Raw genomic sequence first — 144,179 nt, forward strand, 5'->3', positions numbered from 1 at the left:
TTCTCATAATCCATCTATTCCTTTAAACCCATTTATAAAAGTAAGCCAAGTTCCCAGTAAATCACACAGACAACTGTTTTCATGGGTTATCAAAGTAAAAAATGGCAATTTTAACAGTTTGTTGTAAATTAATGACAAAAGTCTTTAAAAACACAAATAACCTCAATATGTTAATGGCTCTTGGATGTCTATTTTTAGTTTGTTTTTAATGAATATTAATTGCAAAAAATGAAAGTTGTCCTATGAACAAGACTTGGCATTTCTGTTTTAAAATAAGAGTCTACAATGTAATGGCAGTTGAAAATAATCTTCAGACAATCTTTTTATAAGAAAACAATACATGCATGAACATCTGCACCTCTAATGAAGCCAAAAATACTACTACATGAGCTGTTTTTCAAATCAAATGTTATGCTTCAAGAAACAGTCTGTTAGCACTATATAGCTTTTTGAATTTAAATAATGTGACATCCTGATTTATATAGTTGAGCATATTGTAATAATTCTCAGATGTTCATTTTGGAGCCTGATTCAGCTACCATAAAAGTCAGTACAAGTTTTGATGGGAATCTCAAAGGAAGTTGGACCAGGTCTTTAGCACTAGACTAAGGTCCTGATTCAGAAAAGCATTTCGTTCAAGACAGCACCTCAGTATATGCCTAACTTGAAGCACATTGTTAAATCTGTATGTTTAAATAGTATGTTTACTTATTTTGGAGCGGGCATTGTGACTGTATATTCATATTGATTTCCATAAACAAAACGTGAAGAGGGGAGGTTGTAGCCCTTTAAAAACAGAGATTTTTATGGGAGGAAGAAGCCAGCAGGTGGTGTGAAGAGAAGCTCCAGAGTCATTGCAGTAGCCTGGCTACCTGAAGTACTTCACTTTCCTTGCCAGTCCTCACATTTCAAGACTTCACTCCCTCCATGTACACACCCAGCCACTCAAAACTGAGTCTACAGAGCCAGCACAAAGCAGCACACATTTCTCCGTTCTATAAGCAGTGCCATAGCCCATGCAGAAAGTCTTTGCCCATCTCTCCCTTTGTTGCTGTTCTAATGACTATAGCCCTATATTGTACCTCATTAAAGCAGCACCAGAAATCCATACTTTCAGTCTGGAAATCACATAGGGACAGTGAGGTTAGAAGACAGGATAGTGAATGCTTAAAATGTATAAGTTGCTTTTGGATAAAAAAATAATTGTACTCTAACTTTAAAGGAATTATAAGGAAGGAGAGAACAAAAGAAATATACCAGCTAACAAGTAAGTTGACCTGTATGGGTACAAGGATCTTCACCTTCAGAGTTTAGGTATAATATAACAGGTAGATAAAACACAGGCTATTTTAAACCAGGAGATATATGGTTTGCATGCTGTACATAAAACATTAGATATGATTTGCCATGACTAACTTGATTTTGTTACTTGCAACACTTCAGTTTGTTTTGTTTCTTCTGGTCACTTTGTGAATTAAAAAAAGAAAAGGAGTACTTGTGGCACCTTAGAGACTAACAAATTTATTAGAGCATAAGCTTTCGTGAGCTACAGCTCACTTCATCGGAAATGCATCCGATGAAGTGAGCTGTAGCTCACGAAAGCTTATGCTCTAATAAATTTGTTAGTCTCTAAGGTGCCACAAGTACTCCTTTTCTTTTTGCGAATACAGACTAACACGGCTGCTACTCTGAAATTTTTGAATTAACTGACTCCATCAAGACTGTCAGAGAGCTGTAAGATGTGCTCAGTAAGGGGGTAACTCAGTTGAGCCAAAGGAACTTATGACTTATGTCCTTAAATAATCTGTGTCCCTCTATTGAGAATTATCTGGTATGTTGCCAAAAGCTTTTAATCAGGTTATTTATGGAAACTTCTGCAATATGCAGTTGAACACTGTTAGAGGTGTAAGTCATATTTTCAAATGTCCCATTTTTCAATTATGAGTTACCCACGGGCTTGATTGTTTCATTTTCCAGTATTTCAAGTGCAAGATATACTCGGAATAAGTGGTCATTGTAAATGCATGTGATTTATATTCACAGGTCACCCCCTTCAATATTTTTAACCTTTAGTTTGTTACTATTTTATAAGGATCATGCCGCAAATCCCAGAAGATTTCTATAGGTCTTACTGTGTTGTGGGAGCAATATTGAAGACAATGCCCTCATACAAAAGCATGATTATGGCATATATCCCTGACACACACTTGTGAAGGACTGAGGGTTGGTTGTAGCCTCTCTCATTCACTACCTCCCATCCATTATAGCAAAAATTGTCAGGTTGGTATAATAGGGTTCACACTCACTGCTGTGGTGTTTCTTATGGCTATGTCTATGGATTAGCACTCTTCCAGTCTGGCACCAACCTCCTTCAGTTGGTCACCCCATGATCTTTCTCTCTTGACTCAGGATACTCCTTCATGACTCAGCCCTCTGGCTAGGTCACTGTAGTCCTTCCCCTCCATGGTCTCAAAGTACCCCTGGACAAACTGTCTATCTGCAACCTCAGGCAGTCATCAGAACTGCAACCAAATCTGTGCCATATTCCCAGCGGCCAGTAACGGAACCCTGCCCTGCCTCCCTATTCCCCATTCCAGACCAGGGACCCTCTGCCCAACAATCACAGTCTACTCAAGCATTGACCCTGTTGTTGTTTCACTGGGCTTTTGGCTACATTCTCTTCTCTATATTTTTCCGCACCCCAAGATTACCACCAGAACTTCCCCCACTGCCCATGGCCACTTCCCCACTCTTGGTTTCTTACCATTGTCTGTAGTCCTAGGCAGCACCTCAGGGCTTACTGTCCCCGCCCCGAACACCTCCATGTCCTTGCCAACTCTCTTCCTCTCTGGGGAGTGACTGCAAAACTCCTCCCTGCAGTCCCTTCCCTTATCCCCAATTTCTTCTCTTTATAAGCCTGCCCAACTTGGTTTCATCAGCCATTGGGTCTTATCAGTCCCTAGCTCTCTTCCAGGTGCAGCCTCTAAGGTTAATTGGCCTATTTTATCTGCTCCAGCTTTGTGTGGAATGGATACCCCATCACAATGGGTAATCAAGTCAAGGACTGAAATCTTATTTTTATATATATTTAAAAGTTACATAAGTATATAATATTAAAGAATTTAGATGCTTACAGATGGACTTAATATTCTGGGCCATATTCTCCACCATACCCCAGGGAGCTCTAGTGCAGGGATGGGGGACAGTATGTCAGGTTGCTGCTTCCTCATCCTGCAATGCTAATGTGCAGCTCTTAATTTACGCCACTGGCATAAGTTCCCTTAGAGACCTTAACCAGTGAAAATCTCAGCATAGTGAAGCTTTGCTTTGCTAAACTCCTTCCCCACTACGTCCCATTCCACCTCCTCCTATCTCTTATTCTAAGGGTGTGGGAGTGGTGGACAAGAGTCCTCTCAGCACTGGTGCCTGTCCTTCTATATCCCACTTATTAATCCAGGCCTCTCATGTATTTGTTATTGATCTGGATAAAAACTGATTAGTGTGTGTGATGTACTTTTGTATACTGCATACATTATTGGCTGTTAATAAGCCAGGTGTATCACTGGCATGCCGTAAGCATTATTGTTCGGTCATCTCCGGAGACTATCAAGCTGACAGAACTTTGTCGTCAATGAAGGTAATAAAACAAAACAGAGAACCCTCATCCAAAACAGACGCGGCTTGCTGCAAAGGTTCCAGAAAGCATCCCATGGATAGCCAAGAAAAGGAAGCTTGGTAGACACACCCTCTTTAATTCACTGTGGAAAGACATGTCTGAGGATTGTGTGTGTGTAGGGGGGTAACACATCCTCCTGCAAAAGGCTATGAGGTAGGATAAAGAAACAGGCTTTTGTACCTTATAAAGTTGGTAGAGGATGTTGGAGGAGACAGCAAGTTCTTCAAAGTGATTTCCTCTTCTTACCAACTTCACTTCTTACCAACTTCCCTGGATTTAGCTGTAGCCAATTGCTCTTCAGCCAGGTGCTGATTTCAGCTAGGCCCTGAGAAAACTAGATTACAGTGCTGTTTATGTTTGATACAAAGGTGATATAAAGCCAGATATAAAGATGATAGCCAGGTGATATAAAGATTGAGTCATGGGGTGTGTGTGTGTGTGTGTGTGTGTGTGTGTGTGTGATATACAGGTGAGGTCTGTAGACAGAGGAAAAGCCTATAATGATACTCTGGGTTCAATCTGAGGAAAGCCCTGGCCATTTCAAGGCATTTTTGCTCACTTTTGGAGACAGGACAAAATATTTGGTGATCAGTGGTATCAGAAGGAGTATTGGTATTCTTCCCTTGCCTATATACAACAGATGGTAACAGGTGCTGTCTCTGTGCCATGACCTGGTGTCATGGTGCCTGACATGTGGCTCACAATTGAGAGGCCTATCTCATGTCAGAATGTCAGAAAACAGGGAAGACATCCCAAACTAGTGGTATATTCTATAATTAGATTTAACCAAACCAGCAACCAATGTGTGCTTCCAAATCAGTATTCCAATTTAGCATGGAGCCACAGTCAGTCCACTTAAACACTCCAGACAAACTGGATGTAATGATGAAAAAATATTAAAACCAATATTCAGCACACATTATGTTCTTCCAGCCCCAAAGGACCAGTCACGTTCCCCAGGTCAAGGTATACTCCAGATCTCACAAAGACAATGCTGACAACCAATTCCTTTAGTAAACCAATTAAATATTTATTAGCTAAGAAAAGGAAATGAGGGTTATTGAGAAGTTAAAGCAGATAAAATACATTACAGCTTAATTAGAGTTTGTAGTCAAAATGATGCAGAGATGTAATGTCTGCTAGTTTTTCAAAGGGGCTTTTGGGGTCCTCTATCCAGTTGCCTAGTGTTCCCCCGTCAGAATCCAAGAAGTTAAGAGATGCAGGATTGTTCCCAGGGTACATCTTTATAGCTGAAAACAGTTTGGCAAACATTCCTAGCACAGCAAGTACCTTTAGCCTTCCCACTGTTGAACATACAAGGACCCACACTCTTTGAAGTCAACATTTTACTTCCTATGCATACACAAGTAATTCAGTTACAGTAATAATATATATAACTAGTTTTACATAACAAATAAACTCACATCTTCACACTAAATACAGACCTTTTGACCTAATGCTAATTAACTAGAGTTGCATAAATAATGTAAAGGCAATTACAGAGTTACATGACATGAAAAAGGGTAAAACAACAACCGATCAATTTAGTTACACTAGTATATATTAAACAGGATGTATATGGATACAAATGTATCTTAGCAATTTAACATTTCCTTTTAATCAATTCTAAAAATGAATTGTCTAGCTATCCAACAACATGAATATTTGAATATTTCTTTGAAGTTCACTCACAAGTGAATTGCTCCAGGGCTCTGATCTTAGCTGATCTGTCTGACCTGGTCTAAAGCCTAAGTCAGAGGGCACCAGGATACTGGTAGCTGTCACTAGAGACTGCTTTTTTCTAGCTTCTCAGAAGTTTCTCACATTGAATGATAGCTTCTGTAAGTACTGTTCAGACCAATTCATGTTTCAGAGTGGGTGGTAGATTCCCCCTGTCAGAGAAAATATTGTCAGCCTCCATTACTGGCAATTTTTAAATCAAAGGTTGGATTTTTTTTTTAAGATAGGCTCTAGTTCAAAAGAAATTATTTTTGGAGAGTTCTATGGCCTGCGTTATAGGGGAGGTTAGACAAGATGATCACAATGGTCCTTTCGGGCCTTGGAATCTATGAATCTTCATTAGTAGGTGTTTTCTATTCATTTATCATCCAGGAAAAGCTGGGACAGAGTTGAAAAGGGTCTGGCAGTTTTTATTGTTTCCATGGTTTCCTATCTGAATTCTTGGAAGGAAGATGTTGTGCTTATAGTCTAGGGCTCAGCTTGAATTTTTTTTTGGTGGTGGGGGGTAGTTCATAAAGCCATCCTGGATGTTGGTGATCTTCTCTTTGGGGAAAGAAGTGACAGGAGGTATGTCCAAGTCTTAAGTAGATGCAATCTGAGTTTATTAAGCAATTTATTGTTTTGAAATTTCTGTTGAGCATGACTGCTGTTCATATACTGCAAAGTGAGTATGGGAAACCCATGTCTTCACCAAATTCAACACAAGAAAATAAGGCTAGCACAGACTCACTACTGGTGCTGCTTCTCTGAAAGAGAAGTAAGATCTCTCTCTCTGCCTCTCTACAAAGCAGTGATATAAGTTCTAGAAATTCCTCTGCATTTGAGAGTGAAGATTGGAGTCTTTCTTTCTCATTTATCTTCATCATCAATAAAGACTCTGCAGACCAAATTAGGCTCACTGTTTTCAAGTTGTACCCTCATTGCCACCTGTGACAGCCAATGGATTTGTAGCGCTGTAGCTGATTGGAACTTAGTAACCAGCTCTGTTGATGATTCACAGAGGCATAGAATCCAGCTCACTCTCTCCATTGTGGTGGCTCAGCAGTGCTAGCAGGAAGAAAAAACAGTTAAAAAAATCTGTACCCTAGCGTTCAGAGTGGGGAAGGAACCTTGACATGAAAACCTCCTAAGCTTACTTTGACCAGTTAGGTTAAAACTTCCCCAAGGTACAAACTATTTTATCTTTTGCCCTTGGACTTTCGCTGCCACCACCAAACGTCTAACCGGTATTATTTTATTAGGAAAGAGTCCATTTGGAAACGTCTTTCCCCTCAAAATCCTCCCTTTTCCTGGGGAAGGTTTGATAAAAATCCTCACCAATTTGCATAGGTGAACACAGACTCAATCCCTTGGATCTTAAGAACAATGAAAAAGCATTCAGTTTCTTAAAAGAAGAATTTTAATAGAAGAAAAAGTAAAAGAATCACCTCTGTAAAATCAGGTTGGTAAATACCTTACAGGGTAATCAAATTCAAAATACAGAGAATCCCTCTAGGCAAAACCTTAAGTTACAAAAAGACACAAAAACAGGAATATCCATTCCATTCAGCACAGCTTATTTTTCTCAGCCATTTAAAGAAATCATAATCTAACGCATATCTAGCTAGATTACTTCCTAAATTCTAAGACTCCATTCCTGTTCTGTCCCCGGCAAAAGCATCACACTGACAGACCCGCACCCTTTGTTTCTCCCCCCCTCCAGCTTTGAAAGTATCTTGTCTCCTCATTGGTCATTGTGGTCAGGTGCCAGCGAGGTTATCTTAGCTTCTTAACCCTTTACAGGTGAAAGGGTTTTTCCTCTGGCCAGGAGGGATTTTAAAGGTGTTTACCCTTCCCTTTATATTTATGACAACTGGTCACACTGGAATGCTGCCAATCAACTGTCTCTTGTTTTCTAAACTATTTTCATAATAAAGTTAATATGTAAACCCACAATGTTAAAGCAATTTAAACAATTGCATTCATATTGCAAATTTAATATAGGCTGCACATAATATATTCCACTGGATTGTTTTTAATAAAATATCTGTCTTTATTAAAAGTGCATTAAAATCAGTGAGGGTAAAAATAATGTTCACTGAGCAATTAGGCTGATTTAAGTGTGCCTGACAAGGCTCTGGGGAAAAAAATCAGCAACTCAGTGTGGTATTGCATACACATATCATAACAGATTTAAATAGACACTAAAACGCATTTAGGAAAGAACTACACACACTTAAAGTAACAATTACATATTACTAGTTGCAGGGTGTGCTACTCATATATTATACTAATAATAGCACACATTCATAGAAAGTGGGTGTTAGTTAAATGGTAAAAGAGGTTACTTTATTTTAATTGGCAGTTCCACATTCAAAATCCTTGAGACTTAGGCTGTGATACTATTCAATATCCTGGTTCAACACCTGATTTTTTTAATGAACTGATTACATCCCTAAATGCAATTATTCTACTGCATAATGAAACAACATGAACTTGTAAAATATTACAAAACAGTTATAAATGGAGTTACTGCCACTGCTGTATTATTAATTATGTCCATGTATTCATGATTACTTCACCCATGAATTAGGGCACTGCTAAAATGCCAGTCAAGTTACACTATTAGTTTTGAACATATAGATGTAATGCAGAAATAAGCTATTTTTAGACAGTATTTTAGAACCACACTAGCTTCTGGAATGTTTTGGAATGTATGTGTTTTTACAAATGCACGTTCTGCCAGGATTGGTATAGTGAGAATTAAAATGAAAGCAAGGTACTAAGACTGTAAAGTAAACAATACTTTGTAGAGGAAACAATTAGGAAGACAGAAACTGGGTCTATGAAATATAGGGTCTATGTTTTCTCCTGATTCAGATGCTGCAGGAAATTAAATGTCAATTTTTTTCCTGAGATTCAGACTCTGGGATTGAATATGAACTGCTGGGTGAGTGCATGGTACCCGCACACAACCTACTCTATATCCAAGTAAGTAATTGTGATTTTGGAACCTAAAACTAGATATTTTAATTGCTTCAGATTTGGGTGCCCATTTTCAAACACCTGAAGATGCACAATGTTCAGAGGGCAGGTGCTTCACACATTCTGAAAATCAGACTCTGTCTCAGGTTGGGTTAAAAAAAAGAACACACCCAGAATCAACACTCATTTGTCCTAACTCTTTTACCAATCATTGGCACTGAGATTTAAGGTGAGGAATATCTTGTGGATATTTGCTTGCATAAACAAAAAGTAAGCATGTGCTCTCAGAAAATCCTAAACCTAGGAGAAACTGATTACAGATTGGTGACAGTTGGTTATGTTAATACAGTATCTCTGACAAATCCCTTCTCTGTCTCATTAAAACAGCTGAAAAAACAGTGTCAGGGGAGAAAGGAATCTTAGTTTGTTACCTGTAGTATCATGAATGAAACCATCTGTGAATATTGTATGAAAATAAACCACAGCTGCTTTTTTTAGGCAAAAGCAATAAAATATTACTGTAAAGAGATTACTTAGATTGTTATATAATGCAATCTCCAATGTCATTATTTTGCAGCCAACATAATACTTTTCTATTCCGCGGGAATTATTTAACTGTTTTTGCAGAAAAAAACAGTAACTTTCTGTGGCTTCATCTCAGGATGATTCAGATACAATGTCTCAAGATTGCAGTACTTCTAGGTAACAGGGAACATGACAATTAAGGGCAAAGGCATCCACTCTTAGGCTTTCTTGCTGTCACCTCTCTTGGGCACAGTCACAGCCTCTCTCTTTCCTTAATAAGGTATTTCCACACTCCTTGATAACAGACAGACAGACTGCCTGTGTAGGACTGCAACCCTGTTTTGCTTTCTCTTCGGAAGCTATAAACAGCATAATTGCCTACAGTGATCAGTTATCAAACTGCTCTTCAAGTAAGCCCATTTATTCTTAAGGTGAAAGCATTACAGAGAAAACATTTTAAAAAACAAAGAACCAAATGTATGCTAATAATTTTAGCAGAGATTAGCCTTTCCTCAGACTCCCTTTCCCATCTCCGCAAGGGATCTGGTCTTCATCAGTCATTCCAACCATTCTCTAAGGATTGGGAACCTCCCCTGTGACAGAAGGTCCTGTTCATTTGCTGGATGAGAAAGAAGTTCCTGAGTCAGTTTAAACTCAGGCTATTTATCCATGAGTCCTTTGTTTGTTAGCGTCTGGAGAATCCAGTTTGAACTAGTATGTGTAAGTTTCCCAGGAGGTGGTACCTCTCTGGATGTTTTATTACCAGAGTGAATTTGCCTAAATCACTCCCTACAGCTTGTAGTTTCTGATGAAGCTGTGGTTACCCTCCCGCAGAGAATTACATATAATCCTTGGCCCACAACAATATATAAACTTAATACAGTAAGATCTCCCAAAGATATTGCAGAAATCAGGCCTGCCAATGGAGGGTGGGAGTGGGGCAAATTAACAGGGGCCTGGGCAATTTAAAAGGATGATTGGCCAGCGTGGTCTATCCTGGAAGTGACAGATTTTTCACTTCCACCCTGGTCCCCACACCCTCCTAGGGACAGCCCTGGCCCTGCCACCCAGAATTTCTGTTGGTGGGCCTGCAGAAAATTGCCATATCTGTCACAGGCACATCTTCAACCAGAAGCCTATTTCCTTCTTAACTTCTGTAACCTTTGGAATCATCCTTGATCCGGGACTCTGTTCTTCCCATATGTCCATAAATCTGCCTATCACTACCACAATAACCGGGCTGCCGGTCTTCTACCAGGACCTCCTCTGGACCTGGAAACTGTTTTCAATGACTAGTCCATGGCGGCCACTGAGGGGGCAGATCTCCTCGCGGAGCCCCTGCTATACAACCCCCAGCTCCGCGTGCAGGTGGCGGAGTCCCCCTCGGTGCACCAGAGGTTGGTCCTGGCAGAAATCACAAGAGTCGGAGACCTCCTGGACTACGACCGGGGAGACTGGCTGGATTCCCTGATGCTCGCTCAACGCATGGGGCTCTCCAGACCTCATACTCCGTGGTGCGTACTTCAGGAGGTGAAGGCCACTTTGCCGCCCACTGCTCAGGTTTACCTCGACCGGGTCCTGCACGAGGGCACGCCCCACTCACCCTCTACCCCAGGCCCACCGGACCTTTTCATCAGGACCCTGCCCCGTGGACCCATCTGACCCCCTCACCCCTTCTCCATGAGCTGGCTGCACGAGATGCAGCCGGTCTGCTTCCAAACTGTGCCAAGGAAACATCTATACACGCTCGTGCTTCACACCCTTCACGCCCTCACCCTCGTGTCCTGCCCTGATAGAAAATGGCGAGATATCCTGCCACCTTTGGAGGATGAGGAGCCCCGGTGGGCCAGCCTATATTCCACCTTGATTCCGAGGCCTGCCAGGGATATCAGTTGGCGGCGCCTTCATGGAGCCATGAGCACGGGCGTGTTCTTGGCGCGGTTCACCTCTATCCCAGACACCTGCCCCTTTTGCGGCATGAGGGAAACCGTGGCACACATATATCTGGAGTATGCCAGGCTGCAGCCCCTATTCCGGCTCCTCACCAATATTTTATTACATTTTTGGTTGCACTTTTCCCTCACCTTCTTATTTATGCACTCCCTATCCGTGGCCCCCAAAGTCATGGGATCTCCTGGTCAACCTCCTCCTGGCCCTAGCTAAAGTGGCCATCTATAAAACCAGAGTGAGGAGGTTGGCCAATGGAGTCTCCTGTGACTGTGGGGCCTATTTCTGATCCTCGGTCCGTTCACATATCTGGGCAGAGTTCCTCTGGGCAGCGTCAACTGACTCCCTTGATGCCTTTGAGGAGCAGTGGGTGTTTTCCGGGGTTCTCTGCTCAGTGTCCCCGTCCGGTTCCCTTCATTTGACCCTTTGACCACACTTCTGTCCCTCTTATTTCATTAGTTGTCCCACGGATTTATTTGGTGTCCAGGTCCTCTTAAAATAAGTCCTCTTAGGCTGGTGGGGGGGATCCTTTAGCAGTGGACGGGCTTCGCCCGCCCAGTTCCCAGATTCCAATAGGACCACCACAATAACATTGCCCATATATACCACTGCCTTGATTCCACATCCTCTAAAACTTCATCTATGACTTTGTCTCCTATTGCTTGGATTAATATAATGCTTTCCCCTCAAATGCTACCTCTTCATGCTCCAGCATGTGCAAAAGTTGCTGCTTTCCTTCTCACATGCATCAAGAAAGATGACATCATCATCTTCCTCCTCAAGTATTTTCAGTGGCTCCCCATTTATTACAACACTCAATTTGAAATTGTCCTCCTTGTTTTTAAAAAAGACCTTGTGGACTTCCTCTGGCCTAACTCACAGGCCTGGACTCTCTCTATCCTCTTTCTTTTCATTTCCCCTGTTGATCCAATGTAACCCTTCTTTCTGTCCCTTCACACAATCTTGCCACTATTAGTGCAAGCACTTTCTCCTCTGGCACAGCCTTTTTGTGTCTCTCCATTGAATCAACTCTGATAAATTCTTCAGATCAACAACTGGGTTTCTTTTTTTTTGGTTCGGTATTTGTACAGTGGCAAGTACAAAATAGCCAGGATCTCCTATTGGGGCCCAAAGGGCTAATACACAATCCTAATAATAATTTCAAGACTTACATCTTTTTTACTTTTCCCTTCTTTTCCCCACCCATGACTTGGTAAACAAAAACATTTAACTCCATGCATCTGAAAAAGTGGGGTTTTTACCCACAAAAGCTTATGCCAAAATAAATCTGTTAGTCTTTAAGGTGCCACTGGACTCTTCATTGTTTTTGTGGATACAGACTTACACAGCTACCCCTTTGATACTTTATAACATTTAAATAACTCTTTCAAAAACTTTTAATCACAACTTTTTTTTTTCCAAACAATGAAAAATGGGTCTGTTTTGAATCCTGCAAGATGGAAACAACTTCAATTTTTTTTTTGAAATTTCACCTTTTTTTGGTCTTGTTTTAACCAACTCTCTGTGAATGGCTTTATGGCTAGTCCCTTAATTTATTCACCACAGTATGTCTGTACACCATTATTTGAAATAAGTTATATGATATAATCTGCACTACAGTCTTGCTCTATTTAACTCTAGGACATTTTGATAAATATAAAACTTAGTTGAGAAATTATGTGATACAAGATACACAGATCACAAAAGCAGCAGCCATAACTGCCTGCTATTTTAAAAAGAAAGCAATTTATTTTAAAGCAAAAATGTTAAAGCAGAAATTACAAGAACACTTCAGTAAGGTTAACCAGATTAATCATGATTGTAAGGTAGGTTTTTATATTCCAAAACTTTTTCAATGTAGCTGAGAAGGAACAAAAATCCCCATGAGCGACCATTCCATGAAAAGAGACAGACATGATAATACATATACCCAGAAATATTAAAGTATTCTAGTTTGAAGGTAATCAAGACCATACAATGCAATCTCATCCACCCACTGAATAAGGTAGGGTGCAGTTAACACTTGGAGGGAACACCTTGGAAAATCCTTGTGAGAATTAGATATGCTATTCCAGGGCCTGATCCAACTCCTACCCCTAGTCAATGGAAGCACTCTCACTGACTTCAGGGGAAGTTTGATCAGGCCCCCAGGGTGAGGGGGGTGGAGAAAGAGAGAGAGAGAGAGAGAGAGAGAGGAAAAAAAAGAGAAAAAGGGGTATTGATGATAAAAAAGGTGGAATATATTCCTCTGAGTTAGTACTGAATGAATACCTGAGCACTGTGCTAGTAGGTGATGTGTGTCTCGAGATATCACATTTCAAATAAGGCCTAAAACTAAGTTACCAATCACTTCTAGTAATTAAGGCTGCTATTTACAAAATATGCCTATTTTCCACTAAAATCTCAGCCTAAATATCCCATAATACTGTTCAGCATATGGGCACCAAAGCCAGCATGTTGGCCAAATTATAGCCAAGGTAATTATATTCTGCCCACCAAAATTCCTTTCACAGTCTCAATGGGATAGGGTACAGTATTTTTGTATGATAGTCTTGTTCATTTCCACTTCTAAACACAAACTGCATATATGTCATATATAATACCACATGCACAGTATAAAATACATATGCAAAAACATTCATTTTACATATATGTAAAACAGAGCATGTACATACAATAAGAAAATAAGCACATAAAATAGGAATGTGGCATAGGCTCACTCTTCTCAAAACCTAACCTAGAAAGTAAGGGTGGTGAGTGTTAGCATTATTCATCAAAGTAAGTGTTCAATAAAACTCCTGTTAAATTTGGGGCAATGTGGATCTCCCCCCGCACACTCCGCCCCCAGATAAATGAAACCTGGAATGACAGCATATTTTGGGACTTGCATGGTTTATAAATCCCCCATTTCCTCTCAAACCTGGAGTTATGTCTTCAGTTTGGGAAATGATCCTGGTCTACAATTGCCAGAGATAAATGTCCTTTGATCCATGAAGGATTTTTAACAACCAATATGCTGGATTTGGAAAACAGATTGGCATTAGATATAATACCAGTTATGAAGTTTATTTGAATATTGTGTTGAATAATGTGAACTGTTTGCTAAATCACATGTGATAAACGGAAAGTATTTCTAATATATCTTTGGGAAAATATTACACTTTATTGTGAGGGGCAGAGAGGCTATACAGTTTAAAAATAAGAAGCATGAAAGGATGCTTATTTCATTGAGGAAAACTGATTTTGGAATAAAACATTTAAATGTGAATATAACTGAAAGCTGGTATCCAAATAATTAAATTGAAGGTTTCTTAGATTCATTTCTCTTTCAGAAAAGTTGGACCTGTAGTCAGTGCTTAGCAGCTCAGACTATATTTATCCTGTAATTGTGATTGCAGCATGTGAGACATATCCAAAGCTAGCTTTAAGCTTGGGTACCAAGAGCAGTGAAGCTGCAGCAGCAATGGGCTTCAGCATGGACGTACAAGCCCACCTTGGATACTTAGTCAGGTGGTTAGCCCATGCTCAAGTCCATGCTGCTGCAACTTCATTGCTATTGGCACCCCTGATAGTGAGATTAAAGCTAGCTCAGGTCTGTCTACACATGCTGCAAGGACACCTCTAACTGCAATGTAGACATACTCTTAAGACTGGACTAATCCATCCTCCTTCCGGTCTCTATCACTGTTCTCTGATCCATGATGTCTCCCAGTCCTGCAATTCCTCACCCTTTATATTATTTCCATATCTTCCTATTCCTACACCCAAACTGAAGTGGTTGCTATATTCTGTTTTTCTCCTTTCCCCATCTCCAAAGTCTGACTGTTCTTTTTCCATTTCCATAATCAAGACATAGTCCAGACCGTGGGTATCTCTTCTCTCGATTATTGTAACCTCCTCCTCTGACCTTCTGCACACAATCTCACACTCTTCCAGTCTGTTAAAAATACTGCTGCCAAACTCATCTTCCTTAACTGCTGCACTGACTATCTCTGGCCCTTCCTCAAATTCTTGCATAACCTTCCCCTTTCTATTTGCAACAAATCCAAGTCCTCATCACTGCTGCTGTAACATAGCTCCTGCCTAATTTTTCACACTTCTCACTTTCTACTCCCTTCCTTACCAACTTCACTGTTTTTAAGCTATCAGGCTTTGTTCCTGTTGGTTCTTCTACACCATCCCTTATGCCTGGAATGAACCTGCCAAGGCTCCACCCTGTCCCCTTTTAAAAACCTCTGGAAGCTGCACTTCTTAAATCAAACCTAAAAACTCAAGTTCCCTCCCCAAGAAATGGTCCTTTAAGGGCACTTTCCCCACATGAACTTGATAGGACCAGTAAAATACTACTCAGTATGAGTGAGAGTGGCAAAATCTGGCCCTAACAATTGTAAAATGGAATAAACAAACATTTTGTGGAACTGCAAACCTGTGACATACATCACTGCTCATTCATGTTCTTTTTTGTTGTGTTCCACACCTTCATTTGTACAATTACTATCTGGATTAGAAGCAACTCTGGGCAGTGAGTCAATGGGACCTAAGCACTTAAATCACTTAGGTGCTTTTGAAAAATGTATCTTATGCCTTTTTACTTCTGCAAAGTACTCAGCACATTGTCATTCCTATACAAATAGATAGTAACAGCAATGTTTGCTGGCCAGATCAGGCAAACCATGGTGTTGGCTTTTGATTCTTTTCTAGGAGCTTCTGGCACAACAGTAGCTTCTAACATCCAAGCAACATCTCTGTCAGCCTCTTGTGCTAATTGCACTTCTAAAATTTTAGGACATTTGCCATTCTATTTCTTAGACAAAAATATCAAAGATGTGTAATGTAGGCAGACAAAACTGCTTCCAGAGATATGGATCCATAATATAATATAATAATAATATAATCCAGAGGCCTCTTTTCTGCTCTCAGTTACATCATTAACTTAAATATGGAGTAGCACCTGTGTAACTGAGGGCAGGTCTAAACCAAATCCTTCTGCTGCTAACATTTCTGGAACAGAGAGGAACATACAAAGGCCCAGATCCTGCTGCTTTGTCCAGCTGTGGAAGTACACTGTAGCAGGAAAGCCAAAGAGAATGGCCCATTGTCGATTCCCCATGTGTTGGAAAATCCTTGGGTGGTGCAGAACCACCAGTTTAGCTCTTATGCCACCTCCCTTGGAGCTGCCAGTGTAGGTCATGTTGCTGGTGGGGAAAGAGACGTATCTAGGGCACCCCTATGCCGTAACAATACCTAGCTACTCAGATGGGCCTTCTGAGCTTCTCTAATCTAGACCATTGAATGCACTAGCCCAGCTGGCCCATGGATTGGGGGATACAGCAAACAGAGCTTCAAGCCATAGTTCCCTTTCACACCTGAGAATCAGGACATAGAGATTGGGGGGTCGGAATGAGATTATATATTTCATGCCTTACTAGAATCCTAAAGTTCCTTTCCCTTACAATAAAGGTATTCAGCCACAGTATGAGAATGGGGCCCTACATTTTAAGGTGCACAGTGCACTTCAAAATACCTTTAACAACATCTTTGCCAGCCTCCTTTCCCCCAACTTTCAGATTTGTCCTAATCACTATTCAGTTGGTTTGTAAGATCCAGGTAATAAGCTTGAACCTAAAGCCAAAGTATAGGTTAGTGCTTTCTAATTAAAAAAAATGCATTTGCCTAAAGAACTTTTGTTTCCCAGTTCATATATTTCCAATTAGAAGGATTACTTAAAACTGAAAATCTTTAGAACATCTGATTTAGCTTCTTTTACATCCTCATGAAATAATAAAATATTGGGGTTTTATGTATGTCTTTTAAACTGCACCATACCATGATGTTACAACTTACAAATCCCGGGGAGCCTTTTAAAGATGCTAAAATATAAGTACCTCATTTGTATTTTTACATCTCTTGAACTGGAAAACACAGGATTCAACTAATTTTCTGCCTTTTTTTTAAACCAAAAAATGAGGTAAATGTTTTCCCCAGAGTAGATAAAGGCTAAAAACAAAATGTTCAGAATGTTTCAATATCAGCATACCTGTACAGAATCAGACAGTAGAGTTTACTCATTATTGTGACAAGACCTCTGTCTTATGGCACTACAAAAATTTTAAAAGGTTACTATAACTTCTAGGGCTGCAGCTCAAGCTCTTAATTCTCTGCTTTATAATTTATTATGAAGATCTCTAGCAAAGTAAAGCAAGTGCTACATATTGGCATTAGAAACTGAATTTCAAAATAATTATTTAACATATTTGAAATCAAATACACAATACAATACCCAAAATATTTCTCTTAAGGTTAATCACTTAGAGTCCCAATGCAAACATATACCATTAGATCTCATAGCAGAAAAAACAAATGGAAAAAAAAATGTAACTGTGACAGACGTCAAGTTCCTGCAATATTCTGCACAAACTGTATTGAATTAAGTTTAAAAACATTGGGGTTCAAAAATGTAATTGTGAATGTGTTATTGTGATATTGAATGTAATGTTTCTTTGCGGAGGGGGTATGCTAATGTACTTCCTCTTCTTATCTGTCTTTGAAACTTCTCACTGGATATGTCTATCCCACTCAATATGTCTACACTGCAATTAAAACTCCGTGGCTGGCCCATGCCAGCTGACTTGGGCTAAGTGGCTCGGGCTAAGGGTCTGTTTAATTGCGGCGTACCCATTCAGGCTTGGGCTGGAGCCCGAGCTCTGGGACCATCCAACCTCTCAGGGTTGTAGACCCCTGGCTGCAGTAGAAGCCTGAACATCAGCACCTCAAGTAAGCAGATGCATAGCCAGAAATCCATGTACCGGAGTCAGCTGACACAGGCCAGCTTTTACCCTACAAATAAATATGCTTGGATAGAATGAGCTGGGAGGTAGCTAAACAGTGGGTATTTACACTGTTATTCATCTCTAAAGAGGAAGCAAACAGAACTGGTTAGGCAGTCAGTCTGTTGCTGGAAAGAACACAGTGAAGGCAGGGAACTGCTCAGCCTATAGATATCCCAGTCAGAAAAGAGCAAGACATGTTTCCACCATAGAGAGGCAACAGATAGGGGGCCTGGAGCCTGAGAGTGGTAATACAGGTGCAGCTGTCCTGAATTGTGACAGTAACCTAATCATAAGTTTAGAAAGAATCTCAAGAGAAGGTTTTTTTTTCCCCCATGGATTAATTAGTTTTCTTTCATCACATACAGGAAATGTAGAGCCATGTGCAACTGCAGTACAGTGTTGCTGCAATAAAGCAGGGTCTACTTGCAGAATATAACATCAGCCAAAATTAAACATGGTAGCCTCTTTTTCAGAGGTGCTGAGCACCAGCTATTTCCTTTGACATCAATGGGTATTACGAGTGCTCAACAGCTGTGGAAATCAGACCAATTAGGTGCCTAATGCTAGTCTGAAAATTTTGTCTTTCATACTTTCCAGACAGAATGTAGGCTGAACTTTTAAAGTGTAACATTGCTTGGCAGCTTCAGAGAGGTTCATATCACTTTTCAAGCACATGAAATGCCATCCTAATACTTGAACATGAGCATAGGAGCCACAGTCATAATTTATGAACATCAAGTTTATTTGTTAGGGATACAATTCATGACAAAGAATGGCAAAATGGTGTTCTGTAAGGAGCATATGATTCATTTTCAGTTGATTTTATTGCTGCTCCAAGCTGTATTGCAGGCACAAGGTGAATTTGGGGCTCCAGAATAAATGCATGTGTGCATGAGAGAGGGAGATAAAAGGAGGATGGGAGGAAAAATAAAGAAATAATGAAGTTTCCCTTTTGAAATTTGCAGGATAGCTTTGAGGAGTTAGACAAGAAGTGAATTTTGCAGTGCGGGAATAAGGCAAAAGGATAGAATGTCTGGAAATCCTCCCTAACATTTCTGTTGACTATTCTCAAATATATTGATCCAATATTGTAAAAGAAAATTGACTAAGGCCATTTTCCATGTATTGTATTTTTTAACTGACACCCATTCATATTAGAATTTCAGCTTCTTGTAGAAGAAACTGTTTAAAAAAGATGAATATATTAAATTGATGAACTTTTTTCATTTTAAAAAGTAACATTTGGTCGGGGATGTAACAGTATAAGATATATCACTGGGTGTCATTAAAATGTCAGCACTTACTAACAGATATATGACAGGTTTCAGAGTAGCAGCCATGTTAGTCTGTATTTGCAAAAACAAAAGGAGTACTTGTGGCATCTTAGAGACTAACAAATTTATTTGAGCATAAGCTTTCGTGAGCTACAGCTCTCTTCATCGGATGCATCCGATGAAGTGAGCTATAGCTCACAAAAGCTTATGCTCAAATAAATTTGTTAGTCTCTAAGGTGCCACAAGTACTCCTTTTGTTTTAACAGATATATGTTTAACCACTTTTTTAATGATGAGTTAATAATTATCCATTGCATTTTATTTCATTGATTTTGCTTCTTCCTCCTTTCTGTGGTTGAAGACTATATTCAAACAGATGGTATTTTTCTCATTTGTTTGTCATTCAAAATTTTCTGATTTTTTAAAACAAATTATTCTTGGCTTGCAGCTTATTTGCCAGAAGTCTGTAACCAAAATTTTTATTCTAATTTGTTTTGATTGTACTCTTATGTCTGATGGTGCATTTCTGTGCCCAATTGGATAAAAGTTACACACCTAATTGTGGGAGTAGATACCTGTGAGTATGAATCTGAAGTTCATTTTCCACAATATTCTGCAGGTTTTGCCTAAAACTCAGTTTTGGTGAATTGCAAGTAAAACTTTGTTCACATAAGGATTTGTTACAGCTATTAAGCACAAACAAAAGCAGTAGAAACCTACACTAAGCTAATTTCCTAACAAATTCCAATGATAATTGGCAGAAATGTTTTGTTGAATATGTTCAGCTCTACCAATTAACCATTAATGGTCAATAAACTGGGCTTTTTATGCATTCTGAATCTTTCCAAAGGGTTACAATCAGAGTTTATTGGTTAACATTTTCAAAAGATGTATGCCTAAATTTAGGCATACAAATACAGCTTTTGGCACTGAAGTAGCCTGATTTTCCAAAGTGCTGATGGAATCAAAGCCCACTGAAACCAAAGATGTTAAGCACTTTAGAAAATCAGGCCACCCTATTTAAATGCCTCAATGAGAAGTTTACAAGCTTAACATTAGGCATTTTTTTAGCACAATCTCAAGTTTCTTATTTTTTTCCACAATCTCTTATTTGCAGTACAAATCTTTTGAACAATATCAGTTCAGAGTATATTGATCTCTTGATGAAAACCAGAGCTAGATCTCCCACACAACAGACTGTCGCTTAGGGCAGCATAGTATTAAGGAGAAAAACATGTTCAGTGACTGCTAATTGTATGTGGCATGGATATTGCTCAGTTTGCCTAGGGCAGAAAAAGGCTAACTTTGGCACTGATATGTACATAATGTATCTAAGGGGAAAATAACATCCCTTTGTATGTATCTTCCATAGTCAGATGGTTTTGATAACTTTTTAAAATCAAACTACTAAAGTATGGAAAATTCTGCTGAATACAAATCAACTTCCTGATTGCTCTCATCACAAAGAAAAGCATTAAGATAACACACATAGCTGTAGGCAGTCAGAAAATACACACATTTTGTTTACATAGAATGTCTAGTCTCTCAATGGCCAGGCATTTTAGAAAGTAAATACATGGTTTAATAAGTTATCATTTACAGTGAAAATATACCCCAAAGAAATGGTTACATGTACTAAAACAATGAAGCCAAAACACATTGACTTTTGTCACAGCACATCTCATTCTGGGAAATGATATATGTAATGTATTGCGTACTGTCACTGAATGAGGTGTCAGCACATCATATATGAAGAAGTGAGGATTTTCAGGAAGCTTGGAACAGGATGCTACTGATTTTTTTTTTTTTAATTTGAATGGCAAAGTGCATTGCCGTCTCTAAAGACTAAACTGTGATGTACTTCCTTATGCCAAAGAATCAATGGGAAAATTTGGGGATTATGGCAGAACACAGTATGAGGTTATAACAATCTGGCCATTAAATGCAGATATTGTGACATATGAAATCTGAAAGAGGTTTGAGCATGTGTTAAAGTTCTGCCATTCAAATATTTTAAAAACAAAGTTTCTCTCACTTGTGTTAGAGGGACAGATCCTGCCACCCATGCACTTGTTGAGCACTGCAATTGATCTCAATGGAATCACTATGGAACTACTAAAGTTCTAAACTACTAAACTACTAACTAAGAGTGGCAGAATCACTATCTAGCCCATAATTTAGATTATCCAGATCCAAGTTTCCCCTTAATGTCTGAAAATATAAATCTAAAATAATATTTTAACGGCTTCTTTTTTCTTTTAGAAATGTTTGCACTGTTGTTGTAGCCATGTTAGTCCAGGACACTGGGGACACAAGGTAAGCAAGACAAGCTTTCAATCTTATACAGAACTCTTCTTCAGGTCTGGGAAGTGGCCCCTCTAAGTACTTTTCCCAGACTGTAAAAAGAGCTCTCTGTAAGCTCAAACGCTTCTCTCTCCCCAACAGAAGTTGGCCCAAGAAATTATAATACCTCACCCACCTTGTCTTTCTTGTCAATAGCTATGTCTCTCAGACAGATTTCCTATCTCACTGCAGTCAGAGATTAAATGTGTGTAAGAAACCTCCCAGTGGAGGGGTCTTCAGCAGGGGAAAGAAGGCAGTTTTACATGATGTACTAGCTTAATCTGAGCTATTACTAGCTCTTCTAAACTCACCAGTGAAGAGTTGTTGGAAATGGTTTGACATTTATGCATTTCCTTTTGACATTATTGGGGTTAATTAAACGATAACCTCCCCAGTAGTGGAACATGTTTGAGGCAATAATGTCACTGGGCTCATAACCGCAGAAGCTACACAGCCAATGTTTACTGCTGTGTGAAATGTTCTGGTACCTATTATGCAGCATGGTTTGTTTGTTTGTTTGTTTTGTTTTTTAAAGAAAGGAAAACAGAGAGAACTGGTGTTTTTAATTGCTTCATGTTGGTGGACTGCAGAATGAGAGGGCCAAGCAATATAGCTTTATAGGTAATTTCAAGAAATGCAGAAACTTCAGTGAGCATATTTCAGTAGCTAAGAGCTACTTTTCCCAGTCCTTAAACTGGGGAGCCATAACTCATAGAAGTAACCCCACTGAGACTACTAATGTGAGTAAGAGCTCCCCAGTGTAAGTAAGGGTTGTGGAATCTAGCACTGAGATATTGTATATTGCACTCTCACATCATTTCTGAGAATTTCCAAATGCTTAACAAATATTAATTAAGATTTAAAACACCTTTAATGATGTCTTTAAGGCAGTTAAGAATTATTACTTATTTTACAAATGGGAAATTTAAGCACAGATTATTATTAGAAATGGCTAGGTTTAGATGGCTTGTTCTGATTTCCACACCTGCTCTCCCCAGTAGACCGTATAACCTACAAATCTTATTAATAGGTAAAAGATAGGTAATCTTATGAAATCCTGTTCATATCTTATTGAATGAACAAGTCTAACCGGTATACTAAAATTGTTACACTAGAAGGCAAGAGGGAGGGAGGGAGGAACTAATGAGAAGAGACAATGGGGGAGGGTCATAAAGATTTGCTAAATTAGCATTTTGGAAGGAATCAAAAAGTGGAAGGGCAGCTGTGAAAAGGTTCAGTTTGTATGGGCAAAGTAGCAGCTGGATTGGAGTTAGCTAGAGTGCCAGGGAGCTAGGGATAGCTGGAAGGAAGGTACAATCTGGAGCTCAGGAAGTGGTGTAGGGAAGGAAAGGAAGTATAAATATGGAGATTGAATACGGGCACTAAATGGGAGCTGTACTTTGAACATAGAAAGTGCTATAAAAATGCTAAGTAGTCTTTTTAAAGCATCAGCCCCTAGGTTTTTCAAGTTGGGACACCTAGTGGAAGTTAGTGGATGCTTGAAAATTTTGGCCTTATTCTCTTTGTGCCTCAGTTCTCCTTTTGTAAAATATGGAGAATAACACAGCCTTCCTCTCAGAGGGATTGTAAAGATAAATTAATTAATGTTTCTGAACTACTCAGATAGTGTGGTGATGTCAAAGAAGAGCTCATGAGGAAATTAATAATTCTGATCTCCATGCAAGGCTTAAATTATATGCAATAGAGCTGCTCTGAAATTTTCCAACTGAACATTTTCAGGGAGCCTCAGAAGTGTTTCAAAAAAGGTCAAAATGAAATTTCAGAGTGTCATTTTTGTTCCACATAGGATTTTTTTTTGAGGGGGAGGGGGGATGTCTTGTGGAATGGGAATTCAAGTTTGTCAGACAGCTCTAATATGGAAAAAGAAAAGGAATACTTGTGGCATTTTAGAGATGCAGTAATCTCAGCAAGGGGGCCACACAATGATTAAGTGAGGATAAAAACAAAATATATTGAATAGCTGCTTATTAACTGAGCACTGTCCATCCAGTTCTCTGAATAAGGCAAGGGTTCTGTGGGGGGGAAATAGTATGTGATCATGTAATTAAATGCACACATGCAAAGGGGTCTGAACTAAGTTTGCACAGGTCACATTAATTCTTACATTTTCTAACTTTTGAGTGCTTGACTTTACAACCTTAATACAAACAGCTATAACAGAACTTTATTTCCCCCACCCTGTTCCAATAGAATATTTTGGCTTTGGATCTTCTTACTAACCCTGCTATGCTAACAATATTTTACATATCTTAGAAGCCAATATGTGAATCTTCACCTCTCCTTGGAAGAAGCAAGTCTGAAGGTTGGGGGTTGACTCAATATATCCTGGGCATGTGAAAGCAAAGGGATGTCTTGTTTTCTAGCGTGCAGTGTTACTGCTAGGCAAACCTGAAAAGATTTAGAGATTTGGTTTGGAAATCTTTCTGTACTATTCTGGTTCTACAACACTGGGCTGCATATTTGGCAAGAACATGCTTTCTTGCAGCACTTCTCATCCATTGCAGCTTGTAATCAGGAACTGCAAATATGTATCATTAAATTGTTTCACTTTACTACGTTACCTGAGGAAATTTTAACCTGTAGAAAAGGTTCAGTCTCATGATTAGGTGTGCAATGGTCTTGTATATGTTTTACCTGAAGCTTGTCAAAACTTATCAGAACCTCTGTGGGAATCTGCAGAGTGAAATCTCACAAGAAGATGCCTGTTACTGCAGCTGTATAGCAAAAGGAAAACAATTATGGTGACTCATTCTGCTTAGAACAGCATCTCTAATTTAATATTGTGTTCAATAAGACTTTTGCTAAAAACATTACAGATGGTGTAATTTGTACCATTCTAGGGAAAGCAAGGCTCCCAAGCAATTGTCTCTTCCCACAGACATTCCAAACAATGTCTTGAATATACAGTCATCACAAACTGTCAGGTCCAAAAAGATAATGATACTGTGGCTCATATGTTCCTGTGCAACAAGACATTAATGGAGCAAATCAATCATTAGGGTCTAAAAAGTGATTAAATGATGGGTAAAATTCTGACTTTTATAGGGGATTAAGGAATGCAGAAGCCTCTTAATTCCCCCCATATTGGGGGACTCCACACAAGCTTGATTCACCAAGAAGATAGTGTGGCTAGCTCAGTAGTGGCTTCACAGCACTTAAAAATTATAGACTGGAAAGCTGCTGAAGAGAGCAGAGGGTTCTCTTTGCAAATGAGCTTCCAGAACCTGACCATTCTTAAACAGATCCTGCCCTTCTCTCTTCCCTGGAGAAGTCCCCTAGAGGCTACTCCATAATGAGGCAGAGCTGTTCCAGCATGAAAGAAGGGACCAAGGATTCATGAAAGTGTTTTCCTGGCATGAAGGCAGGATGCTGTATCCCCTTACTCCTCAGTGGCCAGAGTGGGAGGTATTCAACCCAAATGGACCCACCCAGTGTAGATAACAGCACTATTTTGGGGAAAGAATGGTGAAGATTGAGAGGAGATAATGGTTGGAGGTGGAAAAGTACAGGGGATTTTAAATGAAGAGTTGGAGTGTGATGTTGAAAGAGCAGAAGCTAGTTTCAAAAACAGATTTTGACTGTGACCTGGCTGGCAGGCAAGGAAGATTATATTAGCTGTAGCATAATGGACAATATGAGGTTCACTTGTAACTGGAATTATGTTCATGTAAACCACAGTTACTCAATGTGCTGTTCTATTCCAGGGGGTTAATACACTTGAAAGGCTTGTTTGCTATCACTTACAATTTAAGTGATGAGTTTGTTAAAAATAATAATCTGAAAACAGAAGAGTTTGCTTAAGTTCTAGGTTTCTGTGAAATCACTTTTCCCAGGTATATCTAGCCTTAGAGTTTAAATATCAGTACCATATCAGATTTTTTTCATTATATTCCCCAAAATTGTTAGGCAATCACTGTTAATTTCTTAAAGAGAGGGTTTTTTTTTAAAAAAAGTATACAGAATGAGTGAATGAAACACAAGAGTGTAAAAGTTCAAATATACAGCCATCTATCTTTGTGGTATAAACAGGTTTTCCATGGAATTTTCCAATGCCTTCCTGCCTAGCAAAGAGGAGCAAAGTGGGGTTTATACCACCCTGAATTGTATCCTACCCTTTTGAATCACTCCAACTCCAGCAAACTGATGCCACACCCTTCATTGTCATATCATGTCTCTTTCTCCAATTTTTGGTTCCCAGACTCATTCCATTAATGTTCCATTTCTCTCTCCCTGTCCTGCCAAACTTCCTTCTCCACATTGTGGAATTATTTAATCCCTATTTATATCTTGCTAATTTATTTATTTTTTAGTTCAGTCTTACTCCCACTGACTTCAGTAGTGCAGGACTGGGCCTTTACTATTCTGTCACATAGAAACATGCAATTTCAATTCTTTTCCCTAATTAATCTGCAGACAGAGAAGCAGTAGAAACTAAAGTTCTGAATTTTTTGTTTAGACATTTGATTTGTTATTGGTGAGAAAAATAAAGCCCCAATTCTGACAGTTATTCCATGTAGGTGGAACCCAGCACCTTCATATAGATGATGCTACTTAGGTGCAGGGGTCCATTTGTGCAGAATTAACTTGCTGGATTGGGGTCAAAGCCTTTAAATGTTGAAAAAGAGTGTGTGATGGTGGGGTGCTTCATTAAATAATAACTCAAAATGGGGCTAAGAGAGTCTCTTTCTCTCACACACACATACCCATCCACACACCCCTACCCCCTTTGGGCTGATATTAAGCACAGAAAAAGTGTGTCAGTGTTGGACATTTTTCCTGAGAGTGTTACCAGCAAGTGAAAGTGGATTAAAAGATTATCCCAATATCCCATATTTATAATGGTTGCTGCTAGGCAATGGCTGTATTTCCTATTTTCAAAATCTATTTAATCATCAAACTGCCTTTCTTCTTGGTGAACAAAGAGTTGCTAGAGAAATTCCAATGAGGAAAAGTCCAGATATAAATATTTAAGTCTTAGAGGGAGGCCTGAAAATAAAGTAGCACTGAAGTGTGTTTTAAGACACTGTTAGCAGTCACAGTATTTCTCCCTCACCTCTTCATTTCAAGATTTGGATGCATTTTACCATTCAATAGAATAATGAAAGGCCATTTGCCTGTTTACAATAAAACATGCAGTAGACAAGGATTTTGCTTCCGTGTTTAAGGATGTAATGAAAATTCTTTAATCCTAAGTAGGGTGTTGACATATTTCACAACAACAAAGCAGAAAAACTGATGAGCTATTATGTGCAACTTGTCAAATAATGTACAAAACCTGACTGCACAGCTTTTGTTTAAACATAATGAGCCAGATTCTCTTCTCATTTACACAAAGGTACATCTGAACCGACTTCATTGACTTTAGTGGAGTTACACCAGAGAAAAATCCACTTGTCTCACTGTTCAGATCTGCAGTATTAGATAATACTTTCTCTTCCATATCTTATCTAAAAATAGTGTTTAAGGAAATAAAATATGTATATTTTAAAATGGAAAAAATGTTTATTAAAACTATTTAAAACCCAGGGCAGATTCCAAACTGGTGTAAATTGTCAGTTTCACAGCTCCATTTCAATGGAACTACACTTATTTACACCAGCAAAGGATTTAGGTCCCTGAAATCTTTAACAGAATCCATTAAGACACTTACAGCCTTAGCTAAAACCAATTGAAGAGAGTCCCATTGACTTGAAAGGGGTTTGGATGATCAAACCAGAACACTTCCATCATAAATGTGTACTTTGTTCATATATTTTTTAACATTAGTAGTTTGCGTGCATTAGTGTAGAAGACACCAACATTTTTTTCTGTACATAAAGTTCTTCTGTGTTAGGTTTGGACAGCATAGATTTATTAGACAAGCATCTAGATCACAGTGACTAAAAAGTCAAAACTGAAAGATGCCAATTTTCAGCTTAAAATTTGCAAGTCATCAAGCCAAGGCCAAAAAAAAAAAAAGCCTTATTTTCCAGATTGTGTGTCTTCAGAAGTTAATAATCTGGAAAAAACAGCAAAAATATAGATACATTCAAGTGACTACAAAAGGAAGCTGGAATAGAAGCATGTTTTAATATACACAAAAATTCTAGTTATAGGTAGTAGAGATGATAACACCATTCTGATTGCTGTCTCTAACTCCTGGTCTCAACTCATCCATTTTAGAATTTACAAGTGGGAAGTAGTAACAGGTTGCACTCCCTTGTCAGGGGGAGCACCACATTATGCATTAGGCATTTCTAGCTGTTCTTGCTACTAGCCCCACCACCTACAAGTTTCAGAACCCTAGTAATAAGCACATAACAGCAGCCTTGGCATTATATGCCTGTGATCTGGGTCCCAGGGGAGCCAGCTGTGGTCACTCAATTAAGGTGAACTGCAAGTAATGGGGTAGACAATCCCCAAAGCTGGTGGATATTCCAGTATTTAGATTTACCAAGCCAGCACTAAACAGCTTCTCTTATACCTTACTGGTTTCTCAGCAGTCCAAAACACAGTTCCCTTAAAGTAACCCAGCCTCAGGCTTCTACCTAGTTACCCAAGTCAGATATGATGAGGATTAATGAAAATCTTATTCACAATATAAAAGAAAAGGTTTTACCAATCCCAAAGGATTGGACACACTACCTCCTAGGATAATGAATATTCCAGATTTTGTCCAAATACACTCTTACAGCCAATTCTTATTAATTAAACTAAAATTTATTAAAAAAGAAAAGAGAGAGTATGGTTAAAAGTTCAGTATACATATAGGCATGAGTTAATCTTTTGAAATTCAGATTCATAGCAGAGATGATGAGCTTTGTAGTTGCAAAGAGTTCTTTTATAATTTAGTCCATAGGTTATCGTCCAATGTTTATCTTCAGGGGGGTCTCATCAGAACTGGATCTCAGTCCTTGTGGCATAGGCTTCCCCTGCATAAAACCTCAAGCAGATCTGAGATAAAAAGGATTGGGACCCAAGGGTCTTTTATACAGTTTTTTAGCATCCACTTGACTATATCGTCCTGGGTAAACAATAGGCTTTTGATGTAACCTTCTGTTTCCTAAGCACCACCAATAATTAGCTACACGCGGCCACAGGTTATTCTGACAGTCTCCCCTAGAAGATGGGATCAAGCAAATACTTTTTCTGTCGCCCTTTACTTTTAAATTAATAATTTTAAACTATTATTGACTGACATTTGTAGAGAGACAAGGTGGATGAGGTAATATATTTTATTGGACCAACTTCTGTTGAGGAGAGAGACAAGCTTTTGAATTACAAAGAGTTCTTCTTCAGGTCTGGGCACACTTGTAGAGAGTATTATATGCCCAGTGAGATTTATTCGTATGTTTTGCTGCCTTTTAGGGCAGGATGAAATAAAAATACCTCCTCACTTCCTCTCTGCAGGACAATTTTCTATTAAAAATGTCAAAAAGAGGGGTATTGTTCTTGTTTGGACTGCAACACTAGATTTGGGGGCTTTTTAACTTCTGTACATAGCAAAAGTATACAATGAGCTTTTATAAGGGTTTGGTTATTTTGTCTAGTATGCCCTGTTTCAGGTACAAAACCAGCTAAAAATTATTTTGCTACAGTCATCTATGTACATCTCTTACTGTGATCACCAAATTATTTCATTCTGTTAACCCACTCCCTCAACCCTAAACTCAAATATTTAGCTCCCCAAAATATTCAGTTCTTCAGGCTGTGCAGTCAGCTAGCAATCCACAGAGCACCAGTGTTTGAGAACCAGTGCCCTTCTGCATTTACTGGGCAGGAAGGGGAGGGGGAATAGTATTAACTTTTTGAAAAAGTATAACTGGACTAGATTCTTGAAAGAATGATTAGTTTAATGCTTTTTTCTCTCCTCTTTACAAATACATATGTCTAGGGCAGTGACTCCCAAAATAGGGGCGCTGCTTGTTCAAGGAAAGCTCCTAGCAGATCAGGCCTGTTTGTTTACCTGTTGCATCCGCAGGTTCGGCCAATTGCAGCCCCATTGGCCGTGGTTCGCCATTCTCGGCCAATGGGGGCTGCGGGAAGTGGCGCGGGGTCCAGGGATGTGCAGGCCGCCCTTCCTGCAGCCCCCATTGGCCTGGAGCGGCGAACCATGGCCAGTGGGAGCCACGATCGGCCAAACTTGCAGATGTGGCAGGTAAACAAACCGGCCCGGCCCACCAGGGGCTTTCCCTGAACAAGGAGCACCCCTAGTTTGGGAACCACTGATGTAGGGGGATTGGAAAGGGTTGCATTTCATTGAAGTCCATTTCATTTCATTGAAACCACCATTCAGACTGCAAGGAATCAATATTGACAATCCGTTAGTTATCAGTGCCTTCAACAGATTTACAAAGCCCAAACTGACTGCTTTTTTTATTGTTTTGATTTTTAACTACTATGGACAGTGTGAAAAAGCAAAGTTCAAAAGTTTAGTCAGGGACCTGTGTCCTTGAAAGGTACTTAAATTTGAAGGAGTGAATGCAGGGTTTGGAATTAGTAGGCCATGGATTCCAATAAGGGCTCTGCCAGTTATTCACTGTGTGGCCTTGGTAATCACTTAACCTCCCTGCTCCATTTTCCCTTCTGTAAAATGGGTATAATATGTAACAATATACCTCATGAAGGTGTTGTTTGGGTAGATGTCTGTACATTATGAACATGTTATATAAATGCTAAATGTGTCAATACAGTAATACAGCACTTAAAACTACATTTTAAAATAGATTATTTTACAAAACTATTTCCTGATGATGGGCCCACCAGCTGAGCCACAGGTTTATGATGATAAGGTATAGTAGCCAATAGAGTAACTATGAAGGGCCCTCTCTTGCACCAATTAAGTCACTGGGAGTTTTGTTACAGATTTCAAATGGGGGCAGGATAAAGAGCCAAATGAACTCATTATTATTCATATTTGAAAGCTGTAGATCAGTGTGAAGCTGCAGATCAGGTGCCAGCTCATACCAAGGCTTCTAGGCCTCAACTGAACTCTGACAAAAGCATAGCTGGAAACCAGTCTGGCTTACTTGTGTGTTACTATTTGTAAAATAGATAATGATTTATAAAAATGTATTTAGATTTTATGAAATAGTTGTAAATTGCTGCAAGCATTAATCTTACTTATGTCCATATCCCATATTATAAGGTAAAATTTAAATGTCTGCTCTGAAACTGGAAACCCCACAGTCAGAAGAGAAGGTGTTATCTCTTGCCCAGCAAAAGAAGGCCCACAGACGCCAAACAAAGCATTGTGGGACATCATATGACAAAAGGCTTGGTTGGTTGCCCCCACACACACCCATGAAGAAGAGGCATGCACAAACACTCATCCTATCAGCTTGAGCTCTGGGAGAAAGGACTTTAAAAAAATAACTGAAAAGAAGAAACTACACTTTTATGCTGCTTGGACTTGCAGAGAATAAGATTTCTAAGTATAAGCAAGGGATTCCCAGTCTCTTAGCCTGGATTAGCCATAGAAAGCTTGCATATCATAGTTTGTGTATGTATTACGTTATGGAGCCTAAGACTGTAACTCATGTGTTTTTATGTTTATCTGCTTTAACCTTGGAAATAACTTTTTTCTTTCTCTTAACAAATACATCTTTAATTAATTTATTATACAATTGGCTACAAGCATTGTCTTTAGTGTAAGATATGAGGTGAAATTGACCTGGGGAAAGCGACTGGTCTTTTCGGACTGGGAGTAACCTGAATATGGATGTGATTTTTGGTGTAAGGGACTATCTATCACAGAGGCAAGCTTGCCTAGGTGGCAAGATATACAGGAGAACCCAAAGGGGACTGTCTGTGACTTCATTTTAAGGCTGTATTGTGCTTGAGGAGTTTACACTTAATACTTGGTTAGTGAAATCTAAGTATAGAATTCACAACCAGTTTTGCCCTGCTTCTTAACAGTCTGCCTGAGGTTGACTGACACTCACACTCCTGAGCCACTCCAGACAGCTTATCAGTTGATTGATTTCTTATCAAAACATAATACCTGCCTTGCAAATAGTTAAATGTATTAGTTTTCAAAAAGCACCCACTGCACTGGTAATGGTTTATGAAACCATATTTGAGTCAGTTCTACGTGCATTTCAATGCAGCTAGGCAATAATGACTGTTAGGAAGATCATATCTAGATAATTAAAGACTGCCTCAAAGGATGAAGACTCAATAAAAGCTATTTATTATTTAAAGATCCTGATCCTGCACTGAGATGTCTAATTGAAGTAACTGGTCTCTGCCAATCCAGAAGGGTCTACCTGTATATAGATTAATACAGGACCGGGGCTTAAATAAAAGGAAATGACTCACTCAGTCATCACTACTGCTATTATCATCAGTGAGAGGAAATGTTAGCTAGTGACCAGAAAACTGGACTGGGATTCTGGAGGCCTTGGTTCTACTCCTAGTTCTGCCATTGGCTCGCTATGTTACCTTGGGCAGGTTACCTCACCTTTCTGTGCCTCAATTTCCCAATCTCTAAAATGAGAAAAATGATACTGACATTCTCTGAATAAAAGCACTATATAAGACCTAGCTATTATTGAAAAGCATAGAAAATATAAAAATGGGAAGAGCAAATAAAGGAACTGCCTTTTAATGTGTTTTAAAATGAAAAGCTTCATAGTGCCTTGGATACAATATAGTTTATATTACTCATCTTTTCCCCCAGCAGTTAAGGAGACTAGTACAATAAGAATATCTTAATTCTCATAGTCCATTAGTATTATAACGTTTTAATTTGCATTATGCTTTTCATTACTAAACACTTGAAAAACTACAGAAGAGATATATACAGTACTACTGAAATACAGCTATACATGGCATGGAGGGCACCAGACAAACAGCTAGTGCTCAGCAGAACTGACTGGGGGAGGGAAATTTTTGGAGGGTATCAGAGAAAACTCCTGTTTGAGCAAACAACAAAATAGCCATAGAACTTTTAAAGTTCACACCAAATAAAGAACTTCGGATTTTTTTAGTTCAGACACAGTAAACTGCAGGGGTACTTAATGTATCTACATTGGAATAATGAAGGGCTGTGTCATCTCTGCTATGATCCCCTCTCTCACTTTTCTGAAATCCTTGCTCTATGGCTGCAGGAGTCCAACTGGAAAACCTGAAGCTCTGCTGGAAATCTAAGCTACTATAGTCTTTTCCCAGTGAGCAAACATCTCCCATCCATTAAAATATATGCCTGGGAAAATAGAAAAACCATCTGCAGCAGTTTCTCTGACATCTCTTTCTGGATGTAAGGCCACCATTTGACTGATGGTTGCAAAAAAATAAATTTCTTATCTGCCTTGCAAATCCATCCTTCCCTCCCTTTCCTCGCTCATGTTAATATTCCACCATCCTCTTAGTCTTCGTAGTCTTAGCGCAAGCATACGTTTTCTTTTAATATTGTAAACCTCATCCTTACCATACCATGCTGTGCAATATACGACCTGGGCCCCAATCTTGCAAATATGCAGTAGGATTATTCACATGCATAAAGTTAGACATGAGGTTGGAAGTAAATTAGCACAGGGACCAGTCTTTTTTTTTATTATTATTATTTTGCAAAACAGGCACAAATATAGCACAGTAGGGGAAAAAATATACGCACAATGAGTTCTGATAATGAAAAGACAATGTGGCATTTTGCTTACTGTTTTATGGATGTTTTTGTCCTGATAGGGTGACCAGATAGCAAGTGTAAAAAATCGGGACATGGGTGGGAGGTAATAGGTGCCTACAAAATAAAAAGCCCCCAAAATCAGGACTGCCCCTATACAATCGGGACATCTGGTCACCCAATGTCCTGAATAAAAATTCCCTTTGTAGTGTCAAATGAACACTTAGAGACAGAATAAAAGTAATTCTTCAATCAAATTCCAAAGAACTGATACTAGGGTTTAAATAATTCAATAATTTTTTTCTTTTCATATTAAAAAAAAGCAACAAAACAAGAAATCCAACAACGTCATAGTTATGTATAACAGGCACCATTTACTCTTACACTTCATTGTGTCTTCAGTTACCAAAGTTAGAAAACATTCCTTTCAGAACTATGAGGAGAGTCACAATAATGTCAATACATGCCTGAAACCTGATTCTGATCATAGAAGTAGTCATGTTTATATACTTCAGAGGTTTTCCTATTTAATGATTTTGTAAAAGAGAACATTAGCAATTGCACCACAGAGCTTTCACACATGCAGTAGACCTCTAAAATTTCTCTAGCCCCCAGGAGGGTTACATTTGTACTATCTATCTTTCTTCCGATGTTTGAATTCAACAAAAGTGACAAAGTAATAGCAGTTTGTTTTTCAGAATCACTGCTGGTAGCATAATCTACATTATATGTTTTGACCTCTTTTCTTGGGTCTCCTTTTTATCTGTTTATTACTTTTTTTTTCAAATAAGTGGAAGAGATCTGCTCATACATTTGCATTCTGTCCATATCTACATTTTATAAAGGTCAGCTTTCCCATAAAAAGGGGATTATAAATAGTGCAGAAAATGATGATCCAAGCTGACACTTAAAAAAAAGCATAAAAGTAAAGGTCATTTTCACAGTTTTATCTTGAAGGACTCCCAAAAATTATAGTGAGAAGAATGCAAGTAAGTCTCAATTTGTTATGATAAGCTGTGGTAGGAGTTTGCTTCATCTTCTCTTTTCTAAACACAGCATTGACTTTTATAGAAAATGGCATACAGGAAAAATATAACCTTTAGGTCTGCAAAGGAGGAGTCAATACTTGTTTAGTTTATAATTCTCCTAATCAGCTCCTTAAAGCATTGAGACATTTACTTTTTGATTGAAAAATGTATTGAAATAATCATACTTGGGTGATTGTTTAGAATCTGCACTGGGTAGATGGGAAAGATTTTAATTTGTTTTGACATATGAGATTTAGTTCTGAAATATGGGGAAAATCTAGTCTTCTGCCCTCAGCCTAAATTGCTGGTTTGGACAAATGGGGAGAAGGGCAGGTGGAGAAAACCTTTTTCTATCACTACTCAAAGGTGTGGAATCACTGCAGCCAAATACTACTGTAGTCCTGCATGAGGAAAGAATAGGAGGCTTTGCAAAATCGAAGATCTCATCCTCACCTCTTGGTGCAGAGAACTGCATTTCATCAACTGTCAGTGGAACTTCTAGGTCCATAGGTGCAGAAACAGAATTTTCCTCCAAGCATAAGATTTATAGCTCACCAACACCTTGTGTCTGCCAGTTAACTAGTGCAAAGAGAAACATATTGAAAATGGTTTGTTCAGAAGCTGTTAGAATAGAGCTATCTAGACCATAGGGATGAACTAGGTTGCAAATGACGGGGAAGAGTGATGCTACTCTTGGTTCCCATCACTGTTCTTGAAGCAAGAGCTAATAGCAGCTTCCGTTCTCCTGACATTCCTGCTGCAAAGAGCTAAAAAGCACATTTGTTTTGAAACTAGCATCAAGAGGGAGGGATGAAAGCCGCCTAAATCTGAGGTTAAAAATAAATGTGTTCCACAAGTCTGATTTCATAATCAATAATATTCTTTTCAGACTTTTTTTAAAAACCAGTCAGAAAAGGACTTTTTGCCTAAATCCTAAAGGTTAAGGACTATTAGGCTAAGCTTTATGTTATTTTCTTTTTTTGCTTATTTTGTTTTTTAATATCAAAAGAGCATGATGCTTGGCTTTGTCATTTCATCAGTGACACAGAAAGGAGAGAACATTGTGAGTTTTTCCCTTAATAAAAGAAGCCTTTCATTTTCTAGGCAGATGTTAAAAGATGGTCCCTTTGCAATAACAGTTAGGAATCCTTCACTTCTCACTGAAGTTCTCTCCCACGTCACAGAAATATTTAGATATAAAACATGTGGGACAGACTTTTCCAAAAAATCCAAGCAAGTCCTCTGTTACAAACCCTATCAGAAGGTCCAGTAATCTTATATTTTTGGTATGGATCTGGTTCTGCAGTGTGTCAGGTTGCCTGTACTTTGCCTTATTGACCCTTGGCAGAAGCAGCAAGGCGTTTAGATTTGTGATCATTTTTCTTACCAAGAACTAACTATGTCCTGTTCATGTTAAACTTTTTGGCCAGAATTACCCTGATGTAAAACAACTGAATATGATAACAAAGGAAATCCTGAGCTGTGCTAGGACATGAGAGGGTAGAGCAAAGATGGCTTTAAAGTAACTTTTGGGTTCCTCTGATCCCTGGGCCTCAAACTAGGCCAGCTTAGCATCTGGTGTAATTTAGGGTCAGATTCTGAGCTCACTGAAGTTGATGGCAAAGTTCGCACTGACTCCAGTGGGGAGGAGTAAGGCCCTTGGAGCAACTTTAGGTTTGTTTTAAGTTCTGTAAACTTCCAGTGACCTGTTGGCTTTTGGGGCCATTATAGTGGCTGGGGTCACTGAAGTGCAGCACACTGTAACCACACACACACACGCGCACTATTCTGTGGAAGTGGTTCGGAAAGCAGTGCACTAAGCCATCATATCTTGCTCTGTGCAGCCAAGGGGAATCCTCACCTGCCCCATTAGTCAAATCAGCAATGAATAAAACAATGTGACTTCCCTCGGACTGCATTAGCCAGAGTTAGGGGCTCTGTTTTTTCCTACAGATCGTAGCTTTTAAAATATTTGCTATAAATCTTTTTCTACACTGCACCTCTGGGAAGGAAAAACTATCTGAATGTTAATAACTGATGAGGGGTTAAATAAAAGGACAGCTGACTCACTGAGCAGATGATTTGAGCACTCACAATCAACATGACTCTCAGAAGGAAGGGATATTAGCATTCCTATATAAATTCTGCGCTCTCCTGCTGGTGGGAGCTCACCTTGGGTGGTCGCTCTGGTTGCAGTGTGTGTGGTGGCATCCATTGTTTCGTGTTCTTTGTGTGTATGGGTCTCCCCACTGTGTTTTCCACTGGGTGCGTCTGATGGGGTGGGCTGTGGCTCGCGAGGGCTTGTGCTCAAGTGGATTTGTTGGTCTCTAGGGTGCCACGGGTACTCCTTTTCTTTTTGAGGATATCTGTGTTTAGTACCATATTTAGTTTGGTTCCTGCCTCTTCCACACTAAATAAATGGCCACACTTAAAGAAGCTGCATCTAGTCTCCCTTAACTTTCCCTCATTCCACCAGGAAGCTTCTCTACTCCCAACTTGTCAATAACACATTTTTAAGGTTGTGCATGCCAGGGAGTAGAAAGACAATTAAATTAAAAGCTTTTTAATGTAAAACAATAAAGTTTATAAAAATTCAGCAATATCAGGTTTCCCCTCCCCCAAAGACTGAATACAACCCTTCCCCCACAACCATATTTTCAGGCCGTGCACTAAGTTTTCTGACTGCAAACCCCACAAAAGTTTCCTGCGCTGTAATATGGAGATTGTCTGTATTATACTATACTTGCTCTCATGTCTTTTATTTACAGTAATTTTTAGGTGAGCCATTTGGGATCTCCCATTTGTTGGTCTTTTAATCTTTTAACCAACTCAGTCTCAACAGCCCAGCACTAGGCTAAACCACCCTTCTATTACAGATTGGCAGGATGAAGCTTCCTCCATACCTTTGACTCTAAACACTGTAATATGTGTTGGGGTCCCCTGCTTTAGTGCAGACAGAACTTAACCATGTTTTAAAAGGATACCAAAGCATGCAGTAGCTCTGCTATTGTCCAAGGTTGCAGTGCAGTTGATCTACCCAATGTAGTCAAATACATACATAGAAATAATGAGGAGTCTGGTGGCGCCTTGGGGACTGGCAGATTTGTTTGGGCATGGGCTTTTGTGGGTGGGGAACCCCACTGCTTCGGATGCGTGGAGTGAGGATTGCAGATACAGGCATGGATGTGCGGTGCATGGAGAGAGGGGAGTTGCCTTGCAGGTGGGGAACCGGTGTTGGCGGGGCCACTTCGGTCGGGGTGGATGTGGTCCTCTCTCAGTGACTGATGGGGAGGTGTCACTACCAAGAGAGGGAAAATTGCTTTTGTAGTGCGCCAGCCACTCCCAGTCCCTATTCAAGCCAAAATTAATGGTGTTAAATTTGCAAATGAATTATAGCTCTGCAGTTTCTCTTTGAAGTCTGTTTTTGAAGTTTTTTTGTTGAAGGATGGCTACTTTTAAATCTGTTATTGAATGTCCAGGGAGATTGAAGTGTTCTCCTACTGGCTTTTGTATGTTACCATTCCTGATGTCTGATTTGTGTCCATTTATTCTTTTACGTAGGGACTGTCCAGTCTGGCCAATGTACATGGCAGAGGGGCATTGCTGGCACATAATGGCATATATCACATTAGAAGATGTGCAGGTGAATGAGCCCCTGATTATGTGGCTGATGTGGCTGGGTCCTCTGATGGTGTCACTACGGTAGATATGGGGACAGAGTAGGCAACGGGGTTTGTTACAGGGATTGGTTCCTGGGTTAGTGTTTCTGTGGTGTGGTGTATAGTTGCTGGTGAGTATTTGCTTCAGGTTGGGGAGCTGTCTGTAAGCGAGGACTGGCCTGCCTCCCAAGATCTGTGAGAGTGCGGGATCATTTTCCAGGATAGGTTGTAGATCATTGACGATGTGCTGGAGAGGTTTTAGCTGGGGGCTGTATGTGATGGCCAGTGGTGTTCTGTTATTTTCCTTGTTAGGTTTGTCCTGTAGTAGGTGACTTCTGGGTACCTGTCTCGCTCTGTCAATCTGTTTCCTCACTTCCCCAGGTAGGTATTGTAGTTTTAAGAATGCTCGATAATATATCTTATAGGTGTTTGTATCCGTCTGAGGGATTGGAGCAAATGCAGTTGTATCTTAGGTCTTAGCTGCAAAGAATGGATCGTGTGATGCATCCTGGATGGAAACTGGAGGCATGTAGGTAAGTATAGCAGTCAGTAGGTTTCTGGCATAGGGTGGTGTTTATGTGACCATCACTTATTTGCACTGTTGTGTCCGGAAAGTGGATCTCTTGTGAGGACTGGTCCAGGCTGAGGTTGATGGTGGGGTGGAAATTGTTGAAATCTGGGTGGAATTCTTCAAGGGCCTCCTTCCCATGGGTCCATATGATGAATATGTCATCAATGTAGTGCAAGTAGAGGAGGGGTGCTAGGGGACAAGAGCTGAGGAAGCATTGTTCTAAGTCGGCCATAAAAATGTTGGCATACTGTGGGGTCATGCGGGTACCCAAAGCAGTGTTGCTGACTTGAAGGTATAAGTTGTCCCCGAATCTGAAATGGTTGTGGGTGAGGACAAAGTCACAAAGCTCAGCCACCAGGTGTGCTTTGGCCTTATCAGGGATACTGTTCTTGACAGCTTGTAGTCCATCCTCATGTGGAATATTTGTGTGAAGAGCTTCTACATCCACGGTGGCCAGGATGGTGTTTTCAGGAAGATCACCAATGCATTGTAGTTTCCTCAAGAAGTCGGTGATGTCTCATACATAGCTAGGAGTGCTGGTAGTGTAGGGCCTGAGGAGAGAGTCCAAATAGCCAGATAATCCTGCTGTAAGAGTGCAAATGCCTGCGATGATGGGGCATCCAGGATTTCCAAGTTCATGGATCTTGGGTAGCAGATAAAATACCCCTGGTCGGGGCTCTAAGGGTGTGTCTGTGTAGATTTGTTTCTGTGCTATAGCAGGGAGTTTCTTGAGCAGATGGTGTAGTTTCTTTTGGTACTCCTCAATGGGATCGGAGGATAGTGGCCTGTAGAATGTGGTGTTGGAGAGCTGCCTGGAGAGTTTTCACATCTCTTGGTGTTGACGCCTCCTCATCGGTTGCTGGGAGGGGACCGTGTCCACCCTGGCTGGGTTGGCCTTGTCAGCATTGGTTCTTCCTTTGTGGGGTGGCTCCCTTCTCTTCATGTACCAGTGTATTTGTGCCTGTGTCTGTGGTTTTCGCTCCGTGCATCTGGGGTGGTGGAGTTTTTTGCCCACGGAGGCTTGTGCCCAAGTGGATCTGTTGGTCTTTGGGGTGCCACTGGACTCCTTGTTGTTTTTGTGGATACAGAACAACATGGCTACCCTTCTGATACTTAACACATACATATGCATCTGGAACCTATTAGTGCCACCTGCTCAATGTATTACAAGTGTCAGAAGGTCATGGGGTAGGTAGGTCCCCTGATATATTGGTGGTTGTAGTGAGACAAACCCTTGGAATGTGACTAGAATGGCCCCCTTAATATTAAAGCAATTTTTAAAAAAATCAGCATAAAAAAACCCCTATTCTAAAAGTTGCTGAAGTCTATTTTGACTTGTTTTAAAACATAAGTCTGGAGCTATTATTTTATGGATTACATACTCCTTCATGTAGACAAATAACAGAGCTTCTACTCATCCCAAAGCTATAAACTCCAGATCCAGGCTTCTTGTATGTATGTGTATGTATATATATGTATATACATATACAGGATAAGCATATATGTATATTTTAAAAAAAAAAAAAGAGTCTTCACTTTCTCAGACATGGGTGAGGTTTTTCATAGGAGTGGGTGGGTGAGATTCTGTGGCCTGCGCTGTGCAGGAGGTCGGACTAGATGATCAGAATGGTCCCTTCTGACCTTAGTATCTATGAATCTATGAATCTATTGTTGTATCTAAAAACGGAGTGAGAAGAAAGCTCTGAGCAGGCCACTGAAATCACATTTTAAGATACTATAGTTCAAACCCCAAGTCAGTAAGGTTTAAAAGTCATTACTGTCTAGTAAATAGTTGATGGACAAAGCCTTATTTCAAATAGAAGAATTTTCAAACCACGGGAGCTGCCACCAAAAAATTTAGTGGTTACATTTGTGTACTTAAACTCAGGCTCCAAACAAAACAAAAATTAAAAAAAAAGCCACCAATTCACATTTAATAGCCTCAATGCCAATAAGATAATTGAAACCAAAGGGCTAAATTGGTGCCATTGCCTCCACATGCCTGTGATGAGGGAGTCCAGCCACTATGGGCGCTAGAAAGGATGAACATAGGCCTACCTCCTCCAGTAGAAGGTGCACTCTTTCACATGCTAAGATAGACTAGTCCCCTAGTGCTCCCTACAGCTCCTTCACAGTCATGGCTTAGATGTGATCTGTCCTACAGGACTCCGAAATAACATTTTTGGAGCCAAACATTCAGCCTAGTTTTCAAATATGCATGCCTACATTTGACAGGATCACATCTTAGATTGTAAGTTCTTCAGGGCAGTGAGCAGAGCTTGATTTATAGTATACAACTCCTAATACATTGGGGGTCCCTGTCAAGATTGTTGCCTCAGGATACTACCATAATAAGTCAATCTTCTTTGCAGGCTCACCAACAAAGCCCATCATTGAATGAGCATAGAAATTAAACTACCATCTCCCCTGCCTCTAGTGGTGTTCTCCCTTCAGAGCCCTGTGCACTTTAGGAAGTGCATGTTCATGTTCGCTATGCTGCTCAATCAGTTGCGCATATACATAGCATGCATCTCTCTTATTACTACACCGAGAGACTGTTCATAAATAATACCTCTGTTAGTGAATTTACTGCAAAGGTGTGAAGCCTCAGTATTTGACCAAATCCACTAAAATTACACCATATGGATGCCAATGCCAAGATGCCAGTGATGGGTTGTGACATTATATGATTAAAATAGGACCATGTTGATCATTGTTGCTACCACTGTTATATAATTGGAACAAATCCTGTAGAAAGTACATCTTGTAAGGTGTCAATGGAAAGGTTATGATTTGTTGAATATTATTATCCTACGTGCATTTTTGTATCTGAAGTTATGAATATTGACTATGTACCTGTTTTTCAAATGTGTTTGCTCCTGGGTAAAACCCACAAAGTACTTTACATCTGGTCTAGTCAGCACTTTGTGAATGGACTATTCAGGTTAATGGCTGAACAACAAACACAATGGGCCATGGAAGAAGCTTATCCCACCTGATGGACTTTCCTGGGGATGTTCTAGCTAGACTATCGGTAATCGGAGCATGCAAGGGCATGTGACTAGATCATGTGGTACTGATCTCCATCTTGTGCCTGTACTTTTCCACAAACTGTTCTGGGGCTTTGCTTGGAACAACAAAATTTTCTCCATATGGTAGAACCTATAAAAGACCTTGGAAAACCTCAATTTTGCCTCTTTCCTGCTCTGATATCTGGACTTTGGACTTATACTAATGGGAGCATTCTAAACAAGGGACCAAGGACCTTCCAATCATTTGGAAGCAACCAGAGACTTAATAAGCCAGCAGTTTATTTCATCTCTGCTTCAAACCTGATCCAAGAACTTTGCAATTATTGTATGTATTTTATTCCTTTAACCAATTTTAACTTTAACCTTTCTTTCTTATAAGTAAACTTTTAGATATTAGATACGAAAGGATGGGCACCAACATGATAATTGGATAAGATCTGAGTTATATACTGACCTGGGTATGTGGCTAGTTCTTTGGGATCAGAAGAACCCTTTGGTTGATTACATTAGTTTTAAGTAACAACTCATCATTAAGTCTAATGTTTTTGGTGGTGATACAAGGACAGGAATACCTAAGAAGACTGCTTTTCTGACTGCTTGTTAGCCAGTGCGGTGAGACAGATGTTTACTTTTGTTGCTGGTTTGGTATATCTTATAGAAGAATAACCACGAGTTTTAGGGGGTATCTGCCATAGTTCTCTGCAGTTTGTCCTGAAATTTGATATTCTCAGTTGTGACCTACACAGTGATATGGGTATTTTAGAAATTGTTACAAAGATAGATTGCACTAAGGTGCCTTAAAATAATAGACTTTAAATGTACAACTGTATGATCACCAGTGTACTGGAAATATGTAAAAATATAACCCTGGGAGAAAAAGGAGGGAAATTACATATAGCTTTCCACAAATATGGTATTCCTTAAATTTTGCACTGGCAGTGGCCATGAGTTACTATATGCAGTCTCTAATGTAGCAATCACATAAAAAACTACCTAGAATCTATACCATACATAGGTGTGAATAGAAAATCAGTTCCAAATGCAAGTGGAATGATTATTAATCTCCCTAAAGATCAGCACCACCGTATCCCCATTCAATAATATTGTGTTAGAGTGATTTCAGGATAACAGTCAATGGATGGTTTTACTCTATGCACAAATATAACTAAAAAGAGTACATTTGGCTTTGGAAAATTATAGGAGGCATCTCATGTATGAAATTTTCATTTAGTCCTGCAGGTCTATTATTAGAAATGTAGGTATTCTCTGATTCTCAACTGTGCTTATCTAGCAAAGCTAAACAGTATTATTGGATGCAATACTCACAGCTCTGCATTATTTTAGTGGCACAAAAGTGCCGCTGCAGCTAAAGGAGACATGTCCTTACTATTACAATCCTCAATGCTATAAGTAGATGTTTTCCATTATAGAATGATCCATTACAACCACTGTAAACATGAATTTCCATCATGAGTGGGCTTTTCGTTTACTGAAAAGTTTCCCCCCTTTCTTAAACTGTATTTTATGTTACATTTGAGATTTTTCTCCTTCAACCTTTGCGGGGGAAAAATTGGAGTTTGTCATAGAAAACATTAAGTGCCTAAGCTCTTGTATTTACTTTCTAAAGAGCTTTGTAATTATAGGTATAACTGCAATTTTATTTCCTGTAACATACAGTACTGCATGTATCCATTGTGTAAATCTTTGCTTTGTGTACAAATACTTTACTGTATTCAAGAACCTGAAAAAGCTTGCACTGCAAGCACATCCTCTTACTTTTCTAAACATATGTTTGCAGGAATCACAAGTAGATGCTACATTAGATGGCGCTGATGTCACTTTGGAATGAATCACCATAATAAAAATACTTCTGATTGTACTTAAAACATGGTAAGCATGCTTATGTTGAAAAGCTATTCTTCTGAAGTTTGGGAAGCTTGAATGGAATACCAGGCTAATCTTGGGTTGTTGGTGTTTTGGTATTTTTTTTAAAAAATTCTTTCTATAATTACCTATGTGCAGAGGGAATTATATCCAGTTTCAAATGATGGAGGTCCTGGGGCTGGTGATACTAATAAACACTGAAGAGAAGCTTGCTGTTACAGAAGAAAATATGAACTTTTTTTTTTTTGGATGGGAGAGCAGAACGGGACAGGGAAGAGGAGAAAACCTGGTAATAGCTGTGGAATAAGAGAAAACAGGGACTACTAAGAAGCTTCAGATTCCCACCATTCCTATGTTCTTTGTCTCTGGCATCCTCTTCTCTTCCTCCACAGCCATTCCATGAGCAAATGAATGGTCCCAGAGGCCATCAAGAAAGGAAAAAATCTTAATTTTCATTTGTGATGCCTGGGTTGTGAGATATTGCAAATGAAACTTCCCCTCAAGGCATTTGGCATGCAAAAAATAGACATGAGTGCAGAATCAAATATATATATATAGGTTCATCGAACATAAAATAATGGAGATGACTCTGGACTGGATCTAGGTGAGATTTAGAACAAACAATTGAAGCAAACTCTGGAACATTCAATTGATTCATCTGGTGGTGGTGTAGCTCCCCATAAAAGCTGGTCACCAGATCTCCTCCATGTGAGACCATTTTGTTTATGCAGTGTGCAAGTCCTGATATAATTACAGCATGATTCCAGTTAGCCCCTCTATCATATCCATCGACCATGAATGCTTATTGTGTTTTTAAAACTTCTGTCTCCCATTGATCTAATTGTTGTTCCTGTACCTCCTATAGTATCAATGATGGGAACATTAAATCTGCAGATCCAATACAGTCATCCCACAATTACAGACTCCTTTGAAACAGTATGTGCTGTGTATAGATTCAAAATTAGCCACTAGATATTTATAAACAGACATTTTCTATTTAGAAGGAAGGTTGTTTAGTCATTACAACAAATGTTTCTGCTAAAGCATTGGTAATCTGATGGCCAGTACTGATTTTATATAACTTCCATCATTAATTTTCATAAGTTTTTGCTTCATGAGATACCAATTGAGACTCTTCTCACTTTCTGCATGCCTCTTCTAGCAGGTCAAAATGGCAGAAAATTTCATTCAACATACAGAGAGACCATGTAATGACACAGATCTCTAGCCACTTTGATTAACTATCAGCAACCACCAAGATACCAAGACCAAATATTTCCATAACATGCACCACTCTACTGATTCGGCACCTATTGTTTTAAAGGATATGATAGATTAAAGCTAACCTTATAACCAACATCCAGCGAAAACTTAACTATTTAGCTGGACACTTATGGTGCAAACTCTTATTTCTTTGCCCCTTCTCATGTAATATCTTCATGTTCAATTTTTTGTTCCCCACTTGCAAACCTGTCACATGTTTTCTCTACTTCAAAATAGAAAAAGCTTCTGGGTGTTTGAATGGCAAAGGTAATCTTGTGGAGTCATCTAACGTAGAATTTCTGTGCCTGATATCAGGTATGGGCAGATAACAACAGAACCCTCCTTTGCAGTCTATTGGCAGCTAGAAATGGAATAACCATGTGAGGGCCAAAGATATGATGTGAGAGGATGATTATCTGTCAGAAGTGGAAAACTTCATCCATATAAATACTGATGAATCTTGCACACTCAGAAGATAATGGTTATGCTCCCTTTCAATTTTTGCATAGTTGCTTTCTGCTTTGCTTAGTGTCCTTGAAGCAGAGGTAATTGGTTTTTTCCTCTCTTGTAAGCATAATGTGAGATCTGACTGTTCTCACCTCATATGGGGACACATCACACACTAATTTTAATGGTAAATCAGGATCAAAGTGTGAATACCTCCAAGGCTAGTCCTTTGTCTTTTTAAACAGTTTGTCATGTTTATCTATCCAAATCAAGGATTTTCCTGGACCCAGATGATCCTGTCTATGTGTCAAATACTGCATCCAGGCAGGAATGAAGTTTGTCTACCATTTCAGTAATCCCATAAAAGAACATAGGTGGACGTTTTCAGGACCTGTGGTGACCTTCTCAGGATAGACCATTGCTGATTTACTATCCTACCTGGGGAGCTTTGCTTTTGACTATAATTTAAGGGATTATATTCTTTTTAATAATGGAATGTGTATTTTATAGCCTGATTTGTATGGATAATATTACAATTGATAGAATACAAAAAGGGAAATCAACACTATCTATAATGTAGTGGAGTGGGAGGAGAAATCCTTTTTGGTTCTCCTTTATCTTTCACGTGACATGAGTAAAACTGGCTTTCACTGATCCAGTAAATGGGTAAAAGGAAGGATTCTATGTGAAGGTGACATTGTTTTAGATCCAGGTGAAGGGCAATGAGACTAACTGCCTCTCATGCTGATGCAGGAATGTAGCCTGACCACTGATATAAGTGGCAGAGTACAAGGTGAAAACAGCTGCACCATAGTTCAGCACACAAAAGGAGGTGCTCCAGCATGGGGATTGGTGGCGGTAGGAATTGTGGTAGACCTGGCTTTAATAACAGAAGCTTAAGGGAAAATAGGCCAAGTTTATTTCTGAGCAGGTGAGAAGTGTTTTAGGAGCATTATAGAATCAGGATGTACAGATTTATATAGCGAGAACTCTTTAGTTCTGCATTTTTGTATTCATTCTTTAATACAATAGATATAGAAGGCAATGCCTTTGATGTGGAACAATACAGCATCAAGCCCTCAGTGTACAATACATAATGTATCTTATTTTGGCTTATTATAAGTGCAGATTTTTAGAGAGAAAAATAGTTTTCTTGAAGGGGAAAATTGTAAGTTTCATACTTTACTGTTTCCAGCCTTAGAATATATAAATATTTCTTAGAAAGGGCCACTCTGATCTAGTCAGATCTCTTCCATAACACAGGCAATATAACTTCCCCAATTGTTTTTAAGTGTACACTAACCAGGTACAATAGGCCAAATTTCCAATTCCCTGCACCTTGAGTAGTCAGCTACACCAATGCAAAGTGAATGCAACATGCTACCATTCAGATCTGGTAGCATTTTACATCTACTTTGTAACCATTTTAACTGACTACACACAATGCAGGGGGAGAGAGATTCATGCCTAACTACTCATGTCAGTACACATTTTTGTCCTACTTTAAGTGTAGGAATTTTATACAGAGTAGTTCTTCTCTTTGTATCTCATGCATTTAAAAGTTTAAACCTGGGCCAGTTTTAAAGTAACTATTTGACAATTATCACATTTAGAACAGTGGAAGACAATTTACAAGAGGCAATGCACCTGTTATTCCTATGATTATGGCAGTTCTTGTTGCACATAAGTATGCCACAAAACAATGAGAAAAAATTAAAAACTGCATAGATCTCTGAACTCAGGCAGTGAAAGGATTTCTGCTCCTGCCATGATGCTCTCCAGAGGATGCTAAAACAAATCAAGTCAAGCCTCTCTCCAAAGTGTGCAATCATTTCCCTATCAAGGGTCTCTGAAGTTTTCCATCCTCTTTGGTCATATAGCTCAATACTTAAGTATCTATGACTTATTATAGAACAAATGCACAATTTATAAAGGAATACTTGAAAGATAAGTCTCTTTAATGAAAGATACATGTATCTACTGTATTACTTGATTCAATTATAGATGATGTACAACAAACCTCTTATCACTAGAATAGTAATAGAATGCCAATTAGAAATCCCAAGTCATTTTGAATTCTTGAGAAAAGAAAAGGTGTAGTGGCACCCTAACACATCCAAAGAGAATTCAAAAGCATCCAGAGAGACTAAGACTCAGAAAAGTCAAGGACTCCTTTGACAAAAACAAAAAACAAAACACAAAAACATTGCTTATAAACATATATGTGACCTCAAATGTCCAATGCAATTGCCATAAATGATCTGGAGTCAGAGAATCTTCTTATTAAGGCACAGGATTGGGAATCAGTATATCTATGTTCTATTTCCATCTCTTCTGAAAATCCCCTGTGTGACACTGGGCAAGTAACTCATTCCCTGACACTCAGTTTCATTATACACAAGAGGGAAATGATAATATCCCTCTCAAGGGTATTGGAAGGATAAATTAACTGGTAACTGTAAAGTGCACCAAGATCCTTGAATATAAAGTGGTAGAAGAGTGCAAATGCTCCCAATTCATAAGTGCTGACAGACTCCCATATTCTGCCTTTTCCCCACAGTCTCATGTGCACTTATCAGCCTATATTTAAATATAAGTTGACCCATTGCTCTTTGTACACATAAAATCAGCTCTGCACAAGTGTGACCTGGACTACAACTACAGGTAACAAAAAGGGACAAACAAAGAGGAAAAAGATAAAGATTAAAAAAAAAAAAAAAAAAAAAAAAGACTGCATTGTGCCACTTTAAGGAACCTATGGCATTGGGCCAGGATGAGGCATGCTCAGTACAATGTACAGAGAGACAGGACTTGTCTCCCCTCCGGCACCAAACCTCCCTCCCAATACATACACATACCCCAGCCCAGTCCCAAGCCTCATATCACCAAAAGGACAAGCAAATGATAACGTACATCCTTGTGGGGGAGGGACAAAAGAAATCAAACACTCCTTAATCTACCAAAAAAAAAAAAAGGGGGGGGGGATAGTTCTACATAACCAATATCAGTTTTCAACTTCCACATGTAACAGGGTTTCCTCCCCACTATGAACTTTGGGGTACAGATATGGGGACCCCATGAAAGACCCCCTAAGCTTATTTCTACCAGATTAGGTTAAATACTTCCCCAAGGCACAATTTCTCTCTTGTTCTTGGACAGTATTGCTGCCACCACCAAGTGAGTTAGACAAAGATTTAGGAAAAGGACCATTTGGAGTTCCTGTTTCCCCAAAATATCCCCCCCAGCCTCTTCACCCCCTTTTCTGGGGAGACTGGAACATAATATATCAACCAAATAGGTAAACAAGGTGAGCACAGATAAGACCCTTGGGTTTTTAGGACACTAAAAACCAATCAGGTTCTTAAAAACAGAACTTTATAATAAAGAAAAAGAAGCACCTCTGTAAAATCAAGATGGAAGGTAATTTTACAGGGTAATAAGATTTAAAAATAGAGGATTCCCCTCTAGGCAAAACTTCAAAGTTACAAAAACAGGAATAAACCTCCCTCTTAGCACAGGGAAAATTCACAAGCTAAAACAAAAGATAAGCTAACGCATTTCCTTGCCACTACTTACAATTTTTGGAATCTTCTATGCTTATTTCAGGCAGCGTTTTGGAGATGTTTTTTCCTACCCTCTCTGTCCCAGAAGAGCAACAAAGGGCACAAAACAAAACCTCCCCCCACAGATTTGAAAGGATCTTCTTCCCTTATTGGTCCTTTTGGTCAGGTGCCAACCAGGTTATTTGAGCGTCTTAACCCCTTACAGATAAAGGAGGGATTTTATGCCACCCTTAGCTGTATGTTTATGAAACCCCCCCCCCCAAATCACAGACTGTGCTGGACAGCCTGCTCCACACTGGCTGTGATTTCTTCCTGGAGCTCTAGGAAAAAAAAAAAACACAGTTAATAAGACACATGCATCTCTAAATATACTACTGATTACATAAAAACTAACAATATGTCCCACATTTCAAGGACTATTTTAACCAGTTGATTCTGGGAAAATTTCATGGTAGAGTGCGTTAGCCACTTTGTTCGAAGCGCCTGAGATTTGTTGGATGTTGAAATCAAAATCTTGGAGAGCTAAACTCCACTGAAGAAGTTTTTTGCTATTGTCCTTCACAGTATGAAGCCACTTCAGCGCAGCACGGTCTGTTTGCAGGTGGAAATGCCGTCCCCACATGTATGGGTGTAGCTTTTCCAGAGAGTACACAATGGCGTAACATTCCTTTTTGGTGATTGACCAGTGGCTTTCCCTCAGACAGTTTTTTTGCTGAGAAACACGACAGGATGGAATTCTTAATCCAGTCCTTCCTGCATTAAAACTGCTCCCACACCATGCTCAGATGCCTCTGTGGTTACTAGGAAAGGTTTGTCAAAATCCGGGGCCCTTAGCTCAGGGTCAGACATGAGTGTCGCTTTAAACTGGTTAAAGGCCTTCTGACAGTTTTCAGTCCACTGCACGGCATTTTGCCATTTCTTTTTGGTCAGGTCTGTCAGTGGGGCAGGGATTTGGCTGTACTGCGGTACAAATCACCTGTAATATTCGGCCAAGCCTAAGAAGGATTGGACCTGTTTCTTTTACTTTGGGACAGGACACTTTTGGATAGCATTTACTTTGGCTTGTAGAAGGTTGATAGTTCCTTGACCCACCTGGTGTCCAGGGTAAGTCACTCTGCTTAGGCCTATTTGACACTTCTTAGCCTTAACAGTTAGTCCTGCATCCCTTATGTGCTCAAAGACTTTTTGCAGATGCTCTAGGTGTTCTGCTCATGAATCAGAAAAGATGGCCACATCAAGAAGGTAGGTGACTTCAGAGTCTCTCAGCCCCACTAGGAGACTATCTACAAGTTTCTGGAAAGTGGTGGGTGCATTTTGCAGCCTGAAAGGGAGCACACTAAATTCATATAGCCCTACATGGGTGATGAAGGCTGAACTTTCCTTGGCCGATTCATCTAGCTGTACTTGCCAGTACCCCTTGGTTAATTCTAAGGTAGAGATGAACTGGGCACATCACAGTTTCTCCAATAGCTCATCTGTGCATGGCATTGTATAGTTATCCAGGCGAGTCACAGGATTTAGCTTACGGTAGTCCATGCAAAAGCATATTTCCCCATCTGGTTTGGGAACTAGAACCACTGGATATGCCCAGGCACTGTTAGAGGGCCGGATTACACCCATATGCAGCATGTCCAGGATCTCCCGTTCTATAGCAGTTTTGGCTTGAGGAGATACCCAGTAAGGTTGGGCTCTAATTGGGTGAGCATTACCTGTATCAATGGAGTGGTATGCCAGTTTGGTACATCCTGGGGTGGTTGAGATTGACGAGAAGCTACTGCACAGCTCCTTGATCTGCTGTTGCTGCATGTGTCCAAGGGTCATGAAGAGGTTGACCTCTTCCACAGCACTGTCACTTTTTCCTTCATAGTAGACCCCTGCAGGCCACTCAGCGTCATATCCTCTCTGGGCTGTAAATGGACAAACAAACATTTAATTCTCTGGAATAAAAGGGCTTTAGAGAATTAACATGGTACATTTTAGGCTTTAGGTTTGAGGTGGGGGATGCTATGAGATAGTTAACACCTCCCAGGCGCTCTTGGACCATGAATGGCCCATCCCATTATGCTTCCATCTTATGGGCCTGAAGCACCTTCAAGACCATGATCAGTTCCCCTATGTTGAAGGAATGCTTTTTGACATGGTTATCATTCCAGGCCTTTTGCTCTTCCTGAGCATCCTTTAGGTTTTCTCTAGCAAGGGCTAAAAAGCCTCAGAGGATGTTTTATAGGTTATTTACAAAGTCCAGAATGTTAGTTCCATAAAAGACGTAAACCCCTCCCATTGCTACTTCAATTGCAATGGCCCCTTAACCTCGTGGCCATACACAAGTTCAAATGGTGAAAATTCTAAACTGGGATGTGTTACAGCTCTGTAGGCAAAGAACTGCTGCAACACTAGGTCCCAATCATTGGAATGATCATTTATGAATTTACGTATCATGGCCCCCAAAGTTCCATTAAACTTCTCCACTAGGTCATTTGTTTGATTGTGTTAAGGGGTGGCAACCAAGTGGTTCATCCCATGAGCTTTCCAAAGGCTTTTCATAGTCCCTGCCAAGAAATTAGTTCCTGAATCCATAAGGATGTTGGAAGGCCAACCTACCCTGGCATAAATGTCTGTTAATGCTTTGCACACACTTTTAGCCCAGGTGTTGCTTAGAGCTACTGCTTCTGGCCATCGGGTGGCAAAAATCAGTCAGTATGTACTGCTTTCCTCTGGGTGTTTTTTTTTCAAAAAAGGACCCAGAATATCCACAGCTACTCACTGAAAGGGGACCTCAATGATGGGGAGTGGCTGGAGAGGGGCTTTGACCTGGTCTTGGGGTTTTCCCACTCTTGGGCACACCTCAGAAAACCGGACATAAGTAGAAATGTCTTTACCCATTCCCTCCCAGTGGAAGGACTTCCCTTGGTGCTGGGGACATCAGTTCCTCAGTGGATTGTGGACTTTGGCTTGGTCCCATTGGAAGCAATGCAGGTGATGGGGCTGTTTCTGTTGACTGTGAACCGCTCTCTTCTGGTGCACTACGTTGTGTTTCAGACTCCAGCTGAGCCTCTTGTGCAGGTTTAACTGCTGCTGCCAGTGCAGGCTCGGTGGTGCCCTCTGGTGTTGGAGTTGAAGACGGAGTTGTAAGTGCTGGCAATGGTTCTGGTGCTGGTTGCTCAGTCAGTTCCAGTTTTGGGACTGCCTCTGGCTGGGTCTCTGTGACTGGATCCACTATTGCTGTTGCAGACATTGGCATGGGGTCCAGCTCCACCACCTTAATCTTGGTCTCTGGTAACACAGACTGGGCCCTTGTAGCAGGCTCTGGAACAGAGCTAGGTGTGAAGGCTTGCTTAACCTGGCTGCGGGTGACTATTTCCACCCTCTTGGCTAGCTTCACATGGTTGGCCAAGTCTTCCCCTAATCATCATAGCCACAAAAGTCCACATTCCTGACTAGCCCTTGTACTGGACAGGCAACTTGGCTGTAGGCAAGTCAAAAGAGTTTGAGTTGAAGGGTTGAATAGTCACTTGGGACTCTGAGCTGATGAATTTGGGGTCCACTAAGGATTGGTGGCTAGATGACACCTGTGCTCCAGTGTCCCTCCACACAATAATTTTCTTCCCGCCCACACTCACAGTTTCCCTTCACTCTGAGGCTATCTGGGAGGCATCTGGGCCTGAGGACCTTTGGTGTGACCCCGGTGCAATGAATTGTAATCTGTTGGGGTTCTTGGGGCAGTTGACCTTTACATGCCCCAGCTCGTTACATTTAAAACTCGTCCAGCTGACTGGTCACTGGAGCAAGGTGGAATGCTGGAGAATGGTGTGGTGGGATAAGTTGTCTGGGGTTTTCCTTAGGGTGTAGTTGGGGCCTTGGGCTGCCCCTGGTGGTAGGGTGTGGTCTGAGGGTGTCCTTTCTGGTATCTGCTCAAACTGTGACCAGGGTTGTTCCTCTCTGCTACCTCCACCTATTTTGTTCCAAGTTGCCCCACTTTTCTGACGGTCTGGAACTGATTGTATTGATCAGCATAAGAAAAGAGACTTTCTGCTGAGTCCATTTTCTTATCCCAAAAAGACTGTTTATCATCATCGGTCATAGTCTGGAACTGCTCCTGAACAACCAAATCACACATCCCTTCAAAGCTAGTTACACCTCTTCCTTTGACCCATTTATCTAACAGATCCTTCATCTGGTTTACATAAGCCACATTACTTAGTCCATGCTCTCTCTTAAGGGCTCCAAATTTTACTCTAAGTTTCAGGTGTAATTTGAAATTGTTTCAAAACAAAATCCTTATATTTACTATAGTCAGAAGCATCCTCAATAGGTATCTTGTTGAATACGTCCAGAACTCTTCCAGTCAATTTTGCTACCAATGTGGTCATCTTGTGATCTTCAGGAATTACATGGAGTGTGCACAGTCTCTCAAAGGTGATGAGATATTCAGCAATATCACTGGATTAATCATACTGTGGATACAGTCGCTCCCCATTTGTGGATTTTTGGGGAAGTGGAATCAGCTGCTGAAGGGTTCTGTCTTTTCAACAGCCAGGTCATGCTTCCTCTCTCTTTTCCTCTCCTCCAGTTCATGCTGCCTCTCTCTTTCCTAAGCTTATTTCTGCCAGCTTAGGTTAAAAACTTCCCCAAGGCACAATTTCTTTCTTGCCCTTGGATGGTATTGCTGCCACCACCAAGTGAGTTAGACATAGGAATTCCAAGTGGTCCTTTCCCTAAATCTATTTCCCCAAAGTTCCCCCCCCGACCCTTCACCCCCTTTTCTGGGGAGTCTTGAGAATAATATACCACCCAAATAGGTAAACACAATGAGCACAGACCAGACCCTTGGGTTTTTAGGACACTAAACACCAATCAGGTTCTTAAAAACAGAACTTTATTATAAAGAAAAAAGTAAAAGAAGCACCTCTGTAAAATCAGGATCTAAGGTAATTTTACAGGGTAATAAGATTTAAAAACACAGAGGATTCCCCTCTAGGCAAAACTTCAAAGTTACAAAAACAGGAATAAACCTCCCACTTAGCATACAGAAAATTCACAAGCTAAAACAAAAGATAAGCTAACACATTTCCTTGCTATTACCAATTTTTATAGTCTTGGATTCTTATTTCAGGTAAGATTTTAGGAGATGGTTTTTCCTGCCCTGATCCCTCTCTGTCCTGGAGAGAGCAACAAAGAGAGCAAAGACAAAACCTCCCCCCCCCCACAGATTTGAAAGGCTCTTCTTCCCTTATTGGTCCTTTTGGTCAGGTGCCAACCAGGTTATTTGAGTTTCTTAACTCCTTACAGGTAAAGGAGGGCTTTTATGCTACCCTTAGCTGTATGTTTATGACAACATATTTTACTGGTCTGGGACCGAGAACGTCATGATCCAGTTCCCTCACAGAGCTAGGAGGAGTGAGAGCACTTCTTTTGCCCTTTGGGGGCCCTCTCACAGCTCTTTGTGGGTCTCTTCTTTACATCGCTCTTTTAATGGACCTCTAATTATTCCTTTCTCTGCCTGCCTTATGTTAGGATTACAGGCGCTCCATTTTTTTTTTAAATCCTCATCCTCCTTACCTCCCATTAAGCACTGAGAAGTCTTTTTCAGCAAGGCCAACAAAACAAGACATTTGAAATTTGGTGGCTGAACCTATCTGAATTTATGACAAGTCTCTCTCGCTCTCTCACACACACACACACACACACACACACACACACACACACAGAGTCAAAGACAGGTAAAATGTTTGAACACTAACTTCAAGACTTCTCTAATTTTCATCAAAGTTCCCAGAAAAAATTCAAAGCTAGGATGAAATGTGCTATGTGAAGTTCAGGGGATTTGTTCCTTTTCGAGGCTATGGGTAAGGTTGAATTTGCAGCAAGAGGATTTCTTCAGCCTCTAACTGTGGAACAGCTACTACCCACTCCATATATTTTAATAATTTAAGCTATGAGTGTGCAAATACTTACACATACACTTAGCTTTATTCCTGTGAGTAGTCCCAGTGAAACCTCTGACATTTACATACAAAGCCAGTGGGAGTACTCCCCTGAAGAAAGATAAACTCATGAGCATTTGCAGAATCAAAACATATTTTAATATATTTAAGTTAGAGCAAAGATTAGTCATAAAAGCTCTATAACAGGCTCTCACCTCATCTGGTGACAGATTCTGTCACTGCCTCAATTCCTCCACTCTTGGATGCACCAAACTCTGACCAATTAGTGGCCATCAAAAAGTCTAACAAAAGCAAAACAAGTGTCCTACAATCACATGCTTAGTCTTCACCTGTTCAGGGTGTGCCCTTAGCAGGCCTTAGCTCCTCTTTAGTCCTCACCTACGCTCAGCAGTCCATTACAGCAGTTTGTTTGCTATGTTACTACAGGGCAATAGAAAGAGGACTTCCTCCCACTCTCACCTTAAATACCAATCTAGACCCCTAAACTAGTACAACCATCAGCTTCCTTCAACAATCATTCACTCTACCCTGCTCAGGCTGCTTCCTTCTAGAAAGTCTCTTCCTCAGGCCTAATTGCCTCATCAGGGAGAAATTATCCTCCAACCTTCCTTGTAGGTATCTCCTCTGGTTACTTACTCCTCTTGTTCTTTCTGCTTTGGAGTCCACTGCAAATATCTCACCTCTCTGAGTAAACAGATTCCTTCTTACAAGAAGCACTTCCCACTGTAATACTTTGCCTGATCACCTGACCCCAACCATATCTGGGAGGTAGCACAGGTGAGGCTGAGCCAAACCCCCTTTAAAGGGGCCTGTGAAAGGCCCCAGCCCTGCAAACACTTACACATGTGCTTAGCTTTCTGTAGATGAGTAGACCCACTGAGGTCAAGAGGACTGTTTACATGTACAAAATTATGCATGCGTGTAAGTATTTGAAGGCTAGAAACCTTATCTTCAAAATTGAAATAAATAACTATTTAATAAAGTAACAGAAAAACAAACTTGTGGCTTTCCTCAACTAGAAAGAGTATCCTATCTCAGTGTGTTCAACCCTGGAGCAATACCTAAACCAGTCTGGGGGTGGATATGTGTTTTTCGTGCATTGCATTAAATTTCCTTCATACTGTTAGTTTAGAGAGATAGAAATAATATTAATTATATCTAAGATATTTGCCATAGCACTTCCTGTCATATTTGGACTTTATGCAAAAGAAACTACATAGCATACCATAATAAGTTGCATATATTTATAGACTAACTCAGATGAGTTTGTCAACAACCATCATTTTTCCTCTTTTCAGCCCCATTGAAATTAAAATATTGACAGAAACAATTTCTGCCAGCAAAGTAAAAAAGTTAATAAAGATGATATTGAATTGGCTTTTTTCATTCATTTAGGTTGCATAATCCACATCTTAAACTCGGTGGAATGTTGCTGAAATAAAATATGAAAAATAAAGCAAAATTTAATGCCAGATTTTTTTCTGCTGTTTTTTGTGTACACATACACATAAAGCTAGAAGTAGAGGCTTCAAGTGCTGAGTGGCAAATTTTTGTGCAATAACTCTCAAGTGTGTAATACAGCCTGCAGGGAAAGTGAATGCATTAAGATGTATTTATATTGACAAAAGAGTGATTCTTTGTAGTCCAGGAGAAGAAAGCTGCAAGAATCCACATATTGTAACAAATTACTGGTATCTGACCTAGTTGGAAGAAACATCCCAAAAAGCACATCCCGTGCAGCTGATATTGCCTCAGTGCCACTCCTTGCTGACCAAGATTGTGTCACCCTCACTCCCATGACAAAAATGTTAAGAATATTCTCTTTCTTTAAATGGCTAGATGGAGCAAGACAGAAAGAAGAGGGAGATAAATGGAGACTGTTGCCAAAAAGGACATGAGTGGAGGGATACCCCAGTGATTTGAGCATTGGCCTGCTAAACCCAGGGTTGCGAGATAAATCCTTGAGGGGGCCATTTAGGGGTCTGGGCCAAAAAATGGGGATTGGCCCTGCTTTGAGCAGGGGGTTGGACTAGATGACCTCCTGAGATCCTTTCCAACCCTGATATTCTATGATTCTATGATAACCTACTGCATAAAGAGGAAAGACTGCATAGTGAGAGAAATAGCACAACGTGAAAATAAATCTGTTGGCACTACAGCAGAGCTCAGTAGGCAGCAGGTATGTGACTGCGAGGTTAGCTTCTCTTTCTCTGTTCAGTATGTGGTGTCATCATTAGCACCGAGAGCATACAAGCAACAAAGTCCATTTTGAGCCCTTTCCCACACTCACTTTCCCACATATACCTGTGTTTCACTATAGTCTCTTACATCTAGGTTCACATCTCTTTTTCTGTTACTTTTTGTCTCAAACATATGTGATGGGGGGCGGGGAGCACAGGAGCTTCATACCATATGTGTTCTAGATCAGACACTTCTGGTGAATTTTGTTGTGAATATTGTGTCAGTTGCTGATGTCTGCAACTGTATCGGATAATATAAAGCTTTCTTTTCCAAACAAGTACTTTAGGGATCAACTGCCAGGGTGATATAAATAAAAAATGGTTGTTCACCTGTTCTGTAATTTTTAGACTCATAGACTTTAAAGACAGAATGGACTATCATGATCACCTTGTCTGACCTCCTGCACATTGCAGGCCACAGAACCTCACCCATGCACTCCTGTAATAGACCCATAACCTCTGGCTGAGTTACTGAAGTCCTCAAATCATGATTTAAAGGCATCAATTACAGAGAATCTACCATTTACAATAGTTTAAACCTGCCGGTGACCTGTGCCCCATGCTGTAGAGGAAGGCAAAAAAAACCCAGGGTCTCTGCTAATCTGACCCAAAGGAAAATTCCTTCCTGATCCAAGTATAGGGGTCAGTTTGACCCTGAGAATGTGGATAAGACCCAGCAGCCAGACACCAGGGAAAAAATTCTCTGTAGTAACTCAGAGCCCTCCTCATCCAATGTTCCATCTCTGACTGTTGGACATATTTGCTACTAGCAGTCGCATATTGCCTCATGCCATTTTAAGCAGTCTCATCATACCACCCCCTCCACAAACTTATAAAGCTCAGTCTTGAAAGCAGTTAAGTTTTTTTTTCCCCCACTACTCACCTTGTTGTTCTCTGAGATTTGGTTGCAAACGTGTATTCCACTCAGGTGAGATTGTGCCAAGCACCCCAGAGTCAAAGATTTTTCCCCTTAGCAGTACCTTGTTGGGGCAGAGCACAAACCCTGCTTCTCCTGCTTGCCCCTCCTGAATCTATATAAGGGTAATGCCATCATCACCCGCCTCAGTTCCTCCAAACTGGAAAAGTAGGTTTAAGACTCCAGTGGAGAGGGGATGGAGGGTGAGTCATGGAATATTTGTCTGCCCTCACATCCCAAAGAACAACAATTACAGAACACGGAAGTAACCCTTTTTCCTTCTTCAAGTGCTTGCAGGCATGTATGTTATACAAATAAAATAAAAACCAGTAGGATCTTATTAAAGGGGATAAGACAAAATGTCACATTTATTGTGAATACAAAAAGAATCATAGTAGGCAGTCAGTTATAGCTATAACATTTCATTCAGTTTCACATTAATTCACACATTTGTTCATACACACACACAGGTTCTGCCCCTGCTGTATAGTTACCAGCCCTGAATGTAGCTTGAGTTCATGGCTTAGGTTTGTAGCTTGTGGTCAGGAAAGCCGGGGACAAGGAAGAGCTGGGTCTTGTTGAGCGTGCACAGATGCCCTTCCATGTTGGCAGCAGAATGTTACCCTTCAACGTCTTCCATCTCACTCATCCTTTCTGTAGACTTTACTTTGAATCCAGAGTCTATAGGCCTTGCTGTGTCATGCTGCCTCTGGGTTCGGTGTGATTGATCACCCATCAATTGCAGACATGACTTTCAGCATAGGACCTGGCTTTGATGTTTCTTCAATTGTACTTTTGTTCTTTTCTTTTGAGAGTGGACTCCTCTTACTTTGTCAGGGCTGTTGTCTGCATCTTCAGCTGTTGGGTGTTTACACATTATTTCATCAGGACAGGCTGGGGCTGGAGGTTGATTCCATCATCCATACATACCTCATTCACATATCTAAACTAAACTAATAAGATTACAGCAGGGTTTTGCAAAAATCAAGATTGCAGCAAGCTTTTACAAAATGAAGTGAGCATTTTAAAATGGAGTTTGGGACAGGTTAAAATGGAGTTTGGGTTACAATATGGACAAGTGTAAGGAATGGCAAACAGTGAACAGAAGTTACAATATAGACAAGTATAATGAATGAAAAACAATGAGCAGAAGTTGGATTGAAAGTGAAACTCAATTAGCCAGTTATTGGGGTAACCGGTTTTATGAATAAATGTTGTTTAATTCATAAAACTTTGCTTATGAAGTTATATTAATAAAGTGAAAATTAAAAACAATTTAATTGATCAGTTCTACATGTATTCCATTCATGTGACTCCCAAGCAGTACTGTTTGGGAGTGGGATCCAAGCCTACTTGAACAATGATTGCAGCACCACTTTGCCGAAATTGCATCAGACCAAGAGGCCATTGTTACTGCAGAGTGTTGAATAGCTATATATTGCAGATGAAGCAGCAGCTCAACAAACAACCCAGATGCTGTGAAGGTTCCAGTGCTGACGCAGGCTTCATAACTTGATCGATCAAATGCTGCTTCAGACAAAGGTCTCTTGTGATTTGCATTCTCTTTTTAAAAGAAGCCAGATGCCATATCCTTTCCTTAATGTGACCCTCTACTAAACAGATCAAGCAGCGAGTGTGTGGGTCACCGTTCCCACATGACGGACAACGTTCGAAGCCTGGAGAATGCTGCATGACCCTTGGTGCTGGGCACTGTGACAAAGTGCAGGGGGAAAACAGGTGAGCCTGCACTCTGATCTCTCAGATGTTAATTAGGTCCCCTTGAGAAATCTGATGGGGGTAATTAGACAATCAAGCTGGCCGGGAAAAGAAGCCAATTACCTTCTCAGCCAAAGGCTGATAAAGAGGCAGGAAGGAAGTGACAAAGGGAGGGAGAGGGGAACAGGACTAGTTGAGCCCTGTTACATGGACGCCACAAGGGGGGGAGACCCCTGTTCTCCTCAGGCCCTGGAGAAACATCCAAAAAGCACGGTGGTGCTGTAAACATACTGTTGCATAGGGATTGTTGTGGATATGGTGGAGGGAACTTAAAATAAAAGGGTTCCTACTGGAGTCCATATAATTTCTGCAGAGAAGAAGGTGGGAGAGAAGCCATGCCCCATTGCAGCACAACAAACCACTAAAACCAACTAACTATGAAAAAAACTATGAAAAGTTATTTATAAAGTGAAAAATTCGGTGACAAAAGTTTGACCCACAAAGAAAAAAAAACCTGAGAGGAGGCCTTGCACAAGGGAAGTTCTGCCTAAGGCCGCAGTCAGTAAGCAGGAACTGAGGAGGGGTTCAGGACAGCACTGCCTTTATACAGCTTCAGGAGGGGCTACAACAGTGTGACATTTCCTCTCATCTTACCTGGGCCACTCCAATCCTTGACTCTGGGAGCCAGCCTTACCCTGCTCTGCTGTGAGAACTCCCACTCCTGGGCTGTTCACGCACAGCCTCTGGCATGTAAGCTACTCCCAGCTATTTGCAACTGAATGACACTAGTCAATATCTCTGGCCCCAGACACAACCCTAGGAACCTCCGTCTTGCAGTGTCCAGTTGTGCCCACTGGACGGTGAAAACTTATATGAGTTTGTCAATTTAACAAGGAAATTGATATGTACCAGGCTTGTTATCCTGGTGAGTCTGAGGAGGAGAGTCTCTGACATGCTTCATACCAAATGAACTGCTTCAGGTAGAATAAACAAACAAATTTATTAACTATAAAGATAGATTTTAAGTGATTATAAGTCAAAGCATAACAAGTCAGATTTGGTTAAATGAAATAAAAGCAAAACACATTCTAAGATGATCTTAACACTTTCAGTGTCCTTACAAACTTAGATGCTTCTTGCCAGAGGCTGGCTGGTTGCTCTTCAACCAGGCTCTCCTCTTTGATCAGTGCTTCAATCGCTTGTTGTGGTGTCTGTAGATGTAGGTGGGTGACTCATTGCAGTTCCAAACTGACCAAAGGAAGGTGGGTGACTCCCTTGAGAGTCTAACAGATTCTTTTGTTGCTGCCTAGGCCAACACCCTTTGTTCCTGTGAGGCTGGGCTGGGTTTCTTCCCATACCTGCCCTGATGAGGTGTGAATTGCCCCTCTGCTTCTGGAGAGTTTTTGTCTTGGCTTGCTTTAAGCCATGAGGATACATTTTCAGCCTCATAACTATATACATGAAATTATAACCCATAACATCACTATAACAATGTCAGTATATCATGGGCCTTCCAAAGACACCCGACATGACAAACTTTGCATTGGATACCACACAACCATTTTATAAAGATGAACATGGTGGTGTAGGGTGTTCCCCTGAGGTACAGAGCATCACAAACAGATATTACTAAGGGAAAAATCTCTGATGCTAGTATGCTTTGCTCCAACACATGTGACTGGACTACTCATCTCAGCAACCACTCAAAGAAGAACTTGGTAATTTATGCAAGTACAATAACTTGCATGCTGAGAGGGCAGAAAGGCAAGGGTCCAGCAGGAAAAACATTTAACAGAAAGATGAAATAAGTCTTAAGATAAAGCAGCTCTCTCTCTCCCTGGTGCCACACATGTACCCTTACTGGTTGCTTTCCTGTTATATCCCTCCACCCTAGGTCTAGAAATTTCACCAACATTAATCCTTACAATCACTCATATAGGAAAGTAATTTATCACCCCATTTAAGTCAATCCTGAATTTGATTTTTGTTGTTTTTTTTAGCCAGATTGACCACTTTGACTATTTTAGTTATATTTAATACCCAACTCCCCTACTACTTCATGGACTTCAACTTCCTCTGTATTAGGACATCATTTAGCACAATGTTGATACTACATATAAATAATGACTTTATTTAAGTCACGGCTGAACTTTGGTTCTCAGGTCTGCTTGATGATAAACCTATATTTTATATTTGGATAGTGTCCAAAAAAATCCTCCAATAGTTTCAAATTATATATAAATCCTTACTGAAAAACAGCCACCTCTATGATGGAGAGGGCAACTAACAGCACACTGCATTACAGTACAGGAAGAGGGGAAACTTGAACCAAGGAAGACACTAGGACAAATCCCTGCAATTTCAATATGTTGCTATGGATTATTTTTTTATTATTAATTTTAGGTGGTGTACAGAAGACCCTCTCTATAAACTACATAAAACTTGAGTGATATTTCTGGAGTTGGTGCAATGGAGATAAGAAGAAGGTCACTTATGTAATACTGTCTGTCACTATTGACATTGAAAAGTGCCCTAGCAATATAATTAGGCCCTAATTCTAACTGAGCATTCTCCCTTGTCGTCACTAGAAAATTAAGTTATGTTAGAAATTTTAACATAATGTCAGCAGGCGTTGGGTAACCCAATAATTCCTGTAGGTTTTCTCATAAACAGATAACATGATGCTAGACATGACAGTCCCTGTCAACACTAACTGCAAAGTTGTATTTAACATTCTGTTAGTTAACATGACTCCTCAAGGTTGTGCTTTAATACAATGCGATTTTCAAGATCTCCTAGGGTTCCTGATGAAGTCCAAAGGAGCTGAGTATACATATCGATGGCAGGATTTGGATTTATAAATAACAAAAATATTACTATAAATATGTTTCCAAGATCTGTTTCCTGTTGAATCACTAAAATTTGTGCAGAAATAGGGATGAAATAGTCAGATGGCTCTGTTAATATGAAGCCATTTAAGGAAGATTTTAAAGAATTCCTTTGACATTGCTGCTAAGCAGGAAGTTCTCAATTCATTTAGAAAATATTAGAAAGATTTTTCATAATTTTTCTAATGGTCAATAAAGTGTAGAGTCTCTGATGCAGGTGGACAGCTTAAAAGTGCAGCTCTTTGCTGCTTTTTAATATTCCATTTAATACATTCATGCTGAATACAATGTGTTTATAGGAAAGAGCTGGTTCACAATTTTCTTTCCTTTGTTTGGTATGCAGTTTTCATATTCAGTTGAGGAATACAATGCAATTTTTATTTTGTGTAGCTCCTTTCACAGTAACTGCATCCCAAGATATTTTACAGAGTTAAATAATGTAAACATCAGGACCGAAAACAGGTCCTCAGTTTCTGTGGGGAAAACTTTACACCCACACTGAACCATGCCCACAATTTGCATCTGCAGTTCATTCAGGCAATTTCCTGTTATTAAAGGAACTGTTCTTCAAGTGGTGTAAATTGAATTAGCTCCATTCAAGTCAATGAAGTTATACCAATTTAGCTGTAATCTACCCTGGATATAAAATGGAAAACACAAAAATGGCTCGGTTTCAAAATCAGGACCAAAACTAGAGAAAGAGAATATCAAACAGAAAGAGAAATTAAAAAGTTATATACATGAGAAGAGAACAAAAAGTAGAGAAGAACTCAAATTTTCACTTAAGATGAGAAGATGGAGCTACAGGAAGGCATTTTCACATGTTAGTAATAAAACAGATTGAAGAAACAATTTCCATCCTGTAGTGAATTCTAATATTGTGAAATTGTTTTCATATCAAACTTTGATTTGGAAATGCCAAAACATTTTGTTTCAATCCTTTCAACCGAAGTGACATTTCTGACATTTCTAAATCAAACCGTTTCATTTCAGTTTGTTGTCACAAAATGGAAGGTCTCCCATGACGTCCCATTGTCTCTGCCGATAGAGACCATCACAGTGACCCATAGGAAATGTAGTTCAGCCTGGGAGCATCAGGGATCTAAAACTACAATTCCCATTAGGCACTGTGGTCTATTCACTGCTGGAAGAGTCTGTAGTGCATCATGAGAGACATTTCGTCTCCCAAAATGTTCAGGCAAATGCAGAGATTAACACCCCCCCCTCCAAAAAAAACCCCTCCCGATCCCTCCAAAAAAAAAAAAAGGTTCTACTGTGAAAAAGTCTGCTTTTGATGAAACCCCATTTTTTGACAGGAAAATGTTTTGTTTGAAAGATTTCAGCCAAAACTAGTCCAGAACAATGAAGAGAAAGGTTCTGCATCAAGAGTGGACTGATAGTGCCATGGACAAAAAGGCATTCTGGACCTAGTTAAACAGAGGGACTGGGCATTAGATAACAGAGAGAAAAGTTCTATAACGTAGACAGGAGTATTTTAAAAACAAGGAGTGCAATTCCTCTTTTATTATTTCAGATACACCTGTGCAGAATGGTTCAAATGTAATAAAGCTGTTGGTGATTTCACATAATAAATGGTTGAAAACTATAGGACCCTAAATCAGGGGTACATTTCTGCCCAGCTTTTAAAACAGCTTATTAAAAATATATATATTTTAAAGTTAATCTGAAAGGTGTTGCTTTCTTTCAAAGAAAACTTAATTTAACTTTGATTTAGAACACTAAACTTTTTAATAATGTTTATTATAAAATTCATATAGAAAAATGTATTGGTATAATACAAATATTGTCAAAGTCCATCTGGCACTTTTCACAAGCACTGAATTTACTCTTAAAATTTACGTTAAAAGTATTAGAACAGGTGGTTTACCTTCAGCTCTGACAATTATATTAAGCATGATTAATTAAAAGACATTGATATGTCTTTTTTGGTTCACATTCAGCAAATAGATTTATTAGACTAAAATGACATAAATAATATATCTAACTTTATAATTTCTCTCTATATATTTTGAAGTTTTAAACTGCCACTTACCACCAAATTATCTGAACACCTTCGACAGCAAATCAATAGCACTAAAAATACCTCTGGTGGACTCCATTAAACTCAGACACTGTAAAAAATATGCCCTTAGATAAGTGCTTTGAAAAATAATTTCTTCTAAAGATTGATATTCAGTGCACTTCTTTGTACTGCATCGCAACACTGAGCAATGAGCAACGGGACTGATGACAAGATACTGTACTATAGTTTATTGCAGTTCTTTCTACAGTAGTTTGTAGGGTTTATGTACTTGTTAAATATCACTGCAAGCTCAGGGATGTCTGTGTGAAGTTCTGAGCTGGCATCTGATGGATAATGCTCTGACAGGTACATTATATTTGGATTAAACAAGATGAAAATAACAACATAGTGGGGAAAAAAGAAAACAATACATGACTTAGTTTTGTGTCTATTATCAATAAAGTAATTGCTAAGTTTTGCCCTTCAACTTCAAGGAAAGTTTCAAATTTCAACTAACTAATTTTAGAGCCTGATCTGGCAATATGATCTCCACTATATATTCATCTTGAATGGCATTCAGCACCTTGCTGGTTTGGGACTTTTAAGTGGGGCCTGATTCTGCTGTTATGCCAGTTTTACACTGGTGTAACTTAATTTACTACAGTATGGAATAACTGGGAGCAAAATCAGCTCTGTACATATTTCATGGGGTGCATTGAGAATGGGGGCGGGGGGGCAAAGGAGTAGGGACAAGTTCCTGAGGGAAGCTCAAAATTACGCTTGGCTGCAATAGTCCCCAAGGAGCCATTCTGGCAGCTGGAAAGTACCAGAGCACATCAGTGCTTCAGACACATCCTCAACATACCATCAGTCTGGCAACAGAAAACATAACCATCTTTATAACTTAAACATAACCCCACACTGAGAGAATCCACAGGTAGCTGAATATATCAGCTTTCTGGCTTCTTTAAGGCAATCAAGAGAACGGACTGAGAATCTTGCACACAACATCTATTTCAAAGCTGATGATGATTGCAGCTTTTTGATTATCATTTGAGGTAATTAAATCAAGATTGGGTGTTTCTCTAAAAGATATGTTGCAGTTCAACCATGAGTTATGTGTTTGGTGACAGAATTACTGGGTGACGTTCTATGGCCTGTGTTATTGAAAGAGTCAGACAAGATGATCATAATGGTCCCTCCTGGTCCTAAATTCTATGAGTCTATGAATCTTTAAGAAAGGTTTTCTTTATTCAGAATGTTAGCTATTGAAGTTAACAAGCATTTACTAAAAACTTACAAAATAATTCATTTTATACTGTCTAAATTCCATGTCTATCCCTTCTGGCCTTAAATGTATGACTCTACCCAGTGGCTGATTCTTTGAATGCAGCTTGCCACTGCCTCACTTCCCCCCAGACCACCATAACCTAGTCCTACACTATTGTGCATCAAGTACGTGCAACATGGGGAAGGTTACACATCCCTTATATGGTCACCATAAATCCAGGCCTCAATGTGCAACAGAACCACACAAGTTCTCCTTTTATGGGATCTTTCTCCACTATTGAGAAGGTTGGATTTGTCCTTATTTGTGCCTAGGGGATTAGGTATATACATTTTCTCATTGTGTTATGCATTTTGGCTCTTCTACATATCTCATATATCATTACTTACACATTGAGGGTGGCATGTTCAAAAGCACCAGAATGATGTAGGTGCACAAGTCCCATGGGCTTTCAATGGGAGATGTCCTAGGGTATGTCTACACTACAATCAGAGGGTGACTGCAATGCGTATCCAAGCTACCTTTGATCTAGCTAGCTCTGAGAACAATAGCCACGAAACCACAGCAGCACAGGCTGTATAAGCACGTCCAGGACCCTGGGTGTGTACTTGAGCAGCTAACTCATGCTGCTGTGGTCTCACTGCTATTGTTATTTGAGATAACCAAATCAAAGCTAATTCAGCTATGTTGACACATGCTGTGCTCACATCAGTGTCGACATACCCTTTTAAGTACTTTTGCCTGTTAACAGTATTGTGTCCTGCTACATATATTTTGACAAGCTAAATAATTGTATGTTGTCCCAAGTGGTCATTCTATTTGAGTATCTTGTTTAAAGCCAAATGTATGTGAGAATCCTCACTTTTGCTCTCTCTCCCCATATATGTGATGAAGTATAAGACAACATGTTAATGCTTCTCTACTGACACAAAGACAGGACTTCAGAAAAGATAATTATATTGTAATGTAGATTGACCATATAAAACCCACTGCTGTCTGGTACTTGTATGCTAGTGCAATGGTCCTCCCAATTTGTGAGTGGCCAAAATACCTTGCTGATAGATGGCTAAGAGAAGAGGCAATCAAGAGACTGGATATATGTTCATCTGAGGTTAAATAATGCAGTTCTGATTCAGGCAAATTACAAAAATATATGGGTTAAGGTCAGACTCTCTAATAGTGAATGGCTGCTCATTATGGTTTAAAGCCTGGTTTAAAGAAGTTTTACTTCTGTTCAATTTCCAAAATAATAGTATAGCGAATCTGTGGACATATCTAAGGGAGATTTCAGTCCATTTGAATCAGGCAGGATTCTCCTTGCCCCTGCTCTCTTCTCACTCATCTTTCCCACTGCCAATGCTCATATTTGACTGTAATTGCAAAGCCACAACAACATCATCTGTCCATTAGGTCTAACATAGGAAAGCTCAAATTGTGATTAACTTTTCTTTTATTATATGACCATTTCTTATACTTCTTGTTGAAGAAACACTTGTAAAGAAGATATGTGTCCCTTTTATTTGAAACCTCTCCTAACTGAGGGTCATTGGAACATTTGTGGGCAAGCAATAGTAAATGGATCAAGATGGAGAGGATGGATTAACAAGCAACCATGAAGAGCAACATGTTGTTCCCGCTGGAAGTGGAGCACAGTCGTGAAAGTGACCGCAGTAGTGACAGGACCAGTTCTGCTGCTATTTCACAGCCTAGGGGAAAGACTCCTTCCCCGTCATGGTCTATGCAGAACTCTCTAGCCCACTCACTCAGACTGTGCACTATGTCGTGTACTTGCCCCACTCAGCTGGGATGACCTTCTGCAAATCATGCTAATTATCTTCAAAGTTACTAATTTAAGTACATCTATAAAATATTTCTCTGAAAGATCATCTTAATTTCAGTATGATAGGGAATTTTTAGAAAGCTTTTAAATATATAATTCAAGGAATCTGTATATCCTCATGCCCTGCCTTAATAGGTTAATTCACTATGGATAATACACAGGATTGTTCCTGGTGATTTTTCTGATCATATAAACAAGTAATGTGTGTAGTAACTATCCCATGTTTATGTTGCAATTTTATAGCAGCCTAATTCACAAGTCAATCAGCTTGTGCCACCCCAAAGGCTGTACTAGGGTTAGCCCTTCTGGATTCATTAGATCAGCTGCTTACCCAGCAATGAGATTTTACTTGCCAGCAGTCACTCTCTCTAAATCCTGGGAAGTCCACTGAGAATGTAGTCCCACTAATTAACTGTGCTGGGGCACTGTGTGCTTACAGCTATCTACTGAACTCTGTTATCTTTCACAAGTATTGCCAAGCTCTTCAGTGAACAGTCAAGTAAATATGACATTTTATGTACTGTAGGGAAAGATGTGGGTACTTATCCTGAATAAAATGGTGTCCTCTTCCTCAGTTATATTTGGGAATCCATCCAGGTTTTTCTCATATGCCCCTGCTTTCAGTTAAAATAACTGATTAAAATGTCATCCCCTAACTTAAACATGACACTGAAAATAAAACTGCACAAAGGATATAAGCTTCTGGTTTGCAAGAACTGGCAAAAATATAACCACTAATGCATAGTTCACCCTTCCCAAAGACCCCACCATCGGTCTCCCTTATCTCTGGCACTGTCTCTTTACCGTGGTTGTTGGAAGGGAAATGGGCTTAGCACCTGCCCCCATCACCTTAACTGTGGCCTTCAGAGGCACTGGATTGTCCCTCTTCCATACCTAACAGCTGAAAGGCTGCCCATACTCCCAATCTAAAGACTACCTGCAGGAGCCAAAAGAAATCACTGTGGAGGGAAAGCAAAACACTGTCTTTTCACTTGACTGAGGCAAGGGCAAGCAGTATTTCAAAATGAGTGGTGTGGTTACTAGGGAAATGCTGAGGGCTTCCTAGCAACCATTCTGAGCCTCTCCTCCACTACAGGTTTCAGAGTAGCAGCCGTGTTAGTCTGTATTCGCAAAAAGAAAAGGAGTACTTGTGGCACCTTAGAGACTAACAAATTTATTAGAGCATAAGCTCACGAAAGCTTATGCTCTAATAAATTTGTTAGTCTCTAAGGTGCCACAAGTACTCCTTTTCTTCCTCCACTACAGGATTTCAAGACTAATTCTGGCCCTCTAGCAGACCCCTTGAATTGGTCTTTACTGGTAATACCCCCAAAGGTACCAAATAGGGTGAGTGTCATCATCTGAAAATCAGAAAGGAAGGAACAAACAGCCCCAAGATCCAGCAATCAATTGTTATCAGAGAACCTGTTACATCCCTAATTAAGACAGCAAAGGGAAGAGAAGGGGAGGTGGCAGGATATGGTATAGGGATAGGGATCTGATTTTGCACCTTTTGAGTGATGAGGCTTTTCTAACTGCTTTAGCCCAGGTATGCTAAACTCTCACAAATCTCTGCTTATGTGTGTGGTCCTGCTACAACCCCCATTCCCAATTCAGTTTCAATTGGGTCTGTGGTATTTCTCAAACGTTTTGTGGATCCCCACACTTTGGTGCCCTGCACTTCTGAAAATCAAGCCATTTATATAGGTATCTAAATACAGACCTAGGGAGCAAAATTTAAGTTCATATTCCTAGATTTTAAAGCCAGAAGTGACTATTTTGATCATCTCATTTGATTTCCTGCATACACAGGCCATGGAATTTCACCAAGTGACTCCTGAATGAAGTCCATATCTTCTGCTGAGTTAGAGCATATCTTTTAGGAACACATTTAATCCGATTTAAAGACTTCAAATGAGTGAGCATTGTTAAACTGTGTGAGGTAATCTAATTAAAATATAACCATATAGACTGTTGCAACCACCGTTATATATTTGCAACAAATATTGTACAAAGGTTGTTGAGTGAGATGTCTATGAAAAGGTTTTGATTTGCTGGTTATGATTATGCTATCTGTATGCATGTATCATTTTTGTATGTGAAGTTATAAGTATTGGCTCTATGCTTGGAATTCAAATGTTTTCTTCTAGGGTAAAGCCCACAAAGTAATGCCCAGCACACCTTGGAGGGACTGTTCAAATTAAGTGGCTCATCAGGAAACACCTGGTTGACAATGGACCATGGGAGATACCCATCTACACTGAGTGAACGCTCATGTAAACGTGCTGTCTGGAGTGTAGGTAATTGCTTCCTGCAATGACTGAGGGAAATTGGGCATGAACATGTAGCTTGCCCATGTGACTCCAAACTCATCTTGTTGCTGTAATTTTTCACAGTAAGAACAATAGGATGCCCTCCATGTGGCAAAAGCTATAAAAGGCCCTAGAAACACCTCCACTTTGTCTCAATCCTGCTTCTTATCTCTGGAGGAATTTGCTACAAACTTAAGCTCTGAACAAAGGACTCAATGACTTATCCAAGCTGTGGATGTACTCCAGAGATTTCACTTAAGCCAGCAGTTTATTCCATCACTGCTACAAGCCTGAACCAAGAACTTTGCCATTACTGTATGTAATTGATTTTAACTAATTTTAACTCTCACCTCTCTTTCTTTCTTTTTATGAATAAACTTTTAGATACTAAAGGAATGGTAAGATCTAACATATATATTCACCTAGGTGTGTAGTTGGTCCTTTGGGATCAGAAGAACCTATTATTTTATGAGACTGGTTGTAAAGAACCACTCATCACTGAATCCAGTGATTTTGGTGGTGATATAAGAACTAGAATGCCTGAGGAAACTGCTTCTATGTTTTCTTCTTAGCCAGTGCAGTGAAACAGCAGTTTACTTCTGTGTCTGGTTTGATATAAAAGAATAACCACCAGTTTTGGATTGTGTTTGCCCTATTTCTCAGCAGTTTGTCCTGAATTTGGCATCCTCAGTTGTAACCCACTAAGGCACGGTTACAAACTGTTCTTATGGTTAATTACCATCACTATTAAAAATGTGTACCTTATCTCTATTCTGACCTCTCTTCCAGATGTTGTATTTTGTTATGCAATTTGTCTGTGATTTTAAAGAGCTCTCTCCTGTCAAAAATCTTCTGCCCATATACGTACATGTAGACTATGACCAAGTCACCTTCTTTTTAATAAATTAAATAGATTGAGCTTCCAAAGGCTTTCTTTGTAAGGCAGGTTTTCCAGACTTTGGATCATTCTTATAGCTCCTTTCCAATTTTTCAACATGCTTTATTAAGTATGGATACCAGAATTGGTCACACTAGTCTGAAAATAGGTGCTCTCAGCTGTACAGTATACTGAGATAATTCCACTTTCCTATTCTTTATTCATTATCCCTCTGCTTATACAGTCAATAATCACATTAAGCCCTTAGCCACAGCATTGCATGGTTATCTTCTGGCCCTCTGGAAGACCCTTTCGATTGGTCTTTATTTATCATACCATAACCACTAACTCTTTTACAGAGTCACTGGATACTGTCCCTCAGCCTGTACGTATGACTTACATTCTTTGTTCCTAGATGTAAGATCTAACATTTGTATGTATTAAAATGCATATTGTTCAAATGAACCCACCATACCAAGCAATCCAGGTTGGACTATATAACTGATCTAGCCCCATTATCATTGACCACTCCACCAATTTGTGTGTTCTCTGCACACTTTAGCAGCAATGATTTTATACTTTCTTCCAAATCATTTATGATGATGCTGAATATCATTGGTCTAAGAAAACATCCTTGGGGATTCCCACTGGATGATAATTCCCCATTTACAACGACCTTTTGAGAATTATGAGTTAGCCAGTTTTTAATCCATCAAATATGTGGGGTCCTGAGTCAAACATCTTGCAGAAGTCTAACTATATTGGGAAAATCCTGGCTTCACTGAGGCCAATGGGAAAACATCCATTGACCTTGATAGGATCAGGATTTTACCCATTATGTTGAAAGTTACCTTTATCAACCCATTTTGTAATCTCATCAGAAAATGGTATTAAGTGTATTTGACAAGATTTATTGTCTATTAGACTATGCTGGTAGGTACTAATTATGATACCATCCTGTAAGTCTTTACTGAATACATCCCTTCTCAGCTTTACATTTACCAATTTACCATTTTAACATACTAGCTTTTTCCACTCTGAAACTTTCCCAGCATGCCAAGATTTTTTATAAATTAACATCAATGGTTCAGAGAGCTACTCAAACAATTCCTTTAAAACTTGTGGGTGCAAATTATCAGAACCAACAGCTTTTCCAAAATTTAGCTTCAGTAGTTGCTAATTAACATCTTTCCTAGTTACTGTTGGACTTTCAGCACCCACATTTAAAAAACAAAACAAAACAAAACAAACTTGACCATATATTTCTTTTAGCAATAATACAATTCTTCAAAAATAAATGTTTGCCCACTTTACCATTTCCACAAGAGCAAATAAGCTCGTAACACATGCACACATACACTTAATTGCATTGGAAATTTAGATCTACTGTAGCAGGTCTTTCATTGTAAACCAAAGTTAAAGCACTTTAGTGACCCAACACAGTTTTGTTTTACACTGCTTTGCTTGCTGGACATAACATTTGGGCATATCAGGCAAAAACAAATTCAAATGTCTTTCCAACATGTTTCTGGCAGTTGCAGCTCTAGAAGTTTCTTAATTTTCCTTCCCTCTCCTCTGTTTTTCCTCTTTGGATATGTCTATGCTGCAATTAAAAACCCATGGCTGGCCTGTGCCAGAAGACTCAGGCTCATGGGCCTTGGGCTAACGGGGTGTTTATTTGCAGTATAGATGTTCAGACTTGGGCTGGCACTTGAGCCCTAGGACCCTGTGAAGTGGGAGGGTCCCAGAGCTTAGGTTACAGCCCAAGCACAGAAATCTACACCACAATTAAACAGTTCCTTAGCCCAAGCCCTGCAAGCCCAAATCAGTTGGCATGGGCCAGCCAGGGGTGTCTAATGCCAGATTAGACATACCCATGGTTTCCTCTGCATTGCATGCAGCACTTTACCATTTCCCCCTCAACTTCACTTCCTAGGTCAAGATGGCAGATGAGGCTTTTTTTGTAGAGCTTATGTCCACTGATGCCAATGAATCATTTGAGCATGCACCAAAGAGCACCCAGTGCTGTGTTACAATAACAGCGAGTGTTGGTTTCCTTCAGATCTAAGGTCTCTTCATGTGTGAAATACCCTGCCTTTGTTTACTTCAATAGGAGTGACTGGGTGCTCAACACTTTTGAAAAACCTAGGCCACTTACTTAAGAGGTTAAAAATGGATTTAGGCTCCTGTCTTTGAAAAACTTAGCTTTTGTATTCAGGGGCCATTTACAATCTTTACATTTCCCCTGATTGCTCTGTAATGTGTTACCACTGTTCAATTTAATATGGGTGGCTTCCCCAGTCAAAGAAATGCTGGCACAGTGATCTTTTTAAAAATGTTATCCTAAAAAAAATAAAAATAAAAAAAATTAAAAAATAGCTAAGCAACTTCACCACTTTCAGTCATTCCAGAAAACAATTGCACTTAAGGCAATGAAAAATTGTAAGACACTTTAAGAAAAAAATAATGATCAAAACTATTACATGCTTCCCTTATTCACTGTATTATTAAAATGATAAATCCATCTCTACTGTACAGATAACTGGGTGAATGACGTTCATGATAAAACTATTTAAATGTTTGTCACATTTATTTTCCTAAGTGAGAGCTTGAATAACATATTAACTGAAATTTATTTATTTATTTCACCTTCAAAGGTCAGAATTGTCCCAGTTAGATGTTCAGTCTTAGTGGTCAAAGAATACACAGTAGTAATAGTAGCAACACAAACCTGTAGTGATTTTATATAAAAATATAGACATAGGTGAATGATACAGTGATGATGATTAATGATCTTCTCAATAGTTATATATCTGAGAAAGGGGAGAAAAGTCATTTTTGACAAAATGCATTATTACTACTAAGGCAATATTTCATGCCACTGAAGGAGTTTTCATACTTACTAGTTCAGCCTGTCAGCCTTGTGCACATTGGGAATTAGATTATAAGGACACATAACAAACACTGATATCTAGTATTTAGAGTAGAGAACCAAGGGTCAGGAAGTCTGGATTGTTTCCAACACTGTCATGGGCATTATAAAACCTGGCAGATGTTGTGAATTGGAAATAATTAATATTTCTAATGTGCTTTGAGATCCCCAAATGGAAAGTAGTACTATTAAGTTAAAACAGCCTTGTAAAATTGTCATGAGAATTTACCAGCCCAAGCAAAAAAATATATAGATCTACTCCTTATGATGACTGATGATAATGGACAAAACAATAATATTTCACTCACCCATAAAAAGTTACTCTGAGAAAGGGGCTAAGTACATTTCAAAACACTATGTTAACAGAGTATAATTATTGTTAACAGCACTGTTATTAGGGAAATAGCATGCATTAGGGTTTTCAACCCTCCAGGATTGTCCTGGAACCTCCAGGAATTAAAGATTAATCTTCAAATTAAAGACTATGTCATGTGATGATACCTCCAGGAATATATCCAATCAAAATTGGCAACCCTGGCATGCATTAAAGCAGGGATTCTCAAACTGGGGGGTGGGACCCCTCAGGGGGTCGCAAGGTTATTACATGGGGGTCGCAAGCTGTCAGCCTCCACCCTAAACCCTGCTTTGCATCCAGCATTTATAATGGTGTTAAATATATAAAAAAGGGTTTTTAATGTATAAGGGTGGTTGCATTCAGAGGTTTGCTATGTGAAAGGAGTCACCAGTACAAAAGTTTGAGAACTACTGCATTAACAGTACAGCCTGTGAGGGCAATATAGAGCTATGTCGCCCCAAGCACAGCTCCGGGCAACATTATACCTAAGACACGATACTTCCCAAAGCTCCCTTGTGCACACGGGTGGTTGCTCAAGAAGCACTATCCTTGAGGGTGGTGCAGTTTACCCCTCACCACAGTGAGCCTGGCCTGCTGTGTAGGCTGAGGAATTGCACCAGCACCCCCTCTTCATCACATGTGGGACATGTGCACTCCCATGCAAATGTGGCTGGTCTTTATGCTGGTCTTTGTAAAGAGGGCGGGGGGGGAGGAGTGGTTTCCTTTCATTCCCACCCTGCCCCTACATACTCACAAAGCCAGATACAGTGTGACCCTTAATGTTCTGATACACAAGAATGCGTTGACTGAGAAAACTAGTACTTTAGAATTTATTGTAAGTACTATATACATTATACAGTATGTACCACACAAGTCACAGTTCATTTTAACTGAGAAAGTTATAGATGTGTAGGTCATTATTACACACACACACATACAAACACAATTGGCTCAGTTTTACATATGTAAAACTGAGCCAATTTTCCACATGCCAACTCGCAGTCCACGACTGTATGAGCTTCTATACTTTTTCCATGATTTTTTCATAGCTTCTTTTTTCTTGCCATCTGTTTAAAAAAGAAAGAAAAGAAAAAGGCAATGTGCAGCTATTCAAGCCAGCTCCATAGAAAATGAATTGATTAGAAGAGCTCTCTTATGCAGTATTTCTTTCGTGAAATGCAGTGATGTTAAATGCCAGTGCTGCATCCTTTTCTATTTAGTATTCACATCATGGAAGCAATAAAAGTCTCACGAATTTTGAGAACTATTTGAGTGTGTAAGTTGTTGTAATTAATGTTTCCTGCCTGATTGCATTTTGCTTCCCCACCTTCCGTTTTTAGGCTTCATGAAGCAGTGAATACTACTTCTACTTACACCCCACATATAATTATAACACGGTAAAATGAGACGATATAAACTCACATGTAGACCATATTGTTATGACCCATGAAAAAGTGTGTGTGTGTGTGTGTGTGTGTGTGTGTGTGTGTGTGTGTATAAAATGTCTCAGCTTCTCAATCAACTCTTGCCACAGGAGGATGACTGTTTATTATTTGATTTGCTATGACAACTATATATTATAGGCATCAGATTGTATGAAAATACCTGGCGAATTCAAGAAAAAAAAACGGACCATGGAATTTAAAGTGGTTTAAATCACAGAACCTGAGTCATTTAAAACAAGACTTAACAAGGCAATTGGGGGTTATAGGGTAGGGGGCAATCCTACCTCTGCCAAAGGATAGCCAAGAAGACATAATATGTCTAGTCCACCCTTTAATTCGTATAGCTTTTTGATACTTATATACTGTCTTGGGGGCTGCCCTCCTTCACTATTCCCTGTTTCCTACTACCAAACGATCCACTTTTTAATATTATTTCTGAGAATTAAAGCCGATGTTTGTCAAGGAACTTAAGCATATACATAACTAACTACAGGAGCAGTTCCATTGACATTAAAGGGACTACTTATGTGCTTAAAATTTAACACATGATTAACTTGCAGAATCAAGGATTAAAATAGGACCAAACCAGCCATCCTCCTTCAGGGAGAGAGATTTTGCCAAAGTAAGGAATTAATAAGTACCAAGCCAAATATCAATATAGATGAAGTAACTCTGCATCTGATAGGGTGGGGGACAAAGGAACAGTACTATTTGTGTTTTAAGTGATCTATAAGCAGCATTGCATTCCAAGTGAAAATAATGCATTTCACAAACATTTTAAGAAGCACTGAAATGACCATTTGCGCACTGCAATTTTCCATAGATATTAGCATTTGCCAAACACTAAGTAATTTGTAATTCCTGAATTATTTAAATGGAGACATGCTTATTAAACAGTTCTGCTACTGCCTCAGCTAGATCTGACAAACAATCCTGTAAGAGCTATTTTTAAGTCTTCCAAGAATCCAGGCTCTTCTGCTGAATGTTACCTGCCCTCACCCCAATAAAATATTTGTTCTTTTTTCTCTACTCCTTTTGCAATTCCTCCTGCATATGCACATATATACAGAACACAAGCCACCACCTGTGTCCTGTAAAGCATCTCAGATTTTCATTTGATTCTATACATTTCATTTGATTTCATTTTATTCTATACATACCAAGCTTCCACAATTACATAACCGCCACAAGAAACATCCTCCTCCTCCCACATACTTTCACTGTAAACCATACATTTTCCATACAGGCATATCAAGGCATTTACTTCTACTACATGCAAAGTACAAAGAAACAGACCTATGTGAAAACTACTCTTTGTGCTATCTGCTTTGTCAAGCTGTTCTTCAATTTCTTTTGAAATGGTCCCAGCATACCTCAAACTTGGAAAGGGATTAGCAGATGCTTAGAACTTACTTAGGTCTAAATGACATGTTTACAGAGCATTACAGAAATGTCTGGGAAAAAAATACTGTTGCCAGCTCTCATAATTTTATTTCAAATCTAATGTTATTTGGTGTTGTTCATAAAGACTGAGCTCTTGGAGTCATATTATTGCATGAGAATCTCAACTTTTATTACCAGGTAGGGAAGGGAGGAGTATATTTCTAGCCCTCATATCCCAGGGTTTTGGTGGCCTGACTTATGAGTTTTGAGCATTAGGAGCTCGTAATAGTGATACATTTCCCAAGCATAGATTGAGAAGTGCTTTCAACTTCTGTCCCTTAATATTTATTTGAGAGAAATTCTAATGATATTTATTTCCAAATATTTATTTGTGAGACATTCTAAAGATAAGATGAACAAATATTTGCTAAGCAGCTGGTAACTGTTTAAAAAGTTTTAAATATGTATCTTTGTTTGACATGGGTCATGAGAAAAGGAGAACAGGTGTTCCGTATTTTTGAAGCCTCTCTTTCTCACACTTATACAGAATAATGTGAACTACTGTTTTTAACACACTGCTAAGTGGGACAAAAATGTCTTGAAGCAGCACCGAAAGGGAACAAATTTAATATACTGAAATATCAAATGAATTTAAGGGAATGTTGTGATTGGCTAGTGTATGATTCTATACAGCTATATCAAACTACAAACTCATTTTTGTTTTGTGAATGCCATTTTGATTATAAGACTGTACTCTCCTTACACTTTTGCGTTTTACCCTCCATCTTGTGACTAAACCACCAGGGTGTCAGGAGAAATTCTTGCACCTAGCAAAGGGCTAACAATGGAAAAAAAGAAAAGCATTGTTAACCTAAATAATCTTCCTTTCAAATGAAAATACCCTGGGACAATAAGCTTGATAGTGCCCAGAAGAACCAGTTCTGTCAAGTGGGCCTGTAACCAACTAACCTGAGGAGTAACAGGATGGTCACCTGAAAAAGGGGTCTGAAATGTTATAAAAAGGACTCTCTACAGCAGGGGGAAGCAGACAAGGCTGGACAGGAGGTAAAAGAGAAGGTATTCTGCATCCCCTGAAGAGATACTTACCAAATCCTAAAATGCTCTTAGAGTGGTGAGGAAACTTTGGCAGTAATTTGCAGGTAGGTTTTGTTATTTTTTTTAGTGATTTCTATATCTTTTGGGATGTTTATGAGCAAAGTAGATGTGTATGGAAACATTCCTTTGCAGAGTACGTGCATTACTTGCTTTCACTATCACACAGTCCCCACATAGGGCAAAACAGTAATCCAGAGGACCCATACCTTCAGTGGAACTTTGGAAGCTTTCAAGAGCTACAGGAGAGGTGTGAGAAAGTTGGCAGTGGTCTCAGGCAGTTGGACTGTGAGGTCTCAGACATGCCTTCTGAACTTGAAGTGTATATCTAGAGGTCCAGAGCCAGAAAGACTGTGCCTGAACTCTGCCCAGGGTCAATGGACCAGAAACACATGGGACTTTATGTTTGGGTGCAGTGCAGCAGACCTATGAATGTCCAGCAGGTGGAGTTTATCCAGATTTGTAACATGTTGCGCATACTGTAGATGCACTGGAATGACAATTAAAAATATTAAATTTAGAAATGCCAAGTTATTTGCTGAATGTTTGAAAATAACTTTCTTATAATTTAGATAAATCAAATAAATTATCAATAGAGATGGGCCCAAAGCAGACCTCTAAATTAAAATATTCCTGAAATTTGAGTGTGGATAATCTGAATCAAGATCTACTTCTAGATTTTGCAGATCATGTGAATTTTATCATGAGCAGAGCCAAACCCTTGAATTTGGACTCCACAAGAACAAAGGTAATTTGTAACTGGCATACAATGTCAGAATTATGCAGTTTGAGACTATCAGGGTTCCTTCCCCACTCTAGGGTACAGATGTGGGGACCCGCATGAAAGCCCATAAGCTTATTTCTACCAGCTTAGGTTAAAACTTGGTACACTGCCACCACCAAGCAATTTAACAAAGAATCAGGGAAGAGACCACTTGGAGATGTCTTCCCACAAAATATCCCCCCAGATTCTTAAAAAAACAGAACTTTATTAGAAGAACAAAAAAAGATAAGAGAAAAACTCTGTAAAATCAGAATGGAAGATAATCTTACAGGGTAATCAGATTAAAAACATAGAGAATCCCTCTAGGCAAAACCTTAAATTACAAAAAGACACAAAAACAGGAATACACATTTCCTCCAGCACAGCGAATTTCACAAACCAAAACAAAGAAAACCTAATGCATTGTCCTGATAGGTTTCAGAGTAGCAGCCGTGTTAGTCTGTATTCGCAAAAAGAAAAGGAGTACCCGTGGCACCTTAGAGACTAACAAATTTATTAGAGCATAAGCTTTCGTGAGCTACAGCTCACTTCATCGGATGCATTTGGTGGAAAAAGCAGAGGAGAGATTTATACACACACACACACACACACACACACACACACACACACAGAGAACATGAAACAATGGGTTTATCATACACACTGTAAGGAGAGTGATCACTTAAGATAAGCCATCACCAGCAGCAGGGGGGGGAAAGGAGGAAAACCTTTCATGGTGACAAGCAAGGTAGGCTAATTCCAGCAGTTAACAAGAATATCAGAGGAACAGTGGGGGGTGGGGTGGGAGGGAGAAATACCATGGGGAAATAGTTTTACTTTATGTAATGACTCATCCATTCCCAGTCTCTATTCAAGCCTAAGTTAATTGTATCCAGTTTGCAAATTAATTCCAATTCAGCAGTCTCTCGTTGGAGTCTGTTTTTGAAGCTTTTTTGTTGAAGTATAGCCACTCTTAGGTCTGTGATCGAGTGACCAGAGAGATTGAAGTGTTCTCCAACTGGTTTTTGAATGTTATAATTCTTGACGTCTGATTTGTGTCCATTCATTCTTTTACGTAGAGACTGTCCAGTTTGGCCAATGTACATGGCAGAGGGGCATTGCTGGCACATGATGGCATATATCACATTGGTAGATGCGCAGGTGAACGAGCCTCTGATAGTGTGGCTGATGTGATTAGGCCCTATGATGGTATCCCCTGAATAGATATGTGGACAGAGTTGGCAACGGGCTTTGTTGCAAGGATAGGTTCCTGGGTTACTGGTTCTGTTGTGTGGTGTGTGGTTGCTGGTGAGTATTTGCTTCAGATTGGGGGGCTGTCTGTAAGCAAGGACTGGTCTCTCTCCTAAGATCTGTGAGAGTGATGGGTCGTCCTTCAGGATAGGTTGTAGATCCTTGATGATGCGTTGGAGAGGTTTTAGTTGGGGGCTGAAGGTGATGGCTAGTGGGGTTCTGTTGTTTTCTTTGTTGGGCCTGTCCTGTAGTAAGTGACTTCTGGGTACTCTTCTGGCTCTGTCAATCTGTTTCTTCACTTCAGCAGGTGGGTATTGTAGTTGTAGGAATGCATGATAGAGATCTTGTAGGTGTTTGTCTCTGTCTGAGGGGTTGGAGGAAATGCGGTTATATCGTAGCGCTTGGCTACGTAGACAATGGATCGAGTCGTATGATCTGGATGAAAGCTAGAGGCATGTAGGTAGGAATAGCGGTCAGTAGGTTTCCGATATAGGGTGGTGTTTATGTGACCATCGCTTATTAGCACCGTAGTGTCCAGGAAGTGGATCTCTTGTGTGGACTGGTCCAGGCTGAGGTTGATGGTGGGATGGAAATTGTTGAAATCATGGTGGAATTCCTCAAGAGCTTCTTTTCCATGGGTCCAGATGATGAAGATGTCATCAATGTAGCGCAAATAGAGTAGGGGCATTAGGGGACGAGAGCTGAGGAAGCGTTGTTCTAAGTCAGCCATAAAAATGTTGGCATACTGTGGGGCCATGCGGGTACCCATCGCAGTGCCGCTGATTTGAAGGTATACATTGTCACCAAATGTGAAATAGTTATGGGTCAGGACAAAGTCACAAAGTTCAGCCACCAGGTTAGCCGTGACAGTATCGGGGATACTGTTCCTGACGGCTTGTAGTCCATCTTTGTGTGGAATGTTGGTGTAGAGGGCTTCTACATCCATAGTGGCTAGGATGGTGTTTTTAGGAAGATCACCAATGGACTGTAGTTTCCTCAGGAAGTCAGTGGTGTCTCGAAGATAGCTGGGAGTGCTGGTTTGAGCTCTCAAAACTGGATACTCTCATAAAGAACCAACCTTCCACACAAACTTCCTTGTGGCTGGACTTTACAAAAACTAGACAAGCCATTTACAAAACACACTTTGCTTCTCTACAAAAGAAAAAGGACACTAAGCTATCTAAACTACTATATGCCACAAGGGGCCACAACAATGGTTCCTGTAACCCACCCAGCAATATTGTTAATCTATCCAACTATACTCTTAGCCCAGCAGAAGAATCTGTCCTATCTCGAGGCCTCTCCTTTTGCCCCTCCACCCCCACGAACATGATACAGTTCTGTGGTGACCTAGAATCCTATTTTCGACGTCTCAGACTCAAGGAATATTTCCAACACACCTCTGACCAACATATTATCCCACAGAGACCTTCCTGCCAACACTACAAAAAGAAGGATTCTGGGTGGACTCCTCCTGAAGGTCGAAACAGCAGCCTGGATTTCTACATAGACTGCTTCCGCCGACGTGCACGAGCTGAAATTGTGGAAAAGCAGCATCGCTTACCCCATAACCTCAACCATGCAGAATACAGTGCCATCCACAGCCTCAGAAACAACTCTGACATCATAATCAAAAAGGCTGACAAAGGAGGTGCTGTCGTCATCATGAATAGGTCGGAGTATGAACAAGAGGCTACTAGGCAGCTCTCCAACACCACTTTCTACAAGCCATTACCCTCTGATCCCACTGAGAGTTACCAAAAGAAACTACAGCATTTGCTCAAAAAACTCCCTGAAAAAGCACAAGAACAAATCCGCACAGACACACCCCTGGAGCCCCGACCTGGGGTATTCTATCTGCTACCCAAGACCCATAAACCTGGAAATCCTGGACGTCCCATCATCTCAGGCATTGGCACCCTGACAGCAGGATTGTCTGGCTATGTAGACTCCCTCCTCAGGCCCTTCGTTACCAGCACTCCCAGCTATCTTCGAGACACCACTGACTTCCTGAGGAAACTACAGTCCATTGGTGATCTACCTAAAAAGACCATCCTGGCAACTATGGATGTAGAAGCCCTCTACACCAACATTCCACACAAAGATTGACTACAAGCCGTCAGGAACAGTATCCCCGATACTGTCACGGCTAACCTGGTGGCTGAACTTTGTGACTTTGTCCTCACCCATAACTATTTCACATTTGGTGACAATGTATACCTTCAAATCAATGGCACTGCGATGGGTACCCGCATGGCCCCACAGTATGCCAACATTTTTATGGCTGACTTAGAACAACGCTTCCTCAGCTCTCGTCCCCTAATGCCCCTACTCTATTTGCGCTACATTGATGACATCTTCATCATCTGGACCCATGGAAAAGAAGCTCTTGAGGAATTCCACCATGATTTCAACAATTTCCATCCCACCATCAACCTCAGCCTGGACCAGTCCACACAAGAGATCCACTTCCTGGACACTACGGTGCTAATAAGCGATGGTCACATAAACACCACCCTATATCGGAAACCTACTGACCGCTATTCCTACCTACATGCCTCTAGCTTTCATCCAGATCATACCACTCGATCCATTGTCTACGTAGCCAAGCGCTACGATATAACCGCATTTCCTCCAACCCCTCAGACAGAGACAAACACCTACAAGATCTCTATCATGCATTCCTACAACTACAATACCCACCTGCTGAAGTGAAGAAACAGATTGACAGAGCCAGAAGAGTACCCAGAAGTCACTTACTACAGGACAGGCCCAACAAAGAAAACAACAGAACGCCACTAGCCATCACCTTCAGCCCCCAACTAAAACCTCTCCAACGCATCATCAAGGATCTACTACCTATCCTGAAGGACGACCCATCACTCTCACAGATCTTGGGAGAGAGACCAGTCCTTGCTTACAGACAGCCCTCCAATCTGAAGCAAATACTCACCAGCAACCACACACCACACAACAGAACCACTAACCCAGGAACCTATCCTTGCAACAAAGCCCGTTGCCAACTCTGTCCACATATCTATTCAGGGGATACCATCATAGGGCCTAAACACATCAGCCACACTATCAGAGGCTCGTTCACCTGCGCATCTACCAATGTGATATATGCCATCATGTGCCAGCAATGCCCCTCTGCCATGTACATTGGCCAAACTGGACAGTCTCTACGTAAAAGAATGAATGGACACAAATCAGACGTCAAGAATTATAACATTCAAAAACCAGTTGGAGAACACTTCAATCTCTCTGGTCACTCGATCACAGACCTAAGAGTGGCTATACTTCAACAAAAAAGCTTCAAAAACAGACTCCAACGAGAGACTGCTGAATTGGAATTAATTTGCAAACTGGATACAATTAACTTAGGCTTGAATAGAGACTGGGAATGGATGAGTCATTACACAAAATAAAACTATTTCCCCATGGTATTTCTTCCTCCCACCCCACCCCCCATTGTTCCTCTGATATTCTTGTTAACTGCTGGAATTAGCCTACCTTGCTTGTCACCATGAAAGGTTTTCCTCCTTTCCCCCCCTGCTGCTGGTGATGGCTTATCTTAAGTGATCACTCTCCTTACAGTGTGTTTGATAAACCCATTGTTTCATGTTCTCTCTGTGTGTGTGTGTGTGTGTGTATATAAATCTCTCCTCTGCTTTTTCCACCAAATGCATCCGATGAAGTGAGCTGTAGCTCACGAAAGCTTATGCTCTAATAAATTTGTTAGTCTCTAAGGTGCCACGGGTACTCCTTTTCTTATTGTCCAGATAGATTACTTACTAACTTTACAGGAGTTGGAGGGCTTGCATCCTTGATCTGTTCCTGGCAAAGATATCACACAGACAGACAAAAGCCTTTCCTCCCACTCCATATTTGAAAGTATCTTGCCCCCTCATTGGTCATTTTGGGTCAGGTGCCAGCCAGGTTACCTGTGCTTCTTAACCCTTTACAGGTGAAAGGGTTTTGCCTCTGGCCAGGAGGGATTTTATAGCATGGTATACAGAAAGGTGGTTACCTTTCCCTTTATATTTATGACAGAGACCATCTCTAAATTAGAGGTCTAGAAAGAGGGTCATCAGTTCCCTGATTACTGCATATTTTTACTGTTTGTTTACTCAAATACCAAACATAACATAGGCAGCAAGAATTAAGTAATCTGTTTCCTAGTAGGAGTAATATGAAAAGTTTGAGAATGGAAGCCCAATAGTCTAATTGTTAAACTGAGAACATTTGATAGAAGCATAATAAATATTATTGTTTAGTCACAGATGTATTTGCTTTAGGAAAAGTTTTGATGCTAACACAAAGATGATATTTATGGATCAGATTTTCCACCATTACCTGTGTTGAGTAGAATCTGACTCCATGAATAGTCCCCTTGATACTAGTGTAAGTAAGTTTTGTAGATTATAATCCTATATATTTATTCTGAGATACTGGGAAAAAAGTCAGAACATCAAAGAATTGTTGGGGACACTGGGCATGGCGACTAGGTAACTCAAGGGGATGGAAGACCACGAGTGTCGATGAAGCTCCCTCGCTCTAGGCCCAGGTGGCCCCCCCTTCCCTTTTCTGCCCGGAGATACTCACAGCAGTCATGCTGAGGAGCTTGCAACAGTTTGTTGCAGGAGCAAACTGGCTGAAGCAAGATTAGGCCCAACAGGACAGAAATGTTAGATAATGCTGAACAAACAACTCCATATATGGTGAAACAGATAAGAGGAAAAAGGGGAACTGGCTGGCATACCGGATTGGCTATATGGGTATTCAGGGCAGCTTGCTATTGGATAAGTATGCTAAAGAAAGAATGTATAAAAATATGTGTAACTGCTTGCACTGGTGTGCAGGATTTGAGATTGTTGTCTTCCAGTACCACTTGAAGCTTCAAATAAACTTTTCTACTTCTCCACCTCATTGTGGTTATTGGGCAACGCACACCGGGCAATGAATCCAGCTGTTGCTTGCCTCGGGCACTCTGTGCCGGCAACAGTTTTTGGCGCCCAATGTGAGGTTCGAGGCTTCAACACAAGCCTTGCCTGGATCCCTTGCGGGGACTGGAGGGTGAGGACTCCGACTGACATCCAGTGCATACCGGTGTGATTCCCGGGGGCCTCGGAGGGGCATAGCCCAACCAGCCCCGTAGGGCACAACGGTGCAACGCACCTGATAAGTGGAGAAGCGCCGCGGGTGGGGAACCTTCGGATAAGGTAGGAACCTTTTGAAATCCTGATTGTCTGCTCTGTTTTAACCTGGGGACGCCCAGAGTTACCCTGTAGGCATAGGACAGGATCAGAGCTCGGGAGGGAGGGCACAGTGTACGCCCCTAGAGTATATCCTAGCACATTGGAAGGTATTTGGATTGGATCCGATGACTAAGAGTAAATTAAAACGATACTGTACAGTTGACTGGCCTCAATATCAACTAGAGGACCAGGAGCGGTGGCCACCAGGAGGGTCAATTAATTACGATACGATCCTCCAGTTACTTTTGTTCTGTCAGCGAACGGGGAAATGGAATGAACATCTGTATGCGCACTTGTTTTTGGCTTTGTGTAATCGAACAGATGTCTTACAGCGATGTAATTTGACTCCAACTGGTTCGGTAGTGAATAATGTTAGTCCCCAGACCCGCACCCCAACTGTGATGGCAGGTCCGGTGTCCCCTTCGGCCCTCATGCCCCCGCCTGATAGGGCCCCTACAGTGGGCTTATATCCTTTACTTACTGAAACTAAGATCTCCTGTACTGGTGCAGAAGGGCATCTGACCACTACTATGCAGGTCTATACCCATGTGCCCTTTAACCCTGTGGATTTGGCTGCTTTCAAAGTACAGGCAGGGGAGTTTTCCACCAACCCGAGTAGGTTTATTTCAGTTTTTGAGGGCTGCCTTAGCAGCTATAAGCCAGATTGGGACGATTGCAACGTCCCCCTGCTCACCTTCTTGTCTGAGGTCGAATGACAACAGGTCGTGTCCAAGGCAAGGGAGGAGGCACAGAGACGGTACGACTGGAATTGTAATAATGTCCCTGACCCAGATGAGTAGGTCCCCCGAGTAGACCATAGGTGGAACCCAAATGATCCTGCGGGTATGACCTGGCTTACCACCTATAAGTAGTTGCTTTTGCCTGGACTCCGTCACTCAGCTGTCCGACATAATAATTGGGCAAAACCGTATGAGGTAATGCAGGATCTAAAGGAAAGCCCAGGGGCCTTCCTACAGCGTATTTGGGATGCGATTCAACAGAACACCGATGCAGACCCCGATGATCAGGAATCTGAGGCAATCATTAAGGGAATTTTCACAAGCAGAGCAGCCCCTGATATTAAGAGAAAGTTACAAAAAAAAGAGGATCTAATGGGCATGATCATGGCACAAATCTTAGAGACCGCAAATCAAGCATATAGTCCAAGGGAGGCAGAAACGGAGAAAAAGCAAGTTAGAATGATGGTAGCGGTGGTACAGGCCGGCACTACGGGAAGTGGCCGGGGAGGAAGGGGCCGTGGACGCGGACATCCGGGCCCGCAGGAGAGACGACTGGGTCGCAACCAGTGTGCCTTGTGTAGACAAGAGGGACATTGGAAGAATGAGTGCCCAGAGAGGAATGGAAAGGGGGGCGCCCCTATGATGGCAATGGAGGAACAGGAATAGGGGTGTCAGGGGGGATGGACCGCCCTGTCCCCGGAACCCCGAGTAAAGATGCGGGTGGGAAGTTCGGAAATAGACTTTTTAGTGGACTCTGGAGCGGCACGAACTGCCGTGAATCGACTCCTTCAGTTGCCGGTAGCAGACTCCCTTACTGTGGTGGGTGCCACAGGCAGAGGCACCAAGTGCCCAGTGTATGCCCCAGCGGAATGCGAGTTGGGAAATAGTACTATATCTCACAAGATGGTCTGTCTCCCCGAGTGCCCGACGCCTCTGCTGGGACGGGATCTGCTTTGTCACCTAGGCACCACCTTGCAGTTTACTCAAGACAAAATAACCCTTACCCAGCTCCCGAGAATGCATGGATCATGACCCTTACTGTTGAGCCCTCAGCTATGGAAGCCCCAGAATGGATCCTGTGGGAAGACTGGGTGTACCCTCTAGTGTGGGCAGCGGGGGTCCCAGGAAAAGCTACTCATCAAGCCCCTGTTAAGGTTCATCTCCTGCCAGAAAAAGGCCCAGTGCGAATCAAACATTATCCAATTGTGAAGGAAGCCATAGAAGGTATACAGGACACTATAGATTGGTTCCTAACATACGGAATCCTCCGGGAATGCCAGTGAGCCTGGAACACTCCCATCCTACCCGTATGAAAACCTGATGGCACGTATCGCTTGGTACAGGATCTGAGGACCGTTAATGAATGGGTTAAAACTCTGCACCCCCTGGCTCTGAATCCGTATACCTTACTGGTTTCTGTAGGAGACCAGTATACCCATTTTTCGGTCCTCAATTAGAAAGATGCGTTCTTCCCTATTCCCGTAGATACCTCATCCCAAGAAATCTTTTCTTTTGAGTGGGAGGACACAAAAAGGGTTAAAAAGCAACTATGCTGGACAGTATTGGCCCAGGGATTTAAAAATTCCCCCACCCTTTTTGGCCAGGCTTTGGCCAGGGGTCTGGAAGAGTGGAACAATGAGGACGGGGCTCTTCTTCTTCTTCAATATGTAGACGATTTGTTAATTGCTACAGTGGGCCTAACCCCATGCCTCAAAGCCACTGTGGGTCTCCTGAATTTTATTGGCCTCCGAGGATATCGGATATTGAGAAGCAAGGCTCAAATTGCCCTCCCGATGGTACAATTCCTGGGGTTCCACATAAGGCAGGGGGAGCGTCAGCTTTCCAATGAAAGGAAGGAGGCTGTCTGCCAGGTTCCCGCTCCCATTAATCATAAATGCCTCAGAGCCTTCTTGGGCATGGCGGGGTTCTGTCGGATATGGATCCTGGAATTTGGACTGTAGGCTCGACCCCTGTACGATTGTGTAAAAAGAGCAGATTATGACTCCTTCTATTGGACCTCAGAGGCTGACAGGGCATTTAAAATCTTGAAAAGGAAGCTGATGGAAGCTCCGGCTCTGGGCCTCCCAGATCTAACTAAACCATTTCAGTTGTATGTACGTGAACAAAAGGGGGTGGCCCTAGGAGTGCTCACACAGTTGTTGGGAGCATGGAAATGTCCCGTGGCCTATTTCTCTAAGCAGCTGGACCAAGTGGCAAAGGGATGGCCAGCGCGCCTGCGGGCAGTTGCAGCCACAGCCCTGACGCTGGCTGAAGCTGAGAAACTAACTTTGGGAGGGACAATACAGATATATACCCCTCATATGGTCCGAGCCTTATTGGATGCAAAGGGAGGCCTTTGGTTCACCCAGGCTCGGATGGCTAAGTACCAGGCTAAACTTCTAGAGAACTCTGAAGTCACCTTACAGTCTTGCCCCTCCCTTAACCCCTCCACCCTCTTACCGGAGACTGAGGAGCAGGAACATGATTGTTTAGAGATCATAGATGCCCAATACTCTAGCCGTCCGGACTTAAAAGATATACCCCTCCTAAACGCAGATCATGAGTGGTATACTGATGGTAGCAGCACTGTGATAGATGAGCAAAGAAGGGTGGGCTATGTTGTCGTAACACTCCATGACACTGTGGAAGCCAAGGGTTTGCCCACTGGGACCTCTGCCCAGCTGGCTGAACTAGTCGCCCTCACCCGTGCACTTGAATTGTCAAAAGGAAAACGGGTCAATGTTTTTAATGATTCAAAATATGCCTTTGGAGTGCTACATGCTCATGCTGGCTTATGGAAGCAAAGGGGAATGCTGACAGCTCAAGGTTCCCCAGTCAAGTACGGGCCCCAAATCCTCTGGCTCTTAGAAGCCGTACAACTCCCCTCGGATGTGGCGGTGGTACACTGTTAAAGCCCATCAAAGGGAAGATCAAGATGTGGCCAGGGATAACACCCGGGCAGATAGAGAGGCTAAGCGTGCTGCCACCCTGATATCCCCTCAGACTGAGAATGCCCATATGCATGCCCTTATCCCATCCATGGGGGAGCTTCCGATCCCCCAGTACTCTGAAGAGGAGAGACATCTAACTGACAAACTCGGTCTCCAGGAAAAGGAGGGATGGCTCCATTCCCCGGAAGGGAAGGTCTTTCTACTGAAGGGCCTGATCTGGCCAGTGTTACAGAAATTACATCAAACCACTCACGCTGGCAGGGAAGCACTTATCCAACTGATGGGAAAATACTTCATAACTTCTGGACTCTGACCCCTGGCTACCCAGGTACAGGCGGACTGCTTAGTCTGCCAAAAGAATAACCCCCGATCAGGACATCTAGGGCCACCCGCTGCTCTGGAACCCACTCCGGGCCCCGGACGGGTGTGGCAAATAGATTTTACTGAGTTTCCCCGGACCCAAGGTTACAAATATCTCCTTGTCTTAGTGGATCGATTCAGCGGATGGCCAAAAGTCTTCCCATGCCGCAATTACACTGCCAGGACGGTGGCCCTTAAGTTTGTTAAGGAGGTCATTCCTCGCTTTGGACTTCCCCAGTGAATAGAATCTGACAACGGGACACACTTCACTTCAAAGATCGTCCAAAGCATCTCGAATGCCTTGCAGATCCCTTGGAAACTCCATACACCTTGGAGACCGCAAGCCAGCGGCGTAGTAGAGCGTACCAATCAGACCCTTAAATGACATCTCTCAAAAGTGTGCCAAGAGGCCTCCCTGCGATGGCCTGATGCCTTACCCCTCGTCCTGCTCCGCATCCGTGCTCTCCCAAAGGGTAGATTAGGGCTTAGTCCCTTTGAAATTATGTTTGGGAGGGTATGGCCTATGAATGGCACACCGGTTCTGTCAGGGGAGTGGGAGCTGGATAATGGTTTTTTGTCTCAGTATATGTGTTCCCTGTCTGCTGTTCTCTTGTCTCTTCACAGGTATACTAAAGACTCCCAGCCTCTCCCCTTGGACTCTCCCATCCACTCCTTACAGCCCAGAGACTCTGTGCTTGTTCGCACCTGGAAAGACGAGCCTCTCCAGGAAAAGTGGAAAGGACCCTACATTGTCCTGCTGATCTCCCATACAGTGGCAAAGGTCGAGGGACACAAGAACTGGATCCATCACTCACATCTGAAGGCAGTACCCACTCCTTCATCAGCAGAGCAGTGGACTGTCCACCCCGTTGACTCCTCATCTAGTGATGATCTCAGGCTAAAGTTACTGTTTAAGAGACACAAACAGCGGGCACCTTAGCGCCAAAATGGGCCCACTCAAAAATTGGAAACCCTGGACCGGGAGGACCCTGGTAATAATTAATCATGTAACCCTGTTATTTTCTATGCTGTTATTTCTAAACTGTGCATATCGGGAACATAATTCCTTTGTTTTACTTGCGCACCATGTTGCTACTTTAACAAACCAAACTGATTGCTGGGTGTGTGCTCCGACTCCACTTTTCCCCAAAAACAGGAGTGCCCCTTGTCATGCTGCCCTTAACCCCAGCAGAATTAGCCATCACCAAAGAGCAGGAAAGTAGAAACCGAACTGACTTACCGTTCTGGGATAAGATCTCTTTGCAGCAAACTACCTACCAGGATCAGGAGTATTCAGTTGCAGTGCTCACTGCGGGAGTGTTTTGTTTTACCCAAAACTAATCTGATCACTATAGGTGTCCTGTGGGAAGGAGCTCCTGTGTTATTACACAGTGGGCCGATGGATATTGGATAATATCCATAATGAACCAAGAGGGGAGGTCAGCAGTGTGGATGTAATGGCTCCTCCCCTTTGGGGAAACTCTTACAAATGATCTTTCCACAAAAGGAGGGTCAGAAAATATAAACTGCCGTTCAGTTAATATTTCTACTATAGCAGGCCAATGGTGGGTTTGTAGAGGTCCTTATGGTGAGTACAATTTGACTGGCACAATTAGGAATACCCCCCCCGTACCCTCTTGGGAGGATGGGAAGGCCTGCTGGGGGCATATGAATTGTTTGGAAAAGCGGCCTTAAATATCCCAGAAATCCGTCTAAGAAACAGTCCTTACTGGGCCCTACAGGGTCACTATTTTGTATGAGTCCGAACGGCTTACAAGATATTGCCAGCCAATTGGACAGGTAGCTGTTATATAGCTCATGGAGTTCCTCATCTTTCAATAACCACCACACTGCCCAAAGGAAAGATTAGGAATGCCCGAGATACCTCTCTTGAGTCACGAGAAGAGACCCTGCGGCGACTCAATGCGGCTTTGGAGGGCAATGCTAAGAATCCCCTCACAACTGAAAAGCTTACAGGGTGCTCCATACTCGGAATTGTGCCACTGATTATTGGGCCAGCCATAGCATCCATAGGCCGCTATATTGTAAGGCTTCAAATGGTGCTTGAAAAAGTCGCCTTAGAATAAGAGGACTCGATTCGTGATCTAGGATCAGCAGTAGTAACATTAAATAAGGAGGTACAGCAGCTCAGAACGTATTCCCTCCAAAACAGGCTGGCCTTGGACTACCTTTTGGCACCCCAAGGTGGTGTTTGTGCCCTAGTCGGGTCCCATTGTTGTGTATATGTAAATGACAGCAGTTATGAGATTTACGATAAGGTAGTACAGGCTGAGGCCCATGCCCGAGCCGGAGCACAGGCTGCCTACATTGCCCCTGAGAGTGCTTGGTTGCAAAACTTGTTTTCAGGCTGGGGTTTGTCATCTTGGCTTGGTGGTTTATTTAGTCTGTTGTTGAAAAGTTTTCTTCCTGTCTTGATCATATTGATGGTGTTATGTTGTGCAATATCATGTGTCAGCTCTGACACCTTGTAAAAAACGTGGTAATGCATTCCCTTCAGGGCTATCACAAAGTGCTTATGCAAGTCCCCTTGTAAAAAGATAAGAGCCCAAGTGAGAAAACTCAGAACCGAGGCTGTTGAGTATTCTCAAAGGAGGGAGTTGTTGGGGACACCGGGCATGGCCACTAGGTAACTGAAGGAGATGGAAGACCACGAGTGTCGATGAAGCCCCTTCGCTCTAGGCCCAGGTGGCCCCCCCCTTCCCTTTAGCCCAGATGACCCCCCTTCCCTTTTCTGCCCGGAGATACTCACAGCAGTCATGCTGAGGAGTTTGCAACAGTTTGTTACAGGAGCAAACTGGCTGAAGCAAGATTAGGCCCAACAGGACAGAAATGTTAGATAATGCTGAACAAACAACTCCATATATGGTGAAATAGATGATAAGAGGAAAAAGGGGAACTGGCTGGTATACCGGATTGGCTATATGGGTACTCAGGGCAGCTTGTTATTGGATAAGTATGCTAAAGAAAGAATGTATAAAAATATGTGTAACTTCTTGCACTGGTGTGCAGGATTTGAGATTGTTGTCTCCCTGTACCGCTTGAAGCTTCAAATAAACTTTTCTACTTCTCCACCTCGTTGTGGTTATTGGGCAATGCACACCGGGCAACGAATCCAGCTGTTGCTTGCCTCGGGCACTCTGTGCCAGCAACAGAATGAATTTAGTAAACACTTATGAAGTAAGAAACAATACATGTGTGTGAAAAGTCAAACACTCAGAAGTAAGAAACTGCATGGTTTTCTTAGCAGAACTAGACAGATAAAGCTAAGAAACATTAACTCAGTGATATAGTGAGAGAGCACTAGCAAGTTGCTTAGAGTGTTCAGGAAGTCATCCCTGAATGTAAAGGATTATAAATAAAACTTCAAGAAGATTTAAAGTAAGATGTTTTCCAATAGCTGAACCTAACCAAGCCTGAGAAGAAAATAAAATGAGATGACTTTTGACCGGACCTGAAGGAAACATGGCTCCCCCTCCCCCCATCAAAGGAAAAGAGGGCCTGACTGGATGGATGGACACGTATAACCATTCACCATACTATTTTGTATGGTAACTGACTTAAATAGAGAGACTAAAAGGAGATTTTTTTTATCACTTTGTGTTCCTATATTTACAAATACCTAAGTAATTTGCCTAGCTAGTTAATTAGTAAAGATCAAAGTGCGCAATCCAGCTCCCATTGAAGTCAGTGACAACATCTTCATTCCCTTTGACAAGAACAGGGTCAGGCTCTAAACACAGTTTAAGTTACCATAGGTTTTTCTTGTCTGTGCGAGCCAATTGCCTACAAACTGTGCTAATATTAAGCAACCATAAAGGTGGCTGCTTGACATAGATTAAATTAAATGAAGGTTTATATCTTTCCTGATATATAACTATTTCCTTTGGTAATTGTATTCCAATACATTTACACCTAGTCTGTGGACCCAGACTGGGAGGTTTGCTCCAACATGCAGTGTAGATGTGCCCACTAAGTCCTAGTCATTGCAAGTAGACACCCTAGAATGGACTTCTGCTCCAATATGGAGATCCACTAAGGTCACTGAGATTCTGACTATGCACAGGGTTCCATGTATTCTCATGGGGATTGAGGCTTTGCAAAGTCTTGAAAGCCTGAATGAAAACTAGCTTGCACACAATGACATAGCCTAGTTTCCTTAAGACTCAGAATAAATTGAATGTGCTGTTTAAGACCTTTAGTCCCTATAGCTGCAGCCTGATAAGCATAATAAAGAAAAGAGCTCTCTTCCAGGGTGATTGTCCCCACATGTCACAGCTAGGGCACAAATAGTCTTATCAATTAAATGACCAGACAATCCCTGTCAATTATTACCCATAAGCACATTATTTTCATTCTTGGTATTTTTACACATCCTACTGTTTATTATTCTAGAGAACAGTAAAAAAAAAAAAAATTCACTGAGTTTTCACTTTTAAAATTGCCACATGGTTGCTGCCTGTCTCCAAGGTAGCACAGCAGCTAGATGGAATTTGTAGTGAACACAGCACTAAAGTCCCAATTCAAGAACACATTCCCTGTTCCAGAAAGCACTGAAACACATGTATAAGTCCCAATGAAGTATGTATTTAGTACACTAAGCCAGTATATTCAGCCTGTAGAATTCTCTACAATCCCGTTGGAGTCAAGGAGATTTAAGCACATAGTTAAATACTTTCCTGAATCAAATCCTAAGTGATGGGCAGAGTTTATTGCAGTGCACTATTGATACAGCTATGACATCTGAGGGAGAATACAAACATAATGCATCTTCGCAAAAAGAAAAGGAGTACTTGTGGCACCTTAGAGACTAACAAATTTATTAGAGCATAAGCTTTCGTGAGCTACAGCTACTCACTTTTTTTGAGCTGTAGCTCACGAAAGCTTATGCTCTAATAAATTTGTTAGTCTCTAAGGTGCCACAAGTACTCCTTTTCTTTTTGCGAATACAGACTAACACGGCCTCTCTACATCAGTGGGTGTTGCCCACAGTCAGGGAAGTAGCAGAGATTGAACAGTTTATGGCTCTGTCCTGCCGTACAGGCAGAGCTGCAAATGAGTCCAGGGCCTCAAGCAGGGTGAGTCACCAACCAGTCTGCCTGTGGTCAGAGCAGGCCAGCAAACAGTTAGGGGCTCTGGACTGCAATGAAGATAGAGCCGCAAAAGAGTCTCTCTCCCCGGGCCCTCAGTCATGGTTGGGCAAAAAACTGCCTAGGGCTCTGGCCTGTAATCAGGACAGAGCAGCAAACAGTTAAGGTTCTCTGGCCTGCAATCAGGGGAGAATGGAAAAAGGGTCTCTGAACCCAGGCCCTCAGTCAGGGCAGGGCAACAAACAGTTTAAGGCCCTGGCCTACAGTCAGAGCAGGGCAGCCAGGTTCTGTGAGCCCAGGCCCTCGGTCAGGGTGGGGCAGCAAATATTCTAGGGCTCTGGTGTATACTCAGGACAGAGCAGCAAACAGTGAGGGGCTCTGGTCCGTGATCTGGGCAAAGCAGCACAAGTCCATGAACCCAGGGCCTCAGTCAGGGCAGGGCAGTAAATATTCTATGGCTCTGGTCTATACTCAGGACAGAGCAGCAAAGAGGTGAGGCATCCTATCTGCAGCAGATGGCCGACAAACGCAGTCCTCTTGGCCTAGAGAGGGGAGGCTGTGACCCTGAGGTGAGGGGTGGCAGAGGGTAGGAGGACATGGGCCCATCCAACTTCACCAGGCCCCAGCTCAGGGCCTCAACAGTGGCTGAGTATTCCACCCCGAGTCAGCGGGGATTCCAGCTGCAACACGCTGACATGATCTCCAGCTGCAAAGCAACCAGACTTGGGTTTTCTGCTCCTCGTTGCCTTCCTCCCCTCCTTCTCGAGGTGTACCTGGCTCCATGGGTGTCCTCTGTTTACTGAGAGTAGACACCATTGGCATTCCCAGCGATTCCTCAGTGCCTGGGTCAGTGGGTGGCTCCATCAGTTCAGGCCAGTCCTCAGCTCGGCAGGGCTCTGCTCAGTCTCCCAGCCTGGGGAGCAGGCAGGAAACATCTGTCTCCTCCAGTGGCAGCAGCACAACTGAGCTCCAGGACCTGCCTTTTATACTTTCTGTTCCGCCTCCTGACTTCCAGTTGGAGGGGTGAGAGCAGCCTGGCTCCACCTACCTGGGTTCAAAGCGTGGTCCCTCACCCTCTGGCTCAGTGGGAGGCTACTCCGCCTCATTACAAAAGAATTCCTGATTTCTCCTAAAGCAACCAGCTAAGGCATTCAAATTCAAAGTGGGTAACTACAAATATTATACAGCCAATGTATAAATCAGCTCCATTATTTTACCCTGACTTCCTGTGAATTCCGACAGCTTATCCATAGACTCTAAGGCCATAAGGGACCACTGTGATCATCTAACCTGACCTCCAGTATAACAAAGGTCATAAGATTTCCCTGAATTAATTTATGTTTGAACTAAAACATACCTTTAAAAAAAATCCAGTCTTGATTTTAAAAATGTCAGTGATCCTCTACAACCTTGGGAAAGTTGTTCCAATGATTAATTACCTTCACTTAAATTCACATCTGACTTCTTGTCTGAATTCTTCTTACTTCAACTTCCAATCACTGTATCTTGTTATACCTTTCTCTAGATTGAAGAGCCTATTATCAAAGTTTTGTTCCTCATGGTAGCACTGCCAGACTAAATCATCCGTTCACCTTGTCTTCATTAAGCTAAATAGAGTGAGCTCCTTGATTCTATCACTAAAAGTCATGTTTTATAATCCTTTAATCATTCTCATTTCTCTTCTCTGAACCCTCTCCAAATTACCAACATCTTTCTTAAATTGTGGACACCAGAACTGGACACAGTATTCCAGCAGTAGTTGTACCAGCACCAAATACATAAGTAAAATAACCTCCTTACTCCTACTCAAGATTCTCCTGTTTATACATCCCAGGATCACATTTCCCGCTTTGGCCACAACATTGTACTGGGAACTCAAGCTGACAATATTGTATGTGAGATTGTATTTCCTTCTATTTGTTATAGATTTTTTAGCCATTAAATACATCAAGTAGCTTTCATTTATCCTTATGCTGCTTAGCTATATCATGTTACCTATACAGGAGTGCTAGGACCTGGAGTGAGCGTCTGAGCACACAAAGAGTGAACTAGTTAGAAAAGCCTGAGAAGTCTCATCCTGACTTAGGCAGGGGTGTAGTCCATATAAATAGCTTTGGGTTCCCTTCTGACTGCTCAGGAAACATTACACTCAGCACATCTCTACCCTGCATTTCTGGTTATTGTTCCTCAGTAGATGAAGAATGGACATCTTCCCCTTAACTGCTGGAAAGAGAGTCCTCCTCCAGCATAACCCTTCGCTTTTTTGTTGGATTCCAATTACTATGATCCTGCTGTCTTTTCTGAGTTACTGTGACATCCATTTGTGTCAAGATCCAATTAAAACATCCTCACAGTACTGCTTACTGTATACTTAACCTGGAAGTGTTTCACTTCATCCTTCAGATTCTTCAGTTCATCGCTCCTCACGCAGCCATACCCCAATTTGCAAATAATTACATGACACCTCAACCTGAAGGCTGAGCTATACCACTCTGAGATAGCCAGGGTACAATCTAGACTAGTAAGTAGCTGTGTCACCCCTGTCCTCTAACCTTGAGTGCCCTTTATACTGCTTTACTGTTGTTGCCTCCATACCTGGACTGTTCACAAACAACCTCTTGCATGTAAGTCACTCCCAGCTAAGTCTGTGTGCCAATAAGACCCAGGCTTTTACCATCCTGAACTATACTGAAGAGTGACCCCAGCACACTCCCATTCCCAAATTTTTTCCCCCCAAAATATGTGTCTTGCATTGCCCTACCCTCTCCTGGATGAAACCAGTTCATATAAAGCTTGTCATTTTATTAATAGAAATTATATACAAAAATCCTGTTATTCCAAATGGAGTTTCCCAAACACTTCAATCCAAATACAATGGTTTAAAAATAGATTTTAAGTGAATACAAGTAATGAGCATAAAAGTCAGAAATGGTTACAAGAGAAATAAAGGTAAAACACAGCCAATGCCTAACAACACATTATGATAAATTGAAAGCAAATTTTTCTCTAACCACGTGCTCTCAATTGTCTTGATGGCCAAACTTCTTGGCTAGGACCACTTCTTCTGTGAAATGGCTGCTTCTTTTGTTCCTTCTGATGCTGTCAATTGATGGACAGAGAGTGAGAGAGAACAGTGTCCTGCGTTGTTTTTCCCCCATTTTTATAGTGTCAATCCCACTCTTAGGTCATGACAACATTACAAAATTATGTCAACCTAACTTACATCTGCATACAGGCATTCAGTTATTAAATCACTTTTGTATGTGCATACTTGGCTCCTTGTGTTGGCAGTGCATGTCCTCACCAGGAGCACATGTATTGATTGTATTGTTAGTGTGGGACATTGTGGGATGGCTCCTGGGGGCCAGTAACAGTCAACATAAGAAATACAGTGTCTGCACTGACACTTCGTCAGCCTAATTAAATCAAACATGACTCTATGCCTCTCAGGAAGGTGGTGTTACTAAATCAGCATAGTGAGGCATTTCAAGTGGTAGGAGCCAAATCTAAGTGAAGACATTTCCACAGTTAGGTCGATGCAAGGCAAACTGAGTGTAAACCAGGCTTTAGAAAACATTTCCAGCTAAGATTCAGGAGACCAGAAGTCTACAGAGGAGGATATTGTGTGCTGATTTCCCTACCTGCTGGCACTCCCTTTGTGCTTGATGATTCCATTTACTGCTAAAATGCAAATTAAGCAGAGCACATACTCTTTTGTTTGAGACAGACCATTTTGCCAACTTTCATTTTGGCAGTGCTGTGATTTGGAATATGTGTTAATAACACCATATGGTAGAATTTTATAACTTTACATACAGTGTTACCATACATATTTTATCAGGTCAATGTTGACCAGCATATTATGAGCTTTCAAATGATACCTCACAAGGCATACTTTGTACCAAAATTATTACAACTATGTGCAAGTGATGAATACAGGGGTACAGACTATCACAATCCCTTCCGGAACCTTGCTGCTAATCTTGACTATTTGGTTTCCTTTAACTTGATCCACAGCATCAAATCTACAATAATATTCAAAAAACACATTTTCTGCTTTTAATTACACTTCTGATAGAATTTGTGTTAACTGGGTTTCAATGAGAGCAGACATTGGATCTGAATATTTTAGCTTAAAACAAAGTAAATATAATGTAAGTTTCTCAGTACATTAGAACAGTGACTCATATAACAAATAGAAAAGAAGAGATAAAAGCCTATGTTACTGTTGTCCTTAATGTCCGCTAAGGCTTATCAAGTTACAGTACCAAAAACAGTGTTTCAGCAGTCACACATAAGTACTTAGTGTCAAAGGCAAACTAGCAAGGGTCTGCCATTTGTCTTTTCAGTATGCAATCTTCCCTGATAAAGTTTACATCTCACATACACATATAAGAAACATGTACAGTTTCCCACATTCAAATGTTACAAAGTATGAATTCCTTGCATACCACCAACTTTGTAAAATCAGTGTCAATATTGCATCTGACTCTGCAAGTAACATTTTAGTATTCACTAGGCTCTCAAGCGATTAAAAAATCAATCATAATTAATTGTGCGATTAATCGCACTGTTAATAATAGAACAGCACTTATTTTAATATTTGTCGAAGTTTTCTACATTTTCAAATATATTGATTTCAATTACAACATAGAACACAAAGTGTACAGTGCTCACTTTATATTATTATTTTTATTACAAATATTTGTGCTATAAAAACAAAAGAAATAGTATTTTTCAATTCACCTTATACAAGTACTGTCATGCAATCTCTCTATCATAAAAGCTGAACTTAAAAGTATAGAATTAGATACAAAAAAACTGCATTCAAAAATAAAACAATGTAAAACTTTGGTGCCTACAAGTCCACTCAGTCCTACTTCTTGTTCAGTCAATCATTCAGACAAACAAGTTTGTTTACATTTGCAGGAGATAATGCTCCTTCTTCTTGTTTACAGTGTCACCTGAAAGCAAGAACAGGTGTTCACATGGCACTTTTGTAGCCTTTGTCACAAGATATTTATGTGCCAAATGTGTTGAAGATTAATATGTCCCTTCATGCTTCAACCACAATTCCAAAGGACATACATCCATGCTAATGAAGGGTTCTGCTCAATAATGATCCAATGCAATGCAGAATCATGCATGTTCACATTCATCACCCAAGTCAGATGCCACCAACAGAAGAGGGTTTTTTTGGTGGTTTGGATTCTGTAGTTTCCATATTGGAATATTGCTCTTTTAAGACTTGTGAAAGCATGCTCCACACCTCATCCCTCTCAAATTTTGGAAGGTACTTCAGCTTCTTAAACCTTGGGTCGAGTGCTGTAGCTGTCTTTAAAAATCTTACACTGGTACCTTCTTTGCATTCTGTCAAATCTGCAGTGAAAGTGTTCTTAAAAAGTGTTCTTAAAACAAGCAACATGTGCTGGGTCATCATCCGAGACTGCTATAATATGAAATATTTGGCAGAATGCAGGTAAAACAGAGCAGTAGACATACTCTTCTCCCCCAAGGAATTCAGTCACAAATGTAATTAATGCATTATTTTGTAAACGAGCGTCATCTGGAATGGTGGCCGAAGCATGAAGGGGCATACAGATGTTTAGCATATCTGGCACATAAATACCTTTCTGGCTACAAAAGTGCTATGCGAACGCCTGTTCTCACTTTCATGTGATATTATAAATAAGAAGCCGGCAGCATTACCTCCCGTAAATGTAAACAAACTTGCCTGTCTGTATGATTGGCTGAACAAGAAGTAGGACTGAGTGGACTTGTGGGGTCTGAAGTTTTACATTGTTTTGTTTTTGAGTGCAGTTACATAACAAAAAAATCTACATTTGGAAATTACACTTTCATGATAAAGAGATTGCATTCTGGTATTGCAATGAGGTGAATTGAAAAATACTATTTCTTTTATCATTTTTACAGTGCAAATATGTGTACTAAAAATAATATAAAGTGAGCACTGTACACTTTGTATTCTTGTTGTAACTGAAATCAATATATTTGAAAATGTAGAAAAACATCCAAAATATTTAATAAATTTCAATTGCTATTCTATTGTTTAGCAGTGCAATTGAAATTGCAATTAATCATGATACATTTTTATAATGAATTTTTTGAATTAATCGTGTGAGCTAACTGTGATTAATCAACAGACCTAGTCCTGACATTAATAACTAGCAAAAATATTTTCTCTTTTCTAGTCACAAATAAAATGGAATTACTCAGGTTTAATATTCCCTTAGGTTAGTCTCAAAGCTTTAACACTTTACATTATGGAAGTACCACAGACTTGATAATTTGACATACGACATTCAGATAGAAGCATGTGACTGCTACATTTCATTCTAGCAATCTTTTTCTTTCCTTCTTATAACTAATCATAACAATGGTATGTGCCAAAATGGTGTTATAAGAATAAAAGAATAGCAGAAATCTGATAGATACGTATTTGCAAAATATAATTTCAGAATTTCACATAGTGGATATTCTTATCTTAGACCACTAGCTAAGACTCTGTCAGAAGCTTTGTTCACATGGTACATTACTGGAAACTGCTTAGATTTTTAGCCTGTCTTATGTCTGCATGCTTTCAAACATTTATTTTTAAAGGGATTGCATTTTCTTGCTGACCTTTTACAACATTCAAACACTCCCTCCACTCCCCTTCTCCCCCCGCCCCGTTCCACCTTCTTTGTAATGTTTGTAGCTATTTTGATTTTGGAATCCACTTGTGACTTCCTTGCTGGGGATACCCTCTAAGTGTGGGAGTCCCCAGCAAGCACAGAGCTGACAGAGTGAGTTCCTCCATCTTTCTCCCCAAAGCCTCAGCACAGTGGATCCTATTGGAGATGGAGAGGAGGGTGTTGGGTGGTGGAAAAAGGTAGACAGAAGGAATGACTGGAGTGCAGTTGATAGATGTTCCCTAGTGGAGCCTGCCAAATTGGCTCATGACAGAGAATCCCTCAAGTTGGTCTAATAAGTGCCAGGGCCAAAATAGATAACCAGGAAGCAGTAACTGGCTTTCTAACAACCTCTTGTCCTGTACATTAGTAGAAGTTGATCACAGCAGATAATCTCTCCCTAGAAATCTATTAGTGGTGTATGGAAATCATTCTTTGCTATGCTAAAGTACTATAGAATATGTATTCCCGGTTTTTTTTTGCAATAAAAAGTCAAATGTCTTCAGTGTTCCAAAAAAAATGTAAAGTAGGTTTGAATGAAAAAAACCCAACACCCTGACTTTTAAAGAAGCAAAAGCAACACTGAAAAGCTCTAATGTACTGATACTCTTTAAAATAAAAGCTTCCTTTGCTATGAGCACATGATGCTTCATAGGATTTGGAGTTGTAACTTCACAAATATGGAGAGATAAGAAAAAAGAAACTCAAAGTATTTGATTCAAGGACATTAACAAATCTGAAAAAAAATACACTGAAATTGAAAAAAGAGGCAGTAGGTATTATTTTTGGAGGTAGCAAATTTTATGAATACTGATTTGGTGAACAGAAGGAATGGCTGCAATATATTTCAAAGACTAGAAGGGGAAGGGCAACGGATGCATGTAGAAGTTCAGAGTGTGTAATATCCATGATTTAACAAATTCCTCTGGTGCACTGACATGCCAAATCTTTCAAAAGCTGTGCAGACACTTCAGCAAATATAGTTAAATGAAGAAGGAAATATTAGCCAACAACCAATGGAGTATGGTAAGTAAAATAATGGTAGCTTAGCTCCATCCAGGTCAAATTGTTAGCCTTGACTTAGAAGTCAGACAGAGCAGATTCAAAGATTATGTGTAAGGTGATGATACATGTCAGCAAGTAAGGTGTCTAAGGGAATGTAAATTGATCTAATGTATATGCTGAGGGGCTAAAAGAAGGTATAAGTGAAAATGGGAGGTAGTTTACTCTAAATTATCTTCTAGTTAGTTGGTTTTCTGACTGTTCCTTCCTTCTTAGATCCTTGCTGTGCCAGTTAAATCAACTATATCCACCTACTTACTGACATTTTAACCCCTTTGTAAATCCCTCTTTAGTTTGCCTCAGCATTCTCATGCAGTGAAAGAAACTGTGATGCTTCCTATACATAACAGAAATGTATGGACAATGTGTGGGTTGCTAACCAGGAAAGCAAAGTAATATGTCCAATAGTCCTGTTCAGGACTGACCAAACAAAACTAATCCCAGCTCTGACAGATTATTAGAAACAACAGCAGCCCTTCTATCTGACCGGATTTCCTACAAAATGCCTGGGACAGCAGGATCACCGTTCAAAGTGAAGGAATGATGCTACAGTGGGATACACTCTCATTTTTTTTTAAAAAAAGCAGATTAAGAGCAAAAATGACAAGGCATTTTCCAAGATAGTTAATGAAAGACTGGAGAAAGTTGATGGTGATGCCTCAAGCCATCAACTCTCAACGAGATTTCCAGAACAGGGAAATACCCTGTGCTCATGGTATTATTATTGCTTTAAGGAACACTTCAGATTAAGAAAAGGAAATGTTGTGAAAGCAATTTTCAAAGCAGAACTCCAGCCAGTTATTCTGCCTGTGCTGGTGTGAGGCCAGATGAAATAAACGTATGGTACACTCAGAATGTAACACTTATTTTTTGCAAATTGCATTTCCAGTATTTCCAATAGATGCTTCATATTAGTTTATCTGAATCAGCTCACCCGTGTCCCCTGAGAAGGGAAGAAGAAAAGAAAATAATTTCCAATAATACAAAGGCCTGGATTTACAAAATAACATAGTACATTTGTAAACTATAAGAATGTGACACAAATGGAGACAATATAAGTTTGCACATACATCGGTCACTACAAAACAATCAACAGTTATTACACAGAAAAATCAGATACCACATTTATATTCTGCCCTACGGGGAAACATTATATTTTATTACAAGTGGGAAACTGGTAGCTCAGATACCACTGTGTTGCACCTTTGCAGACATTTTAATGGTAAACTCTGAATTAATTGGGAAAGAAATGTCTATAAGGAGCTAAAACAAGGAGGACATGATATATTAAAGAAAGAAAAACTCCAGAATAGGGCAGGCACAAAACCAACATTTCCATTGTTTTCAGAGTAGCAGCCGTGTTAGTCTGTATTCGCAAAAAGAAAAGGAGTACTTGTGGCACCTTAGAGACTAACAAATTTATTAGAGCATAAGCTTTCGTGAGCTACAGCTCACTTCATCGGATGCATTTGGTGGAAAAAACAGAGGAGAGATTTATATACACACACACAGAGAACATGAAACAATGGGTTTATCATACACACTGTAAGGAGAGTGATCACTTAAGATAAGCCATCACCAACAGCAGGGGGGGGAAGGAGGAAAACCTTTCATGGTGACAAGCAGGTAGGCTAATTCCAGCAGTTAACAAGAATATCAGAGGAACAGTGGGGGGTGGGGTGGGAGGGAGAAATACCATGGGGAAATAGTTTTACTTTGTGTAATGACTCATCCATTCCCAGTCTCTATTCAAGCCTAAGTTAATTGTATCCAGTTTGCAAATTAATTCCAATTCAGCAGTCTCTCGTTGGAGTCTGTTTTTGAAGCTTTTTTGTTGAAGTATAGCCACTCTTAGGTCTGTGATCGAGTGACCAGAGAGATTGAAGTGTTCTCCAACTGGTTTTTGAATGTTATAATTCTTGACGTCTGATTTGTGTCCATTCATTCTTTTACGTAGAGACTGTCCAGTTTGGCCAATGTACATGGCAGAGGGGCATTGCTGGCACATGATGGCATATATCACATTGGTAGATGCGCAGGTGAATGAGCCTCTGATAGTGTGGCTGATGTGATTAGGCCCTATGATGGTATCCCCTGAATAGATATGTGGACAGAGTTGGCAACGGGCTTTGTTGCAAGGATAGGTTCCTGGGTTAGTGGTTCTGTTGTGTGGTGTGTGGTTGCTGGTGAGTATTTGCTTCAGATTGGGGGGCTGTCTGTAAGCAAGGACTGGTCTGTCTCCCAAGATCTGAGAGAGCGATGGCTCGTCCTTCAGGATAGGTTGTAGATCCTTGATGATGCGTTGGAGGGGTTTTAGTTGGGGGCTGAAGGTGATGGCTAGTGGCGTTCTGTTGTTTTCTTTGTTGGGCCTGTCCTGTAGTAGGTGACTTCTGGGTACTCTTCTGGCTCTGTCAATCTGTTTCTTCACTTCAGCAGGTGGGTACTGTAGTTGTAGGAATGCATGATAGAGATCTTGTAGGTGTTTGTCTCTGTCTGAGGGGTTGGAGCAAATGCGGTTATATCGTAGCGCTTGGCTGTAGACAATGGATCGAGTGGTATGATCTGGATGAAAGCTAGAGGCATGTAGGTAGGAATAGCGGTCAGTAGGTTTCCGATATAGGGTGGTGTTTATGTGACCATCGCTTATTAGCACCGTAGTGTCCAGGAAGTGGATCTCTTGTGTGGACTGGTCCAGGCTGAGGTTGATGGTGGGATGGAAATTGTTGAAATCATGGTGGAATTCCTCAAGAGCTTCTTTTCCATGGGTCCAGATGATGAAGATGTCATCAATGTAGCGCAAGTAGAGTAGGGGCATTTTCTGAGGCTTTCATATTTGCTTCCCTTCCAGTGCAAGCCAGCTCTCTCATTGCTCTTGAAGATGTAACACATGCTCCAGTAAGGGGCTCCAGAGAAGCAGCAGTAGGACTTTAGGAAAATCTGGACACTCAGGTTTATGCAGATGGGGCAAATTTCACCCTTCCTACTCAGCTGAGAAGCTGCTTATCTGTGTTTATAAATATGGGTGACTCCATTTCTGAGAAAGAAGAGATGAAATGCACGATTTGCCCACCATGCTTACGGTTAAATTCTTCTAGTGATTCCAACAGAGCACTTGTAACACTGCACTTCAAGAAGAATGCACATAATTAATGATGTATGTGCTTTCCCCCAAACACAGTACTGGGTGCCATTTAGAAAGGAAGTGTGGAGGCCTCTTGTCATTTTGAGTAGTAGGGCAGATTGGATAGTCAGTTAAGGCAGTGGTTCTCAAAATGGGGCATACCTGCAGCATCCGCAGGTTCAGCCGATCGCAGTTCCCACTGGCTGTGGTTCGCCGTTCCAGGACAATGTGGGTTGTGGGAAGCATCAGCCAGCACATCCCGCAGCCCCCAGTGGCCTAGAACAGTGAACCATGACCAGTGGGAACTGCAATCAGCCAAACCTGTGGATGCTGCAGGTAAACAAACCGTCCTGGTCCGCCAGCGGATTTCTCTGATGATCCACGTGCCAAAGGTTGCCGATCCCTGATCCCTGACAAGTGTTTGTCTAACCTGCTCTTAAAAATCTCCAATGATGAAGATGACACAACCTCCCTAGACAATTTATTTCAGTGCTTAACTACCCTGACTGTTAGGAAGTTTTAAACCCATTGCTTCTTGTCCTCTCCTCAGAGGTTAAGGAGAATAATTTTTCTCCCTCTTCCTTCTAATAACCTTTTATGTACTTGAAAACTGTCTTCTCTTTTCCAGTCCAAACCAACCCAATTGTTTTGAGTCTTCCCTATAGGTCATGTTTTCTAGACCTTTAATATTTTTTGTTGCTCTTTTCTGGACTTTCTCTGATTTGTCCTCATCTTTCCTTAAATTTGGTGCCCAGAAATGGACAAAATGTTCCAGGTGAGGCTGATCAGTGCAGAGTGCCATGGAAGTATCTTCTCATATCTTGCTTACAAAATGATGAAGGAGTTCAGTTACCACATTGTCAACTACTGTAGAAATAGAAAGACAAATACAAAAAATGTGGCTGTTTTATCTCTGGATGTTTTATTTAACATAATTTAATGCACAAAAACAACTGACTTTTACTCCAAAGAAAATTGTTTTGTTATTCAGATTGTTCTTGGATAAATTGCCTTAAAAATTGCCTAACGCGATTTGGAGCATTGAGAGAAAAAATATATTTTCACATAGAATATGGCAATGAGACGTAGGAAAATATGATTAGCTGAGTGACAGCTCCCTGTGTGCCAAATCTTGTGGGATTAGGTATTTAAACCTTAATTACAAGAAAAATCCTTGCAGGATACCAAAGTCCTATAGAGACACAGAAAGGTTTGCAAAGAGAAATCCCACAGTACTGTACATATTTGCTCCACATAAATCTAATTGACACCAATTATTCCAATAGGCTAGCTGGCTGGGGAAGTCTCTGTTTGTCTGAAACTGCAGATTCAATGTAAAATAAAGAAATGGGAAAGGTAAAATTAATTCAGTTGAATGTTTGTTTAGCATGAGACAGTAGCTGTGACAAATCAAGGAACCATCCTAAATTGAATTGTAAAACCACAGAATTTTTTTTTGCTAACTTAGTCCTCCCTACCCACCCCACTCCAGCTTGTCTTCAAAAGTAGGTGAGGTAAGGTACAACAGGATTTTGGTTGCTTTCTTTTGTTTTGTTCTCACTGCTATAATTGTTTGATGTGACCTTAATGTCTGTTTAACTTCCATCACATATATGATTTCAGGTGCATGGAGTTTTTAATAGATTATTAAATCAGGAAGAGAGAGTGTTATGTGTTAGAAATAACTCAGTTGACTTCAGGATCAGAGTCTGGCCCTTAATTTCTACCGATACATCTCTCAAAGATGAAAATATGCCCTAAAGTGATTCATCTCCTTGTCACTGAAGAGACAAGTAAATTTCACTGTTGATGTGGGGTTGGTTTGGAAAGGGAAAGTTCTAAAACTAGTGAGTTTGTAACTAAAATAATGCTACTCCCACAGTTTTGCTATACAACAGGAAGCCTTAGAATTTCTGATATAATTAAAGAGCTAGCAGAAAAATGACCAATGCATATTTGAAATACATATTAAAGCTTGATGCATCTTGGCTTTTTGGATCCCCTGAGTACCATATACAACACATCAAGTATGCAATATGAAGCACATTTGCTGGACCATCCTTTCAGAAGTAGAAGCAAGAATCTCTCTAGTAGCTTTTTAAGATGGACCATGCCCAACACAATTTTCAGGTAACAAAAAATCTAAGTCTTGAATACTACTCCAGATACTGAGGGCAAACATTATGCCTTTTATTATGTATGTATTCACCATTTTATCACCCCCCCACCCTCTCCAAAAAAACAGAGAAGGTAATGCTGAGATTCAGAAATAGATGCTCATTCTTATTGTACATAAAAGAAGAATTAGCATTTCCAGTCACACCATCTGAGTTAATTATAAACACAGGGGTCCAAATTCAACTATGGTGTAATTGCATTGTCTTTAATGGCATTACGGCAGTGAGGAATTTGGCCAAAATGGTTGGAATCTGTCAATTCTGAGTGATCTTTCTGACTTAAATAAAATGAAAATGTGAACAATGCAAGTGAACAATGAATACAAGGTAGCTGCTCATAACACCAATACATTAAATACATTGTGTAGTTGATTATGAAGAGATGGATAAATAGATATTGAACTAAGTTTTACCACCACATAAATTCATAACCCAAAGCATATGAAACTAATTCTTCAAAGCTAAACATTTAAAACAGAAATTTTATAAGGACACAATAGGTTTATAAAAATGACATTAAACAGTGCTCTCATTTCCTACCCAAAGGGAATAATTTAAATATTTTCTTCTTTCAAACTGTGAGAGTAAAGAAAAAATGTTGGCCCATAAATTAATGCTGAACCAAGCAGCTTTAGCTTATATTCAGAGTCTGAAACCCATTGAATGAGTGGATATTACACTATGGATAGTTGAACCAGTCTGGAAAAAAATGACTTGCCTGATCATCAACTCAAATCTCTAAACCCAAACTTTTCCTTTGAACTTTATGAAGTAGTAGTGATACTGAACCTCAAATACACGGATGGTTCCAGTTCAGACAAACATTTACAATTTTGGATACTTACCTGTACCCAAACCTATACCTGTATATGACTTTATTGGGACTGGAACATTCACAAAAACAGAACCTGTAAGTCAATTTCCAGTACTTCTGATTTCTGGATTCATATTAACAAAACTCATTACCACTGCTCTCCTCAGACACCAAATACCATTTGAATTCCTGTTTTTTAAAGCTCCTTTAAGTCATGCAAAAGACCCTAAGGCATGGGTCAATCCAATATCCCCTTCCATTAACAGAATGGAAAAAAAAAGACAATTCTGTCAGATTCTGATTCCTTACCCATTGCCATTTAGGCTCTGCAAATCAAGGTAGGATCCTCCAGATTCAAGGTGCAAAGTCAGGAGAGTCCTCAATGCCACAGTAAGTCAGAGGCAGCATAGCAGGAGGCAATACTGGAAAGTTGCCTACTTGAGTGGGCCATGTTGGGATGAAGAGAAAAGATTCAGGACAGAGGGGAAAATAACATAGCATCTGAGGATGCTGTGTAGAGACAATCCAGGTGGGGCAGGGACCAGAAAGAAATATTTGGGGGTGTTGCGGGCAACAATTTTTGGTAGGGATTGTATTTTTAAGATTCTGAGCTTCATTTAGTATGGTTTAGGAATCCACCTCTTGAAGGCTGACTCTGTACATCACACAACATAAAGAAATAAAATGAAAATGTATAGTAACTGCTGACAGCACTTTTATTTTGCCCTTAACCATGACATCTCATTCCTTTGGACAGATGGTCCTTTTATACCTCATGAATGCAAAACAGACTCAGCCTTCAGCAACTGGAGAATGGAGAGCTGTTGCAGATCATATCTTTTATTATATATATGTCTGCTTTTACTTTATTAAGATTTGCAAATTTTATGTGGGAAGGCTATGTTGGGTATCCAGAACACAGGAAAGTGAGTGGCAAGGCAGCACAAGAGTCTGTATTGTAAATTGCATGGGGAACAGGACAAATTCACTGCTGGCATAAACAGTCACAACTTCATTTGAGTCAATGAAAGTGTCTAGCAGTGCTTTTAGGCTCAGCATATTGTGTATACTATTAATAAGCTAACACCATGCAAAACTCCATTCTCTGTTGATTTTGTTACCTTTCATTGATCTTATTCCTACATAATGTGCCATGCTCCCATCATGCAGCCAAGGAAATGGAGGTTGGCCCTTTTCTGAAGTATACACCCTTTATCATCATTATCAAGCTTTTACTTCTCTCCTACTAGCTCATAACTGTGCAAAATTCACAGGTCGGTGAGATTGTGAGAGCAACGGTAATTCTCCCTCCTTTTTTACTCCTTTCCCACACACTTTTCCTTTTCTTCCCCTTCTCCCTCACATTTATTTTTCAAACTTCTGTGGGCTACAGTTGTTGGACCCTAGAGGACAGGTGCTCGAGTGTGCACACTTGCATTCGCATAGAGAGGAGACACGCACAGGAGAGTTGGTCAGAACATTTTCGACAAAATGAAATTTCATCTAAATATGCTGTTTTGTTGATGCAAAAACATTTTGCTGAAATATATTGGTTTTGATGAAGTTTTCATTTGGAAGGTTTTTTGAGAGAGAGTCTCTTAGAGCATTTCTACACTACAGACTTACATTGACCTATGTTAGGTTCACTTATAGCCACTACAGGAATTACTGTGGTGGCTAACGTTTACACTACCCTCCTTCTGTTGGTGGAGCACAACAGGAGCGCATCCACTGACTGAAGAGAGGCGAGGTGGAGAGGGAGACTGAGAGCCAGGGCTTTCAGTTGCACGCAGCCGCATGCCGAGAGCGCAGCTGCTCCTCTGGCTTTTCACCTTCTTGTTCCCTGCTGGGAGCAAGGGACAGCTACCCAGGTTTCTTGCCTCCCCATTCCCCACCAAGATTGGAGGGCAGCTGCCCAAGTGCGGAGTTGGGCAGGCACAGCGCGACCAGGAGCGGGAAGTAGGAGGAAGCAGGTCTGTAGCTGCCCGGCTTTCTTGTCAATTTCAAGGCTCCATCATGGAGCCTTGAAATTGAAAAGACATCCAACAGCCTATATAAATAAGACAGTGTCTGCACAGACACTGCACCATCCTAACTACACTGACATAAGTCCAATGCTTCTCATGGAGTTATTTTGTCAGTGTAGTAGGGCACTTACATCAGCAGGACAAGTCTATAGTATATACAGTGACATAATAAGATTGATGTAAGATGCCTTATGTTGACCTTACTGTGTAGTGTAGACCAGGCCTCACATTTTACAGCCTGATGGATAGGGCGCTAGACTGGATATGGGAGACTAAGGTACACCTCCTTATTCTGCCTGATTTGGAGTAATGTGGGTTGATAAACTCTGCTCTGAATCAGGCAGAGCTGGAACTTGAACCTGGGTCTCCCACATTTCAGGACAAACACAAACACGTATGTTCATTTTGATCCAAATATAGAATTTTTGGCACAATTCCCTTTTAATGAAATCCTGTATAAGGTTTTGGTTTAGTTTTCTGAACTAGAATTGTTGTCCTCTGCTCAGCCTTCAGAAGGTCTCACAAAAATATTCCCTCCTGAAAAGGAGGCAGTATTTGGGAGGACAGAGAGGAAGATTAGATAGATAGATATCCCTCAGGGGGAGGGGGAGGGATAGCTCAGTGGTTTGAGCATTGGCCTGCTAAACCCAGGGTTGTGAGTTCAATCCTCAAGGGGGCCAAAAATTGGGGCTTGGTCCTGCTTTGAGCAGGGGTTAGACTAGATGACCTCCTGAGATCCGATGATGGGGGGCAAATCTATATTCCATACTTTATTAAACACATGCAGAGCAATTTGGTCTAAACTGAAAAGTATTGTGCTATGGGTAGGGCTGTACGCCCAAGTCTAGAGTGCTGCAGTTTCATCTCAGCTAGCCATACGACATATTCTTTCTATAGCAACACTGAAAGCTAAAGGATCCTGATAGATATATGGAAGATGATTGCCATGTGTTATGGTGAATATTGTGTTATGCTGAGAATGCAGTGAGATGAAAACTGATGGATGACAATATCCATCTTAAATATTTTCAGGGAGGGAAGGACAAAGGGAGGTTTGTTCTGGTAGTCAGAAAAATGTTCTGACTACCATATGGTGTGAGGGGTACAGGTGGGAATGTGGGGGGGGGTGCGGGAGTCAGGGAGGGCAGGGGATGTGAGAGGGGTGCAGGAGTCATGGCTGGGAGTGTGTGAGGGGGTGCAGGAGTCATTCTTTATGGAATCGCTCTCAGAGCTCAGCAGTGACAAAGATATTTTACAGGAAGCAGTGAGGTAACTCAGCAATAAAATCCCTGCATTTTCAGCACATTCTGCTCTGCTCCATGGTAATGTTGACTCAGTCTTATCTGCACTGAGTTATATTCACCGCTCTGTTACTGAGCTGCTGTGTGATGTTAGGCAAATCACGTCACTGCTCCATGCCTCAGTTTCCCCATTGTAAAGTTGGGATTATGATAGATACCCTCTATTGTTAAGCACTTTCATATCTTCACATGAAAACTACTACAGTACACAAGGGCTAACTATTATTATTTCTCTGGCTAAGAATTTGCCTTCCTTCATTCTCCTGATTCAGTGGAATGCAAGGACACTGGGCCATAGAGAAAAACAGAGAATAGATCAGGTTTGTGATGGGTTCCCCCCAGGCTGCCACCTGCAATTGGGGTACCACTACTCTCTCTGACCCACCAGTTTGGGCTCCACCGCACACTGTGCCCCTATGACAAGTTGCAAAGCCCTCCAAGCTTACACTTTCACCAGCATTCACACATCTAGGGATACACTCAGCTTCAGTCACATGGAGGCTCTCTAACTACCAGCCTCGGACCCAGGAGCTGTACCGTCCTTCTCTGGTCAAATGTAGACTATGGGTTTAACACCCAGTCCACCTATCCCTCAATGTGAAGAAGAACATGCATGCATGCAGTAACCAAGCTGAGATTTTCCCCAGACACTAACTTAGTTCATTGGTGGGAAACCTGCAGCCTACGGGCCGCACGTGACCCATCAGGGTAATCCGCTAGCGGAGCACCAGACAGTTGGTTTACATTTGCATGGCCACCTGCACTAACCTTGACCCACTCTGAACTCTAGGGTACAGATGTGGGAACCTGCATGAAAGACCCCCTAAGCCTATTCTTACCATCTTAGCTTAAAATCTTCCTCAAGGTACAAACTTTGCCTTGTCATTGAACCCTGTGCTGCCACCACCAAGAGTGTTAAACAAAGAAGAGGGAAAGAACCCACTTGGAAACGTCTTTCCCCCAAAATCTCCCCAAGTCCTACACCTCCTTTCCTGGGGAAGGCTTGATAAAAATCCTCACCAATTTGTATCGGTGAACACAGACCCAAACCCTTGGATCTTAAGAACAATGAAAAAGCAATCAGGTTCTTAACAGAAGAATTTTAATTAAAGAAAAGGTAAAAGAATCACCTCTGTATCAGGATGGTGAATACCTTACAGGGTAATTAGATTCAAAACATAGAGATTCCCTCTAGGCAAAACCTTAAGTTAAAAAAGACACAAAAACAAGAATATACATCCCATTCAGCACAACTTATTTACCAGCTATTTAAACAAAACAGAAATCTAATGAATATCTAGCTAGATTACTTACTAAATTCTAAGACTCCATTCCTTTTCTGTTCCTGGCAAAAGCATCACACAGACAGACAGATCCTTTTTTCCTGCCCCCGCTCCAACTTTGAAAGTAACTTGTCTCCTCATTGGTCATTTTGGTCAGGTGCCAGCAAGGCTATCCTAGTTTCTTAACCCTTTACAGGTGAAAGGGTTTTCCTTCTGGCCAGGAGGGATTTTATAGTTCTGTATACAGAAAGGTGGTTACTCCTCCCTTTAGATTTATGACACGCCCCCCAAATCACAGATAGGGTGAAACACTGGCTGTGATTTCTTCCTGGAGCTCTAGGAGAAAACAGAGTTAATAAGACACATGCACCTCTAAATATACTACCAAGTGTATAAAGATTAACAATATTTTACACATCTCAAGGATGATTTTAACTAGTTGATTCTGGGAAACTTTCATGGGATAGTGCATCAGCCACTTTGTTAGAAGCTCCTGAGATGTATTTTATGTCGAAATCAAAATCTTGGAGAGCTAAACTCCACCGAATAAGTTTTTTGTTATTTCCCGTGGCGGTATGAAGCCACTGTAGTGCAGCATGGTCAGTTTGCAGGTGGAAACGCCGACCCCAAACATATGGGCGTAGCTTTTCCAGAGCGTAGACAATGGTGTAACATACTTTTTCACTCACTGACCAGTTGCTTTCCTTCTCAGACAGCTTCTTGCTCAGAAACACTACAGGGTGGAATTCTTGATCTGGTCCTTCCTGCATTAAAAGTGCTCCCACACCAAGCTCAGACACATCTGTGGTTACTAGGAATGGTTTGTCAAACTCTGGGGCCCTTAGCACAGGGTCAGACATGAGTGTAGCTTTAAGCTGGTTAAAGGCCTTCTGAAACTCTTCGGTCCACTGAATGGCATTGGGCTATTTCTTTTTTGGTTAGGTCTGTCAGTGGGGCAGTGATTTGTCTGTATTGCGGTACAAATCGCCTGTAAAATCCGGCCAAGCCTAAGAAGGATTGGACCTGTTTCTTTGACTTTGGGACAGGCCACTTTTGGATAGCATCCACTTTGGCCTGTAGGGGGTTGATAGTTCCTTGACCCACCTGGTGTCCCAGGTAAGTTACTCTGTTTAGGCCTATTTGACACTTCTTAGCCTTAACAGTTAGTCCTGCCTCCCTTATGCACTCAAAGACTTTTTGTAGATGTTCCAGGTGTTCTGCCCAGGAATCCAAAAATATGGCCACATCGTCAAGGTAGGCAACTGCATATTCTCTTAACCCTGCTAGGAAACCATCTACAAGTCTTTGGAAGGTGGCGGGTGTATTCCCCAGCCCAAAAGGGAGCACTTTAAATTCATACAGCCCAACATGTGTGGAGAAGGCTCATGTTTCCTGCCAGTACCCCTTGGTTAAGTCCAAGGTAGAGATGAACTGGGCCCGACGCAGTTTCTCCAATAATTCATCTGTGCGTGGCATTGGATAGTTGTCTGTCTAGCATTTAGCTTACGGTAGTCCATGCAAAAACGTATCTCCCCATCTGGTTTGGGAACTAGAACCACTGGAGATGGCCATGCACTGCCAGAGGAGCGGATTACTCCCATCTGTAGCTTGTCCTGGATCTCCCATTCTATAGCAGTTTTAGCTTGAGGAGACACCTGGTAAGGTTGGGCTTTAATTGGGTGAGTATTACCTGTGTCAATGGAGTGGTATGCCCATTCAGTCAGTCCTGGGGTGGCTGAGAACACTGATGCATAGCTAGTGCACAGCTCCTTGATCTGCTGTTGCTGCATACGCCCAAGGTCATAGAGAGTTTCACCAAAGGCCACCAGCACTTTTCCCTTCATAGTAGACACCTTCAGGCCACTCAGCATCATCTCCTCCCTGGGCTGTAAACTCACAAACCTCTAATTCACTGAAATAAAAGGGCTTTAGAGAATTAATATGGTACACCTTAGGCTTTTGATTGGAAGTGGGGAATGCTATGAGATAATTAACAGCTCCCAGGCACTCTTGGACCGTGAATGGCCCTTCCCAAAATGCTTCCATTTTATGGGCCTGGAGCGTCTTTAAGACCATGACATGGTCCCCTACCTTGAAGGAATGCTCTCTGGCATGTTTATCATACCAGGCTTTTTGCTCTTTTTGAGCATCCTGTAGGTTTTCTTTAGCAAGGGCTAAAGCAGTTCGGAGGATGTTTTGTAGGTTGGTTTCAAAGTCCAGAATGTTAGTTCCTGGAGAAGGTGTAAACCCTCCCATTGCTGCTTCACCAACTGTAATGGCCCCTTAACCTCGCGGCCATATACAAGTTCAAATGGTGAAAACCCTTAACTGGAATGTGGTACAGCTCTGTAGGCAAAAAGCAACTGCTGCAACACTAGATCCCAATCATCGGAGTGCTAATTTATGAGTTTACGTATCATGGCCCCCAAAGTCCCATTCAATTTCTCCACCAGGCCATTTGTTTGATGATGGTAAGGGGTGGAAACCAAGTGATTCACCCCTTGAGCTTCTCAAAGGCTTTCCAGAATTCCTGCCAGGAAATTAGTTCCTGTATCTGTGAGGATGTTGGAGGGCCAACCTACCTTGGCAAAAATGTCTGTTAGTGCCTGGCACACATGTTTAGCCTTAGTGTTGCTTAGAGCTATTGCTTCCGGCCATCGAGTGGCAATATCCATGAAAGTCAGTATGTACTGCTTTCCTCTGGGTGTCTTCTTTCAGAAAAGGACCCAGAATATCCACAGCTACTCACTGAAATGGAACCTCAATGATGGGGAGTGGCTGGAGAGGGACTTTGATCTGGTCTTGGGGTTTTCTCTCTCTTTGACATACGTCACAAGTCCGGACATAGCTAGAAATGTCCTTGCCCATTCTGTCCCATTGGAATGACCTCCCCAACCAGTCTTTGGACCTGTTTACCCCAGCATGGTCACTAGGATGATTGTGGGCTAAGCTCACCCGGTACCCGGTACTTAGCTGGAACTACCAACTGTCTCTGAGGATGCCAGTCTTCCTGGTGTCCACCAGAAAGAGTTTCCTTGTAGAAAAGTCCTCTTTCTACAACAAACCTGGATCGATTAGAAGAGCTGAGAGGTGGTGGGTTGCTCCATGCCGCCATCCATGCTCTCTGGAGGCTTTCATCTGCTTCCTGTTTGGTCTGGAACTGTTCCCTTGATTCTGGAGACATCAGTTCCTCATTGGACTGTAGACCTAGGCTTGGTCCCCCTTTAAGCGATGCAGATGATAGGGCCGTTTCTGTTGACTGTGAACTGCTCTCTGCTGGAGCACTATGTTGGGGTTCAGGCTCTGGCTGAGGCTCTTGTGTAGGGTTATCTGGCTGCTGCTGGTGCAGGTTTGGTAGGGCCCTTTGGTGTTAGGATTGCAAGCACTGGATTCAGTGCGGGCACTGGTTCTGGTTCTGGTTGTTCCGCCAGTTCCAGTTCTGGGACTGGCTCTGTTTGGGTCTCTGTGACTGGATCCACTACTGCTGTTGCTGATGTTGGTGTGGGGTCTGGTTCCATTACCTCTGACCAGGTCCAGAAGTTTCTGGAACAGAAAGGATTTTGCCTCTGGTCAGGAGGGATTTTATAGTTCTGTATACAGAAAGGTGGTTACCCTTCCCTTTATATTTATGACAGAGCCGAATTCCTTGATCTAAACTGTGTGACTCAGACCCACTGTGTAAGATTGGATCCAAACTAGAATCCTGGATCCAACGTCCTTGGATTTTGAGGAATTCTGGATCACAATATAATAGGCAAAACCCATCTCTATTCTGAGTGTGATTATCCTGTTTGTATGCATGTATCATCTTTGTATCTAAAGTTATGAATGTTGACTATGTACCAGTATTTCAAATGTGTTTTTTCCTAGGGCAACACCCACAAGGTAGTTTACATCCAGTCTTGTGGATGGACTATTCAAGTTGATGGCCCATTAAAGAACACAATGGGCCATAGAAGAAGTTTGTCCCCATCGGTTTAGCCAAAATATGGACAATGGCTTTTCCTATGAGTCATCAAAGCATGCAAGGGCATGTGGCTAGCTCATGTGACCCTGGACTCCATCCTGTGCCTGTAATTTTCCACAAACTAAGACTAAGAGTCTTCCCTCCACATGGGAAAATGTATAAAAGACCCAGGAAGCATCTTTATTTTGCTTCTCTCTTGCTGTGATCTCTGAACTATGGACTCACATTGAAAGGAGCATTCCAGTCAATGGACTGAGGACCTTCCAATCTTTTGGAAGTTATCAGAGACTTTACAAACTAGAACACTGTAACATCACTGTCTGCTACAAACCCAATCCAAGAACTTTGCAATGATTGCAATGATTGTATTAGATTTCCTTAACCATTTTAACTTTCTCCTCTTGTTTTTCTCTTATAAAAAAACTTTTAGATACTAGAGGATTGGCAACAGTGTGATTATTGGGTAAGATCTGAGTTATATATTGGCTAGCTGTGTGGCTGATCTTTTGTGATCAGAAGAACTTTTTGTTTGATTAAACTGGTTTTCAATAATCACTCATAAATTCGAGTGTTTGGATGTTGAAACAAGAGCTGGGTTGCCTAAAGAGACTGCAGTTTGGACTTCTTGTTAACCAGTGTGGTGAGACAGAAGTTTACTTTTGTTTCTGGCTTGCTGTATCCAGTAATAGAATAACCACCAGTTTGGAGTGAGTCTTCCCTAGTTCTCAGCAGTTCATCCTGAATTTGGCATCCTCAGCTGTGACTCACTGAGACATAGTGACAAATGGGTATTTTGATCTCTTTTAAAAAAGTGCTTTAACAATGCTGCATTTAAGCGCCTCACTCCCTTTTTCATGAATAAGCACTTACACTTATCTTGGCTGGCCAATACCACTGTGCTGCTCCTGTTAGCTTCAATGCAAACTGCACTTAGGTGGGTATTTAGTCCCTAGGTCTTGATCTTACAAAGTGCTGGGCATCTGGCACATATCCAGTGAAACATTTAATCGCATGCATATCCTGTTGACTTCAATGGAAACAGAACTGAAATCCCCTTTCCTGCTGATGTCACTATTGCGATTGTATTTCTTCCCCTCCTTAAGAAAGACAAATCATGATCAGAATGAGAGCTCAGCATAAGTCATTTCAGAGATGTCTCTCTCTTTTTCAGCTGCTCTGTAGTATTTGGAATTTTCAAAACCTTCCTGCTAGGTCTGAGGATCAAATTTCAGCTCTCTCTCTCTATATTCACTCTTCAAAGTGAGCCTAATATGCAGGCTCTCTGTGAAGATTAAGCCTATTGGGAGGAGAGCAAAGTGCTGATGAGCTTTAAACCACAGTGCTTGGCAGTGCTAAACCAGCCAGAGACCAGTTTGCTGCAACTCTATTAATAAACATGACACTACACTTTTCTTAATCAATCTATTTTTTCACATCTTCCTTTTCTCCCTCCTTCCTCTCCCATCCAGCTGCACCCATTTATTCTCTGCCACTATTTCTCTGCTTGTGGAGGGTGCATCGTACTTAGGGAGAGATATTAAATAAAGTCAGCAAGTCACTAACTGTGTGCACACATGGATATGGAACTTTCTCATGAAATTTAATTAATGGTTTGAATTATTGATTTCTTGCTTGGCTAAACTAATTTCTCCATAATCACTGGTAAAACTAATACATTATAATTAGAGGATGAGATAAGTAATGGAGATTGGTCTCATCAAATAATTATGTCGCTCAGTTTGAAAGATATTAAAGTAATGTGTTTCCCATCTAACGGGTGACAAAAGATCATTTATAATAATACATTTCTCATTTGCACTTGTTTTAGTATGTGAAGAATTACTTCCAGAATCTCCCATGTACATGAAATGAACAACAGCTTTCTTTCCACGTAATCAAACAACGTATAGGTAATGTTGAACTGAAGCTCCAACAGCAAGATTTATAAAGCATCTTATTCTGAAGCTTTCATTTCTAATTGAGAGGTCACTATTTTTCCTGTTCCCCCACACTCACTCTTATGTGAAAAGCAACTTCTTTCCCCCTGTTGTTGTTGTTGTTGCAGATTTACAATCCTACACTGGCTTCTTGATTCACTGTCTCATCCTGATTTAGTGTCAGATCAAGGTATAAATAAAGACAAAAATAAAGCAATATGAGATATGTTTGTGCCAGGACTACTATGTGACCCCCATTATGACTGGTGCTTCTCAGCACTGTCATAAAACAGATAAATGAAATTGATAAAGATAAGGTGTCTGCCTTAATCTGTATCCTTTTATTTGTAGTCATAGGCTAAATCCTGCCTTCCTATACAACCTCACAAACCCACTAACATCAGCAAGCTTGCATAGGTGTGAACTAAGATTTGGCTTATAGCTACAATACATGCCTGAAGCATGGTTTATGACAGACATTCCCTGACATCCAGTATCCTACATTAATTTAATTGATTCAAATGGTAAAATCCTGGCTCCATTGAAGTCAATGGCAAAACTCCCATTAACTTCAATGGAGACAGGATGTCACCCACAGGTTTCAAAGCCAGAAGAACCATTTGAGTATGTTTTCTGCCCTCCTGCATAACACGGAGTTGTAGAATTTGACCCAGTAATTCTTTCATCAAGCCCATAAATGGAGATTTAACTATGGCATATCTTTCAGAAAGGAACCTGGACCTAAAGACTTCAAGTGATGGAGAACCCACCACTTTGCTTGGTAAGTTGGAGAGTTGGTTAAAATGTGGTAACAAAAAAGTGGCAATTAAAAAAAAAACAACAAAATAATTTGCATTCCACAGGGAAGATTTAAAAAAGGAACAGTTTTTCATTTATTCACATTTCATTAATTTATGCATATTTATTTATTACTTGATACAGTTCTTTGGTTTTCATTTCCCTCCTTTTACATTTTGCCACTGGAAATCAGGATGAGGGGAGAAAAGAGAAAAACAAAACAAAAAATAATAAAAAAATCTTAAATTTTGATTAAAAAAGCACATGTTCAAAGAGAAAAATATTGCTCAAAAACATTTCAGCCAGCTCTACTAAGCTGTTCCAATAGTTAATTACTTTCACTGTTAAAAATTTGCATGTTCTTTCCAGTTTTATTTTGTCTAGCTTTGTCTGAGTTTAATCAGAATCTGGTAACAAAGGCATGTTCTAGGAGAGTGAGACAAATCCTGCTCACCATGTTCATGTGAGTGATACTTATGACTGCATTAGAACTATTCCTACCTGTAAAGGTGAAGAAGATTTTGTACAAAAAGTTAAGAGGCACTCAATATGTTTAACCAGCTGCTGCAGTCTTTAGAAGAACAGTGTTATCATCTTGGATAGCCATGTGCTGAATTTGAATTCAATAGTGACTTGAATAAGATTACTCTTGGGAAATCATTGACTTTTTGACCTAATAAAGCAGGTCAAAAATGTGATTATCCAATTGTAATACTCATATGCAGATATATTAATGGATATGCAGTATAATTAGACAAAGCACTATAGTAAATCAAATTGCAGTACTATACTCTTCAATTTTTTACCCTTCCAAAAGCAGACATTACATTTATAATTAAAAATCTGGAGATAGCTAATGAGAAGAAGTGAATTATCTTTGACAAATTTACCACTAGATCAAGTATAAAGTTTTTGATAACACCAACTCATTGCTTTCCTTTTTAATTAGCATCACCACAGACAGCTTGGCTGCATTAGGTTTGCCATATTATGCACTCAAATACTATGGTGATGGGTAGCAGTGTAAAACCCTAAGATAAAGTAGGTTTTATCATGTTTTCTATAGTCAAAAGGGGGTTTGTTCAACACCCTCTGAGATTAATGGGAGTTTCCAATGACTTCAATAAGCATTGGATCAGATCCTATAGTAGTGACAAATATGGGTGGTGTTCTACTATGAAGGAGAATCTCAGCTTCATTCCTGAATTTTGGCAGCCATTTCTACACAATTTTTGTCAAACTTCTCCCCTTCAAAAACCTTCATTCACAATGTTTGGGTGTGGCAGTAGGGAGGGCAGTCAAGGGAGTTGCCAATTTGTCAATGTATTCAGCTGAAAGTTTGCCTCATACTTTGGACAGAAAATTTGTGATTAAGGAGTTTTATTGTTTTTAAAAAGCAATTACATGTAAATTTACTGACTACAAAATGTTGGGCTCAGGGACTGGATAGGAAAATAAGGAGGAGACAGAAAGGAAAAGAAATACAGTAAGTAAATAGTTAGCTAGGTATTTACATAGTTGGGACTTGATTCTGATCTCAATTACATAGGTATAAACTAAGGGCAACTCCAATGCAGTAAAATTAATTAACTGTGTTTGTGATGGTCTGTACCTCCATATTAACCCATTTTACAGAATTGTGGTACATTTTATACAAGTATACCCTGCGAAGTATCATTTGAAACCTAATAATTTGCTGACCATTATTGTCATGGTAAAATATGGGTGGCAATATTGTCTGTAAAGTTATAAGATTCTGCTTTATGGTATTATTAAGGCATGTTCTAACTCTGGAGAGGGGCCGCAAACCAGTTCCCCAGAGACAAAAGGCAAGTTGATGCCTCAGCCATGTGTCAGCAAAATCAAATGAAACATCACCTGGGTAAGTGGCAAGGATGAGAGTAAGAGGGGGTAAGTGAAAAATCTACATTTTGACAGTTTGGGGTTCCTATCCACACAGACCTTCAGTCCCCTGAACCTCAGCTGGAGATGCTTCTCAAAGAAGAGAAAGAATTATAAGAAGGGAGAGCAGACCCAAATTATTTCCTCCCTTTCTCTCATGCCTATGGCATCCCCAACACCTGAAGAACAAAGCAAGGGGCATTGGACTGGGGAAGCTATCCTGACTGAAAGAAGTTCAACCCGTAAGGCTGCTGAAATATGTGGTGAGAGAGACCTTTACTTTGAATTCTCTCTAGGTTGGGAAGTAAGGCATTAGTTGCATTTTGCTTTTATTTTTCTTGTAACCAATTCTGAGTTTTATGCCTCATTGCTTAGGTTATGTCTACACTACACAGCTTTTAGTGACATGGTTGTGTTGCTTCACTAAAAGGCGTGGCGTGTAGCTGCTGTTTGTCAGCTCTCCTGCTGAAAAAAATCTTCAACTCCCAATGAGCAGCATTTGTGTTGTTAGCAGGAGAGTGCTCCTGCCGACAACACACTGTTCACACTGGCACTTGTCTTGGCAAAACCTTTGTCTTTCGGGGGAGGGAGGGGTTAACACCTCTGAAAGATAAAAGTGTTGTCATTAATTTGCCAGTGTAAACATAGCCTTATATTTACTTAAAAAATCTATCCTTTTGTAGGTAATATATTTATTTTATGGTTTTATTTAAAGCAGTGTGTTTGAATTGATATGTTTGGGAAACTCCACTTGGCATAAGAGTATTTGTGAATATAATTTTCTATTAATAAAATGACAGAGTTTATATGAGCCTGTATCCAAGAGAGGGCTAGGCAGTACGAGATGCACATGACTGGGGAAAGTCTAGGACTGGGAGTTTGTTGCTCCACAGTGTAATTAAAGAGTGGCTGGCTATAACACTTATGCAATATAATTGGGAGTACTTTACATGCTGGAGACTGTGTGTGAATAGACCAGGAGCAGTAGCTCTCACAGCAAAGCAGGGTAAGAGGCACCTCAGGCTGGAGATTTCAGGGGACACATCTGTTCATAAGTCCAGATTTCACCCTGAGTATATCATAGTGTTAAACTAATATGAGATCCAAATCAGACCCTTAATATTATATTTAGTCTGTTTCATTCATTAAACTTTAATTTCATTCATTAAACTTTACATTAAAATGAAGCAAAGGCACGTAACCTAGGTATTTATCAACATTATACAATTTTTAACAATTACTGTAATATACAAACAAAAAATATATCTAGATTTAAAAAACTGACCTACTGCAATGATTTTTGATAAGGGGTACAAGTAAAGGCTTTACTGAGAGTGCAGGCTGCAGTAAAGGTTAAGAACCACTGCATTAAAGGTACCATATTCTAGCTACCTAACACAGATGTCAGCTTCAACCCCCTGTCTTTTCCTTCTCCTACTCCCATCTCTATGCTTTCTTTCTGATGCCTCCATCTTTGCACTGAGCTCTCAGACCTGGTTCACTAATTTTGATCCAGCAAAGCACTTAAGCACATGCTCAACTTTAAGCACATAAGTATCCCAATTGAACTGGGGCATGCATTTCACTTCACTGAGCACCTGGCACAATGCTGCAACTCCCACTTACATTTCGGACTCTCAGTTGCTGTTTCAATGTGTTTGCTCTCAGATGGCGTTGTAAAACAATTATAGGAAAGTTAAGTAGGTATATTGTGAACAAAAGCATTTTGGATTCATTTACATATTGTAAACAAAATGCAAAACATGCTGAGCATTGTCAGCTCTATATTGACCCCCTTAGAGAGAACAAACATATTTCTCCCCACCAGTCACTCAAGCTAAGAAAACAAATAAGTTTTACTCTTTACCCTGAAGATCAGCATAGCTGGGTTCTGGCCAAGCTAAAGGAAAAGCAAATGCCAGAGCTACCACCAGTCTCCAGGTACCAGATCCTCAGTATATTCTAAATAGCTCCTTTGACTTCAATGGATGTAAACCAACCAAGGATCTAGCACCAGATGTTTAATATTAGGAACTGTTACCAAAAGTATTCCAGCTGATCTCAAACATCACAATATTGAATAAGAAGTGTGCTCATCTACTAGGCACAGAGGACTGAAACCCATTTAATGATTTATATATCAAAATCAAAACCAACCAGTATCTTCCATAGACCTAGGAGGACAGGTTTGATGTACTTCCTACAGCTAGTTCTACTAGGTAAGCAGGTAGCATGATTCTTCACTAGCTATTGCCTTTGAGTGGGAAAAATGATCAAGGTTTACCCAAAGTGTAATGCAGGTGTAGTAGTTCGGTCCTGAGGTCACAGATGGTAGAAATAAATGGTGAAGTCAGAAATCATTGGTCCAGCTTAGGCTGAAAGGAGATTTTTGTCTATTGCTATTTCAAAGTGATAATCTGGTAAATAACGGTACAAGCTATTCTTTAAATGCTGTCAAAACATTCAAGGTTGATTATTTTATATAAACAAAATCCTCCAAGGGATCCAAATGCACATAATGTTTTCAGTTACTATATGCATTGTATCTGCCATGGGTATCAAGTACACCTTATAATGTCATGTTACTAGCAAAATCCCTGGCTGCCAAAACTTGGAGGAGTAAGCTGCACCCCACCAGTGCATAAAAGCTATCCCCATAAATTCCTTGACTCTGTAACACCCCTTACTATAGATTTTCCTAAATACTACAATCTCTCTCTAAAAAGCCAGCCATTAGCTCAAAAGAATGATTCATAGAAATTATAGGTTTCAGAGTAGCAGCCACGTTAGTCTGTATTCGCAAAAAGAAAAGGAGTACTTGTGGCACCTTAGAGACTAACAAATTTATTTGAGCATAAGCTTTCGTGAGCTACAGCTCACTTCATCAAAGTGAAATTATAATATTCCATACAGAGCATGATTTACCAAGTGAGATCGTATTACATAGAAAAGAAAGAAGCACTAGAATTGATATTATTTGTAACAGTTACCCTACTTAGAATAAAAATCTACTGAGGCCAAGGAGATGGTTTGTTTGCTACAAAGTTTGTTTGTTTGTTTGCTACAAAGTTTAAAGTAAAATGGATCAATCATTCTAGAGTTAGAGAAAGCAAAAATGTTCTACAGTTTGAAAGCTTAAAGAGTGTCTATCATTTTTAAAGCAATATATGAATCAAAATCATCTTAATTTCAAGTTTTGAAACTGGAATATCTGCATCTGATTTATATGTAAATTAAGGTGCCTTTGCAATGACAGAGTGATATAAAGAGGCCTGAGTATAAATGAGAATAAAAGACATGTCTTCTCGAGAAAGGATCTAATAGTTTTTGTTGTTGTTTGTTTGTTTCTGTTTTATTTTTAAGAGATGCTGAGTGAAACATCATAATGCCTCTCCACAAACACAACCCACTAAATTGCCAAACATTGTTTGTGACAGGATAACATTTTTTGCCAAATGGAAACAATGTTATGACTATTTGAGAATGAAAAAAAAATGCAAGTTTCATGTTTTTAATTGGTTAAAAATTGACTTCTAAGACATTGCATGAAAGTAACTGAGGGCAAAATTTGGCCTAATTCAGACAGATTCATTAATTACCACAAAACCAGGGATTTGTAAGAAATATATTTTAATAAAGTTAATGCTTATATAGTTACAATATAGATTGCACTGGTGACTGAACTTCTATTTATCCATTTTCTTCTTGTGACATGGTGACCTTTCCTAAAATGATGGAAAATAGAAGTCCACTATTCTTTTAATATCATTGCCTCAGTTACTTCAGAGCTGTCTGATGTACTGCAAAATGTAATAGGAATGGAGCAGATCACACATGTTGTATGCAGAACTGAAATGATTTTAAGGGCTCAATTTTGCAACCCAACTCTTAGTATTATTTGTATTATTACAGAACCTAAGAGTCTAACTCATGGACCTGGTGAGTAGCTTACTTTGCAAGTAGTCCCAATGGAATCAAATGAATAAGGCTGAAAGAATCAGGCCCTGCATTATATTTCTGTCTGACACAATATTCAGTAATAGCTATAAACATACATTAGTTTGATACATAAACTGGGATTGAATCCAGAGTATCATGTCACCGTTTAGGGATGGAGGGCACAATTATACCCTTGTGCAGTTCACACTTGGTACTGAACAAAAAAAGTCATCTGTTTTCATGATTTTATATTTTTGTCCATTTTTTCCTTTGTGTCTTCTTGCCCAGCAGTTCACAAATTAATTCCCACTTTAATTCCCCACCAGACCAGGTTTTGGCATTATGATGTTAAAAATCAGATCATGTCAAGTTGAAGATCTGACAGTTACTGACTCCATGAAAGCTCTCATTCAAAATAATTTAATATCAAATAGCAGGTATCCTGTCTGGCTGTTGGCAGGTTTTTAACTGATCATTTGATTATACACATTCTTTACTTTTTAAATAGCAGATATCTAATTGTTGCTGTTGCACACAGCCAATACATGTCTTGCAGCTGACATTGATATGACAATCTGAGTGGTAATGCAGTTATTTTATTATGTGAATCACTAGCTGTAAATTAACCCACATACAATACAAATTTGATATCGCTGATAGACTTTCTGGAAATTGTCTGACAGAAACTTATTTCTGAGTACAATGTGCTATTCTATTGTATATTAGTATGGAATATCTGGACAGCCATAGATCCAACCTCTCTGCTGCCAAAAGGACTAGAAACATCTGTTTCTGCTGTTCCTGTTGGAACATGGTCGCCTCTCCAGGAGGGCCAAAGGAAGCTGCTTATGGGAACCAAACCATTCATGCTAGGCAGCTGCATATACACTAAAAAGGTGTTCTAAGGAGAAGGGGTTCTATGGATGTATTCATCCAGTAGGGCTTTGTTGCTGACTTTTGTTGACTTGCAGGGCTTTCCTTTGATTTCTGAATTTTATCTAGGTCAGCTATTACCTTTAGTAGCACCCAAAAAGTAGGAGATTTCAAAAAATCCTTGGCAGATGCATTGCTCTTTGAAATTCTAATTTCAAATAAGGTTTCAATACTATTCAGGAAACATTTGTAGAGAGAAGTTTATCCAGGGTATATGATCAATTTTCTACCCACTCTCTAATAAATTTGGAACCTGATGATACCTTCCTGAAAACTATTCTTCGTGTAGGCTACTTTGCAGGAACCCAGTTGGATCCTTAAGACTTTAGCATATGGTTGAGGTGGCTAAACTGGAAACACCATTTGAGGAAAATACTTTATTATGCAGAAATTTAGAGATCACAGAAAATCAAATGAAAGCTAAATAAATATGGATTCTCAAGGTTAAAGAGTGAATTGAGGGAGCAGAACCTATGAAACAAATTGCTAAAATTGTCAGTAAATGAAATTTTATTTTGACCCTCTGTTACTTATTCAAAAAAAAATACATAGAATCTCTTGTGCTCTCTACTCTTTCTCCCTCATCTCCAGCAGAAGAAACTCATACTGGGAAAAAAAAATGAAGTTCAACAAAACTTCTCTCCCCAGCACAAGAGTTTGGGGAGGGTTGCTAGCTCCATTGCTAATAATTTTTGATTTTTTGCATTGTGAGGTTTACCTGTGGGCCTCGGATTTGTGAGGTATGCACAAGAGATAGGGACATAGGAATTGCCATACTGGATTAGACCCAGGGTTTATGTAGTCCAATATTCTGCCTCTGATCTTGGTCAAAATCAGATGCTTCAAAAGAAGATCTAAGGCTACCCCAGTAGGTAGATGTAAAATAATCTGCCCCCTACTTTAGGTCTCATCCATTTCTAAGAGTAAGAGATTGTTTTATGGCTTGAAGGATGAGGTTTAATATCCCTTCCAAAATGTTTATAATTAATTATGATAACTCTGGATGTTCTTGATGTTTACATAAGCAGGAAGATTAAAAAGGATTGGATACATCTTTGGCCTCAACGAGTTCCTGTTGAAAGAATTCTGCAATCTAATTATGCATTGGGTGAAAAACAATTTCATAGACTCACAGTCTTTAAGGCCAGAAGGTGCCATCATGTTAATCTAGTCTGACCTTCTGCACATTGCAAGCCACAGAAATTCACACTCCTGCAATAGACTTAACCTCTGGCTGAGTTACCGAAGTCCTCAAATCAAGATTTAAAGACTTCAAGTTACAGGAAGTCCACCATTTACGCTAGTTTAAACCTGCAAGTGACCATGCCCCATGCTGCAGAAGAAGGAACAAACAAACAAACAAACAAACACAGGGTCTCTGCCAATCTGACCTGTTGGAAAATCCATTCCTGATCCCAGCTATGGTGATGAGTTGGATCTGAGCATGCTGGTAAGACCCACCAGCCAGACACCTAGGAAAGAATTCTCTGGAGTAACTCAGAGGCCTCAAAAAGAAAAGGAGTACTTGTGGCACCTTAGAGACTAACAAATTTATTTGAGCATAAGCTTTCGTGAGCTCACGAAAGCTTATGCTCAAATAAATTTGTTAGTCTCTAAGGTGCCACAAGTACTCCTTTTCTTTTTGCGGATACAGACTAACATGGCTGCTACTCTGAAACCTGTCAGAGGCCTCTATAGCTAGTGTTCCATCTCTGGCCATTGAGAGTATTTGCTACTAGCAGTTGCAGATGGGTCACATTGTAGGCAATCATACCATCCCCTCCATAAACTTATCAAGACTGTCCTTTTATTGGTTTCAAGTTTGCCATCTTTTAATTTCTTTAAATATTCCCTTGTTCTTGTGTTACAAGATAGGAAGAACAGAAGTTTCCTGATCTACCTTCTCTATATCATTTATTACTTGAAGTTTCCCATGCGTGTTGTGCAATCTAGTGTACCTTACCAGGAAAACCCAAGCAGATAAAAACAGCTCCAAAAGGACTTTCAGAAAGAAACTATTAATAAATTTACCTACAATGATCCCATAACCCACAAAAAGTATTGTCGCTTTTCTGAGGGTGCACCAGGTCTTACTCTGTCTGAACTGTCAGCCACCCCTAACCTGAATTCCTCCAGTTAACACTTCAAAGTTTCTTTGTTTTTTTCATTTCTTCTATATTGAACTGTATTGAAGATGCATACGTATAGTATATTTTGTACAGAGGATTAGCAAGAGAAGAAAAAGAGAGATTTACACCAGTTTTACATTATTGACTTCAATACAGTTGCTCCTGATTTACTCTGGTTAAATAAGAGGAAAATCAAGGCTTGTGATATATAACCTGTCCTCTTTACCCTTTCTGTTGTTGTCTCCTGTCAAGGCTGAATCCCCACTCTGTCACTTGGAGTACAGAAGGTGGGGGCCCACAAGGATTCTAAAAATTAATAGTGGCCACTCCAGGCTTGTATTAAACTCCCAAGATTATAACTTTTCTCTGACCTTGGCTTGGTAAATGCTGCCACCACCCAAATGCAAAAAAATCCCCCTTGGACTCAGGAAGGAAAACTTGGGAATTCCTCCCTCTTGGGTACCCTCAACCCTTTCCACCCCCACACCCAGGGAAGAACCGAGAAAGTAAACAAAGAAGATTAGCTGTGCTACCAGCTAATCAAACAACATGCACAAACCTCTTAGGATACCAAAAATCCGATCCTGTTCTTAAAAAAGGTTGAATTTTATTAAAAACAAAAAAGGAAGAAAAGACATCTGGAACTTAGGCTTTTGCTAGATTTTAAAAGAGAAATTCCAAAAATTAAGCACCCAAACTAGCTTTCTTGGGGGTTTAGCTTAAAAGGTTACAAGCAAACAAAAGCATCTGGAGTTAGCACAGAGGAAATCCACAAGCCAAATAAAGAAATAAACCTGATTGCATCTAGCTAAATATTCCTAATTTTCTTATATATTTGGGTTGGGGGGTTTCAAATAAGTAATTCTAGGTATGATCTGATGAATTTTCATACTGAGTTCAATCCTTACGCAGCATTCCTGCTTATAGCACTGCTGCTCCTCCGTGTCCCTCCAGGCCAGGGAACAAGAGACAAGGGGAAAATTTCTTTTCCAATTTTAAAAAGTTCTACCTTCCCATTGGCTCTTTTGGTCAGGTGCCCAGTCCTTTGCTTTTACCTGTGGGCTTGTTAACCCTTTACAGGTAAATCAAGCAGAGAACAGAAACCAAGAGGGATTTTACAGCTAACTGGCTATCTGGGTATCCATAAAGGAGCTACCCCACTCCACCTTCAGTTATCACATCCCCTTAACATATTTTTCCTTTCTCCTCTTTGCTATGGCTTTGAAAAATACCATTTGTATATTTGCAGTAACTCACAGCCTGCATTGTCTCAGCTCTCATGTATCCCCTTGCCTTTTGTTTTTGTCACACTATCTTTTAACATTTAAGGAAGAAAATAATTTCTACTGTCAACATTGCCATTTATCCAAAATGTCTTCACACTAAAGGGTCCAATCATGCCAAGAAAGACTATAATTAAAAAAAAAAAAAGGAAAGGGGGAAAATGGATTTTTGCCTGTTTGGGTAGTATTGTAACTTTATGTTCTCTTTTGTTTTCTAGATAGCAGAACTACTTCTATAATTCCATGAGCAGCAATTTGATCTCACAGTGTTCAAGGGTTTTTAAACAGTATAATATTGTTTTAGTGGTTGATGCCTTTTTCTTCTTTTTCTCTTAATCTTTTGGGGAAGATTGTGGATGGTTTTAGTTCAATTTTAGCTTTATTATTATGTGTGTGTTTAATCAGAAGTTTTATTATAACACTTCCTGCTGTGATGAGTCATAGTTTGGGATGAATGGGAAAAGGGCACTGGGAAATCTCTGTACACTTGATTTGTACAACAGAATTCAATCATTTGTTTTCCATACAAATGTGTTTTAAAAGGCCAATTTCAATTTTATTTATTAAATTGGATATTTCTCAGGCTTCACGTTCCACTATATAAAAGCTTTCCTCAGACAGAGTGGAGATGAGGGGCCTCAAGTTGCCGGTTGCAATCCTAGATCTGGAACTTCCCAGTTTTGGCATAAATTAGAGGTGCACCTGCCTGGCTTTAATTTACACCACTACTGTATGGCTCTGCAGGGACCTTCCACCAGTGGAGGGGTAAGTGTAACTGTTCCATTCTTTATGTGAGTGGAAGGTTCCCCTATATTGGGAGAATTCACTGCAGACCTCTCTGATTGCTTTTGTACACCACACAAAGTGGCTTTAGTGGACAGGAAAATCCCACACATTTTATTTAGGTTTTACATAGCTACACATACTTCTTTAGTTATTTGTCAATAGAAAATAGAGCTTGTGAAAGGGTCTGGCACTTAGAAAATGAAGTCCTTTATCTTCATTTCATGTAACTTACTAACGAAAAAAGGCTGCATATCTGTATTTAGCAGCAGTTAGTAATGCTGAAACTCTGATTACATATTTTACTTTCAATTTTTTTTTGTGAGACCATGAAATATAGAGCACTCAGACACTCAAAAAATACATGAAGGTAAAATTGCCAAAGCACATTTTTAAAAAGTGAATGAATGGTGGTTTGAAATTGTTATTGATAATATGGCATTACATGATCTCCAGCTCAAATCTGTTTATTATTGACATGTCATGAGATAGAAGAATATTAGTTTGTTAGTGTCATAAATATAAAGGGAAGGGTAAACACCTTTAAATCCCTCCTGGCCAGAGGAAAACCCTTTCACCTGTAAAGGGTTAAGAAGCTAGGATAACCTTTCTGGCACCTGACCAAAATGACCAATGAGGAGACAAGATACTTTCAAAGCTGGGGGGGAGGAGAAACAAAGTTTTTCTCTGTCTGTGTGTTGCCTTTGCCGGGACCAGAGCAGGAATGCAGGTCACAACTCCTGTAAAGGGTTAATAAGCAATCTAGTTAGATATGCGTTAGATTCTGTTTTGTTTAAATGGCTGATAAAATAAGTTGTGCTGAATGGAATGTATATTCCTGGATTTTGTGTCTTTTTGGTAACTTAAGGTTTTGCCTAGAGGGATTCTCTCTGTTTTGAATCTGATTATTCTGTAAAGTATTTACCATCCTGATTTTACAGAGGTGATTCTTTTACTTTTTCTTCAATTAAAATTCTTCTTTTAAGAACCCAATTGCTTTTTCATTGTTCTTAAGATCCCAGGGTTTGGATCTGTGTTCACCTATGCAAATTGGTGAAGATTTTTTATCAAGCCTTCCCCAGGAAAGGGGGTGTAGGGTTTGGAAGGATTTTGCAGGGAAAGACATTTCCAAGTGGGCTCTTTCCCTGTTATATATTTGTTAGACGCTTGGTGGTGGCAGCAATAAAGTCCAGAGGCAAAAAGTAGTTTGTACCTTGGGGAGTTTTTAACCTAAGCTGGTAAAAATAAGCTTAGGGGGGTTTTCATGCAGGTCCCCACATCTGTACCCTAGAGTTCAGAGTGTGGAAGAAATCTTGACAGTTAGTAATACAGAATGTCTGATTGAGCTCATCAAGTCCTGAGCCATTTAGCATCTGTGCACCTCATATTCGTTATATCCTAATATCAAATACATTGACACAAAATAATTTTTTAAAAAACTGAACTGAAAGCTGATCTGTCTGATTGAGCTTTTAATTAAATGGAATTTAATTTGACAAGTATTATGAAGCACAGTGGGATGCTTGTATATAGGCAGTTATGTAACTGTGATTTGCTTTGTAGATTGGATTTTTTATTGAAATAACCCAGTTATTCGCTCCTATTGATCAATCAGTGTGGACAGCAAGAAGCCGAACAAAGAACTGAGGCAGCAAAAACAGTTTATTGGCACTGCCAACAAAAAGTGGCAGTGTCTTTTCACCTTTTATTTACAATTTAAATGGTAACATTTGTATACTTTTTATGTTGCACATAAAATGGCTATTTGTGAGTTATTTCTTTAAAAAACCCTCTGAGCATTTAATGACTCTTGTGACTATTAGATTTAAAAAGATAATGATCATTACTTAAGACAAAAAATTTAACAGTTCTACAGTTGTAGTCAGACCCCAGGGCAGGAAAAACTCAAGAACATGCTTAAATCCATCCATATTCAAGAAAGCACTTGAGCACCTTTCAACTTTAATCAGTCTTTGTCGCATTCATGTCAACAGCATCTACACATAGGCTTCTACGTTCCTGAATAGGGATGCTTTCCTGAACTGAGGACCTACACCTCCAAGAATTTATATCTATAATTATTGGCTTAGGACAGGTAACGGCAACTTTTGGCACGCGGTCTGTCAGGGAAAGTCGCTGGTGGGCGAGGACAGTTTGTTTACCTGCAGTGTCCGAAGGTTCAGCCGATCACAGCTCCCACTGGCTGTGGTTCGCTGCTCCAGGCCAAAGGGGGCTGCAGGAAGCAGTGTGGGCTGAGGGATCCCTGGCATAGGATGTGGAAGGACACACAGTGTCAATTGTGTCATTCTCCCATCTCTTTTGCTCAAGGAAAAATCATAAGAATCTAAACCTTGATAATGTTCTCATAATACTTTTTATACTTACTAAATATTAAAAATAAATCACAATTAAAATACTTGCCCCTCTGGAGAACACACATCTACCAACTTCTAAGTTAGCTAAATTAGCTCACTAAGATGTCTTGTTCCAGTTTTGGTTTGTTGTCAGCAAAGGGAGGACTACCAAATGTATGGAACAGTCCCAAAGAAATCAAGGATTATAGAAAATGAATGTTTCTACAGAGATCAGTATAAAAGTCTATGGGGCAGATTTTGATTGGCCCTTGTGTTGGGATCAAATTTTCCTTCCTTGGTGTTCACAATGTAAAGATCAGGGAGTGCAAGGACTACTCCCTCCAGGACAAGCAGGAAGTGGATCTATGATGTCTCCACACTGGGTGTAGGGAAGAGAACAGTCTGCTAAAGAGAATACAGCTGTGCACCACCCAATAGCTTCCCCTGCCCCCATGCAACAGGAAATAGGGGGAGGGATTGTGCCTCCGTTAAACTCAGTCCCATTCAAAGCTCCTCTTATACATGGCTCTGCCTATCTGGCAACAATTCAGCCCGCAGAATTTTGCAGGGAACTATAAACTAGAATGACAAAAATATGGAAGAAGAATTTTGGCCAAAAAAAAGAAATTTGGAGGTTATTTTCATTTTTAAATGGTTTGAATTCGGTCCATGTTTCATTTGTTTTCAGATGTATTTTTAAATCAAATTAATTATCAAAATGTTTCACTTTCCAAAAAAAATAGGTCTTTTCCATAAATGATGTTGCACTATCAATTATAGTATGTAATGATTTTTTTAGGAAAATATTTTCCCTGTAACTGGGTCTCCAACACCTTCCTAGCTCACAAGAAATTAGGATTTCCCAGGGAAACAATGACTCTAAAAAAAGATAATCAGGTCCCAGTGAAATGATGTGACCGAAAAAATGAATCCAATCCTGGGTGGAAATCTTGAGTAGTAGAATTTTACCTCTGTGTTTGGCACTCATGCAAGCACTGCTGAAACACTGTGTCCAGTTCTGGTGCCCACAATTGGGAAAGATATTGATAAATTGGAAAGGGTTCAGAGAAGAGCCTTGATAATGATTAGAGAACATACCTTGTGGAGTACATCTACACAGGTCAGCCATGGCTTTTTTTTCCTTGCTGTGTAGACATATCCATAGTGATAGACTTAAGGATTTCACACTATTTAACAAAGAGAAGGTTAGGGAGTGACTTGATTACAGTGTATGAATATCCATCTGGGGGACAAATATTTAATAATGGGCTCTTCAAGCTAGTAGAGAAAGGTATAACACAATCCAATGATTGGAAGTTGAAGCTTGACAAATTCAGATGGGAAATAAGACATACATTTTTAACAGTGAGAATAATTTACCAAGGGTCCTGTGTATTCTCTGTCACTGACAATTTTAAAATCAAGATTGGATGTTCTTTTAAAAAATATGCTTTAGGAATTATTTTGAGAATTATTTAGGAATTATTATCTATAGCCTGTGCTATATATGAGGACAGACTAGATGATCACAATGGTTCCTTCTGGCCTTGGAATCTACGAAATTAACTTGTACTTCTCAGAACTAGGAGTTTTTATACTGTAAGGTGTTATTTACAGTCTTTATCTATTGTGTTGCAGCTCCATAAGAAACAAATGTTTCACTTCTCCAACTTCAAAATAAGTGAAACTTGAGGTTCTTAAATAAACTGAATTTGGTCAATAACTTGTAGCCCCTCAGTGAGAATACCTGATATTCCAGTGGCTAAAATTGAAAGGAACTTCTAAATATTACTCACACAACTCTGTTCTTTCATCAATCACGCCAAAGAGACGTTTGCAAATGAAACATACACATAAATGCCATCTGTCCATTCTTGGAGGGGGAGGGGGAAAAAACTTTATAGCTAAATGGAAAAAAAACCCCACCCTTGTATTTAATTAGCCACTTAAAATAAAAAAAAAAAAACAAAATCTTCCTGTTTGACAGAAACAAAAATTGTTACTTTAAAACAAATAACTTTTTTTCATAAAGCATTTTAATGAGGGCTGGGGTTTTTTTTGTTTGTTTACATTCCCTTTGATTCTGTGCGATTTTCAGTTCTCTGCTATGGGATTTTTTTTGCCTACTTCCAGCCAGCTCTTCAGTGAGTCCTTATCTAGATGTATCTGGCAAACAACAAATATGAGCTATAGGACTAGGCTTTTATATTAGCATGATAAGAGGGGAAAAGCACAAGAGAAACATTTGTACCCTAAATCTTTCCCTTTTGTTAAGAAAAAGTGGTTCTTTTCTCATTTGTGCTTCTTCACTCATTTCCAAGAGGGACAGTTGGTTCAGAATAAAAAAGTGGCTGTCTGACATTGAGACATTGTTCAAGGAGACAGTATCCCTAGGGCTCTCCCTTCTTTTGAGCAGTAATTTGGTGTCTGAAATTGTGTACCTCAAAACTGCAATGAATGTTTTGGAGTTATTGCTATAATATGAGCAGTTATTGCTATAATACCATTTTTCAGATACAGTAATTTCTTAGGTCCTGATTCTGCAAGTGGCTCTGGTCAGATTTGGTGGTGTGTGCAACTCAGAAGCAGTTGCAGGATTTGGAGCTTCATCTTGGTCTACAACACAGAATTAGTACTACACTACAATGCTGCTTCTGTCAATGTAAGTTGACCGCTACCTCGACCTAACAACTCCACCTCCACAAGAGGTGTAGCACTTAGGTCGATGCAGTGAGGGCAGCATAGTGTATGTGTAGACACTGTGTTATTTACATTGCCTGTTGGCTGTCCACACTACACCCACACCAACAGAGGGGGTATAGTGTGAACATGAACCACTGCAGTAATTACTGAAGTGGCTGTATGTCCACCCAACTTATCTCAACTTAATTTTGTAGTGAAGACAAGGGCTTAGTCATTGTCTTCTTTTTTTTTTTTCCTTTATGCAGTTTTTCCTAATGAGAGTCAGGGTGGCAACAGGGAGAGTAGTGAGGACCAGATCTTTTTCTCCACAACAGATTTCAGCTCCTCCTGGGGGATTCATCAATGTTCCCAGGCCAGCCAGGAGATCTAATCCCTCCAGCATTTCCTGGGTTGGCCTCAGGGCCTCCGTCCAGTAGGACATGCCCAGTAGAGTTCCAACAGAAGCCTCTCAGCCCTGGTCTACCCTAAGAGGGGGGATCAATCTAAGTTATGCAACTTCAGCTATGTGAATAATGTAGCTGAAATCAACATACTTCCATCGATTTACTGTGGTGACTTCACCACGGTGAGTCGACTGCTGCCACTTCCCCGTTGACTCTGCCTGAGCCTCTCATGGCACTGGAGTACAGGAGTTGACAGGAGAGTGCTTGGGGATTGATTTATCGTATTTAGACTAGATGCGATAAATCGATCCCTGCTGGATTGATCACTACCAGCTGATCCGGCGGAATCCATAAATGGGATCAAGAAGGAATTTTCCTCCAGAGCAGATTGGAAGAGGCCCTGGAGTTTTTCACCTTCCTCTGTAGCATGGACCACTTCCTGGAGGATTCTCTGCTCCTTGAAGTCTTTAAACCATGATCTGAGAACTTCAATAGCTCAGACACGGGTGAGAGGTTTATCACAGGAATGGGTGAGTGAGATTCTGTGGCCTGCATTGTTCAGGAGGTCAGACTAGATGATCATAATGGTCCCTTCTGACCTTAATATCTATGACATACCCTCAAAGAGCATCCTTATCAGGTGCCCGAACCACCTCAACTGGCTCCTATCAATTCAGAGGAGTAGTGGCTCTATTCCAAGTCCCTCCCATGTAGCCAAGCTCCTCACCCTGTCTTGGAGAGTAAACCCAGTCACCCTGTTGGGAAACCTCATTTCCGCTGCTTGTACCTGCAATCTCGTTCTTTTGGTCATTACCCAAAGTTCATGACCATAGGGGTGGATGGGGATGCAGAGTGATCTGAGAACTTTGTCTGAGAAGTCATCTTCCACTTCACCACCACGGATCGGTACAGCACCTGCATCACTGCCACTGCTGAGCCAATCCACCAGTAGATTTATCACTCATAAAAAAGACCCCTAGATACTTGAACTCTTCCACTAAGGGCAGGTGCTCCCCTGTCACCTGGAGACAGCAGTCCACTTTCTTCTGGGAGAGGTCCATGACCTCTGATTCAGAGCTGCTGATGCTCATCCCAGCTGCTTCACACTCAGTAGTGAAATATTCAAGTATGCATCAGAGATTGCAGTCTGAAGAAGCAAGAAGGACATCATCTGCAAACAGCAGAGATGCCACCTCTGAGTCCCCATACTGGATGGACTCCACAGCTTGGCTGTGCCTGGATATCCTGTCCGTTAAAATCATGAACAAGAGTGGGAACAAGACACATCCTTGACAGAGTCCAACTCCCACCTTGAATGAACTCAACTTAATGCCAAGAATACGAACACAATTTGCCGTTACCTGTCCTAAGCCAATAATTATAGATATAAATTCTTGGGCCAGGGGTGAGTGGGGAACACCCTCTTGGAGGGCTTGCCACAGGAAAGCAAGAGAATCGGGGGACAAGGAGGCCTTCACTTCCTGGAGTATGTGCCTAGGGGTCAGAAGGGTGGAAAGCCCCATGCGTTGTCTGAGCGCGCGGGGCTCCACCCAATCCCCCCATCATAGTCCAGAAGGTCTCCGACTCTGGTGGTTTCTGCCAGGACCAACCTCCGACACACTGAGGGAGACTCTGCCACCTGCACACGGAGATCAAGGTTGTGCAGCAGGGGCTCTGCGAGGAGGTCCGCTCCCTCTGTGGCCACAAATGACCTGGTCGCTGAAAAAAGCTTCCAGGTCCGGAGGAGATCCTGGTAGAAGACCGGCAGCTCGGAGAGGTCTTGTGAAAGGCCTCTCAGAGGGAGAAAAAAAAGCTGTCAGTCATATCGAAGCCCTCGGAGGTGGCGGAGGAAGGCGTGCGCCAACATGTTCCACGCCGGACTACCTGCACCATAAAGGAGCCTCTACAGGGCCTGGAGGCGGAAGACATGGACCTGGCTGCGCAAGCAAACCAGGTCCTGTCCTCCCTCCTCCAGGGGAAGACTCATAGCCCCTGCAGAGACCCTACACCCCAGTGCAGCCCTGGCCAGAAGAACTCCAGAGCCATCCTCTGGAGCCTGGCCAGGATCCTTGGGGCCAGGCTCAGGGTGTTGAGTCAGTGCCAGAGCATGGACCAATTGGTTCAACACCAGTGCCTTCCCTCGCAAGGAGAGACACAGGAACAGTCCTGTCCATCTCCACAGCTGCTCACCCACCCTGGCCTCCAAATCCTGCCAGTTCTCTGGCGGAGAAGGATGCATGGCGGATAGATAAATGCCAAGATAGAGCAGCAGACCCGTGCAGCGGACCGGATGGCTTGAAGCGCAGGTGGAAGGGAGCTCGCCTGCCACCCGTCCCTGACCACCAGACCAGAGCTCTTGACCCAATTGACCCAGGCAGAGGAGGCCGCTGAGTAAACGGCCTGGCAGGCCTTCACCCGCACAAGGTCGTCCAGGTCCTGGACCACAAGGAGCACATCATTGGCATACGCCACCAAGACCAGCCGCATCTCCGGCTCCCAAAGCGCCAACCCCGTCAACCTCCAGCGGAGGAGATGGAGGAAGGGCTCGATCGCCAGAGCATACAGCTGTCCCGAGAGGGGGCACCCTTGACATACTCCCCGCCCAAAGCTGACCGGCTCGGTCAGGGTCCAGTTGAGCCTGACCAGAAACTCTGCGTCAGCGTACAGCATCTGGAGAAAGCCCACAAACTGGGGCCCCGAAGCCGGACTCCTGCAGGGTGCCCAGGAGATACAAGTGGTCCACCCTGTCAAATGCCTTCTCCTGGTCCAGGAACAGGAGGGCGAACGACAGACCATCCCTACGTCCCAGCTCCAAGAGATCCCAAATACAAGTTATTGAAGATGGTCCGGCCCGGGATGGCATAGGTCTGGTCTGGGTGGATCACGTCTGCCAGCACGGACCTCAGCTGCAGTGAGATGGCCTTCGCTACGACCTTGTAGTCCGTGCTGAGGAGCGAGACGGGACGCCAATTCCATAAGTCGTGGAGGTCCCCATTCTTCAGCAATAAGGCGAGCACAGCTTGCCTGCATGAGAGAGGGAGGACCCCGCTTTACAAGGACTCGGCTCAGACGATGACAAGGTCCGGTCCAAGGACGTCCCAGAACACGTGGTAGAACTCCACGGTCAGCCCGTCCATGCCCAGAAATTTATTAGTGGGCATGCGACGGAGGGCTTCCGAGAGCTCGGCCAGAGAGAGAGGTAGCTCCAGCTGGTCTCGGTCACCCGCGCGGACCGTTGGGAGTTCAGTCCAGAGCACCCTGAGGGCATCGGCATCGGTCGGATCCGGGGAGAAAAGAGTAGCGTAGAAGGCCCTGGCCCTTCCACGCATCTCCTCCAGATCCATGAAGGGGGGTCCCATCCTCTGCCAGGAGGCAGGTGCCATGCTTTTTGGCCCGCCTCCTTTTCTTCAGGACGTAGAAGAATCGGAAGCCACGATCCATCTCCCGAAGGAGATGGATGCGGGATTGAATAAAAGTGCCCCGGGCTTGATGGTCCTCCAGGGCCCGGAACTCCTCCCGCTTCTCCCAGTACACTGCACGGAGGGGTGGATCCTCGGGGCCGGAGGCGAGATGCCTCTCTAGCTCTAAAACCTCCTGCTCCAACTGCCCAATCACCACATCCCTCTGCCGGGTGGCGCCCCAGGTGTAGTCGCAGCAGAAGAGCCATGCGCACACCTTCCCCACATCCCACCACTGCCTCGCTCAGGGAAAGGCATGACTTTACCCCTGCCAGGCCAGCCAGAACTCCCGGAAGAACAACCCCAAAGCCCACGTCCTCCAGCAAGCTGTTATTAAAAAGCCAATAGGCCAGCCCCAGCCTCTCCAAGCAGAGGGAGGCGGCCACGCTCACCAAGTGGTGATCCGAGAACGGGGCCGGCCGGACGCCGGAGATGTAGGCTCGTGCAAGATGGAAACGCGAAATATAAATGTGGTCCAACCGGGAGTGGCACAACCGATCCCCCTCCACCCGAATATAAGTAAAGGCAACATCGTCGTCCGGGGGATGGTCGCGCCAGACGTCCACCAGGGAGTGATGATCCACGATCTCCCTGAGGACGCCCGCGCCTGCCTGGGATGTCTCAACTCCTGAGCGGTCTCGGTCCTCGAGGGTGGTGTTGAAGTCCCCGCCCAGGACCAGGCACTTGTGAGGATCCAGAATGCTGAGGAAGGGTGACACCCGTTGATAGAAATGCACTCATTCCGGGCCCGTGTTCGGGGCGTAAAAGTTGACCAGGTTTAATCTCAGCCCCTCCACGCAGGTCCGGACGTGCAACAGGCGACCCGGCATGACTTCTGCTACCCCCAGAACCTCAGGCCGTAGCTCGGGGGAGAACGTGGTGGCCACCCCAGCTGAATGGGTGCCGAGGTGGCTAAAGTAAACCTCGTCCCCCCACTCCAGCTGCCTGCTAGCCTCAACGGCTGGAGCCACATGGTTCTCCTGCAGGCAGATCACAGAGTAGCCCCCTTCCCGAAGAAAGGAGAGCACCTGGCTCATGCGGACACCCACGCTACAGCCCCTGTGTTCAACGTAGCAAAGATGGTATCCTTCATAGGGAGGGCCGGGGCAAATCCTCATGGGCAGGGCAATCGACGGCCTCCAGTGGGCCCCGCAACGAGCCATGTTCGACTCCGAAGGTCATCAGGGAGTTGTGGAACTTACAGGCCTGCCGGTAGGCCGTAAGGCCCTGCCTCCCGGTCCCTCTCCCTTTCCCCAAAAGGCCCTTCATGGGCCAGAGGACATGATGGAAATCCCCCCAGTGCTGGAGGGTGAGCTGCATTTTACCCTGTGAGCCATGAGTGTCCAGCAGGAAACGGCACAGCTCTTCCCTCAGCGCAGAGGGGGATGCGGCAGCCAACCCACTGCCGTCCTCCGGTGAGGCCCCTAAAAGATCTACATGGCCTGTGGAGACGGGCAAGCATGGAGAGGAACCCTGGTGCAGTTGTGCTGGGCATCCCGTCCCCATCCCCGGCACAGGAGTGGGTGGCAGAGGGAATAGTGCAGCCCCCACGATGCTGGGAAGAGGGGACATGAAAACCACCCCCTGAGGATTGGCTGTAGACAAAGGAAACGAGACAACCTCGGGGGCGGCAATAACATGGGCGGTGGCGGGGAAAGGGGCGAGCGACTCATTAGGGATGGAAATAGGATCAGGGGCGCGGGGCAGGACCGGGACCAGGGACATGGACAGAAGAAGAGGAGGATCAGGGACAAGGGCCAACATTGGGACCAGGGCAGGAAAGGAGCAGGAACAGGAACGGAGACACTGATGGATTCATGGTCCCTGACAGCCGGGCTATCGGGGTGAGGCTCCTCTCGGCCGGGATTGGGGGACAAATGGACTGGGGCTAGAGAGGGGCCTTCACTGACGCCGGGCGCAGGAGCTGTGAGAAACACGTCACCCGCAGCCATGGCATCAGGCACTATGGAAACTTCAGTGGGGCCCCCCTCCATAAGGGAAGCCAACGGCTCCATCCGGGAAGTAGAGGGCACGCCCACAGGTAACGGCAACTACGACGGCTGTGGGCCCTACCACCCACGCCAGCGCCCGCACGTACATACATTTCAACGTGGGGTGAGGCGGACACCAGGAGGCAACAGACGCCATGCCTCCTGGTCAGCGAGGGGAAGGGGCCCCGGCCGCCAAGAATGGCGCTGGAGGCGGCAGTCGGGGCAGATGGTGCAGCGGCATGTGGGGGGGCGGCGGCCACCTGGGCATACGTTCTGGGGGCTAGAGATGGAGCACTCCCAGAGCTGGTGGAGGGAACGGCTGGGGAAGAAGGGGTCGTGGCAGATATAGGGGCTGCAGCAGGGAGGGCAACCCCGCCAATGAGAGGTTTTGTTTTCTGGGCAGGGCCTTTCCCTTTTTATTCCCCTGGCCCTTTTTGCCGGTGGAAGGGGCAGCCATGGCAGCGGCGGAAGGCTAGTGGTGGGCGAGAGGGTAGTCGCTGGGGTGGGCAAGGGTGGTGGCAAGAGAGGAACTATGGGAGCAGTAGGGTCAGGAGTGGGGCAAGGGTGGGGCCGGGGCAGGGGCAGGGTCCTTCTCCATAGTGGAAAGAGGCAGGAGGAGGCCCCAAATCAGGGGTGGGACAATGGACAACTGCTCTTCCCCACTAGACGACAGGCAGGGAGGAGGGTCCAGCAAACAGGGTATTGGGAACAGGAAAGGTGGGACAGGGCAAACTACTCCTCCCTGCTAGACTGTATGCAGGAAGGAGGGTACCAGTGTGGATGGGGGCGTAACTGTAGGGGGGCACTGGGGGAAGGGAAGAAGCAACCACTCCTCCCCGCTAGGCTGCGGGCAGGGGAGGAGGGTGTAACAACAGAAGGACATGGACAACGAAGGAGAGGGGGACAATCACGGGCGCAGGGCAGGGCACCGGCTCCTCCGGCTGCACTCGGATGGGGAAGGACTACGATAGCATCAGGGAAGGTGCAGTGATCAGGGTAAACAACTTGGGGGGGGGCACAAACACTCCGAACAGGAACATGGGCACACCAAACTGCGGGTTGGACAGGGCACAGGTGTCAGGGGGAACAGCAAGCAACTGAGGGCGGGGCAAGTAGAGCACAATGGGGGTGGGAACCTAACTCCTGGGGAAGGGCAGGGCAGTCAAAGTAACAAACTTGCAAGAGTTGGGGCGGGGCAGGCACACTAACAAACCCAGGAACCTAGGATGGGGCCAGGGTGGGACAGGCAAACAACCAGGGAAAAACCATCCAGGGAGCTACGGGAGGAAAAAACTGGGCTGGGGGGTAGCAGGGAGGCCTCCCACCCAAATGCAACTGAGAGAGGGGGGCCAAGTCCAAACAAAAGAGGGGGGAGTGCACCCACGAGCACTTGTGGGGCTCACTCCAGTCTTTGCTCGTTGCTGGAAACTGTCCCGGATGGTGGTGGGCGAAGAAGCAAGCAGCCCCATCGAGGGGCAAGCAGCAGATGTTGAGGGTCAGCTGGGTTGGTGGAGGGGGCGGTGGCTAAAAGGGGTGGTAGTGAAGGAAGATGTGGAGGGGGGCAGCAGGACTGGGGGAGGGCTCCCCACCTCTCCCCCAGTCCCCCATAGCAACCAAAGGCTACTACCACCCCAGGAGCACAGTTGTTAAAGTCACTCAGTCCAATAACCAACCCCCTCCACAATTCCTTGCAGTGGTTTTCCTCCTCCTCGACGAGGCAGCAAGCTTAGGAGCAGCAGCAGCAGCAAGCAGGTGGCAGCCAGCCAGGTGAGGACCCAGGCAGAAGAGGTGACAACGGTGGTGGTCATGGTGGGGTCCTAACTTCTCCTCCCTCCAGAGGGGGGGATGGGGGGCAGACTAGCAAGGCCCCCCTTCCCCACAGCAGCAGCTCTAGAAGGGGTCCTAGCTAGCAGCGGCCCTCGAGGAGGCAGAGAGCTCCAGCCAACAGCAACAGCCTAGGAAGGGAGCTCCAAACAGCAACAGCAGGAACAGTTTTAGTAGCCCAAGAAGGGAGAGAGCTCCAACCAGCAAGGCAGACTGACCTCTCCTTTCTGTAGCGAGGTGGCCACCCACTCCAGCCTTAAAGGGCTTAAAACAGCCTTAGGAGAGGGCTGGGGCAGGGGAAAAACTGGGCTGATTGGGAGGCAGCCTCAGGTGTGGCCATGCCCCAAACAGACCCAGCTGGCCCTATAAAAGCCAGTGAAGCCAGGAGCAGAGGAACTTTCTCTCTACCTTGCTGAGGGAGAGGGGCTTGGCTGCTGGGAAGCTGAGAGAGCACCTGAAGTGGAACAGGGCTAGGGGAGCTCTGGCCTGGAAAACCTCCAGGCTGCAGGCCTAGAGTAAGGGATATAGGTACTGGGGTTGCAGAGGGCAGCCAAAGGGGTAGGCAGAAGCAGCAGGTCCAAACCCCCCTTCCCTATGATGAGTGGTGCTTACACTGCAGTTGGCCCCAGGGAACAGGGGCCAGGTGATGACTGGCAGTGGCTATAGATTGAGGCGAGGTGGGGGAGAGGGTTGGGGGTTCCCTGGGGAGGGGAGACCCAGATCTGTGTGGGGTTCTGCAGGTGGCAGCATCCCAGCATGAAAGGAGGTATGTGGGTCCAGGAGGGACTCAGGGCACAGCGGCAGTGGGACACTGGCCTGCAGAGGATGCTCTGGAGGCTGGAATGCTAATTCCCTGAGGAGGCGCTGCAGGGGTGAGTCTTGCATTGCTACATCACCCATCACTTTATTTCTGGGTCCTAAAGAAAGACTTTGCAAGGAAAGGATGGAAGAACAGACAGAGGCTACTGGATTGAGCTTCACTATTATGGCTACCATCCCTATCATCTCCTGGGACCCCAGACCTTCTTTTGTCCTAATCCTGAGGGATGTCCTGACCAGACCAGAGAAAAAGATCCAGACTACATCGCCATCCCTACCAACTCCCACTGAATCCTAAATGCTACCTGAGATAAAACGGGACCAGACTTTAACAGCAGCATCAACAACAGCTCCAGTTTGTCTAAACTAACTTCTTCTCTTTTCCCTAAAAGGAGTTACTCACATCTTTGATACCATCTAAGA

The sequence above is a fragment of the Dermochelys coriacea genome, chromosome 2 (assembly GCF_009764565.3).
Source record: "Dermochelys coriacea isolate rDerCor1 chromosome 2, rDerCor1.pri.v4, whole genome shotgun sequence".
Classification (NCBI taxonomy): domain Eukaryota; kingdom Metazoa; phylum Chordata; order Testudines; family Dermochelyidae; genus Dermochelys; species Dermochelys coriacea.